This window comes from Paramisgurnus dabryanus, chromosome 4, assembly GCF_030506205.2.
Source record: "Paramisgurnus dabryanus chromosome 4, PD_genome_1.1, whole genome shotgun sequence".
In the NCBI taxonomy this organism is placed as follows: Eukaryota; Metazoa; Chordata; class Actinopteri; order Cypriniformes; family Cobitidae; genus Paramisgurnus; species Paramisgurnus dabryanus.
In genome coordinates, this window is record NC_133340.1 from 18,319,559 (window position 1) to 18,463,737 (window position 144,179).

The following is a 144,179-nucleotide window of genomic DNA, read 5'->3' on the forward strand; positions in this document are numbered from 1 at the left end:
ATATGATATTGTTTCAATGATTTCTTGCAATCTGGGAAATCTTAAAGTTTATTTTTATAAGCAGAGCAATCATCTTGTTCCTGTCAATTGCTTACAAAAATGAAACGTATTTAGATGTTTTTTAAAGTACGCAAAGTCTGAAAGTTAACCGACTTGTGATGCTTTTGGCTGGATTTTAGTGCCAAAAGTGTAGGATTTAAAAACTGAGTTCAGAAGAATACACATTATACTTATTTGGCGTTAATATGAAATTGCAGTTTCACAAGACACTTGTTTTTCCTCAGAAAAAGTTGTTTTTATATGCTAACAGCTCTATTTACGCCCTTTACAACACTGTTTTTGTGCATGCTTATTTATTTTACGTACACTCTTACAAATGTTATCTTGCCCATGCTATTTTTTTTGCATCATTTTACTTTTATAATACAGAATTCTCAATTTATTCTCTTCATATTGCGATTTGCAGTATGAGTCAAATTTTTTTATGCTCTTGTGTTACTTTCAGATGAGAAGAGTGATTCATGTTGTGATGAAGAAATAACATCGTCAACATCCAAGGAGCGACTGACAGCACAAACTCAGGAGAAAAAACTTAATTCAGAAGAGAACAGAGAGAAGAAGATGATGATGACAAAGAAGAAGCCGTTTCACTGTCAGCAGTGTGGGAAGAATTATTTTGCAACAACATCTAATATAAATGCTCACATGAGGACACACAGTGAAAAGTCTTTCCCCTGCACTGAATGTGACAAATATTTCAAAACCAAAGGAAATCTTGTACTTCATCAAAGAATTCACACAGGAGAAAAACCATACGAGTGTCCTCACTGTGAGAAGAGATTCAACCACAAACCTCATCTGAAGAATCACTTGCGTTCACACACCAATGAGAGACCGCATCAGTGCAGTGAATGTGGAAAAACATTTAGGGATTCAGGCTCTTTAAAATCACATCAAAAAACACACTCTGGGGAGAAATCCTACCAATGTTCACACTGTGATAAACGTTTCATTCATAAATCTCATCTGCTATGTCATGAGATGATTCACACTGGAGAGAAACCTTACGTCTGCCCTCACTGTGGAAAGAGCTTTTCTGATCCTTCTCATTTCAGAGTTCATAAGAAAATTCACACTGGAGAGAAACCTCATCACTGTAATGTCTGTGGGAAGAATTTTAAGCGACGTGAACATTTAGTGGCACACCAGATAACTCATACAGGTGAAAAACTTTACAAATGCTCTCAGTGTGAGAAGACGTTTGTTCGACCAGATGTCCTGAGAATCCATCAGAGAGTTCACACTGGAGAGAAACCTTACAACTGCTTGATCAGTGGAGAGAGATTTGCTTATTTAGGAGGTTTTTACACTCACAAGAAGAAACATACTGAAGAACAAACACTTAAATGAACATAGCTTTAAATGGAAACAAGTATTTGTTAATGTTGTTTAAGTGAAAACAAGTCAAGTGAACTTAAATGCAAATAATTTTGTGTGAAATGAAGTGGATGTAGTTGTGTGTTATGCTCTCAAAAAAGCTCATTGGCATTGATCCAATCATGGACAGTGGTTCCACATGATTGGCCCATGTTTCTTAACATGAAATGAACATGTAAGCTCTACTCAATTACGTTTACTTAAAATAAAAACCAAATACTTCATGTAGACACAACATGATTGAATCACATAAACCCAACAAGATATGTAAATGAAAACCAATTTGTTTAATTCACTCATTGGCTAACTTTTTCAAGCAATGCACACTGATATGAAGGTCAGAATCAAAAGCTGATTGTGGCATAAAAGTGACATGAGCAACACACATGACACTCTGAACATATATTTTGAATTTGTGCCCCTCGGAAGGGCAGTCACCAGCCACCACTGGATATAAAATAAGTATTTGGTGTCCCAAGTGCGTATGTGAAATTTTAACTCAAAATACCCCACAGATCATTTATTATAGCATGTTCAAATTGCAAGCAAAAATGTGTCATTTTTGGGTGTGTTCTTTAAAAGTCAAATTAGCTGATGAAATGCAAACACTGATCACAATGATGGTGGTTTGTTGAAATTGAAACTTAATTGTGCTGTCAATTCTTTTTTTTATCTCTCTTTCTCTCTGCACTAAATGGCAGTGCTGTGGTTAAGGGGTGGTATTATTATAAGAAGATTCACTTTTGACAATTCCTTTAGCAACATTCAAAATATTTTCAGCCAGTCTGTTCTTCACCTAAGCAAATGATGTACTCTTCCGCACAATGGTAACCTCTTACCATTATCTGCAGGCATGTGAAAAATTTGGTTGTTCAGATTTCGCCTCTTTTGTGACATCAGCTCATTTGCATTTTAAAGGACACACGTTTTTGCTCGTACCTACAAAGTGGCAATTTTAACATATGCTATAATAAATTATCTGTGGGGTATTTTAAGCTAAAACTTCACATACTTCAAATACAGTCATTTACATATTAAAAAAGCTCACAATATGACCGCTTTAACAGATGAGGACAAGTGACGTCAAATGCATAGTGTACAAGTTATTAAAAATCAATTTGTACCATTCTATGAAAAGTGCATACAAAAGATTCCTTTAAATTAAGTAATGAAACTTAAAGATAACAATTCACTCAGGAATTATGGTTTAATCAGTCGATTTAATCAGTATTTATTTTCAAAACGAATGATCACATTTTGTTAGCTGTATTTAGGGAGGCTATTAAGAATCCAATCTTATCCAGAAAGAATTTATTCATTTTAGAAAACTGGCGGCCTATGATGCAAAGATATTTGCACGCATATTAGCGGAAAGATTAGAGGTTTGTCTTGAGTAGGCATGGGCCAGTTACCGGTTTCAAGGTATACCGAGGTTTAAAACAGTCAAGGTTTCAAAACCACTTAAATGTTCTGTGATACCGTCTCCAAGGTATGAGCTGTGCTTGTACAAAATTCATTAAATCATGAAGTCATGTCATTGATTTGATGTTTACATTTAATATACATTACGAAAATATTATATATGTTTTAAAAGCATATTATAATTTAAAGGCTTAATTGTACCTGGCATTTGAAAATAACACATTTTAGTGTTGCAATGGCAATACCGCAACACCGTGAAACCGTGGTATTTTTGCTAAAGGTTATCATACCGCCAGAATCTTATACCGGCCCATGCCTAGTCTTGAGCTTATAGTGGCAATCAGGATTTATGAAATCTTGACATATTTGTAGTGAAATAAGGCTCATTTTGAATTTATTACATGGATAATAGTTTTGTTTTCTTTTTAAGCATTTAATACAATTTAGCTCAATTTTGAAATGTTGGAAGCATTAAATTGTTTAGATTTTTTTGTACAAGCTGTTAAACATTATATTACTTTATTAGCTCAGTTAGGATATCACATGGAATTAGGGATGCATAATGATTAATCGCGATTAATCTATAACAGAATAAAAGTTTTGTTTACATCATATATGTGTGTAAACTGTGTATAATAATTATGTAAATATGCATGAACTAAAGTGATGTTAATTAGTGATGGCAAAATAGGATCATGAAGCTTCACGACAACTTAGATAACTTATGCCATCTCGATCTTGAGAGGGTGCAGGGTGGTCTTAAACTTATCAACAGAAACTAAATACATTTCTTCAAGGTATAGTTTACTGTAGGGGGAAAAATAACCTAACCATCCATTGGCCCAATGGCGGAAACCAATCGGCATAATGATAATGGTTTTATATAATCACATGTACATTTAGACCTATGTATTGTACGCATTAGGTACCGTCTAACTGGAATTTTGGCTGATCCTAGCCTGATTTCAGTCCTTACAGATACATCGTTATTACTTGCAGTATCAACATAGCAACACAGAATAAAATCAAACATAACAATTTATTAACCTGGTAGGAAAAACTTAATTGAGAAGCCAATTTATAATTCGAATATGAAACAATCAGATGTAAAACCATTGCATACCTGCTAAAACGATAAAGATCTGGTTACAGATTCCTCAAAATAAAATGAAATACATGGCGCTGTGTCAAAGATACAGCATCATGGGGTGAATTTCTATGTATAGAAAATCATCCTGAACCATTTACAAACTTTTCCTTAAGTATTCAGAGAGAACAAAGCATATAAGAATTGGTTGCTGTGAACACTAATTTGCATACAGTGCGTGATTGGTTCATGCCAAGAGGATGTGTCTATCACCACTGAGTGATGTTTGCTTAATGTAAAACTGACTTTTGTCAGGGTTTGACACCATAATACATTACCCCAAAATATAAATGACGTCATCATTTTCTAGTCCTCATGTTGTTCTTTCTATTGTGAGTCCTCTGATGAACTGTAAAAGTACTTGGGTCAGAAAAGTTCCTTCCACAGTGAGAGCAGACGTAAGGTTTCTCTCCAGTGTGAATTTTATCGTGGTAAACTAGGTAATATTAATGACTGAAACGTTTATCACAGTGTGAACATTGATGGAGTTGTTCTCCAGTGTGTAGTGTTTGGTGTGATTTTAAAATGCTTGACTTTGTAAAGGTTTTTTCACATTGACTGCACTGATATGGTCTCGCATTGGTGTGTAAACGCATGTGTATCTTCTGATAGCCTTTTTGTCTGTATCTCTTCTCACAGTGAGGACACTCGTATGTTTTTTCTCCTGTGTAAATTCTTGTATGAACATCAAGAGTTCTTTTGGTGCTAAAGGATTTGCCACATTCAGTGCAGTAGAAAAACCTTTCATGACTGTGTTTTCTCGTGTGAGATAAGAAGTAATACAAACCTGTGTAATGAATGAGTGATGAATGAAGTGTTGAGTGTCTTCTCTCTCCAGTACAGCAGGAGGCGCTCTGCAGCTCTTTAGTCCACAGATAAACCCACTAAAGAAAGAAAGAAAGAAAGAAAGAGCTCGCGTGTGATGTGTTTGTGTGTCCTCAGTGTTTTTCTCTCTTGAGTGTTTTATTGAGTGTAAACAGAGTCTTGTCTCTGTGTATTTTAGTGTTGATGATGGATGTGATGTGCTGTAAATCAGGAACTGATCAGGGCTTACAGGATGAGGAATCTACTGATCAAACCTCCACAGAGTCTCTGGATTCTGTCTGTAACGCTGGAGAACAGCAGCAGATCCTGCAGACCAAACTCAAGATGTGTTCAGTCAAACTCATCGACTGCACGAACCTCATGATGAAGATGAGAAGAGAAACCACAGCAGAAGATGATCACACTGAGGAAGAGGACAGTCATGATGATGACGATGATGATTTTATTCCTTCAGGTTTGTTTTTCTTGGTTTTCTGTTAAGGGTAATGGGTTAAAGGGGACAATATATAAAATAAGTCTTTGGTGTCCACAAAGTGCTTATGTGAAGTTTTAGCTCAAAATACCCCACAGATAATTTATTATAGCATGTTAAAATTGACACTTTGTATGTGCCATTTTTGGGGGTGTCCTTTAAAATGCTAATGAGTTTATCGCTAGACTAAATTGCAGTGCTGTGGTTGGATGGTGCAGATTAAGGGGGGGCGGTATTATTATAATAAGATGATCACCGTCTGACATCACAAGGGGAGCCAAACTTCAATGACTTATTTTTTCCACATGCTTGCAGAGAATGGTTTATCAAAACTAAGTTACTGGATTGATCTTTTTTCACATTTTCTAGGTTGATAGAAGCACTGGGGACCCAATTATAGCACTTAAACATGGAAAGAGTCAGATTTTCATGATATGTCGGTTTTTAAATATTTTAATGTTTTCATCTTAATTGCATTTTCATGTCTATCATAAGTAGTTTCTGAGTAACTCTTATGCCGATTATGCTTAATAACCTGATAACACTTGGGGTCATGTAAACACGTAAAACGTTTTTCTTTTATGGGGGAAAGCCCATAAATGGAGTAAGCAAAAACAGATTGGCACTGGTAGTTTTTTGCTCAGAGTTGATATTATGCAGCAGCCGAAAAAAGTCCCCTTGGTAACTTTCAATAGCAGGGGACTTTTTAGGCGCTGTGTGATGATATGGCGCCTCATACTGCCATGTTACAGCAGCAAAGTCCTTGATTATTACGCCAGAATTCAGAGTATAGTTCCTAGCCATATCGGCCTAGAAAATCACAACTTTTAATTTTGGGCCTTAGTACACAATATAACTACAGAAGATTCAAATTATAAATAGGAAAAATATTTAAACTCTTTGGTTATTTATGAGCGTGATGCTAATGGTCTAATCAGATTAAGGTGAAAAGTGGTACCGCCAGACTCTGAGATCAGCTGAATGGATTTCAAAACGGTAAAAATCAAACGTTTAACGCTAGGGGAGCTGGAAAATTAGCATATTTAAAAAAAAATGTAGAGTCACTTTAAGAGGTATTTAAGAAATCCTAATATCCTTTTCGATTCTTCTTCTTAATGTCTTTTGGTATATACATTTTGAGGCCCTGTATTGTACAGTATAATGCCAGAAAAGTGCAAATTCTAAAATTGTACCCATTTTCGATGGCCCTTTAATGCATTTAATATTTTGCCTTTCATCATCATTTTAGTATTACTTTCTCCAGAAAAAGAGTCAAAAATTTGATCCAGAGATCATCTGGTTGATTTGGCATAGAATGGCTCTTTTCTCTTTATAAAACTATAAAGTAAAAGATTTGATCATGTTTCTTTCAGATGTGAAGGGAGAAGAACTGAAGAAGAAGTTGTTTCACTGTCAGCAGTGTGGCAGGGATTTTGTCTTCTTATCTCATCTGAAAGTTCACATGAGGACACACAGTGGTGAAAAACCTTTCTACTGCACTGAATGTGGCCATTACTTCAGCACAAAACACAGTCTTGATTCTCATAAGAGAATTCACACAGGAGAGAAACCATACGAGTGTCCTCACTGTGAGATGAGATTCAACCGGAAACATCATCTAACGAAACATGTGCGTTCACATACCAAAGAGAAACCCTATCAGTGCCGTGAATGTGGAAAAACATTTAGGGATTCAAGCTCTTTAAAATCACATGAAAAAACACACTCTGGGGAGAAATCCTACCAATGTTCACACTGTGATAAACGTTTTTGTCATAAATATCAGCTGGTATACCACAAGAGAATTCACACTGGAGAGAGACCTTACTTCTGTTTTTACTGTGGTGAGAGCTTCTCTGATCCAAGTACTTTTTCATTTCACAAGAGAATTCACACTGGACAGAAACCTCATCACTGTAATGTCTGTGGGAAGAGTTTCAGTCGCCATGGCACGTTAGTGAGACACTTGAGAACTCATACAAGAGAAAGACTTTACAAATGTTCTCAGTGTGAGAAGACGTTTGCTCGACCAGATGTCCTGAGAAAACATCAGCGAGTTCACACTGGAGAGAAACCTTATGTCTGCTCTCACTGTGGAAAGAGATTCAGTGATTCTGGAAATCTTCAGAAACATCAGAAGAAACATACTGAAGAACAAACTACACTGAAATAATTGTAGTGTCTCAATCTGTATGTCAGTCAAACCCAGAGTCCTTTCTGTCAGTAGAGGTCAATGTCACAGAGTTTTTATCAAGAGTATTTATGTGGATTGGAGTATGGAGCCAGTTATTTCTGATCTTAATTTTTTCTTCTTTTATGTAAGAATAATCTGATTAAACATATTTGCCAACACCAGACAAAACTCAGGGTTGTAGCGAGAAAATGACACATCTTCTTGACTTCAGTAAATATTAGTCAATACTCATTTTCTGTCAGAAAACGTCTTACTACACATCTAATAGATCCGAGTAGAAACATACATCTGTGTTTTTTTTTACTTTGTTCTTTACTTTTATTTATGTTGAGTCATTCGAAACCACTCAATATTATGGCAGTAAAGATTTTATTAAAACATATAATTTGATATCACAAAAAAATGAAAATGAACACAATTGTGTTCTGCTGATAATCTCATTACCATAACACGTCCCAATATATGTTGTAATTTATCAGAGTACAATAAAACAAATCTAAAAAAAATTGGATGACACATGACATGTTCTCATTCTTAGTATCATTTTAAAAGGACTGTTTACATGTACACACAGATATTTACATTAAATTTGATTTTGTTTCAAGAAACACATCTGCCAGTGACTTTGAAATAGCTACCAGGTTAACTCATTACCCATACAAGTAGTTTCCCACATTTAATTTTTTTACAATTATAATTTTCTATTAATGTCTCATGTATGATTAAAGGGGCCATGGCATGAAAATCTGACTTTTTCCATGTTTAAGTGCTATTATTGGGTCCCTAGTGCTGCTATCAACCTAGAAAATATGAAAAAGATCAACCCAGTAACTTAGTTTTGGTAAACCATTCTCTCCAAGCACTTGAAAAAATAGGTCGTTGAAAATTGGCTCTCCTTATGATGTCATAAGGAGCTCTTATTATAATAAAACCACCCCTTAATCCAACCACAGCACTGCCATTTAGTGCAGAGAGAAAATAATTCACAGAACAATTGAGTTTCAATTTCAACAAACCACCATCATTGCGATCAGTGTTTGAATTTCATCCGCTCATGTGCATTTTAAAGGACACACCCAAAACGGCACATTTTTGCACACACCTACAAAGTGGCGATTTTAACATGCTATAATAAATTATTTATATGGTATTTTGAGCTAAAACTTCACATATGTGCTCTGGGGACACCAAAGATTTATTTGACATCTTAAAAAAGTTCTGTGACATGGCCCCTTTAATAAAAACTTACTTGGGCTTCATGGCTTTGTTTATTTAAAGGAGCGGTGAATCAAATACTCAATTTTAACTTGATAATTTGTTATATAAGAGGTCATCATACTTAAATGAACATCCTGCAAGTTTCAGAACTGAAAACGTCCGTGCTACTGAAATATAACAGTTTTTGGCACCAAGCCAGTAAAACAAGCCAGTGTGGAATTCGGAAATCTATGACGTCAAAGTAGAATTGAAGCACCGCCCCATAGCCAAATACAAGGACCACTTTTGAAGTCCCGCCCACAGCTTCGCGTGACACACGTGTGTCTCAACAAGTAAATATGTCTTTAAAGATTGACAAATGTAACCAAAATGACTTTTAAATACATTTTTTCTGAGAGACTTTTATTTTGACGCAGTGATCTGTTATGATAGACTGGGAACGCATTTTCGGTTGTGGAAGAACCGCGTGGGAACAACACAGAAGCTAAATACTTAAATTCGGAGGCTTGGAACATAACATTAAATGCCTGGAAAAAGTTTGCTTCTTAAGAAGTTCCAGCTCGTGTGGGGAGTGTTTGTTAACTTTGTGTACACGGATTTATTTGGAAAGAAGTCGATGCTGGATTTGCAGAGAGACTGTGATTAAAAGCACCACTTATATTGGATCTGACAACAATGACACAGCATTATACACAGTAAGACATTTTACTTTATTTAAGTTACTGCGTTTCACTATTGCTTTGTTAGAAGAGATCGCTTGATATGTCTGTTGTAACATCCGTGTCTAAACACGTATGTTTGACTGTTTTAATGTACTAAAAACATTAAACGATTAATAAAGATACACCACTTAACAACACGACTGTAATTTAACGGTAGAAATATACAGTGTTATTTATAAAGAAGGATTTATCAGCCGCAGTTTAGATTCTGATGCCCGTTTACTGTGTTGTATACGGTAATTTAGGCGAGTTACGTTTGAAAGGTCAAACACTCAACAAAGCTTATTTTTTATCATATAACTGTGGTATTTAACATTACGTGAATGTAAAAGCAACCTCACAAGCACAATCGAATTATACAAAGTTATTGATAAGGATTTATTAGCCGCAGTTTAGATTCTGATGCGCGCTTACTGTGTTGTATACGGTAATTTAGTCACGTCGAGTTTTGTTTCTACTTTAATATACGTATTGTCATTTATGTGTATCATATTTAGCACCCAGAATCTTTTGTGGCTCAAACATATTTGTGTTCGGCTGCTATTTTTATCACATTAATGTTTTTAAAACATTTGCCCACATGTAATGATGGGTAATGAAGCCGTCCAATCATAGCAGTGGGTGTTTACGTCCAGGTCTTCAATGCGGCCCGCCCCTTCAAACGAACCATTTCTCCAGACAGCCACTATTCTATGTTACAAAATAGCCTATTACTTATTGTTTTTGATGTTTTTGAATGTAAAAACCACGCGGACATCAGAAGTAGACATCAGGCAACAGTATAAAACAATAAAATCGACAAATTCACCGCCCCTTTAAATAGTTGTTTCAAATAGTTACGGTAATGATATTTTTAATTTTTTAATTTAAAAAAAGAAATTTTCAAAATTGTTTTGAATTGTCTCTGATTTCATTCACATGTCGGGCTGTGTAAAACACACTTAAACAGAGAGTTGTGTGTGTTAGTTGTTTAATGATCCTTAAAAACACTGAATACAGACACAAATATTTAAGGATAATTAATGATTTATAATTTATTTAAAAAAAAAAAAACATTGTACTTTTTAAAAAAATTGAATTTTTTTGTAATCTGTCTTCTGTATCTTTTCACCTGAACACATTTTGTGTACAGACAAATGTGTTCCACCTTGTACATTTTTGTTGTGTGGATTAATGCATTTTAAAGACACTTCTGTGGGAATTCAACTAACTAGAGATGCAGACCGTCCGCACTTCTCTCTCCAGTCCAGCAGGAGGCGCTCTGCAGCTCTTTAGTCCGCTGATAAACCCACTAAAGAAAGAAAGAAAGAGCTCGCGTGTGTTGTGTTTGTTTATCCTCAGTGTTTTTCTCTCTTGAGTGTAAACAGAGTCTTGTCTCTGTGTATTTTAGTGTTGATGATGATAGATGAGATGTGTTGTAAATCAGTAGGAACTGATCTGTCCATGCTGGATATTGATGATTTCATCACAGAAATCTCTCAGCTGAAGAAAGAGATGGCGTTACTGGAGACAAAGCTGAGGTTAAGAGGAGATGAAGGACTGAAGAGAGAGGTTTGTACAGCTTAAACATCCTTTACCTGAATCAGACAACATCAAATCATTTCTAATCTTACTCTGTGTGTGTTTGTTGTGAATCTTCCACACAGGACTCCGAGCTCAGTCTGACTTTACTCTGTTATACTGAGTCAAAGCCCACAGACGCTCAGGACACTACAGTGTGTGACAGTAATCAGGGCTTACAGGATGAGGAATCTACTGATCAAACCTCCACAGAGTCTCTGGATTCTGTCTGGAACGCTGGAGAACAGCAGCAGATCCTGCAGACCAAACTCAACATGTGTTCAGTCAAACAGATGGACAGTGGGAGCCAAATGGGGATAAAAACTGAATCTACAGAGGAGAAAAATTACATTCATGATGATTGTATTCTTTCAGGTATGTGTCCTTCTTTATATTCTATTAAGGGTCATGGCTTACAATATTTTAATGTCTCTCATCAAGTATTTTTAAGGCCCTATGGTTTCCATAATGTGTAAAACATGAACGGAATCATGGAATCAAGACATGAAAACAGAATTTACTCTGTAGGGCAATACAATTATTTTTTTAAAGTTTAAAAATCTTCATAACTTATTTGCGGTTATTAATTTGTGAACAGGCAAATAAAATGAAAATTGTAGGACCATCAACTATAACCATTTATTCAGAATACTTAAACAACATGTTGGTTAGGGTTGTGCTAAACCATCGATACAGTAAACTATCTTGATATTTTTCCACGATAGTGTGACGATATTTCGATCTCTATTATCGGTATTTTCCACAAACTATCAAATCCCTATGTGTGCATCAAACGACCTCCTCCTCCGCCGCTGCTGTAGTTGTTGCTGTCCAGTTGTCTGTAATATATGGCCATTCGGCCAATGTCTCAGAAGTTAGCAGGAGTGATAAAATGGGAGACAATTTAAAAACACCTGCAGCTTTCAAAGTCGACGCATGGAAGCACTTTTGCTTCAAAAAAAAGTTTTTTGAACACCAACCTGGTTTGAATTTATATAAGTCATATTATGAAACATTTTAAACATGTATAATGAGTGTTTGGTATCCCTAGAGTCGTATATGCCAATTATAGCACATAAACATGGAAAAATTTAGATTTTCATGCTGTGACCCATTTAAGTCAAATCAACTTGTCTGGGCTTAGTGCAGTAGTACATGACAGAATGAGCACCATCATGATGTGATAGTATTCCCCTTCCTTAAATACAGGCATATGCTATGAGCTTGTTAAGGCTGACTTCATGTACAGCATCTGGGTCCAACTGCTCTCAAATGCCATAGGAAAATAACAAGAAAATCATGCTAATATACTAGGGATGTTAACAATTATCAATTACAACTATGCTCAATGCCAAGCACACACCTGGGCTTTTTAAATGTCATGCAAGACGAGGCTGGCGCCAACCCAACAAAATGGCATCCGCAGTTGAGGGGGTCTGATACAGAAAATGCTAATATGGTTAGCCTACTGAAATCAAAGACCCTCTTCAGGGAAGCCTGCACACTTAGCCATGTTAATACTTTCACTTTTACAGAAGTATTTTTAAACCCTAGTAATATGTCTACCTCTACCTGAGTAACAAATGGGGGTACTTTTGACACCAGTGACTAACAGTTTATCAACAATTTATAAAATGAGGTAAATAACAAAAAAAACACTTGATGATAAATTAATAAAACTTTTATTTTGACATGGACGCATGTCTTTTAATCATTATATTTCGTTATGAGATAAGTTTAAATTGATGATTTTATCAAAACACCAACTACATTGACTCTTTTTACAATCTCACTAGCAGGTTATTTAGACAAAAACATTTTAATTCACGTGAGAAAGCTGGCATTTTCGTGTCATTTACACTTTCATGTCATTGGCCATATGCCACTGCATAGTAACACTATTTACGATTATTCGATCCTCGAAAATAGGAAATTTTATAAATTGACATCCCTATAGTGTACTTGGCTTGGACCTGTAACCAATATTCCTTACGTCATAACTTAACAAGCCGATAGCTGTAGTTTCACCATGCAAAGCGATCTAAACTGCTGCTTCTGCATTGTACAGCTCATGTCAGATGTTTATGAGAGAAGGATGTTTGCCTTAATTCACAAAGATTTAATTATGTTTCTTTCAGATGAGAAGGGTTATCCATGTTGTGATGGAGAAACATCTTCAACATCAAAAGAGCGACTGACAGCACAAACAGAACAGAAACTCTTAACCTGCTGGAGATCTAAGATCAGCTTTACAACCTTACAAGAGAAGAAACTTCATTCAAAAGAACACAGAGAGAAGAAGAAGTTTCACTGTCAGCAGTGTGGGATTGTTTGTGTCTCTTTATCTAGTCTGAACATTCACATGAGGACACACACTGGTGAAAAGCCTTTCCACTGCGGTGAATGTGACAAATATTTCCGCAGAAAACAAACTCTTGATGCTCATAAGAGAATTCACACAGAAGAAAAACCATACGAGTGTCCTTACTGTGAGAAGAGATTTGAAGAATCATCAAGTCGTAAGATGCACATGCTTGTGCACAGTAACGAGAAACAGTTTCAGGGCAGTGAATATGGAAAAACATTTAAGGATTTAGATTGTCAAATGTCACACCAAACAACAAACTTTGGGGACAGACCCTATCAATGTTCACACTGTGATAAACGTTTTCGGCAGAAATCTAATCTTACAGTCCATGAGAGACTTCACACAGGAGACAAACCTTACCTGTGCTCTCATTGTGGTAAGAGCTTCTCAGATCCATCTCATTTTAGTATTCATCAGAGAGTTCACACTGGAGAGAAACCTCATCACTGTAATGTTTGTGGGAAGAGTTTCAGTCAACAGGGTACCTTACTAAATCACCAGAGAACTCATACAGGTGAAAGACCTTACAAATGCTCTCATTGTGAGAAGACATTTACTGAGTCGGGTAACTTAAAAATCCATGAGAGAATTCATACTGGTGATAAGCCTTACGTCTGCTCGATCTGTGGTAGGAGCTTCACTGGTCTAAGTACATTTAAAGCTCATCAGAGAGTTCACACTGGAGAAAAACCTTACGTCTGCTCTCAATGTGGAAAGAGCTTCACTAATCAAAGTACTTTAAAAACTCATGAGAGAGTTCACACTGGAGAGAAACCTTACATCTGCTCCCATTGTGATAAAACATTTTCTAATCGATCTCTTTTAAGAGTTCATCAGAGAATTCACACTGGAGATAAACCTTATGACTGTAGTGTTTGTGGGAGGGGTTTTAGGCAACGGGCTACCTTACTAAAGCACCAGAGAACTCATGTGAAAGACCTTACAAATTCTCTCAGTGTGTGACAAGATATTTACTCAATCAGATTCCTTAAAAATTTACGGGAGAAATCACACTGAAAAGAAACTTTACATTTGCTCTCAATGTGGAAAGAGCTTCTCTGATCTAAGTACTTTTCAGCACAGCTAACAGAAGTTCTAAGAACTGTCCTCGAAAGTTCCCAATGTTCCCAAAAACGTTATGCCAGTATTCAAAGTGTCCAGTTTCTTTAATGTTTTAAGAACGTATTTTGGTTGTGTAAATGTTAGAGAAACGTAAAAATTGGGTTATAAAACATCTTGCCAAAGGACTGCAGTTGAAAAGGACTGGCACATTTACAGTAATGTCGATTAATGTGTGTTGTCCTTATAAATAAAATAAACAAACAAAGAACAAAAAAAGTATTATTATTATTTTCAAATGTTATGACATTGACAATGTCATGTTTAAATGTTAAAGTGGTCATATTATGAGATAAAAAAAAGTAAAATAAGTTTTTGGTGTCCCCAGAGTGCGTACATGAATTTTTAGTTCAGACAACCAAGAAACATTCTTTAAAGATAAAGAACTGAATACTTTATATGTTGGCAGAACGTTTTTGGGAACGTTCTTAAAACGTCTCTCTGTTAGCTGGGAGAGCTGAATATGGTGCATGTGCACCCATGATCTGTATTCACACATCCATCCAGTACACACTACCAACAAAAAGCATTTACAGTACAGAATATATAAGCTTCTTATTAGTTAATGTTTATATCAGTTTTAAATGTGATTGTGCATACTTTTGTTGTTTTAAATGAAAAAGCAAATAATTTCATAATCTCATGCCTCCCTCTAGTGCGTAGGAGGCAATGTTATATTATTTTTCATAAAATAATAACAACACTGAAGAAACAATTGTTTAATATGTTCAAACTTGTTCAAGTAACTTATTCAACACTCAATGTGTTAAATGAGAAAGATGCTGCTGACTGTTCGACAGCTTGATAAGTTTGATGTGCAGCCATAGAAACACAAACATGTGAATAAAAAATTGCCATTTAAAAACCGCACACCAGTGGCCTCATTTATAAAGCGTGCGTACACACAGATTAATATAATAACAAAATGGAAGCAATTAGGAACAACAGCAACTCAACCACAAACTGGTAGGCAACGAAAGATCAATAAGCGGGGTCAGCGCATGCTAAGGCACACAGTGCGCAGAAGTCTGCAACTTATGCAGAGTCAAGGCTTTCGCATCCAACACCAGTGTCTGACCTTACAAAGGAAAGAATGGTCAAAAATTCCCACAAACACACTCCTAAACCTTGTAGAAAGTCTTCCAAGAAGAGTTGAAGCTATTGTGGCTGAAAAGGGTGGGCAAAGTTTATATTAAACCATATGGATTAAGAATGGGATGCTTTTCAGGTTCATGTGCAGGTCCCAAAACTTTTGGCAATATAGTTTATCTTCATATGATGTATCAGGATGCTTCTTCATTTCATTCTTTCACTGGGTCACAAATGGCAGATGTAGTCAAATTAAACCGTTGTAATCATGTTTTTTGCGTGCTCTCACAACACTGTTTTCTTTTGGCCAGCTATTTAAATGGAAGTCTCACACAAAAAAGGGAAATATGTCAAAAAATATGCAGGCCATGTGATTCCTGGTTTGTGTTGTGTCTTTTTCTGACTGTTTGATGTATGCATTGACTAGGTTTATATTTAATCTTTATTAAATTCAGTTTGAAAGCCCTGTCATTGTTTTGGCCTAAAGCTCGAACACATTACAAGCGTAAAGTGACAGTCAACATTGCACAGACATAAATAATACAAAAATAAAGATTTATATTAATATATTGCATTACCTCGTCTTCCGTGACTGTCTGTTGCTGGTTACATGAACACAATTAAGGCGCATACTCAGTACTTACAAAGTTTGACTGCGTAAACTTAAATATTTTATTTACAAAAATATTACTGAATATTATTAAAAAAACAAAATAAGTTTATGATAGTTGTTGTCCATTGTCTGTTTGCTAGCAGATAATAAACATAAGATACTTTTTCTCCAGATAGAGTATAAAATAATAAAGTTAATACATACAATATCCAAAATGAGACAGATTATCTGAAGACCAGTGTACAACATTGCTACAAAATTCTCTTGTGATATTAATTTACAAAATTTTTAAGTACATGCTCACAATGTTTCTGGAATGCCAACATTTGATCAAATGGAATGTTACCAAGTTGTCCTCAGAACATTGTCACAAAGTAACGTAACGCTTAGGAAATGAGGACTAACCAGTGATGTCGTCAGAATGTACTGTTTTACATGTGCATGAACTCATTGCACGAGCACAATCGGTGGACGAAAGCTCTGTGTGGCTCACGTTATCCACGTCACATTTTCAAGTTCAAGGTTTCAAGAATAAAAACATCTATATCCAATAAACCAAACTATATTATTTTATTCAGTTAATAGAAAGTCAGATACACTCTTTCAGTCTACTATTAAATCATGTAAAATTAGCAATGTACATGTAAATATTCTCTTAATATTTATTTTAACAATGTTCTGTGCTGCCACACATCGATTAAGGAGAAGTGAACTATTGGAGGGAGTAAAAGTAGCGCATTAAATCTGGCTCTGCCACTGACACACTGGCCTCTGCAGGTTTGATATTACCTTTAAAGCGGACATTTCACAATACTTTTTTAAGACGTCAAATACATTTATTATAACATGTTAAAATTGCCACTTTATAGGTGTGAGGAAAAATGTGCAGTTTTGGGCGTGTCTTTTAAAATGCAAATGAGCTGATCTATGAACTAAATGGCAGTGATGTGGTTGGATAGTGCAGATTAAGGGGCGTAATTATTATAATAAGATCCCATTTTGACATCACGAGCCAAATTTCAATTACCTATTTTTTCACATGCTTCCAGAGAATGGTTTACTAAAACTTAGTTACTGGGTTGATCTTTTTTAAATTTTCTAGTTTGATTGAAGCATAGGGGGCCCAATTATAGCACTTAAAAATCAGATTTTCATGATATGTCCCCTTTAAAGCTTTGACCCTTTGATTCTGCTAGGTTATTTTTACCCAGAACACATTTTGAGGTTATAAATAACCTATGCTGGGTTGCTTTTTAACCCAACCATGAGTTGAAACAATCCAGCATGGCATTGAAACATGGACATATGAATAAAAATATTTTGACTGATGAAACACAATGACAATAACACGACTGCGATTATATGTTAGTTTATCGGTGTTCTAAATGAGTGTTTTGTTTTTGAATGACTAATATCCTACAAGATCTCAACACAAAAACAACACCAATATGAAAATTTACTCTGACCAATGAAAATAAAAAATTGTCTCCTAACCCCAATGTTTTGTGTCTGCTCAGCAAAATTTCAAGTGCAAATGAGTAAGCTATTAAAGGCTAACAGATTGATATCAAAATTGTACCACAGCGCCATGTAGTGTGTCTGGAATAAGCAGTGTGACAACCAACCCGTGAGACAACCAGCCCCGGTCTCCCCTATGACTTATATTTCAAGGTAAAAAAGATCAGGAATAATTTATTTTGTTTTTCAGTGTTCTACGTAGTTTATATTAAGTTTTAAATTATACACTAGTCAACATTTTAAGTGGATCAAAAATTTAATCAAAGTTGCCATAAGACAAAAATGGGTATTGGTCTTAACGTTTATGAAAGGTTTTGATCCACGTCAAATGTTGACAAATGTAGTTTAAATGTGGTGTTGGATTAACACACAAGACACTTTACAATACATTTTATTATTAAGCAGAGTTTATTCATGGGGGACTAGGCCTTAGTTTAATTATGAAATAATTAATTAAATTAAAATAATTTAAATTTTTAAGATTTATCATCTTCAGATTTGAAACCGAACATCGTCAGAGCTGTGGCTTTAGCTGCAGTTCATTTCTAGATGCAAGGCCAATTTCAACTTTATTTTCATAATGATTTTTCATAAACGTTTTGTAAAGTTACTAGAAATGTTTTTCATTAATAACAATAGTTAATTTTGACTCTACAATAAACTTTAAAGTGTCAGCTTTCAAACGAGACCAAACTTATGCTTTTTTTTCGAACCCTTCATGAACTGTATATATTTGAGAGTCCAGATTCATTTGTCCACTCTGTTGTTAAGAGTTAATATTTCAAATCAACCATGAGGTAGACACAGAGATAAAGAGAAAAACATCAGGCAGGAGACAAAGAGATGTAGAATAAAATAAAGAGATTTACTTACATATTAAATTATCAGAGTTAATTTGTGACTTTATCCTCTCTATCACCATCTCTGTATGAAACCTAAAATAGCATTTTACATCTTACTCATAGAGTTATTTATAAACTTTGATTTAGATGTTGGCTTTGTTTTATTAAAAGTCAACATTATGGGGATCCGTGTTTGATTTAGTTGGACTATTGATTATAAGATTGTGTGTTATTTTCTGGCTGCTATAACTTTGTGTGCTATATTTGTTAGGGCAAAGAAGAGACCATGTTGCAATTCAGTTATGGTGTTTGATACATAATGTTGAACATCATCATCTAGAAAATTTACTTATTAATTCAGTGTTTGCTCATCCATCAGAAATATCTTTCTCTCTCAGTAATGTGATACTAGAGTATGAGATCCAGCACACTCAAAGCAGTTTGTCATTCTGAAGATTTTGAAACAATGTGTACATGTAAAAATGAACCATGGTGTAATTTGAACACACAAACATCAAGTCTCAGAGTATGTGTGTGTGTGCGCGCGCGTGTTTCAGATGACCCCTCCCTCCTCTACTTCAGGATCCGGCTAAAGAATTTCATTTTAACCAGGGACGTGCACAGACATTTTGAGGGGCAGGGGCTCAAGTGAAATAAAGGGCACTTCTCATAATTATGTATAAAAAAGTATATATATTAATGCAATTCTGACTTCCTTTTTAAAAAAATATTAAAAAGTTAATTAATTTTATCTTCCTCAAACTCACGCAATTGTTTACTTTTCAAAAGATAATTTTCAAAATAATCAGTTGTTCACACACGCCGTATACCCACTAGAAATTGTCAAGGATTTCCGTATACCCACTAAAAATAGCGCGAGGATGCGTAACAGCATGGTTTTGTGACATTTTTTAAGTTTAGTCATAATATAGATGTGAAGCATTGACCATTAGCATGCTACACTTGCTACTTTAGCGGGTTGAAATACATATTAGGCTATATACTTCATGCCGAACTGCGCGATCCGATCGGCGTATGAATTTCTATGAAATCAGATTACTATAGTGACGCGAAAGTAAATGGGGAGCAGACTGGCGAGTGACAGCAAAGTACCGCGAGAGAGACTCCAGTTATCACATGGGGAAATCTGCTTTGACTCGCTCTCGCGGTACTTTTACTTTCACCAAATGAAGTCGAACCTAACATTTAAATCATCAGTCCAGTTTATTACTTTATCTGGAGGTATGGCTCCAAATGCAATAAAATAAGCCCGTGATTATATCCTGATGGTTTTTAGCTGCCTTCAGTTCCTCTGCATGTTTGCTTGTGCTTCACAGTGTTAAACTTCCCTTCTCTGTGTTAATTTATATATCTACGTTCAAGATGTATATGATCTTAAACTTCTGTTTGGTTTGGGTGTCTAATATTAGGCTACATGATGGTCTTGTAATAATAATTAAGTATAAGCCTATTTTCATTTTTAGACAATGCTTATATTATATGCAAAAATAAGCTTTTATATCAATGACTATGCAAATTAGAGTTAATTCATGGTCATCTTAAATGTGTATTAATTAAAAACATTTACACCATTAAATTACACATGGTAATGTTATCAATAGTGTTGTCAGATAATAGCTATTGAAAGAATTGAATATTTTTCTCCTTTAATGCATGTGTTAGCCACAGATTGAAGATTTATTTAATTTTAATTAACAGTTAAATAACTTTTGTCCCCGAGTTAGATGTTGATTAACACTAAACCAGTCTAAAAATCAGTCCAGTTTCCCCAGCTGTAAACCCATTGGCTGTTAAAGTCTTTTTTTCTTATAATAAACTGACATGTTGATAACACATTCAGTTTATGTGTTTATGAGTACACTTTCAGAATGCACATGAATATCTATACTGTATGCATCTGTGAGTGTGGTGGTGCTTATGAGGTGTCGCTCTAGGACGAGTAAGCATAAGGGTGAGAGGGAAAAATCACAGTATACTCACTACAAAAATCTAGACTACACCACTGTTCACACAGACACCATGGTCTCCTTAGTAGTCTAGGTTTATAGAGCAGGAAAGGAAGCCATTACACAATGTGCATGTTTTGAAAACATTAAATTACACATTAATTACAAATTTGTTAAAATGCTAAAAACAAAGTTGTGACTGCTGAGTTAGCGCTACATGCCAATAAATGCTATATCATATGCTAGCGTTTAGCTGATTAGTTGTTACTCAAAATGTATTTTTGTCTGATAAGGGCTCAAAATATAAGGTCTGTTTACTAATGTGAGCTTCTGGCATGAGCCTCAGAGCAGAGCTCAACATTATTATTCATGACCCTTTCAAATAGGGCAAAAATAGACCATTTCATAAAAATGTCAAATTCTAGGGTTGTAAATGGACATGTAAAAACGTTTCTGGATAATTTTTGCACTTAATAAATTATCAAATAACAATTTAACATATAATGACAACACATCCTATGGCACCTTTAATCTTAGGTTTCATATTTATTAGGGTTACACATGTCAGAAACAACAAATATAGATTAGGCCTATCTTATTTGTATTTTATATTTTATTTTTTTGTGATGTCAGTGAAAATTCAGACTGGGCAAGTAAAATACTGATCCATCAGATTTCTTCCCAATCTACTCCAGCACTCCAGTAAAACACATTATACTTATTTAACAGCCATTAAAAAAAACGCAATTGTATTATTGTTTGTGCTTTATTATTTTATGAGCAGTCTATTTAAACTACATACACTACACTGTTACAAGTTTGCAACTCTTCAGGTTAATATGGGATTGCCGTGGAAAAAAATGTCCCTGAATCGTTATGTGTAACAACGTGTCCCATATTTTGTGCATAAAACTGTTAATATAAGAATGCTTTCTTCCTCACACACTTACCGGTAGCCTGCCTGCATAATCATGCACATCGCCTCTCGTTCAGGGCAGGCTGAGCTTTGGCGCTTGAAGCGCGAATGATGCAGCACGAGTGTAGACAGACCAATCATAAAGCGAAGTAAGTTAGAGAGGCGGGACTAAGGAAAGGTAAAGCCAATCATATTAGCGATATGAATTTTGGAGGCGGGACTCATCTGTTAACCGTTTGTGTGCCACAAATAGCGCTATTTTTCTTTATATAAGAGTTTAAATCTCATTTAAATGATTTCTGAATAAATTCATGTTAAATTAAATAAGCAAATAAGCAACAAGTAAAAAACACAAGAAACAGACAGACATCAGTTGTTATATGAATAAAGATCATATTATTTTTTTTTTTTTAAAAGCACCCCAGAAAAAAAGGGCACTTTCTCTCCAGAAATAAAAAGGGCAGGTGCTCAAGCCCCCTTTGATGTCTATGTGTGCACGTGCCTGATTTTAACAATAAGAATAGATCATTCAACAAATAAGAAAATATGTAAATTTGAGGGAGTTCTGTCATGTAATTTATCTGAAGGATTTTGTGAGATTCTGGCCAACTTGTAAAACCCTTTAACTGTTTTATCAACACAAGGACAACACAGTGGTAATAAAATGGAATTTATTAACAAACTAAAACACTACTAAACGATACTAAAATACTTAAGAATAGAAAAATGAGGAATGATAGCTTTTATTTGATATAAGGCTTGCCCATGTTTGTCATATTTGAAAAATATGAAATATATGAATATTAAATTATATACATTTTTTAGGGGGAATAGTGTAAATTAAGTGTAAATAACTTTCTTACAGTAAAACAGTATCACATATGGGGTACTAGGTCCATGACAGACATTTATAAATTAAAGGAGTATTTCATATTACGTCATAAGTCATTTTGGACCCTGTACATGGTCTGCACTTTTAAAGTCACCATTATGGTGATCAGTGTTTGTTTTAATTGGACTCTTGACCTTCATCTTATAGCTTACTAGTTTCTCCCTGGCTACTACAACTTTGTGTGTTAAAATCACACTTATGGCAGTTATGGCAAAAGCAAGTTGGTAATTTAGTATGATGGCTGTGGTTAATATCTGATAAATGCTCAACATCTACAGATGTGTGTTATTAATGTATCGCTTACTTAAGAAAATTATTTTTCTATCAATAATGTGACACTGTAGTACAATTTGTCAATCTTTCTAAAACAATATACACATAAACAAATAACCACAGTGTTATTTAGTCATACAAACATCAAGAATCAGAGTATGAATCTAAACAATGGTGACAATTTATTGAAAAAACTTCATGCTGGAAATGCATGCTGGGTATCAATAAATTACAAATCTCTTACAGGACTCCGAGCATGCACTGCAGCATGGTAAATAATGAAATTTTTACAATTCTCTTTGTCGCCATTGTTAAGATTCATACTCTAATTCTTGATGTTTGTAGTTGTACATCTGAAGTACACAGCAGTTCATTTTGTCCATAGTTTCTAAAAAAATCCTTAATGACAAACTGGTGTGAGAGTGCTGGAACTCATATACATTATTGACAGAAAATAAAATTTTGATGAGTGACAAAACAATCAATTAGTTGATGAGGGTCCAGAGTCCAACTAAAACAAACACTGATCATCATAGTGGTGACTTTAAATGAAACAAACTAAACACCAACATCTAAACAAATTAATTGTGTTTTTACATTCAGAAATAAGTGTTTATAAAGGTTTTAAAAGAATACAATTTGATGTTTCTTTATCAATTGCATAACAAGCTAAAAGGAAATATTGAAAACAGTCGTTTTAAACATTATTTAAAAATTAAAACATGACCTTTTTGAAACATTTGAAAATAATAGAATGTAGCATTTCCCTATTGTTCAGACAATCAAGGAACATTCTTAGAACGTTAAAAAACTAGACACTTTTCATGTTGGCAGAATGTTGAAAATGTTCAAGGAACATTCTTAGAGCTTTTTTCTGTTACCTGGGCTCCAAGGAGCCTGATAAGTGGAATAAGGTCTTTCATATAAGGGGACATCTAAAACATTCAGCGAGAGGGGCTCGAGGACTGGAGTTGAGAACCACTAAAAGAACTGCTATAAATCTGGTTAATAAAGTAAGTTACAATTGTGCTGTTAAGGGTTTCCTCTAGTTGGCAGTTGTGTCTTGAAATTTAGTGTTAGTTTTCCTTTGTTCATTGTGACAGTGTGTTTATAAACACATCTGTTAGAGCAGAGGAAGATTAGATGTTAATTATGCTAATTATAATGAAAGCATAACTGTGATTTCATACAAGAAATAATTAAAGTTAGTGTATAATTTATGTTCTGTCAACCCTGTGAGTCTGCCGTGAAATCCAAAAGTGCTGTAAAAATCCATATACCTTTAAGAGTTAAAAAACTTCCCACAAATCTATGGTGTTAATCACAGAGTTAGTTCAGTGATGGTCAAAAAACAAATGTCTAACTAAAGGGATATGATAATTCAAAAATCAATTCCATTAACAAAATGAGAGTTTAAAAAACTACACCTTTGCTTTTTGGTGCTGCAAACAACACCAATGGTAAGTCTGCCATTAATAGAAATCGATAGTTTTTCCACATCATCGCATTAAACATCCACACCAAATATATGCAATCAGTGTGTAAAGACTTCACAACACTATGATGATTTCAGTGTAGTTTGTTCTTCAGTATGTTTCTTCTGATGAGTCTGAAGATTTCTAGAATAAGCAAATCTCTCTCCACAGATCGAGCAGATGTAAGGTTTCTCTCCAGTGTGAAGTCTCTCATGGAGTTTTAAGTTACCAGATTGAGCAAACGTCTTCTCACAATGAGAGCATTTGTAAGGTTTTTCACCTGTATGAGTTCTCTGGTGTTTCAGTAAGCTGCCATGTTGGCTAAAACTCTTCCCACAAACACTGCAGTGGTAAGGTTTTTCACCAGTGTGAACTCTCTCATGGAGTTTTAAGTTACCTGATTGAGCAAACGTCTTCTCACACTGAGAGCATTTGTAAGGTTTTTCACCTGTATGAGTTCTCTGGTGTTTTACTAAACTGCCACGTTGACTAAAACTCTTTCCACAAACACAGTGATAAGGTTTCTCTCCAGTGTGAATTCTCTGATGAGCAATGAATTGAGATGGATCAGAGAAACTCTTTCCACAGTGAGAGCAGATGTAAGGTTTCTCTCCAATGTGAACTCTCTCATGGACTTTTAAGGAAGCTGCATAAGCAAACGTCTTCTCACAATGAGAGCATTTGTAAGGTTTTTCACCTGTATGAGTTCTCTTGTGTGACACTAAATTGTAATGTCGATTAAAACTCATCCCACAAACATCACAGTGATGAGGTTTCTCTCCAGTGTGAATTCTCTCATGGTCTATTAGATTTGATTTACGATAGAAACCTTTATCACAGTGTGAACATTGATAGGGTTTCTCTTCAGAGTGAATATTCTGGTGTGATTTTAATAACCATGAATTCCTGAAGGTTTTTCCACATTCACTGCACTGATACGGTCTCTTATTGGTGTGTTTCTTCAGATGATGTTCATTTTCTGTTTGTTTTCTCTCTAAATGTCTCTGTGAGCTTAATGTCTCTCCACCGGTGATGCAGGAAAGAGCCGAGGGCGTTATTTCTCCATCCAAACATAATTCACTCTTCACATCTGAAAGAAACATGAAACAATAAAATTCACTTTTATTTACACAAAGAAAGATGACTTGAGATTCTGTACCTTTTTCTACATTCACACAGAGACAGAAGACAGCTGTCAGTCCTGTTATTATAGCTGGGTCATTGCACGTCAAAAACATCATAATTTTTGTTAGTATTTTATTAGAATAAAGGTAAACTAGTGATAAAAAAGGTAACACTTTACAATAAGGTTGTATTTGTTAAAGAGCACCTATGGTCCGATTCGCAATTTTAGCCTTTTTGGCCTTTGGTGTGTAAAGTACTATTCGCACAGGATTAGTATTATCTGAGGACCTAGCGTGATTTAGATATTCCCTACGTCTGAGTTTCATGTGGCCGGTTCGCACGGGATAAGCTAAGTCTGTGATTTCACTTAAATTACCTGACTTATCTCCCAGATATAATGTTGGGTCTTTGCATAACACCATATCATATTTTGTTAAATCATACAGTGAATGTTTGAAAAAAAGTGAAACTGAGATTTGTGTTGTCTGTCTCTAGATGATTACAAGGCGCCATAATATAACTGATTGCTTATGTTAGATTTTCCTTAATTTGGCAGCTCAGTCTTTTGCAGCTGGCCAACGGATTAGAATGCATCTCATACGTAAAATAAGAAAACAGGACCACGTGCTTATGGGGAAAATAGATTTAATGAAGGTTCTTATGTAGCATAGTTACATAGACTGTTTCGAACGTTTGCGCTTGATTTGCGGGAATCACGGAAGTTTAAAAATCTAAACTTTGAGGGATTTTCGCGTCACTAACCAATTAGCACCATGTTGCACCAGTGAAGTGATTACAGGAAGCAAGCAGAGGCAGAAATACAAGGCAAAAATGTTTGGAGAAAAGGGAGTGAGGAGGTCGGACAATCTGGTAAGTTTACTCAATTTGGGCTGTATTTTTAAGAAAAGTCCTAATAACTGAATAGACGGAATAGCCATTTCTCAATATTACCGTTTCTTGAGAAAAAAAAAAATCTGCATTAAAAATGAATGACTTTCAGCCACTTTTACACTCTTGCCGGTGGCGGTGTGAACGCACAGTAATTGGGTTAACAGTGCGTTCACACCGCCACTGCCGAGAGCATCAAAGTGGCCGGAAGTCTTTAATTTTCAATGAGAGCCAGCGGCAAGCAATGGCACAGCACATCATGGACGGTGTGAGCGTCGAGGAGAGTTGAAATTAATTTAACTTTATGGTAATTAGCTATGATGCTTTTTTTGACTCGCTTGCCGACGGCGGTGTGAATGTACAGTTAGATAGTCCGTGAGTGTTGGTGCTGGGTGTGCCTCATACATCTTTAAAGGGGAAGCCACCTGCTATTTGATCGCCATTTGTTGGCTGGCAGCAGTACAAGTCATAAACCCCGTTCTCTCCATGCTAACGAACAGGACTCGGCTCTAAATAAAAAAAATATTTACACTTCCAATACAATTTTCCAAAAGATGATTTTGGTCCTTTAAGGTAGTTAATATCATGCGGATACATGTTCAATTTTTTATTTTTGTGAAAAATTTCATTTTGCTAGTAATCTGATGCTATAGAAACGTGGTGTGTTGTTATGATTGGATTGGTTGCATTGGGCATGCGAGCGTTTGGGCGGATGTTTGATACCGCAGCTCCGCCTCTGGCTCCACGGACAATTCCTTTTAAGCATACCCTGGCTCCAAACTGCGACCATGGTCGAACATTATCAGTTTTAATTCATTACAATTTAATTAAGATTTGTACAGTCTATGGTAGGCGCAGACACATTCTACCCAGAGCCCTTTAGGAAGAAACTTCTGACAACGGAAGTCCAAAAAACTCATCAGTCATGTGATTCATGGAGACTTTATTTCCTGGAAGCTCATAGTGAGCCACACAAGTAATGTTTTTATTAAGGCATGTTTAAAATGTACAATTGACTGTGTGATATGTATATATATATTTTGCCTGTTTAATTTATAAATATACAAAGAACCAGATAAAAAAGACTTATAAGGCATGCTTAACTTATTGTACATTATAATAATACCCCTGGATCAGTGTCGTATTCTTTATGTTGTTATCTGATGGGAGATTCCATCATCATTTTCAATTTTATTATTAATTCCTAAAAGTATTTATATGCATTTTATTAATTTAAGTTATATAAATATTTAAATAAATAATTTAATTAAACAGCAAACTCACAGTGCCAAAACACTTCACCAAAACGTTTTTATGCATAAATATGAACAATGTACTGCCATCGCGTTTAATAGCCTGTATCTCGAATTACACAATAATTGATGAATCTGAAAACAAAAGTTACAATGAAAAGGCTGTTTGTGGTTTATTACGTGTTCCTAACATTATCCGCTACAGGGCTCTGTTGGATCCATAACTATATGTTAAGGATTTTTATTATGTTAAGAGTAGTTATGTCTTGGATAAATGTACATTTTTGTGTTTTATTTCATATCACGTGACTTTTGAGTCTTGCGTAGGCTAAGCAAATAGGAAGTAGAATTACGAAGAAGAATAGTTGGTTCTAGACAGTCTTTTGACTGTGAAAAGTAGAATCCAATTTGGAACTGGAATAAGTATTTTGTTTTTTGAATAAGTTTGTTTTTCATATTTTGTGTTTTGACAACAAGAAAAGTAAACACTAAAAAACAATGATTCACACATCAAATCCTTTGTGCATCAACAATGTGGAAATGGTGAATAACAAATTATAGTTTGGATCGCCATTACAGGCTCTGATTCTACCAAGCGTTTTTTATTTAACCGTAACTCTTCAACCATATGCGCTAGAAAAAAATTGGACTTGTTCCTAAGATACAAATTGTGCTTTTTTGGCAAAACATGGTTTATTACGGTCATTTCCGTACACCAATTGCTGCTGTTTTGTTGAGAGCTGAAGGGGGGAGCGTGTTAGTTTGCAATGCAGTAGAGAGCAGTTTAAAGTGAAGGAAGTAAAGACCATAGACTGTAAAATAATATGGACGTAGTGTCCCATTGGTTTGTGAAGAAATTTTTTGAAGCTTAAAGTAGGCAGTGCCTGCCGTCACCATCTTGGCCACACGCCACGGCGCATCACTCGCGTATAACCAAAAATGGGTAAAAAGGCGGAACATAGGTGAAGCTGAGATGGCTGATTGCTGAAACCACGCCCACCTAAGTCGACTCTAATGACAGCAGTGGCAGTTCACACATCACTCAAGGGGCCACGCCCTTAATTATGCAGAACTTTAAGGCTTAACATAATTTAAACGAATTAGTTACAAAAAAATGCACCTGCCACACAGTTGTCATGAAAAATGTATGTTTACTACTGTAAAGATGGGCATTTTAAAGGACAAGTTCGGTATTTTACACTTAAAGCCCTGTTTTCAGATTGTTTAAGAACAATTTTGACTGAAATTTGGACATATGACGCTGGCCCAAGAATTTTCAGTTTCCCCCCACCCTCACAATGGCTGCAGTCCTTGAAACAATCTGAAAACAGGGCTTTAAGTGTAAAATACTGAACTTGTCCTTTAACATCTCTATGACTATGGGAACTACTAAATAATCATGGTTTTCACAAAAATCATAGTTAAACCATAGTATTAAAACCATGCTGATAATCAATACCCAAAAAAATGTTTTTACACTTTTACCACAATAAAACCATGGTTAATTTTCGTAAGAGAAGGTTGCACTCCTAAACAAAAAAACTGTACATCAGTAACACTAAAGTTGTTTCGCTACCGGTATCGGGACTCGATGGCCCGCTCGACTGTTTAAGTTGAATTTCAATAAAGCAGTGTTGATTTCTGGGTCCTGAGTACCTGGTGATGCTCAGAAAGCTACTGATGTTTAGTTGTGTTAAATTAATCCAAAAAATTTTTACAGATACAAAACTGGTTTGTTTCTCCCTGCTAAAAAACCAATAGACACCATCACAGAAATTCTATTGGATTTATAAGTTTTAATTGTAATTTTATTGGTTGTATTGGAAACTATAATGGTCTCTATGGGTCTCTGTTGGCCATTACTGGTATGTCTTGGGTTCTATTGATGGGGCCGTTAAATCCTAATGGAATATATCCCAAAACACACTACAAAAAGGAATTATGTAGTGGTTTAAATGGTAAAAGCTAATGGTTCCTATTGGTATTTTTATGGAAAACATTAGGAATTTCTGTAATGGTTTTATTGTTTTTTTCCAGCAGGGTCGTCAAACCCACAAAATGCCATATCACAACACCTGAAATATAACTTATATTGAAAGATTTGCGTGGATTATAATAGCATGTGTATCCTCTTTATAAAAAAATTTAAAAAACTGGATTAAGTGCGATTGAAAATGTCTTTTTTTGTGTCCAGTTTTTTAGAGGATCACCCATTATACACCTTATGAAAATTAACAATGATTTTATTGTGGTAAAAGTGTAGTAACCATGTTTTGATGCAGTGATTACTATCAGCAAAAAAAACATGGTTTTACTACACTAACCATGGTTTAACTATGGACACTTTCTGCCTCCGCCACTGATTACTTCTACAGCAAATTAATATTTTATTCTCCGTGGACAACCAATTTGGGAATGAATTCAGGTTTTTAGACCCCGTGGTAACCCTAGGGGACATACCTGACAGAATAAAATCATGACAATCATCACGATTGTGTTCATAGTCATCTGCAGGTTCAGTTTTAATTTCTGCAGGTTCCGTTTTTATCGTCATCATGAGGTTCGTGCAGTCGATGGGTTTGACTGAACACATCTTGAGTTTGGTCTGCAGGATCTGCTGCTGTTCTCCAGCGTTCCAGACAGAATCCAGAGACTCTGTGGAGGTTTGATCAGTAGATTCCTCATCCTGTAAGCCCTGATTACTGTCACACACTGTAGTGTCCTGAGCGTCTGTGGGCTTTGACTCAGTATAACAGAGTAAAGTCAGACTGAGCTCGGAGTCCTGTGTGGAAGATTCACAACAAACACACACAGAGTAAGATTAGAAATGATTTGATGTTGTCTGATTCAGGTAAAGGATGTTTAAGCTGTACAAACCTCTCTCTTCAGTCCTTCATCTCCTCTTGACCTCAGATTTGTCATCTGCTCACTAAAATACACAGAGACAAGACTCTGTTTACATTGATTAAACCACTTGAGAAAGAAAAACACTGAGGACACACATGACATGCAAGCTTTCTTCTTTTCTTTACTGGGTTTATCTGTGGACTAAAGAGCTGCAGAGCGCCTCCTGCTGTACTGGAGAGAGAAGACACTCAACACTTCATTCATCATTACACAAGAGGTTGATGTTTCTTCATGGTGTGGTAATGGCTGTCACAATGTTGATTTTGTTGATGAGTCTTTACCTGCAATAGCGATTTGAGATTTGCACACATGTAAGGCCAGCTGGGGCTGCCATAAAAGTTCTGTAAGATTTTGGTTTAAAACAACAAAAAGGTGTATGGATTACAGTGAAAATGATATTTTGTATTGTATTTGTATTATACAAATCTTAACTATCAACAATTTGAGACAGGAAAATGTCTAAAATTTAGTTGATGAAATGACCCAGCAGATGTTCACTTAATGACTTAATTATAACTTCATTATCTCATTAACTTTAAAACTCAACTTGTTTATAACACCTACCTGGGTGTGGATTATCAAGCAGTTTTAATTTAACAATTGTTGAGATTCACCCATTGGTTATAGTTTCTTTATGTGTTTCATTAAGCCAGTAGTTGAAAACATCTGTGTATTTTGTTTTTTCGTAAGAACATGATTGCTACAACAGCTTAAATATCTTATTGTGACACTACAGGTCAGGGGTCTCATTTAAAAAACTGTGCATAGAATCCGTACTAAAAGTTTACGTATGCACAAAAGCCAAGCGTACAGCAAAACATATTCAGATTTACAAAACCATGCGTACGCACACCAGCAAGCAATGTTCCTTTTATAAATCACATACCACCTGCAAGTGTGAATATGCCTCATATGCTGCCCTTTACACGCCCATGATTAACCATAAATAGTCAGTGCAAATCACCTCATGAATGCTGCCTGCATACTAATAAAGTTGGCATTCAATTGTTCTTTCGTAAGCTAAATGCTCCTGGCCAAACACAAGTCATTGGCGTAATCCTCCAGCATTGCAATCATGCAGCATTTAAATATTTTTACAGCAATATTATCATACACCTTGCAAAATCACTGAATAAATGAGAAGTATCCCTAAAATAAAATAGATGTGTTTTCTGCTGCTTTTGTGCATGTGTCTGATATATGTGTCTGATACAGTAGATTGGTCTACTCTGTAATTTCATAGCAACACTACTAATACAGTAGAGTTTGCTTTGCAAATGTTTTTATCAAACCATTATGACAGCCTTTTAACCTTTATAGAGTCAATCACCACAATGGTTGTTTTTATAAAATAATTGTGGGTGTAAAAGTGACGTTTACTGCTATCTGGGTTACAAATGAAGGGTAAGTAAACTTTGCTTAAAATTCCAATATAAATTTATTTCCAAACAATTGTCTTAGGAAGAAAATATGATGCAAGGGCAAAGCTTTTGATTGTTGTATCTAAAAACAGAAAGGTGTCAGTAGTGGTAAGATCTGTTAACCTGAAGTGAATGAAATGTTTATCTGTCAAAAAATATCTGTTTTAACTCCTCTAAATTGTGTTGAAGACATTGATTATTAATATATATTATAATAAAATGTGTGCTGCTATGATATTTTTTATAAAAATAACCTATTTGAGTTATGATTTATACATTTTTAAACAGATAATTACTCCAGTACTTAAAAACTGCATTATAAATAAATAATTAAATATTGATATATATTAATATTGATTTAATATTACATATTATATGGAAATGTGCTTTACTAATTTTAGTTGCATTACATAAATGGTCAACTAAAACAAACACTGATCACCATAATTGTGACTTTAAATGACACAAAACAACCTATTAAGTGAATTGTGTTTTCTATAGCAATAGTTTTACAGAATCTTCTGAAAAAAAAATTATTAACAGTTTTAAAATAAAGAATGCAATGTTTCTCTATCATTTAAATAAAAAGCAAATAGTAAATATAGAAAACAGTTTTAAAACGTAATAGTCATAATGTTTGAAATGGTAGAATGTAACATTTCTCTAATGTTCAGACAACCCAGAAACGTTCTTAAACAGAAAAAACTGGACACTTTTCATGTTGGCTTAACATTTTTGTGAACATTGGAAACGTTCAAGAAACATTCTTAAAACTTTTCTTTGTAAGCTGTGTTCGGGAACGTGACGTTATACTCAGATCTCATTGGTCGACCTGTTAATTTGTTGGGTGAAAAAGGGAAAATTCGACACAGTGGTAAATAGACCCTTTTATTTATAAAAATCTATATATTTTTTTGAATATACACGGTTGGTATGTAAAGACTTTAAGACAATATGATGATTTTAGTGTAGTTTGTTTTGTTTTATGGTACAGAATTTGTACCTTTTGCCTATTCTTTCTATTCAGGGCAGTATACCAATCACATTACCTTAAGTAAAGTCATACTCTAAGATTAGATCATACTCGTATATAATTGTCAGAAAACTTCCCCGTGGTTGATTATCTGAGCAAAGTTCACGAAAGCAGACGACTTCTTGTCTTTTATAAAATTTAATAATACAATTTAGTTGTTTGTGATTACAAGTTTTGCCGAATTAAAAAGAAAAGAAATAAAAATTCCAAATTAGATAAAAAGTAATCAAACAAAAATACAAAAATACAGAGTCTAAAAAAATACTAAGTCTAGAGCACACAAGATTTCAGGCTGTCAGATAACGGAGATGCTGGCCGCGGTGTCCAGATCTGAATAAATTCTGCAGCAGCATCAATTTATAGGAACGGTCTCAAGGCCAAATTCCAGGAATCATATTCAAGGCCTCATGGTCTTTGATCCTTACATTTACTGGGAAATTCCCCTATCATCTTATAGATACGACGAAGTCTCTTTGTTGTTCTTCTCCAAGCTCTTCTGCACTTTCTCCAATAAAGACAGGTCTTTAAATCATGCTTTAAACCGTAATGTATCCCTTATGCTTTGTTCTATCTAATACATGTATCAATCTCTCTACTCTTAATAAACTAGTAAATACAAAACCATGTCATTTTGTTAAACATGCAATTTAAGAGCTGTCATGCATATATTCCCAACTCAGTGATTATAATACTTTGCATTAAAGCAACACTTGGGGTATAAAATAATAAAAAGAGTTTAACATTACAAAAGGAGTATAAAATAACAAACCATAGGTTTCTATTGCTCCTAAGAATTACATATAAAATTAGGTGTATTATCTGGCTTATAAAGCTTGGATAATTTGCATCTTACACAACAGTTTCAGTATGTTTCTTCTGATGATTCTGAAAACTTCCAGAATGAGCAAATCTCTCTCCACAGATCGGGCAGACGTACGGTTTCACTCCAGTGTGAACTCTCTCATAGACTTTTAAGTGACCTGGCTGAGTAAAGGTCTTTTCACAATGAGAGCATTTGTAAGGTTTTTCACCTGTACGAATTCTCTGGTGTGACACTAAACCGACACGTTGGTTAAAACTCCTCCCACAAAGACTACAGTGATGAGGTTCTCTCCAGTGTGAACTCTCTCATGAACTCTGAAACGAGATAAATGTGAGAAGCTCATTCCACAGATTGAGCAGACATAAGGTTTCTCTCCAGTATGAACTCTCTCATGGACTTTTAAGTGAACTGCCTGAGTAAAAGTCTTCTCACACTGAGAGCATTTAAAAGGTTTTTCACCTGTATGAATTCTCTGGTGTGACAACAAATTGACATGTTGATTAAAACTCTTCTCACAAACATTACAGTGATGAAGTTTCTCTCCAGTGTGAACTCTCTCATGGACTCTAATAGAACTTAAATCAGAGAAGCTCTTTCCACATTGAGAGCAGACGTAAGGTTTCTCTCCTGTATGAACTCGCTGGTGCTTTAAAACGCTAGCATGTTGCCTAAAACTCTTCCCACAGACATTACATTGGTAAGGTTTCTCTCCAGTGTGAATTCTTTCATGGGCTTTTAAAGAAGCTGAATGAGCAAACGACTTCTCACAATGAGAGCATTTGTAAGGTTTTTCACCTGTATGAGTTCTCTGATGTGAAACTAAACTGTCACGTCGAATGAATCTCTTCCCACAAACATTACAATGATGAGGTTTTTCTCCAGTATGAACTCTCTGATGGACTCTAAAAGAATTTAAATCAGAGAAGCTCTTTCCACACTGAGAGCAGACGTAAGGTTTCTCTCCTGTATGAACTCTCTCATGGATTTTTAAATTACCTGAATGAGTAAACGTCTTCTCACACCGAGAACATTTGTAAGGTTTTTCACCTGTATGAATTCTCTGATGTTTTACTAAATGTTCACGTTGATTAAAACTCTTCCCACAAACATTACAGTGATGAGGTTTCTCTCCAGTGTGAATTCTTTCGTGGACTATCAGATGAGATTTATGACTGAAACTTTTATCACAGTGTGAACATTGAAAGGGTTTCTCTTTAGTGTGTAGTGTTTTGTGTGACTTGCACTGATACGGTCTCTCATTGGTGTGTTTCTTCAGATGATGTTCATGTTCTGTGTGTTTTCTCTCATGGCTCTCTAAATATCTCAATGTCTCTCCACCGCTGATGCAGGAAAGAGTCGAGGACGTTATTTCTCCATCCAAACATAATTCACTCTTTACATCTGAAATAAACATGAAACAAATAAATTGACTTTTATTTATATAAAGAAGGATGAATTGAGATTCTGTATCTTTTCTATATTCACACAGAGACAGAAGACAGCTGTCAGTGTTGGTATTATAGCTGCTTGGGTAATTACATATTGATTAAATCAAATTGTTTTGTATTGTACTGAATTTATACTTAAAACCACCTTTTCCTTATAATAGTTTACTATGGTAAAGGGTTAACATACAATTTAGCTTGTTGTGTTTCTATTCAGGGCTCATAAGTTGACTTGATGAGTGTGCTTTACTTTGGTTAGTGGTTAACCGGTCAATATGAACATACCTACTTCAATGTGGTTTTTAACACCCTGCTGGTGGTACCCACATGAACACAGAGCCAGTGTTAATTTAATATCAGGGATTTTACTGTGTATAGCTCTGGCAATTTGGGGAAATTAGTTTTGCGATATTACAAACCTCCTGTCAACTATTGTGCACAGCCCTACAATAAAGTTTTATTATATATATATAAAAAAAAACAAATAAAACAAATTGCTTCACACCCAAATCCCTAATAAAAAAGCCACAAATCTCAACTAGTTTTAAAAAATAGATGTGTGTCACACTTTTAGTGTTTTTTACCAAACAAATGCCACTTGGTGTCATTCTTTGCTGCATACTCTTGTGAAAAAAAAATATATTATTGCATAATTATTAACACAAAGTTTTAGAAATTTGAAAAAATACATTCTTGGAGCTTTCCATTGATAGTTTGTTAAGATTATTTTAGGTTTACAGTATGATATTAGTGTTATAAATATGTATCTCATCTGTGGGCCCCTAACATTTGACAAATTTCTCACTCCTTCATTTTCTTTCTCAAAAGGAGAAAGGTGATAAATATAAACTAGACACTTAGAGCTACATAAACAGTTTGTGTGGGCCCGCAACAGTCGGGGTTAAAAATAGTAAAAATGCAACAATTGTGGAGACATAAATTTACCTGACAGACAAAAATCATGACCATCATTGTGATTGTCTTCATATTCATCAGATGTGGGTTCAGTTTTAACTTTTGTATGTTCAGTTTTGATCTTCATTATGAGGTTCCTGAAGTCGATGAGTTTGACTGAACACATCTTGAGTTTGGTCTGCAGGATCTGCTGCTGTTCTCCAGCGTTCCAGACAGAATCCAGAGACTCTGTGGAGGTTTGATCAGTAGATTCCTCATCCTGTAAGCCCTGATCAGTTCCTGATTTACAGCACATCACATCCATCTCATCATCAACACTAAAATACACAGAGACAAGACTCTGTTTACACTTAAGAGAGGAAAACACTGAGGATACACAAACACATCACACGCGAGCTCTTTCTTTCTTTCTTTCTTTCTTTCGTGGGTTTATCGGCGGACTAAAGAGCTGCAGAGCGCCTCCTGCTGTACTGGAGAGAGAAGACACTCAACACTTCATTCATCTCTCATTTATTACACAAGAAGGTTGATGTTTCTTTATGATGTGGTAATGGCTGTCACAATGCTGATTTTTACCAGTGTCAAGGAATACAGTCTCTGCAATAGCGATTGGAGATTTACACATATATGCATAAGGAGAAAAGAAGAAGTTGTTAAAATAGTCAACAAGTGATGAAGAAACAAAATAAAGACAAAACATCAAGCTTTTAAAATTATAATGATAGGACATTGTAAAGAAAATAATTATTAAAGAATGGGAACATCAGTCTGATTTTATCATTAAAATACAGACACTGAGTGAAGAAAAGAGCTGTAAGGAACATGAAAGAGAAGATTATTACCAGATCAAGAATAAGGGACAGTCAATTAAATAGCATGCGTCATATTATAGAGAAGAACACAACTGGGTCATTCTTCAAATTGTGGTGGCAAATGAGAGGCAAAATTTTAAAAAATGCTTCTTTGTTTTCTTTTAATAAAATCTATTGTTATGCATTTAAAAATTTTTTAAATGGCTATATCTATTATAATTGAATCTTAATAACATTTTGCGGTGTTACCAATATTTGAAGTATAAAGACACTTAGTAACATCACAGACAACTTAGCCTAAATCCAGTCTTCTAAAATGGAGGCTGCCATCATCATGATTTCAAGATCAGGGGACATTTAAGAAATATTAATGTATGTATTTATCAAAAATATATATTATTTAAAATCTGCAAGTTATAAACATAACATCACAGACACTAATAAAGTGTGACAGATGAAATTGTCAGAAATTAAGCTAACTTTAAGAAAATTATTAAGAAAGAATGCACCCCTCAGATTAACCAGCACCTGCACTGACCAATGAAGTAGTCCAAATAGATTTCCTCCTTTACTCAAAAGGGCAACATCCATTGTCGTAACACCACAGACATGAATTTGAAAGAAACTACTTTTTTTCTTAAATATACAACGTCGTTATATATATATATTTTAATAAAATTGTTAAAATAAAATCTATATTCACAATATAACCACTTCATTTGTGTTAAAAATGTAATATTGTTGCAATTCTACCCCTCTGAGGTATGGCAGGAACGTCAATGTTGCCAGAGTCCCTCTCAGTGTTTGATGGTTTCTGTCACCCAGTTTTACTTTTACCCATTGTTCTCTTTCACTGATGAAGTCTTTTTTCATGAAGTTTTGATTACTTGAGAAGTTTTACATGCTAATGGTATGTGCTTCACATGTACATTTATTAATGAAAGTGTGAAACGTGTGTCACTAAACGATACTGTTACGCAGCCTCACGCTTTTCCTTCTTCCTTTATTTCTTTACACCATTCCAGCATCTACGACTATATTCATGGGGAGAACCAGTTAATCCATACACAGGTTTTATTCAGACAAGTTGATCCATACACAGTTTGGGGGAGTGACAATTTGGCATCTCTAATTTGCCTAACTGGGAGGAGGAAACCGGAGTACCTGGATTAAACCCACGCTGACACAGGGAGAACATGCAAACTACACACAGAAAGGCCACCTGCCCTAGCCGGGGCTTAAACCAGGGACCTTCTTGCTGTGAGGCAACAGTACTGAGACACTGTGCCGCCCCCTCATGCTTTTTAAAGGGGGTATATGTTAGTGGGTATACCTGTCCACAGCTCAAATTTACTTGTAGTGAATAATTCAGAGTAATGCAGAATAAATCCAAACTTAACAATTTATTAGCCAGGTAAACAACATGATCATTCAAAAATCATTTCAACTATAACACATTATTCAATCATAAGAAATGTCAACAATACCAAATAATTCAAAGTCTAATTCAAACAATATAATGCATTGATCAATCATACAAAACACTGAATAATACAAAAGGACAGAGTCAACGACGAATTAATTCAACATTCAATTTAAGCAATATAACACATTGATCAATCACACAATAACATTAATAGTAAAAATTTAGAGAGTTTAGAAATGTTACCTGGCGATGAGAACTAAATCTTTGCTTTTTGGCACCACAAATAACCAAGGTCAATGTAAAGTCATAGAAATAAATTGTTTTTGTTGTAGTACATTATCGAATCAAATATTCTCATCGCATACACACAACCAGTGTGTCAAGACAAACACTACAATGATTTCAGTGTACTTCGTTCTTTAGCGTGTTTCTTCTGATGATGCTGAAGACTGTCTTCCAGAATAAGAATCTCTCTCCACAAATCGAGCAGACATAAAGGTTCTCTCCTGTTTGAACTCTCTCATGGACTTTTAATTACTTGACTTCTCACACGGAGATCTTTTGTAAGGTCTTTCACCTGTATGAGTTCTCTCGTGCTTTAGAAAGCTAGCAAACACTTCAGTTATGAGGTTTCTCTCCAGTGTGAACTCTTTGATGAACTCTAAAACTAGATGGATCAGAGAAGCTCTTTCCACAATGAGAGCAGACGTAAGGTTTTTCACCTGTATGAAGTCTCTGGTGTGACAATAAATTGCCATGGCGATTAAAACTCCTCTCACAAACATTACAGTGATGAGGTTTTTCTCAAGTATGAACTCTCTCATGGACTTTTAAGTGACCTGCCTGAGCAAAAGTCTTTCCACATTGAGAGCAGACGTAAGGTTTCTCTCCAGTATGAATTCGCTGGTGCTTTAAAACGCTAGCATGTTGCCTAAAACTCTTCCCACAGACATTACATTGGTAAGGTTTCTCTCCAGTGTGAATTCTTTCATGGGCTTTTAAGGAACCTGAATGAGCAAACGTCTTCTCACACCGAGAACATTTGTAAGGTTTTTCACCTGTATGAGTTCTCTGGTGTCTCACTAAACTCTCACGTTGATTAAAACTCTTCCCACAGACATTACAGTGATGAGGTTTTTCACCTGTATGAGTTCTCTGGTGTTTCACTAAATGTTCACGTTGATTAAAACTCTTCCCACAAACATTACAGTGATAAGGTTTCTCTCCAGTATGAACTCTCTCATGGACTTTTAAGTCACCTGCCTGAGTAAAAGTCTTTCCACATTGAGAGCAGACGTAAGGTTTCTCTCCTGTATGAACTCGCTGGTGCATTAAAACGCTAGCATGTCGAGTGAAACTCTTTCCACAGACATTACATTGGTAAGGTTTCCCTCCAGTGTGAACTCTTTCATGGGCTTTTAAGGAAGCTGACTGAGTAAACGACTTCTCACACTGAGAGCAGACATAAGGTTTCTCTCCAGTATGAACTCTCTCATGGATTTGTAAGTTACAAGACTGAACAAACGTCTTCTCACACTGAGAGCATTTGTAAGGTTTTTCACCTGTATGAATTCTCTGGTGTCTCACTAAACTCTCACGTGTATTAAAACTCTTCCCACAAACATTACAGTGATAAGGTTTTTCACCTGTATGAATTCTCTGATGTTTCACTAAATGTTCACGTTGATTAAAACTCTTCCCACAAACATTACAGTGATGAGGTTTCTCTCCAGTGTGGATTCTTTCGTGGACTATCAGATGAGATTTTTGACTGAAACTTTTATCACAGTGTGAACATTGAAAGGGTTTCTCTTTAGTGTGTAGTGTTTTGTGTGACTTGCACTGATACGGTATATGATTGGTGTGTTTCTTCAGATGATGTTCATGTTCTGTGTGTTTTCTCTCATGGCTCTCTAAATATCTCAATGTCTCTCCACCGCTGATGCAGGAAAGAGTCGAGGACGTTATTTCTCCATCCAAACATAATTCACTCTTTACATCTGAAAGAAACATGAAACAAATAAATTGACTTTTATTTATATAAAGTAGGATGAATTGAGATTCTGTATCTTTTCTATATTCACACAGAGACAGAAGACAGCTGTCAGTGTTGGTATTATAGCTGCTTGGGTAATTACATATTGATTAAATCAAATTGTTTTGTATTGTACTGAATTTATACTTAAAACCACCTTTTCCTTATAATAGTTTACTATGGTAAAGGGTTAACATACAATTTAGCTTGTTGTGTTTCTATTCAGGGCTCATAAGTTGACTTGATGAGTGTGCTTTACTTTGGTTAGTGGTTAACCGGTAAATGTGAGCATCTCTACTTCAGTGTTGGTTTTGACACCCTGCTGGTGGTACCCACATGAACACAGAGCCGGTGTTAATTTAATATCAGGGATTTTACTGTGTATAGCTCTGGCAATTTGGGGAAATAAGTTTTGCGATATTACAAACCTCCTGTCAACTATTGTGCACAACCCTACAATAAAGTTTTATTTTATATTAAAAAAAAAACAAATAAAACAAATTGCTTCACACCCAAATCCCTAATAAAAAAGCCACAAATCTCAACTAGTTTTAAAAAATAGATGTGTGTCACACTTTTAGTGGTTTTTACGAAACAAATGCCACTTGGTGTCATTGTTTGCAAAAAAAAATATTAGTATTAGTAAAAATTAGTATTATTGCATAACTTTTAACACAAAGTTTTAGTTTTAGTATTCCAACCTTCCATTCCTTTCTAAAGTATTGGAAAAAGTTGTTGCTGCACAGCTACTGGTTCATTTAAAACATAACAATCTGTTTGAGAAATTCCAGTCTGGTTTCCGCTCCAGCCACAGCACGGAAACAGCTCTGGTTAGGGTCACAAATGACCTGTTAATGACAGCTGATGCTGGTTCCCCATCCCTTCTCATTCTTCTGGATTTGACAGCAGCTTTTGACACTGTGGATCATAACATTCTCCTTCACCGTCTGCAATCTACAATCGTTTTATCTGACTCTGTTTTTAACTGGTTCTCATCCTACCTCACTGGGAGAACTGAGCATGTTGCCCTGGGAGAGGCTAAATCCTTGACACATGACGTCACCTGTGGTGTTCCCCAAGGCTCGGTGCTTGGCCCCATTCTGTTTATTCTATATATGCTTCCCCTCGGACGTGTCATCAGCCGACATGGAATTTCATATCACTGCTATGCTGATGACACGCAACTCTACTTCAAGACAAATTCAAATTCCACTGCTACTATGCCATCTTCCACTTTGAACACATGCCTGGAGGAGATAAAGGTGTGGATGAAGCAGAACTTCCTGCAGCTAAACAGTTCTAAGACTGAAGCTATTCTTATAGGCACTCCTCATCAGGTTCGGTCATCACTCATTACCAGCATTACTTTTTCAAACCAGGATATCCCACTTTCAACATCAGTTTCCAACCTTGGTGTTACTATGGACTCTTGTCTGACCTTTGAAGCTCATGTCAACAATCTATGCAGGTCCTCCTATTTCCACCTCAGAAACATTGCCAAACTTCGCTCTACACTCACTCTTGCAGCTGCTGAAAAGCTTGTCCACGCCTTCGTCTCCTACAGGCTGGACTACTGCAATGCGCTCCTCATCGGGATCCCTGCTAAGAGTTGTCAGAAATTGCAGTACGTTCAAAACAGCGCTGCTAGGATCCTGATGAGGGTGTGAAAATATGATCATATCACCCCCATACTTAAAACACTTCACTGGCTTCCTGTCTCATCTAGGATTGAGTACAAGGTTACGCTCCTCACCTACAAGTGCATTTATGGTGACACACCACCCTTTCTTAAGGAACTTCTTACTTCACAAAACACTACACGCTCCCTCCGTTCTGTTTCAGAGGGTCTCCTTAAACCTCCAAGGACCAAGCTTCGTACTATGGGAGATCAGGCTTTCTGCTCAGCTGCACCTAGACTATGGAAAGCTCTCCCTGACCATTTGAGGATACCACAGACTGTGAATGTTTTTAAAAGCGGCCTAAAAACCTACCTTTTTTAAGAGGGCCTTTGATTAACATTGTATTGTGCATATATGTGTATATATGTGCTTCTGCTTAATTTTATTATATACTTTTTAATCTTCTTTGTCGGTTGTTTTAAAACTGTAGCACTTTGAGAAGTTTGACTAAACATGTAAAGGGCGTTACAAATAAAATTTATTATTATTATTATTATTATTATTAGAAATTTGAAAAATACATTCTTGGAGCTTCCCATTGATAGTTTGTTAAGATTATTTTAGGTTTACAGTATGATATTAGTGTTATAAATATGTATTAACAACTTGATCTCATCTGTGGGCTCCTTACATTTGACAAAATTCTCACTCCTTCATTTTCTTTCTCAAAAAGGTGATGAATTTAAACTACACTTAGAGCTACATAAACAGTTTGTGTGGGCCCGCAACAGTTGGTGTTAATAAAATAGTAAAGAATGCAACAATTGTGAGACATAAATTTACCTGTCAGAAAAAAATCATGACCATCGTTGTCTTCATATTCATCAGATGTGGGTTCAATTTTGATCTTCTTCATGAGGTTCCTGCAGTCGATGAGTTTGACTGAACACATCTTGAGTTTGGTCTGCAGGATCTGCTGCTGTTCTCCAGCGTTCCAGACAGAATCCAGAGACTCTGTGGAGGTTTGATCAGTAGATTCCTCATCCTGTAAGCCCTGATTACTGTCACACACTGTAGTGTCCTGAGCCTCTGTGGGCTTTGACTCAGTATAACAGAGTAAAGTCAGACTGAGCTCGGAGTCCTGTGTGGAAGATTCACAACAAACACACACAGAGTAAGATTAGAAATGATTTGATGTTGTCTGATTCAGGTAAAGGATGTTTAAGCTGTACAAACCTCTCTCTTCAGTCCTTCATCTCCTCTTAACCTCAGCTTTGTCTCCAGTAACGCCACCTCTTTCTTCAGCTGAGAGATTTCTGTGATGAAATCATCAATATCCAGCATGGACAGATCAGTTCCTACTGATTTACAACACATCACATCCATCATCAACACTAAAATACACAGAGCCAAGTCTCTGTTTACACTCAATAAAACACTCAAGAGAGAAAAACACTGAGAATACACAAACACATCACACGCGAGCTCTTTCTTTCTTTCTTTCTTTAGTGGGTTTATCGGCGGACTAAAGAGCTGCAGAGCGCCTCCTGCTGTACTGGAGAGAGAAGACACTCAACACTTTATTCATCTCTCATTTATTACACAAGAAGGTTGATGTTTCTTCATTGTGTGGTAATGGCTGTCACAATGCTGATTTTTACCTGTGTCAAGGAATACAGTCTCCACCTGCAATAGCGAATGGAGATTTACACATATAGGCATAAGGGGGAAAGAAGAAGTTGATAAAATAGTCAACAAGTGATGAAGAAACAAAATAAAGACAAAACATCAAGCTTTTAAAATTATAATGATAGGACATTGTAAAGAAAATAATTATTAAAGAATGGGAACATCAGTCTGATTTTATCATTAAAATACAGACACTGAGTGAAGAAAAGAGCTGTAAGGAACATGAAAGAGAAGATTATTACCAGATCAAGAATAAGGGACAGTCAATTAAATAGCATGCGTCATATTATAGAGAAGACGACAACTGGGTCATTCTTCAAATTGTGGTGGCAAAGGAGAGGCAGAAATTTTAAAAATGCTTCTTTGTTTTTGCAACTATAATCCATAATATGGCAGGAACTTTAATGTTTTTTACTTTTTACCCATTGTTCTCTTTCACTGATGAAGTCTTTTTTCATGAAGTTTTGATTGCTTAAGAAGTTTACATGCTAATGGTATGTGCTTCACATGTACATTTATTAATGAAAGTGTGAAACATGTGTCACAAAACGATACTGTTACGCAGCCTCACGCTTTTCCTTCTTCCTTTATTTCTTTACGCCATTCCAGCATCTACGGCTATATTCATGGGGAGAACCAGTTAATCCATACACAATCCATACTGAGCCACTGTGCCGCCCCCTCATGATTTTTAAAGGTGGTATATGTTAATGGGTATACAGCATATACCTGTCCACAGCTCAAATTTACTTGTAGTGAATAATTCAGAGTAATGCAGAATAAATCCAAACGTAACAATTTATTAGCCAGGTAAACAACATGATCATTCAAAAATCAATTCAACTAATAAAGCACATTAATCAATCATAAGAAATGTCAACAATACCAAATAATTCAAATTATTATTATCTTTGCTTTTTGGCACCACAAATAACCGAGGTCAATGTAAATTAATTTATAGAAATAAATTGTTTTTGTTGTAGTACATTATCGAATCAAATATTCTCATTGCATACACACAACCAGTGTGTCAAGACAAACACTACAATGATTTCAGTGTACTTCATTCTTTAGCGTGTTTCTTCTGATGATGCTGAAGACTTCCAGAATAAGAATCTCTCTCCACAGATCGTGCAGACATAAAGGTTCTCTCCTGTTTGAACTCTCTCATGGACTTTTAATTACTTGACTTCTCACACTGAGATCTTTTGTAAGGTCTTTCACCTGTATGAGTTCTCTCGTGCTTTAGAAAGCTAGCAAACACTTCAGTGATGAGGTTTCTCTCCAGTGTGAACTCTTTGATGAACTCTAAAACTAGATGGATCAGAGAAGCTCTTTCCACAATGAGAGCAGACGTAAGGTTTTTCACCTGTATGAAGTCTCTGATGGGCTTTTAAGGAAGCTGAATGAGCAAACATCTTCTCACACTGAGAGCATTTGTAAGGTTTTTCACCTGTATGAGTTCTCTGGTGTCTCACTAAATGTTCATTTTGATTAAAATTTTTTCCACAAACATTACAGTGATGAGGTTTCTCTCCAGTATGAATTCTCTGATGGGCCTTTAAGTTGCCTGCTTGAGCAAACATCTTCTTACACTGAGAGCATTTGTAAGGTTTTTCTCCTGTGTGAATTCTCTGGTGTTTTACTAAACTGACACGTTGGTTAAAACTCTTCCCACAAACACTACAGTGATGAGGTTTCTCTCCAGTGTGAACTCTCTCATGGATTATAAGACTAGATTTATGACAAAAACGTTTATCACAGTGTGAACATTGAAATAGTTTCTCTTCAGAGTGAATATTCTGGTGTGATTTTAATAACCTTGAATTCCTAAAGGTTTTTCCACATTGACTGCACTGATACGGTCTCTCATTGGTGTGTATAAGCATATGTTTCTTCAGATAAGGTTTGTGGCTGAATCTCTTCTCACAGTGAGGACACTCGTATGGTTTTTCTCCTGTGTGAATTCTCTGATGAACATCAAGAGTTCCTTTGGTGACGAAGTAATAGCCACATTCAGTGCAGTAGAAAGGCTTTTTATCACTGTGTGTCCTCATGTGAATGTTCAGCTGACATAAAAAGTCAAAATTCTTCCCACAATGTTGACAGTGAAATTTCTTCTTTTTGTCTCTGTGCTCTTCTGAATGAAGTTTCTTCTCTTGTAAGCTGATCTCAGATCTGGGGTGGGTGAAGTGTTTTTGTTCTGTGTGTTGTCTCTCTAAATGTCTCTTTGAGCTCAATGTCTCTCCACCGGTGATGCAGGAAAGAGTCGATGTTATTTCTCCATCCAAACATAATTCACTCTTCACATCTGAAAGAAAAATAAACCAATTAAATTATTTTTTATTTACACAAAGAAGGATGAATTGAGATTCTGTGTCTTTTTCTATATTCACACAGAGACAGAAGACAGCTGTCAGTCCTGTTAGTACAGCTGGGTCATTGCACATAGGGATTGGCAAAAAATCGTCTATGATTCTCATGCGTGTTTCATAAGTAAAGCCGGTTACTTGATTGTTATTAAATTGTCATCAGCTGCTTTCAGATGGAGCGGCATTTATTACACAGACCCGTAGATCACAGAGAAGCTAGGCAAAATTGCATAGATTATCGGAGTTGATTTTCCTCGATTATGAACCCGATTTTGCCTAACTTCTCTGTGAACTACGGCTCTGTGTAGTAAATGCTGCTCCTTCTGAAAGCAGATGATGGCAATTTATTACTAATCAATAACCGGCTTTATTGATGAAACACGTATGAGAATCGCAGGATATTTTGCACAGCCCTATTTGCACATCAAATAAATCTAATTTTGGAAATGTACGCAGCAAAATAATCATCATTTTTGTTAATGTTTTATTAGAATAAAGGTAAAGTAGTCATAAAAGACAAAAAGGTAACACTTTACAATAAGGTTGCAATTATTAACAATTAGTGTAGGTTATTTAAAGGGGTAATATTATGAGATTTTTTAAAGATGTAAACTAAATCTTTCGTGTCCCCAAAGTGCGTAATTGAAGTTCTAGCTCAAAATACCCCACAGATAATTAATTACAGCATGTTAAAATTGCCACTTTGTAGGCCTGAGCAAAAATGTGCCGTTTTTGGCGTGTCATTTAAAATGCAAATGAGCGGTTGTAGTGCAAACACTGATCACAATGTGGTTTGTTGCAATTAAAACTCAATTGTGCTGTGAATTATTTTCTCTCTCTTTGTATTTCTCTCTGAACTAAATGGCTGTGCCGTTGTTGGATACTGCAATATATATATATAATAGATAAAGGTGGCGGTATTATCGTATTCTGACATCACAATAGGAGCCAAATTACAAGGAGCTATTTTCATAATATGTCCCTATAAGTGCCCGGTAAGGTTTTGATGACTTTTATTTTGAAATTGCAACTTTTCGTTGGTTACGTCACTTGGTGTATCCACAGGTGCATATCATCTGTGTGTTTGCGTGTGGATTAATGGTGGAAGAGGGTGAATAGCTGGGACGCTCACTTTCTGTTGACTGTTTCTTTTAGCTACGTTTCTTTTTATACATTTCCTTTGATTTACAGTTCTTTTCATTTAGTTCATTTACTGGGGATGAACTTATCTTGCTGCCATCATTACATGTCTGCTGATCAACATAAATAATATAATAAACCACCCTGTATGCAACTGAAACACGTCATCTTTAACTCCCTCTACTCAGCCTCTTAGCGGCTACTGGTTGCTGCTATAACAGTCCCCTTTAAGTTAAATTCTCATTGCATCATTATACGCTACCTGCAGCTTCTGTAAACTAGATGTTTTATAGTTGAACCACAGGTGAGCACTAAAGTGTTGTACAAATGCTGTAAAAAGTGACACCTTCACCTCATCTGAACAGAAACTAAACTTATGTAAAAGTATATTCGCCTGCATAGACATCATACGCCATTGTCTTTCTATATCCTCATCATCATCTGTCATGCATTCTGTGATAAAATGACCAAGGTAATTTACTTTCACAGATAGAGTACCCAGATAGCATGCAACCATTGAAACAATGTTAGAAATCGTTGATTTGTCAATGTTAATACCACTGAATCAATATCACGTTTGCACCCTCCATTAATATTGAAAAGAAATTGAAATTTCAACAAATCACCATTATGATGATCAGTGTTTGCTTTAGTTGGGCCCTTGACTCTTTTGTTGTAATGGTAATTTTTCTTTGGCTGTTAAAGCAGTGTTTTAAAATACATCTGCTACTGCAAAGAAAACAAAGATCTAATGTTATCAAGTAGTTTGATTCTTGTAGATATACCTAAATAATATGAATGAAATACTGTTAAAGATGTGTAAGAAATGGATATTACAGTACTAGTTGGAAGCAGTGTCAGGTCTATTATAGTGATAGACGGATATATCGGCCGGCCAATATATAGGGCCGATTTTTGTGAGTTTTATGTGTATCGGCCGATGTGTGGCTGCTCTGTTCGCCGATTTTTTCCGTAAGTATTTACAGCCAGAGTGCTGGAAGCTGCAAGCGATTGCAGGTCATGTGACTAAAAACAACCAACCTTTTCATGACAACATCAAAAGCTCAGCCTATCAGCTGATCATAGCTGGACAAAGCAAGTTTTTATTTCTCATCTAGATATATTTGTAGTAGAAAAGTGCTAGAAATCAACATCCTTCGCTGATAGTTCCTCGTCATTGTGGAGAGTGCAGTTCATGGATCCATAGCACCCTCACCCGTTTTTACTATTTGTTAAATATATAGTTTTTTAAGTTCAATAATGTTACTTTTTTTAATTGAGACCACAATTTGGCATCATCGTGTCATTTTTATGATATAAATTGAGTGAGCAAAAGCAGTATTGGCTCCAAATATCGGCTCATGAAAATCGGCAGCCTGTATCAGTCTTTGGCTAAGACAAAAAAATCCATCTCAGTCGATCCCTATTCTATTATTTTGAGAATTATAAAAACACATTTAGAAGGTTAAATTACTGAATCTATCTTTGACATCATGAATCGGTCTATCAATGGTGACGATCAACAAAAGAAAGCTTCATGCTGCTAAGCATTCTGGGTATCATCGTAGTACTAAACTAATTTATGACTCCAAGCATGCATTGCAGTTGATCGTTTTATATCTGAATTTGTTTGATGATTGTCACCATTGTTGAGATTTGTAGGATGACTAATGATGTCTGAATGTGTCAGCATTTTTCTGTTTGCCTTGTCACAGTGGATTAAAAAACCAGAACAATTATAATGGACAAAAATGGATCAACATAATCATGTAAAGCAGCTTAATTTTTATATCATCTTGACATCTAGGTGGATGGTGGAAATTTCAATATTTTTTCAATATTAATGGAGGGTGCAAACCTGATATTGATTCAATGCAATTAACATTGACACATCAACTGTTTTTAACATTGTTTCAACGGTTGCATGCTATCTGGGTAAGACTCCTATTAGACAACTTAAAGACTGTAAATGTTATACTTTTATCCTCCTTAGTTCTGCAAATCATAACCACACTCCTATCAGGATTATATAAAATATCATGTTCAAGACCATACTCAGAACACATTTAAAAGCTGTTGAAGACCAGCACTGCTAGGACTAAACACCACAAGATCATCGGCATACATAATATGATTCACACAAATATTCCCAATCATACACCCAGTTTTATAGTCATTCAAACATTCTGATAGATCATCCATGTAAAGATAGAATAAAATAAGGGGAAAAAAATCCCCCCTTGTCTCATAACCCCAAAAGGGGCAGAGACTTTATTGCGCCATTTTACTTTGCATCATCTGGTGGGCATACCAATAAGCCAGGATTCTCACGCATCTCATTTTTAAAAATAACTTTGCATGGTTGACCGGATCGAAGGCTTTAGATGCATCAATAAAGCACATAAAGACTGATGAGTGTTTCTCTCTATACTTGTTTACAATTTCCTTTAAAACATGAATGCAGAGATCAGTATCATGTTTAGCCTTAAATCCAAACTGGTTGTCTTTAGATTTACTTAACACATTTAACCTACCTAGCAAAAATTAGGGATGCACCGATACCACTTATTTGGAATACGAGTACAAGTACTTGCATTTCAGTACTTGCCGATACCGATACAGAGTACTTAATAAAAAAAACATGATTTAAATTGACAGGTAACAGCTTTAGTCATATAATTTAACAAAAAAACAAAGGACTAGTTGTCCAGTTTGTTGTAAACTCTGCCTCTTTGGACAACACAAGAGACATTTACCCCTTACACGCCACTCAAACATAGACATTTCTCAGACCGTGGTATCGATTCCAGGTATCGGGGGACTTTTAACGAGTACTTTAGAAAATGTGGCATCGAGGCCGATACCCGATACCAGTATCGGTGCATCCCTAGCAAAAATTTTCCAACACTTTAGACTGGATACTAGCTAGAGCTATGGGTCTATAGACGGTTTCAGCAGTAACAACATAAACAAGCCGGGTCCCAGGTCAACACGTAACTTCCGGTAAAATCTGCTAAGAAACAGCACGTAGATTACCTAGGAAACCAAAACATTTGTTATTTTCAACGAGGTATTTGTTCAAGAGTTCAGTTTGACAAATAGTCAGACCATTAAAAAACTTTCGGAACCATCGTCACCGCACATGTATCTGATAAAACGGTCTTTAATTATGTAAGTTGCCTACCATTCCAGCTTTGTTCTTAATAACTGGCACTAACAGAACAGACAACATTGATTCTGGTAACACACCATGAATCAAAAGGTCAGTAAAACAGACAGCTAGTAAAGGGGCTATCCTCTTACTACCATATTTAAGATGTTCAACTGAAATATTATCTAGTCCGCTTTATTTTGAAGCAATTTACTCAGCATATTCCACCTCACGTGACATGATCACTATTAAATCATTAGCTTGAATATCATCCACATTATATCATTCATTTTGGATGCAATTAAAAAGACTACAATAATGCTGTCTCCATAATTCTGCAATATTATCTGCCCCCGAAACTCCATCCAAGGCACAAGGAAGAGATACTCTGCATCTATTAATCATTCTGACATCTTTCCAGAAATCAGTGATATTATGATTTAACAGCTTCATAGCCATAGAATCAGCCTCCAACGATTGCTCATTTTTACAGATACGAATAGCTTACTTGTATCTTGCATTTGTAGACTTTTTATACTCAAGCTCAGGCCCCTGCTTGGGTCTACCGGCTATAACCCATAATTTAAAAGCTTCCCGGGCTTCATCCTGAAATTCAGATACATATTTACTCTAGCCAGGCCTAGTCTTATTCATTATACTCTTCAATTTAAAAAAGGCTTACTACAACCATACTAGGCATTAGCAATACCATTAGACATATTTGTTGTTTTCTGATGTTGTTTTATGTGTTTTTATTTGTTACGGTCGTATTTGTTTGTCAGTGTTGTATAAGTTGCAGAAGGGTGATTATTGACAATACACAGTTTTACACCATCTTGCTGTTAACATTTCTCAGTCATTTCAGCATTCCTACAGCTTGAACCACTGTAGTGAATCCACCCTTACAGGCTACATAATAACCATACTCTAACTGTAGTGGTTAGATCTATAAAGTGTTTGAATGAATGAATGAATGAATGAATGAATGAATGCTTTATTTCAGACTCCAGGTCCATCAAAAATACAACACTGACAAACAAATTCGGCCGTAACAAATAAAAACACACAAAACATTAGAAAACAACAAATATGTAAAATAAAAATGTAATATTAAAAGGACAATGTGTAGTTATTTACATTGAACGGGTAAGTCCAAGGAGGCTTCCATGTTGTTCCGCCATATTGATAAACTATAATAGCAGAGAAGGACAAAAAGCACTAGCCTACCGCCAGGCACGGATTAACACAGTGAAGTGCCCCAGGGTGACCAAATTTCAAGTGCCCCCTCCCAAAAATTATACATTACATTAATTATATTATATTATATTATATTATATATATATATATATATATATATATATATATATATATATATATATACACACATTATACACATTTTTCCAAAATAACTACATTACTGAAAAATACTAAATAGACTTAACTCTATGCAGTTGCTTCACATGTCATATGCACAACTGACGAAACTTAAAATAGGCAGTAATGAACCAAAGAATCATACAACCCCCTTCACTAATTCTAGGCATAAGATGCATACATATACAATAAGTTATAATCAGATAGCATACTGTAATGATTAGTGGCAGGGCAATCTACATACTTGTATCCTTTACACGTTTCTCATCTTTTATCCGGTTTTCCTTAACTGGGCACTAGATGTCTGAAACCTTTATTCTCATCTGTAATGTTGTTGGTGTTAATGTAGGCTAAAGGTTCTCCCGCTCTCTTTGTCTCTCATCTTTGCAATGTTTAATTTTAAATCCACAAGCAGAACTTCACCACGTTTTTTTTTCAATAGGATCCTCATGCAATCATTGTAAGGTACCTGCAGCTTAATTTTTCTTTGTTTATTTATCTGTCTGTCAATAATTGACATGGTTTACTTAAGGTTATGTTTTGCTTCCAATGTTTCATTTTGATCTGGCCCAATTCAGGGCCAATTATGGGTAATTAACTTGGCTGAGTTTTGGGTCAGTTGTGGCCCTTGTCTGGAATCCAGAACTGGTCCACACAAGGGCCGTCATTGATTGCGGTATGTGGGCCAAGCAAAAGCTGGTTGTGTGGGCCGGAGATGGGCCAGAGAAAAATTACTATGTGGGTATCTATGTTGAGGTCATAATTTATATATTTTATAAAATACAATGTTATCTAAATACAATATGTGATGCTGAGGTATGTGTTTTATTAAAAACAAGCTACAGTTACAGGAAAATAGTAGCTAGAAAAATAGTTACAGACAGCTACAGACAAATAGTAACTGAGGAGACATACCTGAATGGATAAAATCATGACCATCATTGTGTTTGTCTTCATATTCATCTGCTGTATGTTCAGTTTTGATGTCCATCATGAGGTTCCTGCAGTCCTCCAGATTGACTGAACACATCTTAGGTTTGGTCTGCAGGATCTGCTGCTGTTCTCCAGCGTTCCAGACAGAATCCAGAGACTCTGTGGAGGTTTGATCAGTAGATTCCTCATCCTGTAAGCCCTGATTACTGTCACACACTGTAGTGTCCTGAGCGTCTGTGGGCTTTGACTCAGTATAACAGAGTAAAGTCAGACTGAGCTCGGAGTCCTGTGTGGAAGATTCACAACAAACACACACAGAGTAAGATTAGAAATGATTTGATGTTGTCTGATTCAGGTAAAGGATGTTTAAGCTGTACAAACCTCTCTCTTCAGTCCTTCATCTCCTCTTAACCTCAGCTTTGTCTCCAGTAACGCCACCTCTTTCTTCAGCTGAGAGATTTCTGTGATGAAATCATCAATATCCAGCATGGACAGATCAGTTCCTACTGATTTACAGCACATCACATCCATCATCAACACTAAAATACACAGAGACAAGTCTCTGTTTACACTCAATAAAACACTCAAGAGAGAAAAACACTGAGGATACACAAACACATCACAGGCAAGCTTTTTCTTTCTTTCTTTCTTTAGTGGGTTTATTGGCGGACTAAAGAGCTGCAGAGCGCCTCCTGCTGTACTGGAGAGAGAAGATTCATATTATAAGATTTTTTTAAAGGTGTAAAATAAATATTTGGTGTCCCCAGAGTGTGTAAGTTTTAGCTCAAAATACCCCACAGATAAGTTATTACAGCATTTTTAAATTGCCACTTTGTGGGACTGCAAATGAGTGGATGAAATGCAAACACTGATCACAATGATGGTGGTTTGTTGTAATTGAAACTCAATTGTGCTGTCAAGTCCTTCTTTTCTTCCTCTTTCTCTCTGCACTAAATGGCAGTGCTGTGGCTGGATAGTGCAGATAAAGGGGGCGGTATTATTGTAATTCACCTTGCTACCTACCTAAAAAAAAAAACAGGTAATATATAAACAACCTAACTTTTCACATGCTTGTAGAAAATGCTTCATTTCTAAATTTATGAAAGAAAGTGTGAAACGTGCGTCACAAAACTATGCTGTTAGGCATCTTCACACTTTTTTGTTGGGTTTACAGCATATACCTGCATATCATGTAGATTACACAATTGCAACAAAATTACTTGTTGTCAATAATTCAGTGTAATTTTGCAGAATAAATCCAAACGTATCAATTTATTAGCCAGGTAAGCAACATGATAATTCAAAAATCAATTAAATTTATATAACACATTAATCAATAATATAGATCCAATAATAAGTCCAATTCAAACAATATAATGCACCATTCATACTAAACACTCAATAAGGAGAGAGTAAACAGCGTATTACTTTAACATCCAATTCAATCAATATAATACAGATCACACAAAACCCTTCACAAAATGAGAAAGTTAAAAAAATTTACCTGGTGATGAGAACTACAACTTCAGTTTTTTGTGCTGCAAATAGCTGAGGTCAATGTAAAGTCATTCATAGAAATCAATTGTTTTTGTTCTAGCACATCATCGCATTTAACATTCGCACCGAATATACATGACCACTGTGCAAAGATTTTAAGACACTATGATGATTTCAGTGTAGTTTGTTCTTCAGTATGTTTCTTCTGATGATTCTGAATACTTCTAGAATCAGAGAAGCTCTTTCCACAGTGAGAGCAGACGTAAGGTTTCTCTCCTGTATGAACTCTCTCATGGACTTTTAAGATACTTGACTGAGCAAACGTCTTCTCACACTGAGAGCATTTGTAAGGTCTTTCACCTGTATGAGTTCTCTGGTGATTCACTAAATGTTGATGTTGATTAAAACTCTTCCCACAGACATTACAGTGATGAGGTTTCTCTCCAGTGTGAATTCTCTCATGGACTCTAATAGAACTTAAATTAGTGAAGCTCTTTCCACATTGAGAGCAGATGTAAGGTTTCTCTCCAGTGTGAACTCTCAGATGGGCTTTTAAGGAATCTGAATAAGCAAACATCTTCTCACACAGAGAGCATTTGTAAGGTTTTTCTCCTGTATGAGTTCTCTGGTGCTTTATAAAGGTAGCCTGTTGTCCAAAACTCTTCCCACAAACATTACAGTCATAAGGTTTCTCTCCCGTATGAACTCTCATATGAACTCCAACATATCTTAAATGAGAGAAGCTCTTTCCACAGATCGAGCATTGGTAAGGTTTCTCTCCAGTGTGAATTCTCTCATGGACTATCAGATGAGATTTATGACGAAAACGTTTATTACAGTGTGAACATTGATAGCGTTTCTCTTCAGAGTGAATATTCTGGTGTGATTTTAATAACTTTGCATGCCTAAAGGTTTTTCCACATTGACGGCACTGATACGGTCTCTCATTGGTGATTTTCTTCAGATGATGTTTCTGTTCTGTGTGTTTTCTCTCTAAATGCCTCTGTGAGCTCAATGTCTCTCCACCGGCGATACAGGAAAGAGTCGAGGACGTTATTTCTTCATCCAAACATAATTCACTCCTTACATCTGAAAGAAACATGAAACAATTAAATTCTTTTCTCATTTAAATTCACACGAAGGAGGATGAATTGAGATTCTGTATCTTTTTCTATATTCACACTGAGACAGAAGACTGTCAGTCCTTTTACTATATCTGGGTCAATGCACATCAAATACATTACATTTTGGAAGCGTAATGCAAAAGAATCATAATTTTGTGAATGTTTTATAAGAATAAGTTAAATTAGTCATAGAAGACAAAAAGGTAACACTTTACAATAAGGTTGTAATGCGATATATGTCAAACGTCATGTGACCAAATCGGAAAACTGTGTTGATCGCTTCTGGTTGCCAGCATGTGCTATCGCTTATTGTTGTTATTCATAGTATTATTATTTGTTTTCTTTTTTATTCTAATATCTGATTGTATGTGATAAGAAAATTCCTCAAAAGCTATAAAAATGTTTGTATATTTTCTTTTACTTAGGTTTAAAAGGTTAAAGAGCATATCCACTGGACATTGGTTATTCTCGCCTTTGGTAGCTCCCCAGCAAACACAAGACATCTGCTCAACGTGCAGATTTCAATATTAGGATATTAATATTAAGATTGCTTTAGTTGGGTAGTTTGACTCTTTGACTTTTCATAGTAGTGTGTGGTCTTTGTAAAATGTTTGTTAAAACATGTTATTTATTGCAAAGAGAGATTGTTACAAACAAAGCTCACACGTGGCTTACACCATCACTGAAATTTTACTAACAATAAATATCAAACATGTAATCTCAGAAAATTCATTTTAAAACAGTGTAGTATTGTCTCAATCTCTCGCTTAATTTGAGGTCACAACCAGATTCACAACCAACATGTTTAGGTGCATACCACTACCTACGGTACTGGGATATGCTCATATTTAATAAAATGAAAAAGTCTAGAATTTTGAGACACATATGCAGACATCAAGAATCGGTCCATGTTTCACAACAATGGTGACATTCTCTGGAAGTCCCTGGTGACATGTAGAAAAATCATGTTTGTGATTCATCTGCTAATTCCTGACATCTGTTGTATGTGTGTCTAAAAAAAATTCTAGACTTTACATTTTTGATAAGTACAGCCATGAGGTTGCATTTTCCATTACAGTAGGTAGCAATATGCACCTAAATATGTTAATTGGGGTTCCAAAGAAAACTGAGAAAAAAATATTACATTTTTTTATTTTTCTAACGTTTCATCCATGGTATGTATTGTTAGTTAAATCTATATTAGACCGCTAGCCTGGCTCCGCCCTCCTACGTGCTTCCGCTTAATTTTCATTTCGCTTCAGCAGTACGTCTGGGATGGCTCTATAGAGTTTCGTTTTCTCCTGCAAAAATCTGCAGGACCAATCAGCGAACAGATGGGGGTGGCTAAGAACGATGACGTTGAGGTCGGGCGTCAGTTTGAGTTGTAGTTCAATAATGGCAGCGGAGAAAGACGTGAGAAAAGCTATTCGTTCCGTTGTTGCAAAACTGCCGAATATACAGAAGTTAAAGTCGGAGCAAGAACCAGGTTTGCTAAGTATAGTTTGTCTGAGTATTCTGACTTGATGTTTCCGTCCGGTTTCGGTGCATGATATACGTCAAGACCACACGTCAGCGATTGGCTTTGGCAGATCCTGAGTGACTCTGGGCTGATCCAATAGTTTTAAACTTCAACAATGGACCCTCCTTAACGGAAGTAACGCTTTGCAATGGAGCGTGGCCAGACTCTCTGTACAAATGAAATTAATGTTGGACCAGGCTAATTAGACCGCCACTTCTAACCATCAATGTAAGCACATTTCAGTGATGTTATGAGCCACATGTAAGCTGTGCTTGTAGCAAACACTCTTTGCAATAATACCATGTTTGAACAAACAACATCACCAAGAGCACACTACAATAAACAAAACAAAGAGTCAAACTATCCAACTAAAGGAAACACTGATCATCATAATAGTGACAAAACATGTTCAATAAAACATCAGCATCAAAATATCTTGTTAATTCTCAAAAATGAACGGTAGATAAATGAATTAACAATGAATCAATACTTCTACAGCATTTATTATTCTCAGTTCATATTAATTTCAACCTTTACTAACACATTTATAAAATCAAGCTTGTAGCTGTAAAAAAATAATGAATGCACAGTGAAATATAATGAATAGCTGTATTGTCTAGGGTTCTGCCGATACGACAATAGTCAGAAATAGGGTTAGAAATCGAAATTGAATTCCAATTTTTCAACGTCATCCGCACAGTGCCATGGGGGAACGTGCTCTAAAGTGTGGCTGCATTTTGCACAATTAGAAAAAGACAAGTGTAATTATTGGGACAAACTATTATGTTGCAAAATGGGTGACACCAGCAATATGGCAAAGCACCAGCGGTTGGTTCATCGCATCGAAATGCACCCTGTAGCTGGCACATGCTAGAGACCCCCTTCTCCCTTTGCTTCGAAAGGAATGCAAACACACAAAAAACCTGATTGTGACCGATTGATTACAACATTTAATGAAAGAGCTGCACCCAATTTGTTTTTACATATGTATAGCACTAATACCCTATTATAAACTTAAACGAACGTCTTGACGAACTATATTTCTTTTGAAAGCTCTAAGCTCCCGGGGAGGCAGCCTTTTTGGGCTTTACCTAGCTTCCTCTTCTAGACGTTGCTTTAGTAATACGTGCACTTATAATATTGAGTCATAGCCGCAGCTAATTTAACTGCTCATGCTATCATGTATTTTGTTGTGCTATCTGTCATTTTTCTGTGCTTTTCACTGCTTCTATTTATGTAAAGCTGCTTTGAAACAATTGACTTTTGTGAAAAGCGCTATATAAATAAAATTGAATTGAATTGAAGACTGTAGTTCTCATATATCATCACCATTTTGAGAAAGAAATGACGTAGTGAGAGTTAGTTTCTAAAAGGTCATGGACCCACATGTAGGCCCAATTTGTTTATACATATTTTGAACACTAAAACCCTATTCTAAACCTAAGGCCTAGTCCACACGGACACAGGTATTTTTATAACCAGAGTTTTCTTCCAAAAAATCCCCTCCACACATGCTCGGTTTAAAAGAAATCTCTGTCTTCATGAAAAAGCAAAAACACGCTATCAAGCACTGTCAAGAGCATGCCACACCAGCAGGCGGCGATAGAGCTCAAATCGTCGTTTTCAAAGACAAAAAACTCGGTTGTACTACACGACAACACTGCAACCGGCGTTTATTAAAATACCCACCCCCTGGCAGGGGTTTTCAAAAATGTTCGGTTTCAGTGCCGTGATATTGCGTTTTCGTGTGGATGAACGGTCGAATCACGTAAAAAGCCACGGTTATAAAACTACCCGTGTCCGTGTGGACAAGGCCTAAAATATTTTGATAAACTTGAATGCTGCTCCATCTGACATTTATGTATTTTAAAAAAAAGTGTTGGGTAATGTATAATGTGGCAGAGGGCAACTGGACAGTGCTTGGACAATGTGGAGGAGGGTATTCATTAAATGTTGTGGTTTTTATTCAGAAATATAATTTAATATGAATTATAATATATTTTGTAATAATTTTATAATATAGCCTAATAGGCTATACCTTTGGTGATGTGGACGATTTCTTTTTTTAACGAATTCACCAGCTTTGGAGAATATTATCGTGCATGAAACAGATGATGTTGGAGTACACAAAAATTTAGAAAGCTTTTCTATGGTTTGGCTTCACTTGTGTGTAAAATAAATATGCCAAGTTTCAAACCTGTCAACGCCAGAATGGGCTATCAAAACAGTCATGTGGTTCACTATAGAAATTAACCAGTGTGTTTGCTTCAAACGTTGTATTTCCTGTGACTAGTGACGTAATGATACAAGCCCCGAAAAAGTGGTTCATTGCAAGGACTTTGAGAGTCTGAAGCAAGCATCGAAGCTTCAGTGTCAGACCTAAAAACATCACTAGCTACAACAACGTTTTAATCTCTTATTGTAACATTACAGGTCTGGTCAGACAAATTTTGCATAACACACGCAGGAACAGTAGTTTGGTCAACTCTGTATTTTCACGCCACCACAATTTTTAAATAAACCATTATTACAGTTAGAGAAAGCTTATTAACTTTTAAAGACAAGAGTCAATAGCACAACTAAAGCAAACACGGATCACCATAATGGTTATTTTTGCGTGCAAAAGTGACGTTTACTGCTATCTGGGTTACAAATGAAGAGTGAGTAAAGTTTACTTGAAATTTAAAATAAATTTTAAAATTTTTATTTTAAGTTACTGATAATTTTGTTTCACATTTACATGACAGTTTCTTTTAAAATGTATCAATTTTTTCTGAGTGAAAATAGTGAAGTAAATCCACCAAAATATTTTTTTCATCGTAGAAACACCTTCATTGGATGCGTATTAGAGGTCTTCACGGGTAAAAAATTTGTACCCGAACCACGAAAACACATTGTATTATACCAAATACACAAAACGTTGTTGTTTTTGCAATGAAATAGGTTCAATTAAGGGATTAACTGAGGAGACATACCGGACAGAATAAAATCATGAACATCATCATGATTATCCTTAAATACATCTGCTGTCGGTTCAGTTTTTACTTCTATCGGTTCAGTTTTTATCTTCCTCATGAGGTTCCTGAAGTCGATGAGTTTGACTGAACACATCTTGAGTTTGGTCTGCAGGATCTGCTGCTGTTCTCCAGCGTTACAGACAGAATCCAGAGACTCTGTGGAGGTTTGATCAGTAGATTCCTCATCCTGTAAACCCTGATCAGTTCCTGATTTACAGCACATCACATCCATCTCATCATCAACACTAAAATACACAGAGACAAGACTCTGTTTACACTCACGAGAGAAAAACACTGAGGATACACAAACACATCACGCGAGCTCTTTCTTTCTTTCTTTCTTTCTTTCTTTTTTTAGTGGGTTTATCGGCGGACTAAAGAGCTGCAGAGCGCCTCCTGCTGTACTGGAGAGAGAAGACACACAACACTTTAGCCATCTCTCATTCATTACACAAGAAGGTTGATGTTTATTGTGTGATAATGGTTGTCACAATGCTGATTTTTTTAATTAATGTAAAGATCCAGCGTCAGGGAATACAGTCTTTACCTTATATGTCAACATTGGGAATTGAAAATAAAATGAATGCACCTTGTATCATTTTTTGTAATCTCATTCACTGATGAAGGCTTTATGAGCTTTCAACAATCATACTGGTAACTTAAGACCGTTGCTCTTTAATCACCACACACATTTTGATATGTTTTAGATGCTCTTGAAACAGAATCCCTTAAACAGATACATTTCACTTACACCACATGTACTGACTTCTGCTGAATACAACATAAACTGCATTAAAGCTTAGAGACTACAGAGTTAAATATGAGGGCATTTGCAAACTTCTTGTTCATATTATTGTCCAGTGCCTGTAAAAAGGATTAGGCCTTAGGGCATTTAAATAGCTTTTCCAAACATACCTTAAAAAAACATTACTGGTGTGCATCTTGACAAAAAACAATGAAACAGATATATTTAAAGATGTCAGTTCAAGGTGTTTTGGGCTTAGACAGCTTTAGTCTGAGACTACTGTCAGGTAAACCTGCACATGAAAATTGCTTTATTTAAGCAATACCCTTTGCTGATGCTGTGTTAGTACAGTAATAAATTATGTGATGTAGAAATACCATTGAATGTAGCTGGGAAATGTATACAAATAGTTTATTGTAATTGAACATGGTTTTAAAAAAACATAATTTAAAAGTAATTTTCTATCTTGGTTTTGACTCGGAGAGCTTCTCATACCTACAATAGTTAAGCACAATCTGGTTTAAACACAAACACCTGCAATTTCCCCAAACATGAGGATGCCCTGATAAGATCTGTGGATGTCACTTCAATTCAACCGTGTGTGAAATATTTTATTAAGAGTAAGAAGTTCGTCAAACCAAAAAAATGAACTATACGCCTACTTAATCCTGGTGGTGGATTTGCGGTAACAGAGGATAAGTCAAATTTACTTGTAGTAAATAATTCAGAGTAATGCAGAATAAATCTAAATGTTAGAATTTATTAGCCAGGTAAGCAACATGATAATTCAAAAATTAAACTAATATATCACATTAATCAATCATAAGAAACGTCAATAATATAAAATAATTTAAAGTCCAATTAAAACAATATAATGCGTTGATCAATCATACAAAACACTCAATAATATGAAAGGAGAGAGTAAATGATTAATTCAACATCCAATTCAAGCAATATAATACATTGACCAATCACATAAAAAACCCTTAAAGTCACAATGAAATTAAAATGAAAAACTTTAATATTTTTTGGTATATTGTGGTAATTTTTACAAATGACTGTTTTACAAAAAAAATCTGTGAGCTTTATAAATTTTTTTAATATTCATGTGCCCTCAAAATCTTTAACCAAAAACAAAAATCTCCTCTCTTCCTCAAAACGATCTCTGTTTACTTCTGGTCATATGGTATGGCAGATGGGTGGGGTCCGGGAAAAGATCACAGCGATTAGCAATTAGCAACATGATTCAACTTCAAACGATCCAATCTGTTCTCGCTGGACAATTTCAAGTCCAGCCCTGCCTTATTTCATTTTAGAAACCGGTTTCACACGGAGGCTCTGTTTACACGTACATGGTTATTTTTAAAAACTGAGAGATTTACCTTCGTTTGTGCCCCTCGTTTACACGCAAACGGAGAACTCGCCTGTGAAACCGATTGTTTCTAAGAACTCCGGCCAGAGTGGAGATCTTGAAAATCTTTGGTTGCCCGGTTGCATGTAAAGTGAGACAAACGGATGTTTAAGCAGGCAACGTCACAGAGTATGCGCCAGAGCTCGCACCTACGTCAAAAGTGCGACCCATGTTTACATGTGACTGCTACTCTGAACGCTTCCAAGATCACATTTATGTTCGTGCAAACTCGTTTCGTGTGTTTGTATTTGCAAATACAGCTGCTCCATTATGTCGAGGAGCAGAGACGAGTGCTCTGAGGTCAGCAATTTTACGCGTGTTTGACTTCATGCGGCACTGCAACGGATGATGTCAAAGTACCGCGAGAGCGATTCGAAATTAGACCTCTACGTATGATTCCTCAACTCGCTCTCGCGGTACTTTGATGTCATCGATCACATACTGAAACAACTCCTCCCTCCAACATGAAGAACCAGTTCGCGTCACCACCAGCGCAGCCGGTGATTGGCTTACGTGGGCTTGAGCTTCTCTTGACGGCATATATGCACGGGTACGTGTAAATAAACACTTTTCTGAAAACTGACATGTGTGCACGATATTATTTTTGAAACCGGAGAGGTTGAAATGTCCATTTATGAAAATAACCGCCCACGTGTAAACATAGCCGGATACACGTAACTACGGGAAACATATTTGGGATTAAATAAATTTGGATTGGATCACAAAATCCAATCTAGGTTTTTATCTGGATCAAATCATCACTTTGTGTTGGTCAAAACTTTTTAGTAAGATTGAATAACTGGCCCCAGTTTCTAACCCAATTTCTATGTCAAGGTGGATTTCCCCAAACTTAAAGAAATGAGACCCTTTTACTAGACGCACTGAGACCATCACAATGACACCAAATTTGTATGGTTACACACTTGTACACTTTTAAGTATTCAAGTGGCTTTGATCATCTCTAGTTCAGCATGTGAGGAGGGGGAGAGAGAGAGATTGTGAGGAGAGAAACACAATAATCTTGGTGAGGTGACTCTTCTGTCGCTGTAAAGTGGGGTGGTTGTCTTTGAAGTAGATGTGAACTCTTTGAGAAAGTTTTCAGATGTTGACTTTCATCAGAATTCAGTGTCTTTTAGAAAATAGTTCTCTGTGGGTTCAGCCATTTGGTGTCGATCTTTAGCTCTCTGAGGACATCTGAAACAGACAGGTTTAATTCCAGTTTGGTGTGATGCCCATCCTCATTCTGCCATATTGATGCCTGCAAGGCCTAAAAAAGGCCTACTGTAGTAACATTCCCAGAATGTTACAAAACACAGAAACAATTGCGCAGGGGGCGTGCCATAGTGAGGACGCGCGTGTCATTGCAACAATAAAGTTACGGTTCAGCTCTTTAAAATTAGGTATTTACATACAGATCTACATTCACGACGAGAAATGTCTGCAAACTGGACTGAAGCATGAATCAGAGAGCTCGTCACTATCAGCGCTGAAGCAAATATCATTCACCAGCATAAAAAAGCGGGTCATGCGCTCATATGAGCTTATAATAAAGAAAAATGTCTGCAAATCATTGCAAGATATATCATTCAGCTCTTTTAAATGCACAATAACATCCCAGATAGCATGCAAACCATTGAAACAATGTTAAAAACAGTTGATTTGTCAATGTTAACTGCATTGATTCAATATCAGGTTTGCACCCTCCATTAATATTGAAAATATATTGAGATTTCAACAAATCACCATTATTGTGATCAGTGTTTGCTTTAGCTGGGTCCTTGACTCTTGTTATTCACTAAGTTAAATTTTTCTTTTCTTGTTTTTGTGTTTGTATGTGTTTATGTAGAAACACATGTGCAATGGAAAAGAAAGATGTTTTTCAAAGTTAAATTGAAACTTGATTTTTGTGAAGAAGTCAAGATTAAATAAAATTAAGCTGCTTTACATGATTATGTTGATCCATTTTTGACATTTATAATTGTTTTAGTTTGTAAATACACTGTGAAAAGACAAGCAGTAAAAATGCTGACACATTCAGACATCATTACCCATCCTACAAATCTCAACAATGGTGACAATCATCAAACAAATTCATATAAAACGATCAACTGCAATGCAGTTGCAGCATAAAGCTTTCTTTTGTTGATCGTCACCATTGATGAGATTCATAGACCGATTCATGCCGTCAGAGATAGATTCGGTAGTTTAACTTTTTAAATGTGTTTTTGTACTCCTCAAAATAACAGACCTGACAATGTTTCCAACTAGTACTGTAAAATTATTTTTCTGCATAACTCTAAAAATTTTTCATTAATATCATTTAGGTATATCTACAATAATTAAACTACTTGATATCATTAGATCTTTGTTTTCTTTGCAATAGCAGATGTATTTTAAAACACTGCTTCACCAGCCAAAGAAAACTTAACATTAAAACACAAGAGTAAGGGGCCCAACTAAAGCAAACACTGATCACGATAATGGTGATTTGTTGAAATTTCAATATTTTTTCAATATTAATGGAGGGTGCAAACCTGATGTTGATTCAATGGTATTAACATTGACAAATCAACGATTTTTAACATTGTTTCAATGGTTGCATGCTATCTGGGATTCCAATGACAAAAGTCAGAGATCAGAGAGCTTGTCAAATATCCCCCCTGAAGCGGAGATCATTCACTAGCATGACAGAACGGCACGTCACATGCTTTTTTATAGGGTTAACATAAACAAAAATGCACCAAAAATCTAACGATCCCGGACAAATCCCGGATGCATTTTTCGTAATCTCGGTGTGAATTGGGCTTATGATGATTTCAGTGTAGTTTGTTGTTCAGTATGTTTCTTCTGATGCTTCTGAAGACTTCCAGAATGAGAAAATCTCTTTTCACAGATCAAGCAGATATAAGGTTTTTCACCTGTATGAGTTCTCTGATGTGACACTAAATAATCACGTAGATTAAAACTTTTACCACAAACATCACAGTGATAAGGCTTCTCTCTAGTGTGAATTTTTTGATGCACTCTAAAATAAGATGGATCAGAGAAGCTCTTTCCACAGTGAGAGCAGACGTAAGGTTTCTCTCCAGTGTGAACTCTCTGATGAACAGTGAATTGAGATGGATCAGAGAAGCTCTTTCCACAATGAGAGCACATGTAAGGTTTCTCTCCAGTGTGAACTCTCTCATGGATTTTTAAGGAACGTGACTCAGTAAACGTCTTCTCACACTGAGAGCATTTGTAAGGTTTTTCACCCGTATGAGTTCTCTGGTGTTTCACTAAATGTTCACGTTGACTAAAACTCTTCAGACAAACACTACAGTGATGAGGTTTCTCTCCAGTGTGAACTCTCTGATGAACTCGGACATGAGATGGATCAGAGAAGCTCTTTCCACACTGAGAGCAGGCGTAAGGTTTCTCTCCAGTGTGAATTCTCTCATGGATTTTTAAGGAACGTGACTCAGTAAACGTCTTCTCACACTGAGAGCATTTGTAAGGTTTTTCACCTTTGTGAGTTCTCTGGTGTTTCACTAAATGTTCACGTTGACTAAAACTCTTCCCACAAACATTACAGTGATGAGGTTTCTCTCCAGTGTGAATTCTCTCGTGGACTTTTAAGAAAGATGAATGAGCAAACTTCTTCCCACATTGAGAGCACTTGTAAGGTTTTTCACCTGTATGAGTTCTCTGATGTGAAACTAAATTGAGACGATGATTAAAACTCTTCCCACAAACACTACAGAGATAAGGTTTCTCTCCTGTGTGAATTCTCTCATGGACTTTTAAGTGGCCTGCTTGAGAAAACATTTTACCACACTGAGAGCATTTGTAAGGTCTTTCTCCTGTATGAATTCTCTGGTGCTTTAGAAAGTTTGACTTTTGACTAAAACTCTTCCTGCAAAGAGTACACTGAAAAGGCTTCTCTCCAGTGTGAACTCTCTGATGGACACTGAATTGAGAAGGATCAGAAAAGCTCTTACCACAGTGAGAGCAGTGGTAAGGTTTTTCTCCAGTATGAAGTCTCTGATGGACACTGAAATGAGATTTATCAGAGAAGCTCTTACCACAGTGAGAGCAGACGTAAGGTTTTTCTCCAGTGTGAAGTCTCTGATGGACTCTGAATTGAGATGGATCAGAGAAGCTCTTACCACAGTGAGAGCAGTGGTATGGTTTCTCTCCGGTGTGAACTCTCTCATGGACTTTTAAGGAACGTGACTCAGTAAACGTCTTCTCACACTGAGAGCATTTGTAAGGTTTTTCACCTGTATGAATTCTCTGGTGTCTCACTAAATGTTCACGTTGCCGAAAACTCTTCCCACAAACACTACAGTGATGAAGTTTCTCTCCAGTGTGAACTCTCTCATGGACTTTTAAGTGGCCTGCTTGAGTAAACATCTTATCACAATGAGAGCATTTGTAAGGTTTTTCACCTGTATGAGTTCTCTGATGTGAAACTAAATGGTGACGTTGATTAAAACTCTTCCCACAAACACTACAGACGTAAGGTTTCTCTCCAGTGTGAATTCTCTCATGGATTATCAGATGAGATTTCTGATGGAAATGTTTATCACAGTGTGAACATTGAAAGGGTTTCTCTTCAGTGGGTAGTGTTTGGTGTGACTTTAAAGAGAACGAATCCCTAAAGGTTTTTCCACTTTCACTGCACTGATACGGTCTCTCATTGGTGATTTTCTTCAGATGATGCTTCTGTTCTGTATGTTTTCTCTCTAAATGTCTCTTTGAGCTGAAAGTCTCTCCACTGGTGATGCACGAAAGTGCTGTCAGTCGCTCTTTTGATGTTAAGGACGTTATTTCTCCATCCAAACATAATTTAGTCTTTGCATCTGAAAGAAACATAAAACAAATAAATGTCACTTTTAGTTACACAAAGAAGGTTTAATTCTGTATCTTTTTCTACCCTGGAAGCAAGAAAGCCTATGATAGCCCTTTATGGGCATAGCCTTAGGGCCCCAGCAGGTTTTGCTATTTGGCAAAATGTTGGCCCCTTAGCACTGGCCCTTAACACTGAAGTAGAATTAAAAGCTCTGTTATCTCTCTCTCTGAAACATAAAATTGCATTTTATATCTTACTTGTATAGTTGTTTTCTTAACTTAAGTTTAGATGTTGGCTGTTTCATTTAAAGTCACCCTTATGGTGATCAGTGTTTGTTTTAGTTTAACTTGACAGAATTTATAGTCTGCCTTGACACCAATTCCACTTCAACTTAGCTGTTGAAACAAGTTCATCCCTCTAAAATAGAGGTCATTTCAGTGCAAGCAATACAATAATATAACCTGAAGTGATACTTTCTTAATAGTACACTGTAAAAAAAATCCGTAGAAATTACAATGTTATTGCAGCTGGGTTGCCGGTAATTTACCGTAGATTTACATTTATGTTATTTACTGGCAAGAGTTTGTTCAAAGTTAAATACATTTTAAATATTAACAAGTCTTTACCTTTACAGAATAAAACTATACAATAACAGCCTCATGCAAAGCATTCTGGGAACCAGAAATCATCATCAACCTTTTTCTGTTTTTTGCTTCAGATTTTGTTTCCCAGAATGTTTTTCTTGATGCTGTTTTTTTAGTTTTACTATGTAAAGACAAAGACTGGTAAATGTTTAATGTTCATTTAACTTTGAACAAAATATTGCCAGTAAAAAACTTACATTTAAATCTACGGCAAATTACCGGCAACCCAGCTGCAATTTCTATGGATTTTTTTTTACAGTGTAGTATTGGAGCAAAAGTGAGACTTCAAGAACCAACAGGGGTCATTTGTGGTAGTAGTCTTAATTTACATTTAAAAATGAATACCTAATCAGCATTAGGGATGGGAAAATAGGTTTGAAACTGTACTGTATAAAGTGTTAAGATTGACTTTGCTCTGGGTTCAATCTGACTTTGCTGAACCCAAAATATGATGTGCTGTGTCACTATTGTACCACAATAAACGTATTCATCAAGATTTTCTACGTCCTTTTCATTTTTTATTACAACTCTTACCTTGTTCAGTTTTTTGACTGCTATATTGTGTGTTTAAGACATGTTTGTTATGGCAGAGAAGAAACAACTGTGCAACTCTTTGGTGGTGGTTAGTACATAATGTAAAACTTACATTTTAAACTGCATTAAACCTGTCAAATGTTGGGGTCCAATAAAGTCTATTAAATTGAAAAAAATCCTGGAATTTTTTACTAAAAAAACTTAATTTCTTCTCAGTTACTTTGATCATTACTATATGACCATTTTTGTGTTCACTTCTGATTCACACTGACTGCACTTTTAATTCAAGTGATTTTAATTTCTGTTTTATTTCAAACATTTTACATTTTTATTTTATAATATTTTATTAAAATCAAATTTATTTTCTTTAAATTGTTATTTTAAATTCTCACGTATCTTTGTTTTTATTGCAATTTATTGTGTGTGTCTTATTTTTTTCCTAATATATTTTTTTCTCATTTCTATGTAAAGCACTTTGAATGACATGTGTATGAAATGTGCTATATAAAACTTGCCTGCTTTGGCACGAGAGAGCTTGTTACACTCTTCCTAGAATCTGAGCTTAATTCACCATCCACAACCGCCTCAATTACTTTTCACACTGGCTTATGGAAATGCCAATCTGCTGTAAACAAAGCAGATTTCATTACAGCTATTGCTTCACATTCTAGTCTTTATATTCCAGCACTTACTGAGACCTTGATCAAACCAGGGGACACCGCCACTCTCGCCGCCCTCTCTAACAATAACACTTTTTCACACAGCCCTCACACTACAGGGAAGGGTGGAGGGACCGGTCATTTCAAAGGACTGGAAATTGCAATAGCTTACACCCTCGTGTGACAGCAGCTCTTTCGAGTTGCATGCTGTTACGATCATCCTCCCTACTAAAATCCATTTTTTAGCTATCTAATGCCCCCACGTCAGCTTTGACATTTCCTGGAGGACTTGGATGTACTTCTGTCTTCATTCCCAAAGGATGGTACTCCTCTAGTAGTTCTTGGAGACTTCAACACCCACCTTGAGAAATCACTGGCAGCCGACTTCCACACCCTGACTGCATTTTTTGACTTCAAGCAAGTCCCCACTTCACCAACCCACAGGTCTAGTAATCTGTTAGGTCTCATATACACACACTGCTTCACCACGCATCGCACCCACGTTACCCTGCTACACACATCTAATCACTTCCTCACTGATCACATCACTCTTGATCTTCACTTATCCCCCACTGGTCATGTTATGGTGCAACCTACATACGCTTCCCTCTCCCGCTTATCCTCTGTGGTCTCCTCCACGCTCCGTCCCCCTAATCAACTCTCACTATTAAAAACAAACAAAGCTACTGACACTCTATACTCCACACTTACATCCTGCTTAGACAGCTTATGCCCTCTGACATTTGCACCAGCCCGCGCTACCCCTTCCACCCCTCTCTGCTTTTTTCTGTTCGCCCCCCACCTTCATCTGATTTAAAGGCTGACTATTTTGCTTCTTTCTTTGTAAAGAAAACAAACACTATCAGCAGTCAGTACTCTGCGCCGCCGCCTCTTGCGCATGCTCAAACTCCTGATGCATGCTTCTCCCATCTTTCTCTCTCCTATCTGAAGCGGACGTTTCCAATATCGTTTCTTCAAAACCACCCGACTACCCACCCACTTATGGCACTTTTCCATTGCATAGTACCCCACTGTTTAGTTTAGTTTGGGTCGGGTCAGCTCACCTCACTTTAGCTTGGTTAGCTTTTCCATCGAGTTTAGTAACACTTTCCAGTGGGAGGGATTATAGGAGTGTCGTTATATTTTCGCTGCCTGCTGGTGTATCATACAAGTGAGAGCGTCGTTGGAGTGCTAAACATCCCCATACATTCATTTATTTCTCAGTGTGCCACAAAATCCAAATTGACCACCACAAAGATGTTTGCACATCGTGTTTATTACCTCTGTATCACATGACAGTTTCTGTATAAACACTGGTGGCGTCGTCAGTCGACGTGCTCCGTCTCATTTAAGTTGCATATACACATATAATGCGCACGTGCGTTGCGAATGTGCCGATAAAAACTGCAAAAGTCTGGCAAAAAAACTGTTATGGCGTTCCTGGTTCTCAACCTGTGGATTTTTTTTAATCTCTTAAAGGGAGTTTGGGAACTTAAAGCAGAGCACAGATGACAACATGTTTGCTCGAGACAGTGCAAGCTAGCACTAAGGTAAAGCTAATCTTTACATTATAGCGATGACGCTGGTAGTAACGATTCTATCAGACCAATCAATGATCTACGGTGTTGTCTCAGTACCGGGGTACCTCAAGGTTCAGTGCTCGGTCCACTGCTCTTTTCTATATATAGGACATCCTTGGGTTCTGTCATTCGTAAACATGGCTTTTCTTACCACTGCTATGCGGATGACACACAATTCCACTTGCCGTTTCAGCTTAACGATCCCACGGTTTCTGCCCACATCTTAGCATGCCTGAGTGACATCACACTCTGGATGAAGGATCATCAACTTCAGCTGAACCTTGCTAAGACAGAACTGCTTTGTCTGACCCAAAGATTCATCACAATATTTCCATTCAACTAAGTTCTTCGACCATTACACCTTCCAGGACAGCCAAAAACCTGGGAGTGGTCATTGACGATCAGTTTCACAAACCATGTTGCCAGCACCGCCCTCTTTTGTAGATTTTTCCTCTACAACATTAGTAAAATTAGACCTTTCCTATCTGTGCATGCTACAGAAGTCCTAACCCAGGCTTTTGTCCTTGCCAAACTGGACTACTGCAATGCATTACTGGCTAGACTCCCAGCCTGCACAATTTAACCCCTACAGATTATCCAAAATGCTGTGGCAAGAGTGGTCTTCAATTATTTGTTCAAATAAGTCCATTGCTGCCAAGTATATATTATTAAACAATTTTTTCATGCTAACACAAAGTATCACATAATATGCAAATGTGTTAAACTTCAAAGGTCTTGAGCAACCTATAAATATTAAATAATTTTGAAAAATGTTGCCCAATTTATTTATTCAAACATATTGGTGGGGTGAGAGAATGAACTTTTAAAAGTTGAAAAATAAGGACCACCCTACTAACCATGCAATGGATTTACAACAAATCCTCCAGTCCAAATCCCCAGATTTAATATTAGTCCAGTGTGTGTTTTTATAAATGCTTGCATGCATCAATAATTAAAATATTTCATACATGTTTACGAAATAAACACATTTATTAACGCAAAACGTTGTGTGACTCGTGTTAGCATTTTAAAATAATGCACATTACGTCTAAAGTTTGCAATTATTGATGTATTTTGGTATGTTTACCTCTGGTGTCTGATCATGCCTTAGCAAATTGGAGAATCTGTTGAGATGTTTGTTATAGTTTTTCTGACAGCTATTTTGTTTTATTTTATACATAATTTTCTATTTAGTAAAACAAATGTTTTTTTTTTATGAACGGACTAGGGATGGGCATGATTAATCGACGATCAATAGTTGATCGTTAAGAATTTAGTCGATGACGTTAATTTGTTATTGATTAATCGAATCCTTTTTTTATCTAATGCAAGTTGCGTTGCGTTGCCTAGCGTAGCGTGTGTCTTGAAGCAATTAAATGAATTTCACTGTGTGGCAGCAATTCAACATTTTACCACCAGGGTGCAATATTTGACACCATACTTCGTTATCTGTGACCTTTCGTTTTGATTTCAAAAAAATAATCATGAAGAGGTCATGATTTTTTTGGAACAAATGAGGTCTCTGTTTAAGAATGCGGCTCCTAGCTGCAGGTTCCGCTGCTTTAGAGCACCGCATATTCAAGCACATATATGTTCCGGTTGTCTAACTAAATGTAGTTTAACTGTTTGCCACAAGTTGATCTTGTAATAAAGGTCTCATGGAGGAAAACACACTGTATTTTTGTATTCAACAAAAGTTAAATAATAATTTTTTATTATAAAAATATTAATGATTAATCGATAGTCGATCGTTAATTCTCCCGACAATCGACTAAAAAAATTTAATCGAATGCCCATCCCTAGAACGGACTGACAGTACTTAGGACCTCCAGAAGTACAGGATCGGCTCTGAACTAATTGTTAATTGAAAATTTAATTCAAAACCCTTATTCATTTAATAGTTACATAAACAATTTGGCCCAATGGATAAGGGATTAACTGAGGAGACATACCTGGCGGAATAAAATCATGATCATCATGATTGTCTTCATAATCATCTTCTGTAGGTTCAGTTTTTATTTCTGTTGGTTCAGATTTTATTTCTGTGGGTTCAGTTTTTATTTCTGTAGGTTCAGTTTTGATCGTCTTCATGAGGTTCTTGCAGTCGATGAGTTTGACTGAACACATCTTGAGTTTGGTCTGCAGGATCTGCTGCTGTTCTCCAGCGTTCCAGACAGAATCCAGAGACTCTGTGGAGGTTTGATCAGTAGATTCCTCATCCTGTAAGCCCTGATTACTGTCACACACTGTAGTGTCCTGAGCGTCTGTGGGCTTTGACTCAGTATAACAGAGTAAAGTCAGACTGAGCTCGGAGTCCTGTGTGGAAGATTCACAACAAACACACACAGAGTAAGATTAGAAATGATTTGATGTTGTCAAACAGGTAAAGGATGTTTAAGCTGTACAAACCTCTCTCTTCAGTCCTTCATCTCCTCTTAACCTCAGCTTTGTCTCCAGTAACGCCACCTCTTTCTTCAGCTGAGAGATTTCTGTGATGAAATCATCAATATCCAGCATGGACAGATCAGTTCCTACTGATTTACAGCACATCTCATCTCTCATCATCAACACTAAAATACACAGAGACAAGACTCTGTTTACACTCAATAAAACACTCAAGAGAGAAAAACACTGAGGATACACAAATACATCTAACGCGAGCTCTTTCTTTCTTTCTTTAGTGGGTTTATCGGCGGACTAAAGAGCTGCAGAGCGCCTCCTGCTGGACTGGAGACACTCAACACTTCGTTCATCTGTCATTCTTCTTCTTCTTTGTTTTAGGTCCTCCTACTGTATCGAAGTGTGCAGCATGGAAAGATCTACTAGCAGATATAAATAAGGGGAAACAAATTACTAAATAACATAAATACTAGCATACATCCCTATATTTTTCAGATTCCACAACAGCTTCCTGAGTATTTTATCCCATTCTCCCGTTGTTCCCAAAAAACCTTCAAGGTTCCATTTTCTTCCTGTCTGACTTCTTTTGCATTAATAAAATCCTTTCTACACTATATTTTCGACATTGCAACAGTATTTGTTCAACGTTTTTTGTAATTTTACATTCAATACATTAATCTGATTTACTTTTCCCTAATAAAACAATGTTTTATCCTGGATGGTCAAACCTCAGTCTGGTTAAAACAGACTCCTCTTTTCTATTCTGTCCATTTACACCCTGTGCATTAATATATTTCTGTATACTATAATATTTTCTTCCACTTTTATCAATGTCCCATATGTTCTGCAATTTCTTCATCACTTCTTTTTTAATGATTGCTTTAGCTTGTCCTTTACCAAATGGAATATTTATAATGTTTTTATACAGGTGTTTTTTTGCTATTTGGTCTGCTTTTGATCTGTCATTCATTACTTGAGAAGGAACTAACTTAAACTGCACTAATACAAAGCTTAGAGACTACAAAGAGTTAAATAAGAGGTCATTTGCAAACTTGCAAAGTAGTTTATCAAGGTTAGCCAAATTATTTTAGTCAACAAAGTGTTCACATTATTTTGTCTAGTGCCTGTATAACACCTAAGGAGTAGGATTTAGGGCATTTAAACAGTTTTTACAAAAATACCATAACAAAAACATTACTGGTGTGCAATGCATCTCGAAACAGAACAATAACACAGATATTTTTTAAGATGTCAGTGCAAGGTGTTTTGGGCTAAGACAGCGTTATTCTGGGAAATACAATTGAATCTAGATGGGAAATGTAGCAGATTATTTTTTAAAAGACTTAATTTAGAAGTCAGATTTTATTCTAGTTTTGACTCTGAGAGCTTCCCATAACTGCAATAGTAAAACACAATCTGGGTTAAACACAAACACTTGTAAATCATTTCCCAAAACATAAGGATGCCCTGATAAGATCTGTGGATGCCACTTCACTTCAAAAGTGTGTGAAATATTTAATATTTAAGAGTAAGTGGTTCGTCAGACCACCAAATAAATGAACGATACGCCTGGTTGAGGATATGTCAAATTTACTTGTAGTAAATAATTCAGAGTAATGCAAAATAAATCCAAACGTTTGAATTTATTATCCAGGTAAGCAACATGATAATTAAAAAAATCAATTCAACTAATATATCACATTAATCAATCATAAAAATATCAATATTATGAAATAATTCAAAGTGAAATTTAAACAGTATAATGCGTTGATAAATCATTCAAAACACTCAATAATACAAAAGAAGATAGTAAACGACATATTAATTCAACATCCAATTCAAGTAATGTAATAAATTGATCAATGACACAAAAACTTTTAATAGTAAAAAATGAAAGAGAAATGTAACCTGGTGATGAGAAACACAGCGATTGAGTGAAAATCTGTTTACAGATTCCCACATCAAACATTTGCACCGAATATACACAATCACTGTGTAAATACTGTGTAAAGACACTATAATCTCATTCACACAGCACTTTGGTCCCAGAAAGTAGCCATAATAAATTTGCCCAACAGACTTCTGTGTGAACGCAAACACGTCCAGTAAATGTTCTGGGATCACTCCCAGAAAGAGGAACAATTACATTCCCATACACTATTGGACAGGACACACTGCTGTGTTAAAATGACCCAACTGCTGGATTGTTTCAACACATGGTTGATTTACATTAACCCAGCTGTTGGTTACAACAACCCAGGACTTTTAATGCAGGGTTCACACCAGACACAGAAGAGGCGACAAGCGTGAGTGAATTACACGTTAAGTCAATGCAAAGATGTGATTAGGCATCCTGCGGCGCGAATGGCGTACTCCGAGTGAATTGAGCATTGCCACTGAAAACGCGCGAGTTGAAAAATCTGAACTTCGGCAGATTTCCGCGTTAACCAATCAGGACCTTTCTGTAGTAGTGACGTGATTAGAGGAAGCAAGTGGAGTTGCAGAAGCCCCTCCCTTGACCCAAATATTAAGGTGAATGTCTCGAATGACTAGAATTTCACATTCGAGTAAACTCAAATGTTCAAGCGTCCAACTATGCGTGAATAACACGTTTTTGCCACCTCTACCACGGCTGGTGTGAATGCAACATTAGAGTGTAACATTCCCGGAAGACGCCAAAACAATGCCTTAAGGGGCGTGCCATAGGAAGAACGTGTGTGTCATTGTAAAAATAAAGTTATGGTTCAGCTCTTTAAAATGAGGGATTTACATGCAGATCTACATTCATAACGAGAAATGTCTGCAAACTGGCTTGAAGCATGAATCAGAGAGCTCACTGTCAGCGCTGAAGCGAAGATCATTCACCAGCATAAAAGAATAGCGAGTCATGCGCTCATATGAACGTATAATATACAAAAATGCTCACGGATCATCGCAACAAGATATATCGTTCAGACCTGTTTTAAAGAGCTTTTAAATGCACATTAACTTTCACGATGAGAAAAGTTTGCAAACTGCACTGAATCGTCACTGCCAGCGGCATCGCTGTAATGTAAGATTAGCTTTACCTTAGTGCTAGCTTGCGCCTTTTCGAGTAAACATGTTGTTATCTGTGCTTTACTATATGTTCCCAAACTCCATTTAGCGATGAAAAACATCCAGGTTGAGAATCAGTAACACCATAACAGTTTTTTTCCAGACTTGCAGTTTGTGGCGGCACATTCGTGACGAGCACATCCGCATATATGCTTAAATGCAACTTAAATGAGGCTCAGCGGAGCGCATCGACTGACACCACAGGTGTTTGTACAGAAAGTGAGACAGAGGTAGGGATAAACACGATGTGCAAACATCGATTTATGATGGTCAATTTTTATTTTGTGGTGAACTGAGAAATAAATGAATGCATGGGAATGTACAACGCTCACAATTGTATGATGTCACAGCAGTAGGCAGCACAAATTTAATGAACGCCTATAATCCATCCCACTCTGAAGTGTCACTGTCTGAACTTGAGAGATGGTCCTCACTGCAGAACACGAGATCCAGGGGGCAGGGTTGGATTTAGATCCAACTCCTCCCACTTTATATACTTTGTTCCGCCAAATGAACCAGAATATTTGGGTTGTTGCAGCCCGCAATTAATTGCATCCTGTGGTCGCCAACGTTTACTATTATCAGTTTAAGATTAATAATATAGTTGAGAATGATTCATAATTTAGACAGTGATGATCACAGTTAGTGTAAGGGAGACGTTCCCGACAGGGTGATGTCACTGAAGGGATATATTTGCGACACGCTTGGCTGTACATTGTCCCACTTATTACCCATAAAAACACACATTTATTTAATATTTTTATTAGTACATTTAAAAAACCGTAAACCATGTTTAGGAAACCTGTTTCCTAATGGCTGTAAGCAAAGACGGTTTAAAACAAGTCCCTACACGATAAACATTCAATTTATTAATTTCTAAATAACTTGCCATATATATGTAAATAATTATGCATATTTATGCTGCATGTGGTAAGATTACTCGTAGTGTCCGAAATGTTTTACTCCAAAATATTATAGCAAAAACACTTACATTTCACCTTAAAATCACTACTTTTATTGTAGTCATAAGTAAAGTTTGTTTTTCTGTCAAAAGAATAACTTAAGTTACGACTCAATGCGGAAATGGTAACGCAACAACACATGTATGACGTGTCTTGTGGTAAAACTGCCGACCAATCAAAATGCAGTGGGAAGAGATCTCTGGATTTGTATCCAGCTCTGTCCCTGGATGTAAATCCAACCCCGCCCCTGGATGTCGTGTTCTGCAGTGAGGCCCTACTGGAACTTGATGGAAAAGCTAACCAAGCCAAAGTGAGGTGAGCTGACCCAAACCAAACCGTGGGTTACTATGCATTGTAAAAGCGTCATTTGTAAGGTCTTTCTCCTGTATGAATTCTCTGGTGCTTTACAAAGTTTGACTTTTGATTAAAACTCTTCCTGCAAATAGTACACTGATAAGGTTTCTCTCCAGTGTGAATTCTCTGATGGACTCTGAATTGAGATGGATCAGAGAAGCTCTTACTACAGTGAGAGCAGTGGTAAGGTTTCACTCCAGTATGAAGTCTCTGATGGACACTGAATTGAGATGGATCAGAGAAGCTCTTACCACAGTGAGAGCAGTGGTAAGGTTTCACTCCAGTGTGAAGTCTCTCATGGATTTTTACAGAACGTGACTCCGTAAACGTCTTCTCACAATGAGAGCATTTGTAAGGTTTTTCACCTGTATGAGTTCTCTGATGTGAAACTAAATTGTGACGTTGATTAAAACTCTTCTTACATACACTACAGTGATGAGGTTTCTCTCCAGTGTGAACTTTCTCATGGAGTATCAAATGAGATTTCTGACGGAAATGTTTATTACAGTGTAAACATTGAAAGTGTTTCTCTTCAGAGTGAATATTCTGGTGGTTTTTCAAGGAACCTGAATACCCAAAGGTTTTTCCACATTCACTGCACTGATACGGTCTCTCATTGGTGTGTTTCTTCAGATAATGCTTCTGTTCTGTGTGTTTTCTCTCTAAATGTCTCTGTGAGCTCAATGTCTCTCCACCGGTGATGCAGGAAAGAGTCAAGGAAGTAATTTCTTCATCCAAACATAATTCACTCTTCACATCTGAAAGAAACATGAAAAAAATAAATTCACTTTTATTTACACAAAGAAGGATGAATTCTGTATCTTTTTCTATATTCACACAGAGAATTTTTAAACTGTAGTTTTCTTTAAAGCCATGTGAAATAATAAAAAAATGTGCAGTGTGATGCTACGAAACTACAACTCCCATGAGCACTCCCTAAACCAAGTTCAAGAGAGCTCAAGCACTGACGGATTTGTGGACGCACGGGACGCAGTCTGAGTGCACAAACAAGAGGAAAGATGTGTGATTGCATTAAAGACATTTAAGGTGTGCGCACACTCTTTGAACGAGAGCGGAGAAAAATCCATGGAAATCTGCGCATATAAGACCGTTCATCCAGTTTTGTACAATGGCAAACCCTTTAGGAGAGGGATACGTGCTCGTGCATCATACTGTGCTTTTGTACTTTTACCCAACATGCATTTTCGACATTTGTCAGTAAATTAGCGCCTTAAATGAAGTAGTCTTAAATGACTTTTAAAAGAAACCATAATTAAGCTTATAAAATACAATCTACATAAACAACTTGAAAGTAAAATTTATGTACTTGTTCTGACTGAGCAATTTTTACTGCTGTAGCTAATAAATTTAAAGTGTTTGTCTAGTTTTTTTGGGTGTGATTATCTTTTCAGTTAATCCTTCACACCCCTGCAACCACTTTTATTAAATTCACTAGAAGCTACTCTATGCCTTACTGCACTGAAAAAATGACTTTCTTACTTAGTATTTTTGTTTTGTTTTCAGTATAAATATAAAAAAATTCTTATATCAAGATGTATTTTCTTGATGAGCAAAATGACCTAAGAAAATAAATCTAGTTTCTACATTTCATTGTCCAAAAGGATTTGGTTTTATTAATACAAAAGAGGTTTTATGAACGCGCTTACAGTGCCCATCACAAATTTGCTTAGGACCACCAGAAGTACAGGATCGGCTCTGAATGAAATTTGCAACTCTTAACCGTTTAGTTACGTAAACAATTTGGGAACAAAATTACGGGATTAACTGAGGAGACATACCTGGCGAAATCAAATCATGACCATCATTATGTTTTTCTTCATATTCATCTGCTGTAGGTTCAGTTTTTATTTCTGTAGGTCCAGTTTTTATTTCTGTTGGCTCAGTTTTGATCTTCATCATGAGGTTCCTGAAGTCGATGAGTTTGACTGAACACATCTTGAGTTTGGTCTGCAGGATCTGCTGCTGTTCTCCAGCGTTACAGACAGAATCCAGAGACTCTGTCGAGGTTTGATCAGTAGATTCCTCGTCCTGTAAGCCCTGATCAGTTCCTGATTTACAGCACATCACATCCATCTCATCATCAACACTAAAATACACAGAGACAAGACTCTGTTTACACTCAATAAAACACTCAAGAGAGAAAAACACTGAGGATACACAAACACATTACACGCGAGCTCTTTCTTCTTCTTCTTTTGATTTTACGGCAGCATAGACGCATCACCGGCGTATTACTGCCCTCCTCAGGTCATTAAGGGACTCGGTTTAGCCTTTAAATCCTTGCGTACAGTCCAGTCTTGCGCAGAAACTTTATAAAAATCTTTATGGACTCATAATCCTTTGGGTTAAGAATAGTCTGTACAGATATATTAGAGATTCCACACTCCAATAACTCTGACATCATGTGACGTCTTGCTGTATAATGGATGGAACACTCCATTATTACATGATTTACAGTTTCTTCTTTTCCACATCTACATCTGCCATCTGGATGTTTCACGCGAGCTCTTTCTTTCTTTCGTTCTTTCTTTAGTGGGTTTATCGGCGGACTAAAGAGCTGCAGAGCGCCTCCTGCTGTACTGGAGAGAGAAGATGCTTAAAACTTCTCATTCATTTCACAAGAAGGAACTTAAGCTGCGCTAAAACAATCTTGGAGACTAGTCTACTTTATATTGTAAATATCCTCTGATTCTATTTTATTTTGCAGTAGTACTTCATCCATCACCCAGCACCTTAGCTTAATTGCACCTTAATGTTTGTTAATATTGTGTTATTGTATGTTTCTTGTTTTATGTATAATGCTTTGGCAATATTGTAAGTGACACAATCATGCCAATAAAGTTCTTTAAATTGAAAATTGAGAGAGAGAGAGAGAGACACAGAGAGAGAGAGAGACTTAATAAATGACAGCACCCCGTCAGTACTCTCGCATGTGTCTTCATGGCTGCCACGGATGTAACTATATATCCAGTAAGATATCTGTCTCTTATCATTACTGTGTGTTATTTTTAATAGGTGAACATGTATTCATTCATTCATTCACGATAGTATTCGTTTGTTAAAGATGTTTAAACATTTTGCATAATTTGCCATAGGCAAGGCAAGGCAAGGCAAGTTTATTTGTATAGCACATTTCATACACAAAGGTCATTCAAAGTGCTTTACACAGAAATGAGAAAACAATATATAAAAAAGAAAAAGAAAATGTAAAAATAAGATTTACACGATAAGATCACAATAAAGACAAAGATACATGAGAATTTAAAATAACAATTAAAGAAAATAAATGTGATTTTAATAAAACAGTTTAAAATGTTAAAAAGAATAAAACAGGAGTAAAAGTGACTTGAGTTAAAGGTGCAGTCAGTGTGAAGCAGCACAGTGCTCATTCAGTAAATGCAGAGTTAAACAGATGTGTTTTTAATCTAGATTTAAAAGTGTTTACTGTTGAAGCACATCTGATCTCTTCTGGAAGTTGATTCCAGCTAGAGGTGGCATAAAAGCTAAATGCTGACGCACCTTGTTTTGAGTGAACCCTTGGTATTTCTAACTGACCTGATCCTAATGATCTGAGTAATCTGTTAGGTTTATATTCAGTTAGCATATCTGTCATGTATTTGGGTCCTAAGCCATGAAGTGATTTATAAACGAGTAACAATACTTTAAAGTCTATTCTAAATGTAACAGGAAGCCAGTGTAAGGACCTGAGGACTGGAGTGATGTGCTCAGATTTTTTGGTTCTGGTCAGAATTCTGGCAGCAGCGTTCTGTATAAGCTGAAGCTGTCTAATGGTCTTTTTGGGGATCCCAGTAAGGAGTCCATTGCAGTAATCCACCCTGCTGGTGATGAAAGCATGAACAAGTTTCTCTAAGTCCTGTCTTGAGACAAAACATCTAATTCTGGCAATATTTCTGAGATGGTAGTAAGCTGATTTGCTTATCGCTTTCACGTGACAACTGAAATTAAGGTCAGACTCTAAAATTACACCAAGATTTCTGACTTTATTTTGTGTCTTTAGACCCCTAGAGTCAAGGTATGTGTTAACTTTGAGAGTTTCATCTTTATTTCCAAATACAATGACTTCAGTTTTGTCTTTGTTTAACTGGAGGAAGTTTTGACGCATCCAACAGTTAATTTCATCAATGCATTTACATAGAGAGTCAATGGGGCTGTAGTCATTGGGTGACAGGGCTAAGTAGATGTCACAGGAGTGACGATCTTTTAGGCGGAACCAAAAATTTGGAAAGTTTTGGTTCCGCCCGGATGTTTCCGCCCGGGCCGGGAAGAGAAAACACCGGACATCCGGTAGCACCGCGAGGGCTGTAATCAGCCAAACTACGGACAGCTGTGAGTTATTAACAAGAGCGCCGGGTGATTGGACGAAGGCAACACCCAGGCAGATACTTAAGAGCAGTTTAAACCACAGTTGTTGTTGTTGTTAGGACGAGTGTTGGTGTGTGCTGCAGCGCTGAGTTAAACTCACCGGGTACGCCAGTCGGATTACTGGACTCGCTCTCTCTCTCTTTGTGCATCGTGGGATGTCGGCTGATGCAGATATTGAAGACCTTACGGGTTGGAAAGTAAACGGAGACTGACCTTGTAGGAATGAAGTGAAAGAAGACGGAACGTGCTATCGTGAGTACCCATCTGTGTAGTGGTGGTATTGACGACTGGAGAAAACGTTATCTGTGTAGCTGGAATTATCAAACGGAGGAGTTAACCTAAGGAAACGTGAGATAACCGAAGCACCACAGTCGTGAGTAAACGAATTCATTCATTGAGTGTACCTTGTATATACTTGACCTGGATATCTTTTAAGCGCTTTCCAGCAAGAGTGGGTGGCCCTGCCCCTGAGTCAGCGTGGTGGGTGAGCCACCGGATCTTTGTGTGAGACAGCCACAGTGACGGAAAACAACTGCTAGGCCGTGTTACCATCTCCACATTCTTGCCCAGAGCGAGGCGAAGGAAGACGGGCGTCTATTGTGTGCACTGAGAGTGGTGGGTGAGTCTTGGATGTAGAAATTTCACTTTGAAGTGGTGCTGTGTATATTGCAGTGAGATTGCTGTGTCGTGTCTGACGTACCCCGCCTCCAGTCACTCGCTAGGGGCGCTGACGAGGAAAACGGATCCTAGAATAAACCTGTGTACGATTATGCTGTGAGTGTGTTTCAGCCTTAGGAAACCACGGAGTAGTTCCTGAAGTACTTGCGTAGCCAGACGCTTGGCGGACTTGTGTTAGGAGTGGCGGTGAAGACCTGTACGACAGGCGGTGTGAGTATTACCAGTTTCATTGCTACTTTACCCGTGTGCCGTTTATCATCACAGAGACAGAGGCGAAGGAGATCCGCTGCCCCGAGGTCTCTACAAAGGGGCGCCCCGGTCCGGTGTTCGATTGCCAACGGGCGTCGAGGAAAGGGCAGCGCTCGACCCGGTGTGACGGCGTGACACTCCCGCCCCTCTGGGGAACCGACGAGTCAGCCGAGAGGGTTTGGTCCCCGGCGCTATCTTGGAAACCACTGTCGGTCGATGCAGTACGCCTAGCCGTGATCGTAAGTCCGCCACCCCGAGAAGTAGAGCATAACCTGTTCAGTCTGTCCATCAATAGGGAAGAAAGCTGTCGTCTGTGGAAGAAGAGAGAGAGAACCAGAGTGAGCTCCAAGGAGACCCGTTGTGAAGGAGAACCATACGTACCAGAAGCTGTAATCAGCGAGGAGGTGAGAGAACTAACTGAGAACGATTCACTGTGCCTTTGTGTCCCCGCTGTTGTCTGTGGAGGAAGAGAGAGAGAACCAGTGTGAGCTCCAAGGAGACCCGTTGTGAAGGAGAACCATACGTACCAGAAGCTGTAAACAGCGAAGAGGTGAGAGAACTAACCGAGAACGATTCACTGTGCCTTTGTGTCCCAGCTGTTGTCTGTGGAGGAAGAGAGAGAGAACCAGTGTGAGCTCCAAGGAGACCCGTTGTGAAGGGGAACCATACGTACCAGAAGCTGTAAACAGCGAAGAGGTGAGAGAACTAACCGAGAACGATTCACTGTGCCTTTGTGTCCCAGCTGTTGTCTGTGGAGGAAGAGAGAGAGAACCAGTGTGAGCTCCAAGGAGACCCGTTGTGAAGGAGAACCATACGTACCAGAAGCTGTAATCAGCGAGGAGGTGAGAGAACTAACTGAGAACGATTCACTGTGCCTTTGTGTCCCAGCTGTTGTCTGTGGAGGAAGAGAGAGAGAACCAGCGTGAGCTCCAAGGAGACCCGTTGTGAAGGAGAACCATACGTACCAGAAGCTGTAATCAGCGACGAGCTGTCATCTGTGGGAGAAGAGAGAGTACAAGTGTGAGCACCAAAGTAACGAGTCGAGGAGGAAAATTCATACTTACCCAGCAGCTGTAGTCGGTGGAGAGGTGAGGAGACTCTCGGGAGAACGATCCACTGTGTCTTCGGGTCCCAGCGGTAGCCTGTGGAGAGAAAGAGGAACAGGAAAGGAGAGTGAGTCGACAACCAAGGAGCTGCGTGGGAAGACGGCGGAGTGCCGCGAACTACACGCAGGTACACGGACGGGAAACAGTACATACCCATATTCATTGTGATTTTATTCTGCCTCCAGGAAGGAAGAGGAGCGCGCCACGGGCAGAGGGAACCAGAGGCGGGAGCCCGTTCCCCGACGCAACTTTCACCCCCCTGTCACTCACTTGTTCGTGGCCCCTTGGAGGACAGATTCAGACATTAGTTTTAATTTCCCTTTCCCCAATCCCCCGAATCTTTTAAATATTTAAACAAATAAAGAATATTTTTTTATACTTACCTGTTCCTCGTTGTTGTTTGGTCATTGGGTTGGTTTTGGGGACCTCCTCGAGGTGGGAATTTAGAAGGGGCGTGGCTTAACCACTAGCAGCCAGCCCCTGGCTTGTGACAGATTTTGGCGTAGTCGGCAGGGCCCCACCTCGAGTTGAGTAACCAGACTAGCCCAATGACCGACAACGCGGGGCCTGCAGCCCAACCCCGTGCGGTGCCTGTCTTTATGGGTAGCCCTTGGGTCCAAAAGTATGGAGGGATAGAGTCGGGAATACGACTAACGGAATGGAAGGCCCAGTTGGAGTATTTAGCCGACCTGCAAAGCCTTAGTGTAGCCCAGCGGCTCCAGTTCGTGTTAAACTCCTTAGAGGGAGAAGCGCGGCGAGAAGTACAGGCCGCCCCTGAAGCTGTCCGAGCCAGTGCCCAAACTATATTTCAGTTCCTTACCGAGCAATATGGTGACCACACCCCCGTAGCTGTCCTCCGTTCCCAATTCTTCAACAGTAAACAAGGCCCCCGACAACCCATTAGAGCTTTTGCCCTGAGACTGCGAGAACAGTTCACCCGGCTACAGGCCTGCCGCGACCATGGATTGGGAGATGGCGAGACTTTGCTGCGCGACCAATTCCTCCTGGGGATGAAAGAGGGCCCCGTGAGACAGAGTTTGAGGGTCCAGTTTCGCAGAGACCCCGACCTCACATTTGAAGATCTAAGGAAGGAGGCGTTAGCCTTGGAGGGCGACGAGGTCGAGGTGAGTGAGACCCCAGTATGTGCAGCGGTAAATGAGAGTGTGCCACCACCACCAGAACGCACGGATTGGAAGCAGGCTCTAAAAGTCGAACTGTTGAAGGATGTCCGGGAGCAGATGTCAGAATTATCTAGAACTCTTCTGGGAGAGCTGCGCCAAGGTAGGGCGCGGGAGGAGCCAAGGCCGGCACCCCGGGAGCGAGTATACTCGGAGAGGAGCCGAGAGCCGCCGGGACGCCCAAACCGTTATAATCGACCCCGTTTCGAATGGGATGACCAGGGACGACCAATTTGCAATCGTTGTGGGGAGCCTGGACATTACAGTCGTCAGTGTGGGCCTCGCAGGGCATCTGAAGGGGGTTTTTAGGACGACCGGCCACAGTGGGTCGTGTGGCCGGGACCCCTCGAGAAGACCCGGGAAGGAGGGACAGCTCTAGGCAGCAGATGATCGGGCATAGCCCGGTGGCAGAAGTAAAAGTGTGTGGCAAATGGATTCAGTGCCTGGTAGACACGGGCTCACAGGTAACGATGTTCGCAGAAAGCCTCTCCAAGGAGATATTCGGACAGGAAGGAACACGAGGAACAGAGGCCCCCTGGCTGACGTTGAAAGGCGCTAATGGCCTAGAAATCCCCTACATTGGCTATCGCCTGGCGGATCTTGAAGTGCATGGGGTGGTCGTCCCCCAGAAAGGTGTGATCATTGTTGAAGATAGGTGTTTGGGCGCCCACCGAGCCCTATTGGGCATGAATGTCCTCTCCGAATGCTGGGAGGAGATATTCCAGGCTAGGCCTGGTCCGAGGATTTCACCCACTGAGAGACCCAAGTGGGAGCGTGTAGTGGCCGACTGCCGTCGGGTCCAAATGAACCAGGTGCGTAGAAATCGGGAGGAAGTGGGAAGAGTAATGTGTCGTTTTGCTTTGTCTATTCCCCCTAGGAGTGAGGCTATCGTATGGGCAAGAGTGCCCCTTCGAGAAGCGAGCCCAGAGGAGTGGGTGTTGGTAGAGCCACATACAGACTGCCCACAAGTGGAGGTAGCACGGGGACTAGCGGCGGTCCACCGGGGGAGAATCCCGGTAAGGGTACGGAACGAGCACCCCTATGCAGTACAGCTACACCGGCATCAACGACTGGCTCGGCTGACGACGGTCACACCCCACCAGGTGAGGGAAGAGAGAGACGTCAGTTTTCGTCAGGTGTGCCCCACTGTGATCGAGGTGGCCCTGACCCAGTTGGATGCCCCGGCGAGTAGCCAGGAGGGAGGTGTGCCCAGACACCTAGCGGGTGAGTCACTGCAAGGGGACAACCTGGGACAGGTACAGACACAGAAACTGCAGGCACTCCTTCGAAAGTGGCAACATGTGTTTGCGAGGCACGATGAGGACTACGGGTGCACCAGGGTGGTGGAACACCACATCCCCACCGGGGATGCAGGGCCGAGTAGGGAGAGATATCGACCGATTCCACCTACCTTGTATGCGGAAGTACGTACACTCCTGCAGGGCATGTTGGGCCGGGGCATTGTCCGAGAGAGTAGCAGTCCCTGGGCGGCCCCCATCGTGCTCGTACAAAAGAAGACGGGAGCCTGGAGGTTCTGTGTGGACTATCGCAAGCTGAACCTGGTAACCAAGAAAGACGCCTTCCCCTTACCTCGAATCGAAGACTCCCTTGCTAGCCTCACGCAGTCAGCCTGGTACTCCACCTTAGATCTGGCCAGTGGATATTGGCAGGTGCAAGTAGCCGAGGCCGACCGGGAGAAGACCGCCTTCACGACCCCGTTCGGACTATTCGAATGGGACCGGATGCCCTTCGGACTCTGCAACGCTCCAGCCACCTTCCAACGCTTGATGCAACGCTGTCTTGGAGGTCAGTTGATGGAGTCAGTACTGGTGTATTTGGATGATGTGATTGTGTATTCCCCAGATTTCGATTCCCACCTCCAGCACCTAGAGGAAGTCTTCCGAGCCATGGAAAGGTACGGGCTGAAGCTGCAGCCGGACAAATGCCACCTGTTGCGGCGAGAAGTGAAGTTCCTGGGCCATGTGGTCAGCGCAGCGGGGGTGGCCGTGGACCCCGAGAAAGTCTCCGCAGTTAAGGATTGGGACGCGCCTAAGACTGTGAGGCAAGTACGATCCTTTCTGGGGTTCGTGGGATATTATAGGCGCTTTATTAAGGATTTTTCGAAGATTGCCAAGCCCCTTAACCAGTTGCTGGTTGGCACGGGACGAAGCCGGGGCCATGGATCGCCCTCTATTAACTGGGACAATGAGTGTGAGATGGCTTTTCAGAGGCTGAAGCAGGAGTTGTTACAGGCCCCCATCTTGGCGTATGCTGACTTTTCTGAACCTTTTGTCTTATATACAGACGCGAGCAACCTGGGATTGGGGGCAGTATTGGCCCAACGGCAAGAAGGAACAGAGCGGGTGATCGCTTATGCGAGCCGGAGTCTCCATCCGGCAGAGAGGAACGACGCAAATTACAGCTCCTTCAAGCTGGAACTGCTGGCCCTGAAGTGGGCCCTGAGCGAAAAGTTCAAGGACTACCTTTGGGGAGCTAAGGTAACAGTCATCACCGATAACAACCCTCTAGTACATTTACAGACGGCGAAGCTGGGGGCCGTGGAACAGCGATGGGTGGCTCAGCTGGCCAACTTTGATTATAAGCTGCAGTATCGGCCGGGACGAGAGCATACGAACGCGGACGTCCTCTCAAGACTACCTGAGGGAAAGAGCCCCAGACGCCAGGGGTATCAAAAGGAGGATAGCCGTGAGGAGGGCTACATGATCGGGGCCGTGGAGGCGCCAGGAGGTCAGCAGGAAGCTGCACCAGGAAATTGGGGGTGGGACCCCCGCCGCTGGATAGAGAGGCAGGCCCAGGACCGGGACGTGTGCCAGGTGAAAATGTGGGTAGAGCAGAGCAAACGGCCAACGTCGGCGGAAAGATTGGCCCAGACGGAGACTGGGAGAAGATTACTGGGGCAGTGGGAGAAGTTAGAGCTACAGGAAGGAGTGCTTTGTAGGAAGACCCGCGACCCGAAGTCGGGCGAGGAAGTGAGCCAGATCGTGGTACCCGCCGACCAGGTAAACGCATTAGTCACAGCCTATCATGACCAGTTGGGACACCAGGGACAGGAGAGGACCGTATCCCTACTACGGAGATTCTTTTACTGGCCTGGGCTGGAGGCGTCTGTGCATGACTCAATTCAAGCCTGCCCCCGGTGTACACTGTTTAAATCTAGACGAGAGGCCCGAGCGCCGATGGTACCCATCCATGCAAAGGCCCCCCTCCACATAATGGCAATGGATTTCCTGACGCTGGGCCGTCCCCAGGACCGTTATCAGAACATCCTGGTGATCACAGACCTGTTTACTAAGTACGCCTGGGCGGTCCCGACGCTTGATCAGACAGCCAACACCACCGCCACAGCTCTATGGCGCAATGTGTTCCAGACATTTGGATGTCCCGAGTTTCTGCACTCCGACCAAGGGACCAATTTCGAATCTAAAGTAATCCGTGAGTTGTGCCAGTTGTATGGATGCACTAAAACCCATACGACATCATATCATCCCCAGGGAAATGGAAGCTGTGAGAGGTTTAATCAGACCCTATTGGGACTACTGGGGACGTTGGATCAACGACAGCAGAGCGACTGGGTGAGTGCTTTACCAAATCTTCTGCAAGCATACAATAACAGTGTTCATAGCACGACGGGGTATGCCCCCACTTACCTGATGTTCGGCAGACACGTCCGGATGCCCACTGACCTGGTCCTGGGAGTGGCCGCGGACCGGGAAGAAGTGAGTGTGACGGAGTGGGTGGGGCGCCACCACCAGCGGTTACATTTTGCATATGAGCAAGTGTCAAAGAAGATACAGACAGCGGGAGAAAGGAACAAACGGTTGTACGATCGGACTGCTCGAGATGCCCCCCTGTTACCAGGTGAGAGGGTCCTGGCGAGGGATAACCGGCGACAGGGAAAAGGAAAGCTGAGCGACCGCTGGGAGGCTATCCCGTATGTGGTCTGTAAGCAGCAGAGGCCGGGACAACCGGTGTATACCATCCGGCCCGAGGGAAAACCTGGGCCCGAGCGGGTGGTACACCGAAACATGCTTCGCCCCTGCCCGAACTACCCCGAGGCTGCGAAGGAAGGGCCCATGGAACCAGTACCGGCGGCCCCCTGGACGGAGGGATGGGCTGTGGTACCGGGTCGACCTGTGGTGGCGCTGCCCCCGGCGGCTCAGATGCAACCAGCGCTGGCACCCGAACCGGTTGAACCTCCAGCTGCCCAGATGCAGCCAGAGCTGGCGCCTGAACCGGCCGAACCTCCAGCTGCCCAGAGGCAACCAGAGTTAGCACCCGAGCCCGTTGAACCCGATTCACCCGTGAGACGTTCCCAACGGGAGAACCGAGGACGCCCCCCGGCCCGGTACGGTGAGTGGACGACACCGAGGCATTCCAGGGACTAGAATGCATTGGCGGGGGAGGATGTCACAGGAGTGACGATCTTTTAGGCGGAACCAAAAATTTGGAAAGTTTTGGTTCCGCCCGGATGTTTCCGCCCGGGCCGGGAAGAGAAAACACCGGACATCCGGTAGCACCGCGAGGGCTGTAATCAGCCAAACTACGGACAGCTGTGAGTTATTAACAAGAGCGCCGGGTGATTGGACGAAGGCAACACCCAGGCAGATACTTAAGAGCAGTTTAAACCACAGTTGTTGTTGTTGTTAGGACGAGTGTTGGTGTGTGCTGCAGCGCTGAGTTAAACTCACCGGGTACGCCAGTCGGATTACTGGACTCGCTCTCTCTCTCTTTGTGCATCGTGGGATGTCGGCTGATGCAGATATTGAAGACCTTACGGGTTGGAAAGTAAACGGAGACTGACCTTGTAGGAATGAAGTGAAAGAAGACGGAACGTGCTATCGTGAGTACCCATCTGTGTAGTGGTGGTATTGACGACTGGAGAAAACGTTATCTGTGTAGCTGGAATTATCATACGGAGGAGTTAACCTAAGGAAACGTGAGATAACCGAAGCACCACAGTCGTGAGTAAACGAATTCATTCATTGAGTGTACCTTGTATATACTTGACCTGGATATCTTTTAAGCGCTTTCCAGCAAGAGTGGGTGGCCCTGCCCCTGAGTCAGCGTGGTGGGTGAGCCACCGGATCTTTGTGTGAGACAGCCACAGTGACGGAAAACAACTGCTAGGCCGTGTTACCATCTCCACATTCTTGCCCAGAGCGAGGCGAAGGAAGACGGGCGTCTATTGTGTGCACTGAGAGTGGTGGGTGAGTCTTGGATGTAGAAATTTCACTTTGAAGTGGTGCTGTGTATATTGCAGTGAGATTGCTGTGTCGTGTCTGACGTACCCCGCCTCCAGTCACTCGCTAGGGGCGCTGACGAGGAAAACGGATCCTAGAATAAACCTGTGTACGATTATGCTGTGAGTGTGTTTCAGCCTTAGAAAACCACGGAGTAGTTCCTGAAGTACTTGCGTAGCCAGACGCTTGGCGGACTTGTGTTAGGAGTGGCGGTGAAGACCTGTACGACAGGCGGTGTGAGTATTACCAGTTTCATTGCTACTTTACCCGTGTGCCGTTTATCATCACAGAGACAGAGGCGAAGGAGATCCGCTGCCCCGAGGTCTCTACAAAGGGGCGCCCCGGTCCGGTGTTCGATTGCCAACGGGCGTCGAGGAAAGGGCAGCGCTCGACCCGGTGTGACGGCGTGACACTCCCGCCCCTCTGGGGAACCGACGAGTCAGCCGAGAGGGTTTGGTCCCCGGCGCTATCTTGGAAACCACTGTCGGTCGATGCAGTACGCCTAGCCGTGATCGTAAGTCCGCCACCCCGAGAAGTAGAGCATAACCTGTTCAGTCTGTCCATCAATAGGGAAGAAAGCTGTCGTCTGTGGAAGAAGAGAGAGAGAACCAGAGTGAGCTCCAAGGAGACCCGTTGTGAAGGAGAACCATACGTACCAGAAGCTGTAATCAGCGAGGAGGTGAGAGAACTAACTGAGAACGATTCACTGTGCCTTTGTGTCCCCGCTGTTGTCTGTGGAGGAAGAGAGAGAGAACCAGTGTGAGCTCCAAGGAGACCCGTTGTGAAGGAGAACCATACGTACCAGAAGCTGTAAACAGCGAAGAGGTGAGAGAACTAACCGAGAACGATTCACTGTGCCTTTGTGTCCCAGCTGTTGTCTGTGGAGGAAGAGAGAGAGAACCAGTGTGAGCTCCAAGGAGACCCGTTGTGAAGGGGAACCATACGTACCAGAAGCTGTAAACAGCGAAGAGGTGAGAGAACTAACCGAGAACGATTCACTGTGCCTTTGTGTCCCAGCTGTTGTCTGTGGAGGAAGAGAGAGAGAACCAGTGTGAGCTCCAAGGAGACCCGTTGTGAAGGAGAACCATACGTACCAGAAGCTGTAATCAGCGAGGAGGTGAGAGAACTAACTGAGAACGATTCACTGTGCCTTTGTGTCCCAGCTGTTGTCTGTGGAGGAAGAGAGAGAGAACCAGCGTGAGCTCCAAGGAGACCCGTTGTGAAGGAGAACCATACGTACCAGAAGCTGTAATCAGCGACGAGCTGTCATCTGTGGGAGAAGAGAGAGTACAAGTGTGAGCACCAAAGTAACGAGTCGAGGAGGAAAATTCATACTTACCCAGCAGCTGTAGTCGGTGGAGAGGTGAGGAGACTCTCGGGAGAACGATCCACTGTGTCTTCGGGTCCCAGCGGTAGCCTGTGGAGAGAAAGAGGAACAGGAAAGGAGAGTGAGTCGACAACCAAGGAGCTGCGTGGGAAGACGGCGGAGTGCCGCGAACTACACGCAGGTACACGGACGGGAAACAGTACATACCCATATTCATTGTGATTTTATTCTGCCTCCAGGAAGGAAGAGGAGCGCGCCACGGGCAGAGGGAACCAGAGGCGGGAGCCCGTTCCCCGACGCAACTTTCACCCCCCTGTCACTCACTTGTTCGTGGCCCCTTGGAGGACAGATTCAGACATTAGTTTTAATTTCCCTTTCCCCAATCCCCCGAATCTTTTAAATATTTAAACAAATAAAGAATATTTTTTTATACTTACCTGTTCCTCGTTGTTGTTTGGTCATTGGGTTGGTTTTGGGGACCTCCTCGAGGTGGGAATTTAGAAGGGGCGTGGCTTAACCACTAGCAGCCAGCCCCTGGCTTGTGACATATATCTGGGTGTCATCTGCATAGCTGTGGTAAGCAATTTGGTTCTTTTTCATTATTTTACCAAGTGGGAGCATATACAAATTAAACAGAAGCGGTGCAAGAATTGAACCCTGTGGGACTCCACATGTCATGGATGTCCACTCAGATTTATGGTTACCTATGTTCACATAGTAACCTCTTCCTTGTAGGTATGTTTTAAACCATTTGAGAACTATCCCAGAGAGCCCTACCCAGTTTTCCAGTCTATGTAAGAGTATGGTGTGATCTACTGTGTCAAAGGCAGCACTAAGATCTAGTAGCACCAGCACTGATATTTTACCTGAATCAGAGTTTAAGCGAATATCATTTATTATCTTTATGAGCACTGTCTCTGTGCTGTGATGCTGACGGAAACCAGATTGAAAGTTGTCCAGATAACCATTTGAGTTTAAGAATTTGTTCAGCTGATTGAAAACAACCTTTTCAATGATCTTGCTTATAAACGGAAGATTTGAGATAGGTCTGTAGTTGCTAAGTATGGTTTTGTCTAGGTTACTCTTTTTTAGGAGAGGCTTTACAACTGCTGTTTTTAATGACTCTGGAAAAGTGCCTGTGATCAGAGAGGTGTTTACTATTTTTAAGAGGTCAGTTTCTAAGCAGTTAAGCACCTTTTTGAGAAAAGTTGTGGGGAGAGTGTCAAGGCTGCAAGTTGATGCTTTAAGATGTTGTACTGTTTCTTCCAAGGTTTTTATATCAATTATGTCAAATTCTGAGAGAATGGCTAATTTCTGAGGTTGTTGCAATGATATCTGACTGACCACAGTGCAATTTGAGGTCGTATTGATTGCCATTCTGATATTACTGATCTTCTCAGAGAAAAACTTAGCAAACTCATTGCATTTGTTGTCAGAGAGCATTTCACTAGGAACTTGATTTGGGGGGTTTGTTAGTCTCTCTACAGTAGCAAAAAGAGTGCGAGTGTGGTTTATATTGTTATTTATAATATTGGAGAAGAAGGTCTGTCTAGCTGTGCCTAGTTCTACATTGAAAGCACGAAGACTGTCCTTATAGATGCTATAATGCATAATAGATGCGGCTGTTTTATTTAGTTGCGACTAGTTTGGGAATACAGTCTGGAAAATGTGCACATAAAAATTGCTTTATTTTAAAGCAATAACTTTGCAGATGCTGTGTTAGTACAGTAATAAACTGTTGTTGTAAATTATGTCATGTAGAAATACCATTAAATGTAGGCGGGTGATATAGCTACCAATGGTTTTTTTTGATAGAACATGGCTTTAAAAAAAAGACGTAATTTAGAAGTAATTTTCTATCCTGGTTTTGACTCTAAGGCCCAGTTTACATGTACATGGTTATTTTGAAAAACGGAGACATTTCCCTTTGTTTGCGCCCTTCGTTTACACGCAAACAGAGAATTTGCCTCTGAATCCGATTCTTTCTAAAAACTCAGTCCAGAGTGGAGATTTTGAAAATCTTTGTTTGCACGTTGGTGTATGTAAACTGAAAGAAACGGGTGTTTATGCAGCCAGCGTCACAGTATGCGCAAGAGCTTGCATCTATGTCAAAAATGCGACCTTGTTCAAAAGAGAAAGTGATTTGTTGCTGTTGTTGCTTACGTGGGCTTGAGCTGCTCGTTACACCGCAACCTACAGGTTGGCATGCTCATGGGTACCTGTAAATTAACACTTTTTTGAAAACTGACATGTGTGCACAATGTTATTTTTGAAACCAGAGAGGTTGAAATGTCCGTTTATGAATATAGCCGCCCACGTGTAAACTTAGCCTACACTGAAAAAATGATTCATTCAATTTACAAATTTTTTTTAAGGTAAGTGGTCGCAATCAATATATTTAAGCTACATTTAAACAAAAAACTTTTAAACTTTTGTTTAAATAGCTTAAATTAATTGATTGCAACCACTTACCTTAAAAAATTAAGGAAATTTAATGAATATTTTTTCAGTACAAGCGCTTCTTGTACCTGCAATAGTTAAACACAATCTGGGTTAAACACAAACACCTGTAAATAATTTCCCCAAGCATTAGGATGACCTGAAATATGCCATAATAAATATGAAGATATGAAGGACTTCCTGTTTGGCGGCGTAAAAATTTAGAATGTTGTGCATCCTCACATCGGAGAACCAAGTTAATGTACAAAGTTTGGTTTCAATACGCGAAAGCGTTTCTATCATATAAATTATAGCACTAATGGTGATGGGTAATGACTCTGGATATTGTTTGTGTAATATTGTTTTTTTTTATAGTGTCATTTCATATGGTGCCCTAAATTTAACACTTTCTAGCCACTTTCCTACGTATTGTACTGCAAAGTTATAAGCCGCCAAAACAAATAATGCATAATGAAAATGATGTCGTTTTAATGTCAGTTAAAAAAAAATTTCTATAGAAATAACTGCACTGGTGGCACAGAGGTTTAACACTCTGCTGCCCCTCCCCCACTCTGCCAGCAACACAGAACCGCCTGTCGACACCTGTCTGTAATAATGCTGGGAAAAACTATATATTTTTTATTTTTCTTCCTCACATTGGAGACCCAAGCACATGTACAAAGTTTGGTTTCAGTAAGTGAAAGCATTACTGAGATATGAACTACTTCCTGTTTTGGCGGTTTTGACACACATTACATTTGGGCTGTCATGGGCAAACGCTTCTGAAAATCAAAAATCCGGAAGAACCACATGGATCCGTGACGTCATGTCCTCAAGCAGCTTAGACCGGCACTGCCTGAATGTTTTAAAGTTTCAAAATTTTTAAAACAAGGGAGGAATAGTAATAATAATAATAATAAAACTTACGAAGAAAAGTAAGCATGCTTTTTGCAAGCACACTAAATTATCTGTGGGGTATTTTGTGCTGAATCTTTACATACGCATTCTGGGGACACCAAATATTTATTTTACATCTTAAAAAATTTCATATTATGACCCCTTTAAAGCAACACTATGTAGTTTCCATGTGAAAATGACTTACAGCTCCCCCATGTGGTTGAAAGGCGCAACAGTGCCTGGTATCAGACACTCTTCTGCAGGCAGGGGGAGGGGCGGGGCTGTGTTTCCTACCCTCCACCACCACTTTCAGAGTGTGCTTGTAGCAGCTAGGAGGCTGCTCAGGTTGCAGCAACAGTACAATTTGTCCAGTTAAAAGTTGTTCTATCACTGAAATAATTTTAGAGACATTATTTAAAGGTAAAAAAAACTACATAGTGTTGCTTTAAACAAACAAACACACAAACTTTGCTTGATACAACTAGTTAAGAGTTTATCAGATCTCATAATTAAAGGCAGTTGATGCACAAATGCTTAACCCTGTAATTAAAATGAGGTGGTTTGTCAGACCAAATAAAGAAAATGAAAAAGGGCAGACAATACGCCTACTTAATCCTGGTCATGAAGTTGTTATAAAGGATACATAAAATTTCCTTGTAATCAATAATTCAGAGTAAAGCAGAATAAATCCAAGCATAATAATTTATTAGCCAAGATAAGCAACATGAGAATTTAAAAGTCAATTCAACTAATATAACACATTAATCAATCATAGGAAATGTCTACACACATCCGGAAAATCTGTTTTCCAAATTTCGAGAATTCTCTGCCACCTTCCTCTAAATTCCCATAGTTTTACTAAATGGTGTTTTATTTATTTATTATTACATTTTGGGGGGTTGTAAGTTTGCTGTGTCTTTAATTTTTGTGTGAAGATACATTTCATTTACATACAGAAGGTCATTTGTGTGGTAGACCTTGGTGGAGTTCATCTTCAGTTACTAACCCAATGTCTATGTAAATGGTGGATTTTCACAAACTTAAAGGAATGAGACCCTTTTACCAGACGCACTGAGACCATCACAATGAAACCAAATATGTATGGTTACACATTTGTACACTTTGATTAAAGTAGGTAACACCTATAAGTGAGCTTTGAGCATCTCTAGTTCAGCATGTGAGAAGGAGGAGAGAGAGAGATTGTGAGGAGATTTAAAACAAGATGAGTAATCTTCTGTCTCTGTAAAGTGGGGTGGTTGTCTTTGGGGTAGATGTGAACTCTTTGAGAAAGTTTTCAGATGTTGACTTTCATCAGAATTCAGTGTCTTTTAGAAAATAGTTCTCTGTGGGTTCAGTCATTTGGTGTCTTTAGCTCTCTGAGGACATCTGAGACAGACAGGTTTAATTCCAGTTTGGTGTGATGCCCATCCTCAAGCTGCCATTGATGATTTCCAAGAGACAACTGAACGCTTTCTATGTGCACTTGCAGCTCTTTTAAATTCTTTAATAATAATAATGCACAGCTACCTTGAAACAATGAACAACTGTGAAAAGCCCTATACAAATAACTCAAATTGACTTATTTCAATGGTGTGTTTACATGTGCTGTCAATAGACCCTTTTACTGTTTATATACAATGATGATGTGGCAGCGTATGCGCCCACATTTTGGCAATGGAAGTATGGCAAGAATCAGCAGTGAAGCAACACAGACAGAGAAAGGTATTTAAAAAAATTAACTTTATCAACTTTTTCAACACAGCTACCAGATCTGTGTACTATAGAGGAGTGGATTGAATACGTTAGCAGATAGCCAAATATAAAGTGGCCAGACACATATATATGTATATTAGTATAATATATTAGTGCAACCAAATGCAAGAACCAGACATTTTGATGCTGGGAAACAGTTTTAATAAACTTTCTGAGTTGCTAACACGTTAGAACCACTGGGACATAACACCACTTCTGTTGCCAAAATGCATGCGCAGGATATTTGGTCACGTGGGCTGTAAAAGAGTCTATACAGTTTTTTGTGCTGTAGAGCCACTGTCTCTTCTTTTTGAGTAATAGCAGCGGCTCAGGGAATGTGACGTAATGTTCAGATCTCATTGGTCGACCTGTTTATTTGTCGGGCGAAATAGGCAAAATTTAATACAATGGTAAAAACAACCTTTGATTTTTCATGTCGCAAATAATCAAGGTAAAGTTATTTATAGAAATCAATTGTTTTGGTTATAGCACGTCATCGCGTCAAACATTCACACCGAATATATATGAACAGTGTGTGAAGAATTTAAGACACTATGATGATTTCAGTGTAGTTTGTTCTTCAGTATGTTTCTTCTGATGACTCTGAAGACTTCCAGAACGAGCAAATCTCTCTCCACAGATCGAGCAGACGTAAGGTTTCTCTCCTGTGTGAAGTCTCTGATGGTTTTTTAAGGAAGCTAACTGAGAAAACGTCATCTCACACTGAGAGCATTTGTAAGGTTTTTCACCTGTATGAATTCTCTGGTGTGTCAATAAATTGACACGCTGATTAAAACTCTTCCCACAAACATCACAGTGATGAGGTTTCTCTCCAGTGTGAACTCTCTGATGAACTCGGACCTGAGATGGATCAGAGAAGCTCTTTCCACATTGAGAGCAGGCGTAAGGTTTCTCTCCAGTGTGAATTCTCTCATGGATTTTTAAGTAACCTGACTGAGCAAACGACTTCTCACAATGAGAGCATTTGTAAGGTTTTTCACCTGTATGAGTTCTCTGATGTTTCACTAAACGTACAAGCTGAGCAAAACTCTTTTCACAAACATTACAGTGATGAGGTTTCTCTCCAGTGTGAACTTTCTGATGAACACTGAAATAAGATGGATTAGTGAATCTCTCTCCACAGATCAAGCAGACGTAAGGTTTCTCTCCAGTGTGAACTCTCTCATGGATTTTTAATTGACTTGACTGAGTAAAAGTCTTTTCACAATGAGAGCATTTGTAAGGTTTTTCACCTGTATGAATTCTCTGATGTGAAACTAAATTGACAAGTTGATTAAAACTCTTCCCACAAGCACTACAGTGATGAGGTTTCTCTCCAGTGTGAACTCTTTCGTGGATTTTTAAGTGACCTGATCGAGTAAACGACTTCTCACACCAAGAGCATTTGTGAGGTTTTTCACCTGTAGGAGTTCTGTGGTGCTTAAGTAAGTTACCCTTTTGTCTAAAACTCCTTCCACAGACATTACCATGATGAGGTTTCTCCCCTGTATGAACTCTCTGATGAACCCTAAATGAACTTAAATCAGTGAAACTCTTCCCACATTGAGAGCAGACGTACGGTTTCTCTTTAGTGTGAACTCTCTTGTGGACTTTTAATGGACCTGATTGAGCAAACGTCTTCCCACATTGAGAGCATTTGTAAGGTTTTTCACCTGTATGAATTCTCTGATGTGAAACTAAATTGACAAGTTGATTAAAACTCTTCCCACAAGCACTACAGTGATGAGGTTTCTCTCCAGTGTGAACTCTTTCGTGGATTTTTAAGTGACCTGATCGAGTAAACGACTTCTCACACCAAGAGCATTTGTGAGGTTTTTCACCTGTAGGAGTTCTGTGGTGCTTAAGTAAGTTACCCTTTTGTCTAAAACTCATTCCACAGACATTACCATGATGAGGTTTCTCCCCTGTATGAACTCTCTGATGAACCCTAAATGAACTTAAATCAGTGAAACTCTTTCCACATTGAGAGCATTTGTAAGGTTTTTCACCTGTATGAATTCTCTGGTGCTTTAGTAAGTCAGCCTTTTGCTTAAAACTCTTCCCACAAACAGTACAGTGATGAGGTTTCTCTCCAGTGTGAATCCTCTCATGGACTATCAGATGAGATTTATGAACGAAACGTTTATCACAATGTGAACATTGAAAGGGTTTCTCAACTTTCTCTTCAGTGTGTAGTGTTTGATGAGACTTTAGAGAGAGTGAATCCCCGAAGGTTTTTCCACATTCACTGCTCTGATCAGGTCTCTCATTGGTGTGTTTCTTCAGATGATGTTCATGTTCTGTGCGTTTTCTCTCTAAATGTCTCTGTGAGCTCAATGTCTCTCCACCAGTGATGCATGAAAGAGTCGAGGACGTTATTTCTCCATCCAAACATAATTCACTCCTCACATCTGAAAGAAACATGAAACAATTAAATTCACCTTTATTTACACAAAGAATGAATTGAATTCTCACAGAAACTAAAGACAGCTGGGTCACTGCACATCAAATTTATTTTGTCTTTTACTAAAATTATTCTTAAAGGTATAGTTTACCCAAACCATTAGTGAGCCCCATTTACTTCCATAGTAGGAAAAAAGTTTTGTTACAAACATTCCTCAAAATATCTTCCTTCGTGTTTATCAGAACGAAGAAATGTATACAGGTTTGTAACAACATGAGAGTGAATAAATGATGATAGATTTTTTTGGGTGAACTGTCCTGTTAAAACCATGTTTTCCTTATAATAGTTTAATATGGAAAAGGCTTAGCATGAAATGTAGCTTCTATTCAGGGCTCATAAGATGACTTGATGAGCATGCTTTACTTCAGTTAGTGGTTAACCGGTCAATATGAGCATCCCTACTTGAGTGTTTGTTTTAACACCCTGCTGGTGGTACCAAATTTAACGCCAGGGATTTTACTGTGCATAGATCATCTGGCAACTTGGGGAAAATAGTTTTGTGATGATAGTACACACCTCCTGTCAAGTGACCAGATCGTGTTATTAAAATCTTCTTCAGAACTGTACTAATTTTTACTATCATTAGATGAAATGTTACAGAATCTGTTATTTCTTTGTACACAGCAAAATCCCCAGAGTTAAATGAACACTGGGTGTATAAATTGTCCCAATCATATACAGAGCGTTAAAAATTAACTGAAGCAGATATACAGCACTGTCATGGCAGTCACTCTGAAGAATCTTGAAACACTGTGAAAAAATAACCACTGTATAATGTAGACACACAAACATCTAGCGTCAGAGTATGAATCACAACAATGGTGAAAAGCTTTAAGCTGCAATGCATGCTTGGTATCAACAAATTACAAATCTCATCCAGGGCACCCAGAATGCATTGCGAATTAATAATGAACATTTTATTATTTTCTTTGTCATCATTGTTGAAATTTCTCTTTTGTCCACTTCTGTCCTGATTACTTTGAGGGTATGGTCTGTGCAGAATGTGGGCGAGTCCCTCTGCTTTCCTTTTAACAGGAGCGAGAGAAATGATGGGTTTAAATTGATGCAAACTAATATTAGGTCACAGTCTGCTGTTTGTGTTGTTAGTAAACATGCTGCACAGTGCTTTGTACATGTATATGTCAGAGCCTTTACTAGAAGTTTAGCACAATTAATGAAATAAGCTCACGCAACATTCACAGAAGTCAGAAACAATGTAAAGCCTTGTGCTCGGTACATCACATTAGATAAATGGGCGGAGAGTAGGTGGTGGTCTCTTGTGGTTGCTCAATCACATTCAACGGCATGCGCGTTTACACCACTAAAGTGTTTTTGATTACCTCTAAATGTGGTCGAAAGTGGACGAGCTCAAAACTTTTTACAACTCCTTTACACCTGTCTTTAGCGTCGACCACTTGTGATCCGATCGAAGAAAAATTAATATCAGGTGTAAACAGCCCCTTAGAGTTCTGGACCTTGCACTGTTGTATCACATTATTAACAGAAAAGTATAAATCTGATGATTGAGCCAACACTAAATTAATAAATCACGTTTCTAGATGATGATGTTTAACATTAGTGCAACTCCTTGGTGGTGGTTAGTATATTGTCTTATCTCTGCCATTACAAACATGTCTTAAGCCCTATTCACACGGGATTAGTATTACCTGGTGACCTCTAGTGAATTGTAATAATTGCGGAGGTTGTCTGTGATCTTAATCCCGTGCGAATCGGCCATGTCTGTAATTTGTAAAGTAAAAATTCCTCCGCAAATCACCTACCATATTTCGCCGAACACCGAGGTCCTCTTATCATTTTAGTCCCGTGCGAATTGGCATCTTTGTACTTTGGCCAGCATTTGTTACCTGTGCGTCTTTTTTTATTTATTTTTTTCTCAGTTTCTGCGCCTCTGACACTGCAGAAGCACACATACAGAGACACATCCCTCCGATTTTTATTTTGCTTTCATGGTGAAACTTGAGGGCTTTATTAGTACCTATGTTTCAGATTTTAAACGTCCTCTCGTCTATCTAGATGATTGATATTAAAAATATGCAGAACTGTCAATAAATCCAGAACGAGGTGCACTAGGGGAACACAGGGTGCTACATGTCTTTCCCCTATGAGAAAAAGATTAACACAAGCTATACTACATCTAAATATTTATTTAATAATAATAATAATAATAATATTAATAATAATAATAATAATAATAATAATAAATATAAATCGAAGAAAATTTTTAGGCTTGTTAAGTGCTAATTTAAAAAGCACGTGTCAATACAGAGCAGTGTCTTAAAGAAATTAAAATTATGCAGTATTTGTGCACGTATATATGTACAAAACTAATGCAATACACAAGGCAATAAATATTAATGTAGGACATTTTCAATAATATATTACTAGATAAATTAACTTGTATCTATAAAGTGTGAAATTAAGCTGGAGAGATCATTTTTAGTCATTTGGCTTTTTTTCATCATTTCAGAACAAGCTTAACTGCTATCCATAATAACTTATATTATATCCTGTGTGTTCCTTGGTCGAAAATATGTAGAAATAGGCTACATGCAAGTAAAAAGGTACAGAACAAAAGCTCACGCGGAGCGAACGAAAACCTGTTATTAAAGCAGACTCTGCGTAGAGGACGTGCTGAAACCATAGATATGTATATAAAGGCTAGATGGCTCAAGGCGGAGTCAGCTGTGTCGTCACTTAGCGGCCATCTTAGGTCAGTGCTGCCATAGTGCTGCTCCCTGCTGCTGTGGACGGAAGGTGAGTGACATACGCCAACTAAAATGCTCGTAACTTGCTGAATTCTTGACGGATTTACAAACGGTTTGGTTTTTTACAAACGTTATTAACGTGGCTATAATTCTGGATGCTTTAACATGTTTCATGATTTTTTTATTTATTTTTAGTATACGTATTCAGTGTCATAGGTACATCTTTGACGTTTATAACAAACCAATCCGTTTGAAAATCGGTAAAAAATTAAGCAAGTTATGGTCATTTAAAAGTACCTGCATCATTAAAACTCAATGCTACGAGTGAGCGAGCGCCCTGTCCTAAGATGGCCGCCAAAATGCGGACGTTCCACTCAATTGGCCATCAGCGCGGACGAGCCATCTAGCCTTTATATACATATCTATGGCTGAAACAGTCGAGTCGGCAGATGATCATCGTGTTTCTGTTTCACGCAGATTTGTTGATGAAACACTTGCATATCTAAATGCCCAGGCGACAGTCTAATGTTCAGTCAGTTAATAATACAGCCATCGGCGTCAGGCTGCAGCTCCCTCGTCCACGGAGCGGACAATCTTGATAGACAAAGAGAAAACCTTTAAAGGTTTTTATTTAATGCTGGTAAACAATCAGTTATATTTTGATGCCTTGTATTTGTGTTGATCAGTTAGATTAAAGTAATTTTAAATCTTTAAAACTGCATCTAGATGACACTAATTCTGTCAACTCAGTTTCACTTTTTTCCCCACACGTTCACTCACTGTATGATTTAACGAAATATGATTTGGTTAGGTACCTTTTACAGCGTGTTGCGTAAATAGTGTTATGCAAAGCCTCAACAATATATCTGGGAGAGAAGTCAGTAAATTTAAGTGAAATCACAGGCTTTGCTTATCCCATGCGAACCGTTAAACACACACCGCTTCAAATAGAGATGGTGATAAAGAGGATAAAGTTACAAATTGCAGCTTTTAACCCTGCATCAGTGTTACACCCTGTAAGATTGGGACAATATATACACCCAGCAGTGTTCATTTAACTCTGGGGATTTTGCTGTGTACCTTTTGAAACCACTCTCGTATAGTGTAACACTATATGGCAACGGCATTTGAAATAGTATTCATTTAAAAAAAAGATTGCTCTGATGTTCTGCGATGTGACTATTAAAACAATATATTAGTGATACGCCAATATATTGCAAAGACCTTTTAAATCGGCCAGTAAATTTCATTATTACTTAAATTTGTTGTTTGTAAGGAAAAGACACTCAGTGTCACTCAATTTAAAGCCAAAGTCTGACAGACAGTAATAAATATGTATTAACAACTTGGTTCCCTGTGGGTTTGTGCCATTTTTTTCTCAAAAAGGAGATGAATATATGTAAACTACACTCTAAATTAGTGTGTGCCCGCAACACTCAGGGTTAAAAATAGTAAAAAATACAACAATAATTGAGGAGACATACCTGACAGAATAAAATTATAAGCATCATTGTGATTGTCTTCATATTCATCAGGTGTGGGTTCAGTTTTTATTTCTGTAGTTTCAGTTTTGATCTTCATCACGAGGTTCCTGCAGTCGATGAGTTTGACTGAACACATCTTGAGTTTGGTCTGCAGGATCTGCTGCTGTTCTCCAGCGTTCCAGACAGAATCCAGAGACTCTGTGGAGGTTTGATCAGTAGATTCCTCATCCTGTAAGCCCTGATTACTGTCACACACTGTAGTGTCCTGAGCGTCTGTGGGCTTAGACTCAGTATAACAGAGTAAAGTCAGACTGAGCTCGGAGTCCTGTGTGGAAGATTCACAACAAACACACATAGAGTAAGATTAGAAATGATTTGATGTTGTCTGATTCAGGTAAAGGATGTTTAAGCTGTACAAACCTCTCTCTTCAGTCCTTCATCTCCTCTTAACCTCAGCTTTGTCTCCAGTAACGCCACCTCTTTCTTCAGCTGAGAGATTTCTGTGATGAAATCATCAATATCCAGCATGGACAGATCAGTTCCTACTGATTTACAACACATCTCATCTCTCATCATCAACACTAAAATACACAGAGACAAGTCTCTGTTTACACTCAATAAAACACTCAAGAGAGAAAAACACTGAGGATACACAAACACATCACACGCGAGCTCTTTCTTTCTTTCTTTCTTTAGTGGGTTTATTGGCGGACTAAAGAGCTGCAGAGCGCCTCCTGCTGTACTGGAGAGAGAAGACACTCAACACTTCATTCATCTCTCATTCATTACACAAGGAGGTTGATGTTTCTTTATGGTGTGGTAATGGCTGTCATAATGCTGCTTTTAATTAAATGTAAAGATCCACGGTCAGGGAATACCTGGGCTGGTCTTTAACTCATATGTCAACATTGGGATTCGAAAATAAGATGAGTATACCTTGTATCATTTTTTTTGTATTCTCTTTTACTGATGAAGTCTTAATATGGTATCATAATGGTAACTTAAGACTGTTGCTCTTTAGACACCAAACAATTTGGCTTATGTGTTTTTAAACGCTCTTCAAAACAGGATCTCTTAAACAGATACATTTAGCTTATTTTACATCTTAAAAAATCTCATAATATTACCCCTTTAAACAAACACACATGCACAACTCTGCTTGATACAACTAGTTAAGAGTTTATCAGACCACATAATTAAAGCCAGTTGATGCACCAAATGCAGAACAATACGCCTACTGGAATAGTGGATTTGTGGTAACAAAGGATACATTAAATGTACTTGTAATCAATAATTCAGAGTAATGCCAAATAAATCCAAGCATAACATAATTTATTAGCCAGGTAAACAACGTGATAATTCAGAAATCATTTAAACTTATATAACACATTTATAAATCATAAGAAATGTCTACACAGCAATCATGCAAAAAATCGGTTTACAAATTCCTAGAATTCTCCGCCACCTTCCTCTAAATACCCATAGTTTTACCGAATGGTGTTTGTTTATTTATTTATAACTTAAAGGAATGGAGACCCTTTTACCAGACACACTGAGACCATCACAACGATACCAAATATGTATGGTTTCACAATTGAGAAAGAGACAGAGATTGTGAGGAAAGAAACAAATGTGAGTAATCTTGGTGAGGTGACTCTTCTGTCGCTGTAAAGTGTGGTGGTTGTCTTTAAGGTAGATGTGAACTCTTTGAGAAAGTTTTCAGATGTTGACTTTCATCAGAATTCAGTGTCTTTTAGAAAATAGTTCTCTGTGGGTTCAGCCATTTGGTGTCTTTAGCTCTTTGAGGACATCTGAGACAGACAGGTTTAATTTCAGTTTTAATATGATGCCCATCCTCATGCTGCCATATTGATGATTGCCCAGAGACAACTGAATTCTTTGTGCACTTGCAACTTTTTAAAATTCTTTAATAATAATAATATTAATAGTTTTATTTATTTGAATTTCATGCACAGCTACCTGATACAATAAACAACTGTGAAAAGCACAATACAAATCGCTCAAATTGACTCGCTTCAATGGTGTGATGACACGCTCTGTCAATACAGATTTGTGTGCGATGCTTCCCAATCCTGGTCCTTGAGTACTCCCTCCCAGCTGATTCAACTTATCAGCCTCCTTTTAAAATAGTTAACATGTTAAATCAGGTGTGTCATTTTTTTCCCTTTCTTTCTCTTATGTCTTTCTTTTCATGTATATGTGTATATGAACCTCTGAAGTTGTATGAGTTTTTAAGTCATATGTGAATATTGTATAGGTTTTAGCTAAAATTATTAAATGATGTATAATTGTAGATGTAAATTATATCATGTAACGTTTTGAGATTAGTGTGATCTTCGCTCTTGGGACTACGGATGGAAATTAGCGTTTCGCTATAATCCGGCATGTTTACATGTATGATTGTCATGCTTGTTCATTAACATGCACTGTCCCAATCAAAGAAATAAATTATTATTATTAAATAAGGAGACATCTAAAACATTCTGGGAGGGGGTCTTCGAGGACCAGGACTGGGAAACACAGCTGTAGGGCCACGTCTCTTCTTTTTGAGTAATAGCAGCGGCTCCGTGAATGTGATGTAATGCTCAGATCTCATTGGTCGACCAGTTTATTTGTTGGGAGAAAGAGACAATGGTAAGAAAATAGGAAAAACAATTGAATAACCAATACGTGCCACGGACAAATGAAAACGCGAAACACGTCACTTAAATGCTCGAAACATATCGAGCTGAATTCAAAAACAGTCTCATTCCTATCTTACCATATATGCGCTACTCACCTAACCAACGGTGAGCTCGAAATGCTTCACTGCAGAAGATGCCTTGAAGGCTACACTGAGGGCTTAAACCAGTAACGAGCATTTTGATTGGTCGTTTTTGTGAATTTCTTTCTGCCCTCAGAACATGTTTGATTAAGGAAAACTCCTATCTACGAGTAGCGCTCTTTCCACAGTGAGAGCAGACGAAAGGTTTCTATCCTGTATGAACTCTCTCATGGAGTTTTAAAGAAGCTGAATGAGCAAACGTCTTCTCACATTGAGAGCATTTGAAAGGTTTTTCACCTGTATGAGTTCTCTGGTGTGACACTAAACTGCCACTTGGATTAAAACTCTTCCCACAAACATTACAGTGATGAGGTTTCTCTCCAGTGTGAATTCTCTCATGGAGTTTTAAAGAAGCTGAATGAGCAAACGTCTTCTCACACTTAGAACATTTGTAAGGTTTTTCACCTGTATGAGTTCTCTGATGTGAAACTAAATTGACAAGTTGATTAAAACTCTTCCCACAAACATTACAGTGATGAGGTTTCTCTCCAGTGTGAAGTCTCTCATGGAGTTTTAAGGAAGGTGAATGAGCAAACGTCTTCTCACACTTAGAGCATTTGTAAGGTCTTTCACCCGTATGAGTTCTCTGGTGTGAAACTAAACTGCCACTTTGATTAAAACTCTTCCCACAGACATCACAGTGATAAGGTTTTTCACCTGTATGAGTTCTCTGGTGTGACACTAAACTGCTACCTTGATTAAAACTCTTCCCACAGACATTACAGTGATAAGGTTTCTCTCCAGTGTGAATTCTCTCATGAATTCGGACACGAGATGGATCTGAGAAGCTCTTTCCACACTGAGAGCAGGCGTAAGGTTTCTCTCCAGTGTGAACTCTCTCGTGGATTTTTAAGCAATTTGAATAAGCAAATGTCTTCCCACACTGAAAGCATGTGAAAGTGTTTTCACCTTTTTGATTAAAACTCTTCCAAGAAACACTGTAGTGATAAGGTTTCTCTCTAGTGTGAACTCTCTCATGGATTATAAGACCAGATCTATACCCAAAACTGTCATTACAGTGTGAGCACTTATAGGGTTTCTCTTCAGAGTGAATATTCTGGTGTTTCTTCAATGAACCTGGATCCTTAAAGGTTTTTCCACATTCACTGCCCTGATCAGGTCTCTCACTGGCGTGTTTCTTCAGATGATGTTCATGTTCTGTGTTTTTTCTCTCTAAATGTCTCTGTGAGCTCAATGTCTCCCCACCGGTGATGCAGGAAAGAGTCGAGGACGTCATTTCTCCATCCAAACATAATTCACTCTTCACATCTGAATAAACATGAAACAATTAAATTCACTTTTATTTACACAAAGTTGATGTCATAAGGACATCTTATTATAATAATACCGCCCCCTTAACTCTTTCCCCGGCATTGACGAGTTATCTCGTCAATCTGCAATACCGCTATTATCCACCATTCTGCAACTTATAAAAACCGGAAGTATTGCCCTAGGGCAGTGGTTCTCAACTCCAGTCCTCGGGACCCACTGCTCTGCACATTTTGGATGTCTCTCATATCTGACACATTAGGTGCGTTCCATTCGACCGTAAGTGGACTGCGAAGTGGACTTCACAGGGTATTCCGCCATCTTAAGTGAGATTCCAATCCGAAGGGAGCGAACATGTTCAGTTCGAAGGGCACTGCGCACGGCATAGGGAATCAGGGAACATCGATAATCACTTCACAGGAAGTGGAGAGCGATAATCACCCAACTGTCATTGCGCGCATCACGTGATCACCCGTCGGAACGGTCAGACCGCTATGCAATTATATGACAAGCGTTTAAAAACACATATATACACATAGTTAACCAAAGTTTAAAGTTTACTTTCATATTTGCATGACAGTTACAGCAGGGCTTCAATTCTGTTAATATTCAAGTAGGCCTAATAGCAGCAATAGTCAATAAAAGTGTATAATAAACATACGTTTTTCATTACGTAGTACTCAATGTTTTTTTATTGTATAGTGTACATATTTGAAATGTGATAGTAAATAAAAATTAAAATATGAATGTAGTCCTATATATATTTATGTTATATCAATCTGCGCGACCCCGTCGTTGACTTTCTTTGATGACGTTTGCAGGCCGTTCCAAATGAGCGGTTATTGTCCGTGAAGTCCACTTCAACTGATATACCGTGCTCAGGGAGTAGGGAGCAGTGAACACTCCGCAGGGACCCTGTCGAATGGAACCCACCTATTCAGTTCAGTTCATGGAATCTATCCTAACGAGCTGATGATCTGAATCAGGTGTGTTAAATAAGGGAGACATGCACAAAATGCAGAGCAGTGGGTCCCGAGGACTGTTGAGAACCACTGCCCTAGGGCAAACAGCTGTATGTCCGTGTATGTTTTAAAGATCGCTCTGCATCTGATCTCTATCAAAATATATTGTATGTTTATATATTTAAAAAGGAGCATTTTCTGGAAGGCGTTAAACTTTTTTGAAAATCATGAAAAATGCTGGCGGTGAAAGAGTTAATATCCACTACCCAACCACAGCACTGCCATTTATTGCAGAGAAAAAGTGAGAGAGAGAAAAAATAATTGACAGCACAATTGAGTTTGAATTGCATCAAACCACCATCATTGTGATCAGTGTTTGCACTTCATCAGCTCATTTGCATTTTAATTTAACTGGTTGATTATTAGCATTAATATTAATGAGATGTTGGCTGTTTATTAATACTTAATAGCACATATTAATGTCTGATTCTGCAAAACCTTATTCTACGTCCTTAACCCTCCCAGTTTCTACAAATACTTAAAATTAACAACTTTTTTAGTATTAATAAGCAGTAGTTGGAGTAAATTGAGGCAAAAGTAGTTAGTTAATAGAGAGAATTGGACCCTAAAGTGGGACCAGAATAATTTATGTACTTTTATATATTATTTCTTCGAGCCATTTCAAGCATATCCTTGTATCATGTACTAAATAGAATTTAGAAAGTAATAAGTAATTAAATACTTTTTGGAGAGAGTAATTTGTAAAGTAATCTAATTACATGATTGCAGATGTAATTAGCAACTAGTAATTAATTTTTTTTGAGTAACTTACCCAACACTGTCTGTGCCAGCGTGGTTAATTTTACATTAGAGTAGAGCACAAACAGTTCTATTGTCTAATGTCATCCTATTCCTTCCCCTTGAGATGCTAAAGTCGCAGTTACAAAACGCGTGACTGTTTTTTAAACCATTTTCGCTTGGTTTAGGATTAGATTTTTGATTTGCTTAATGAGGTTATTTAATATACAGGTTTCTCCATGTTTTTGTCCATATTTAAGCCATGCCCAGCTAGCAGAAAAAAGTTCTAAGAACATTCCCTGAAAGTTCCCAAGGTTCCCAAAAACATTCTGCCAACGTTAAAAGTGTCCAGTTTTCTTTAAAGGCGGAGTGCACAATGTTTGAAAGCCAATGTTGATATTTGAAATCACCTAAACAAATACGCCCCTACCTCAATAGAATCTGGACCTTCTTTTAAAAGACCCGCCCCACACATACGCAACCTGGCAAGGATGTCGGTTAGTAGACACGCTCCTTACTGCTGATTGGCTATAAGTGTGTTTTGGAAGTCGGCCCGTCTCCTTTTCCAAAGCGTTTTTCAAACATCGTGCACTCCGCCTTTACTGTAAGTTCTAAGAATGTTTCTGTGTTGTCTGAACCTTAGAGGAATATTAAATTTTACCATTTTTAAACGTTATGACAATGTCATGTTTTAATGTTCACACAATGTTTAAAAAAACAACTGTTTATTATATTGACTTGTTTAATTGTTATGTTAATGATAGAGAAACATTGCATTTCATTATTTAATAAACCATTATTTCTGAATGTTCAGTAAATATATTGCTGTAGAAAACACAATTCACTTATTAGGTTTAGATGTTGATGTTTTGTTTCATTTATAGTCACCATTATTGTGATTAGTGTTTGTTTTAGGACTCTTGACGCTTGACTTTTTGCTTGCTAGTTTTTTTCCTGGTTCTGTTAGCTTTGTTAATGCACCACATTTGTTATGAAAAGTTAATAGTGTAATTATGTGGTTGTTGGTACACAATTTATTTTCTGTCAATAATGCAAATGAGATCCAGCTCTTTCACAGCAGTTTGTCATTAAGGAGTTTTAGAAAATGGTTGAGATTCATACTCTGATTCTTGATGTTTGTGTGTCCCAATTACACAGCGGAAATTTTTTTTCAAAGTTTCTTGATGACAAACTGCTGTGAAAGAGCTGGATCTCATTTACATTATTGACAGAAAATAAACTTTTGATTAGTAAATTAATTAGGTGATGATCTTTACCATTATGTACCAAGCATCACAGAATTACACTATTCCAGAAATGTTCTTAGAACTTAAATAAAACTAGACACTTTTAACGTTGGCAGAACGTTTTTGGGAACCTTGGGAACTTTCAGGGAACGTTCTTAGAACTTTTTTCTGCTAGCTGGGTGGTCGCTTGGAGTTGGGGTTAGGATGTCATTTTTATAACAAAAAGTTGTTCTAACCCTAAACCCAAGCGAAAATGGTAAAAAATGGCAAACAAATTAAAAACACAATTAATAAAACGACAAAAGAAAGATGCACCGTTTAAGTGAATGGGAAGGACTGGCGTATCATATGCACGCCAATGTGTAATTTGGCATAGGCTATGTATTGCACGATTTTTACACCTCATATTTATACGCAACTCCGTAAAACTTGTGCTAGTTCAGTCTTAAGGTGGCAGTCACTCTTTAATTTTAAGCCTAATACCATATATAGCATACCATAAAAAGTGGATAGTAGCATGATGCTACTATCCACTTTTTATAGTATGCTACTATGCTACTAGCATCCCTAACTGTGTTAGTATTTGATAGTGAGGAGGCATAACTTACCTGAAGGAATAAAATCATGACCATCCTGATTGTCTTCATATTCATCTGCTGTAGGTTCAGTTTTTATTTCTGTAGGTTCAGTTTTGATCTTCATCGTGAGGTTCGTGCAGTCGATGAGTTTGACTGAACACATCTTGAGTTTGGTCTGCAGGATCTGCTGCTGTTCTCCAGCGTTCCAGACAGAATCCAGAGACTCTGTGGAGGTTTGATCAGTAGATTCCTCATCCTGTAAGCCCTGATCAGTTCCTGATTTACAGCACATCACATCTCTCATCATTAACACTAAAATACACAGAGACAAGACTCTGTTTAATAAAACACTCAAGAGAGAAAAACACTGAGGATACACAAACACATCACACGCGAGCTCTTTCTTTCTTTCTTTCTTTAGTGGGTTTATCGGCGGACTAAAGAGCTGCAGAGCGCCTCCTGCTGGACTGGAGAGAGAAGATGCTTAAAACTTCTCATTCATTTCACAAGAAGGAACTTAAGCTGCGCTAATACAATCTTGGAGACTAGTTTGGGACTACTGTCTTGGAAACGTGCACATAAAAATTGCTTTATTTTAAAGCAGTAACTTTGCAGATGCTGTGTTAGTACAGTAATAATCTGTTGTTGTAAATTATGTCATGTAGAAATACCATTAAATGTAGGCGGGTGATATAGCTACCAATGGTTTATTTTGATAGAACATGGCTTTAAAAAAAGACGTAATTTAGAAGTAATTTTCTATCCTGGTTTTGACTCTAAGGCCCAGTTTACATGTACATGGTTATTTTGAAAAACTGAGACATTTCCCTTTGTTTGCGCCCTTCGTTTACAAGAAACAGAGAATTTGCCTCTGAATCCTTCTTTCTAAAAACTCCGTCCAGAGTGGAGATTTTGAAAATCTTTGTTTGCACGTTGGTGTATGTAAACTGAAAGAAACGGGCCAGCCAGCGTCACAGTATGCGCAAGAGCTTGTATCTATGTCAAAAATGCGACCTTGTTCAAAAGAGAAAGTGATTTGTTGCTGTTGTTGCTTACTTGGGCTTGAGCTTCTCGTTACACCGCAACCTGGTTTGGCATGCTTTTGACGGCATACATACATGGGTTCTGAAAACTTACATGTGTGCACAATGTTATTTTTGAAACCATAAAGGTTGAAATATAGCCGCCCATGTGTAAGCGTAGCCTAGACTGAAAAATGATTCATTCAATTTACTAATTTTTTTAAGGTAAGTGGTCGCAATCAATATATTTAAGCTACATTTAAACAAAAAACTTTTAAACTTTTGTTTAAATAGCTTAAATTAATTGATTGCAACCACTTACCTTAAAAAATGGAAAAAATGGAAATTTAATGAATATTTTTTCAGTACAAGCGCTTCTTGTACCTGCAATAGTTAAACACAATCTGGGTTAAACACAAACACCTGTAAATAATTTCCCCAAGCATTAGGATGACCTGAAATATGCCATAATAAATATGAAGATATGAAGTACTTCCTGTTTGGCGGCGTAAAAATGTAGAATGTTTTTTTATTTTGTGCATCCTCACATTGAAGACCCAAGTTCATATACAAAGTTATACAAATATTTATTTTACATCTTAAAAACAATTCATAATAAGACCCCTTTAAACAAACAAACACACACACACACACACACACACACACACACACACACACACACACACACACACACACACACACACACACACACACACACACACACACACACACACACACACACACACACACACACACACACACACACACACACACACACACTTTGCTTGATACAACTAGTTAAGAGTTTATCAGACCTCATAATTAAAGGAAGTTGATGCACAAATGCTTAACCTTGTAATTAAAATGAGGTGGTTCGTCAGACCAAATAAAGAAAATGAAACATACTTAATCCTGGTCATGAAGTTGTTATTAAAGGGCCCATGGCATATAAGATTAGCATTGCTACTTTGTAGGTGTGAGCAAAAATAGGTAATTGAAATTTGGCCCTCTTTATGATGTCATAAGGAGCTCTTATTATAATAATACTGCCCCCTTAATGTGCACTATCCAACCACAGCATTGCCATTTAGTGCAGAGAGAAAGAGAGAGAAAATAAGGACTTGACAGCACAATTGAGTTTCAATTACAACAAACCACCATCATTGTGTTCAGTGTTTGCACTTCATTCACTCATTTGCATTTTAAAGCACACACCCAAAACTACACATTTTTGCTCACACCTACAAAGTGGCAATGCTAACATCTTCATGCCATGGGCCCTTTAAGGATACATAAAATTAGCCTGGTGCAACCAGACTCTCGTACATACATTTCATTTGTACAGAGAGTCTGGCCACGCTCCATTGCAAAGCGTTACTTCCGTTAAGGAGGGTACTCTGTTGAAGTTTAAAACTATTGGATCTGTCCAGGGTCACTCAGGATCTGCCATAACCAATCGCTAACGTTTGGTCGTGACGTATGTCACTCAGTCTGGCGCACGACTTCAACGTCTGCATTCTTAGCCACTCCCCACTGTTCGCTGATTGGACCAGCTAAATGGAAATTAAGCGGAAGAACGTAGGAGGGCGGAGCCAGGCTAACATAAAGTAAAGCAGAATAAATCCAAGCATAATAATTTATTAGCCAGATAAGCAACATGAGAATTAAAAAATCTATTCAACTAATATAACACATTAATCAATCATAAGAAATGTCTACACACAGCGATCATGCGGAAAATCGGTTTCCCAGATTTCCAGAATTCTCTGCCACCTTCCTCTAAATACCCATAGTTTTGTGTGCTGTAGAGCCACTGTCTCTTCTTTTTGAGTAATAGCAGCGGCTCCGGGAATGTGACGTAATGTTCAGATCTCATTGGCCGACCTGTTTATTTGTCGGGCGAAATAGGGAAAATTCAATACAGTGGTAAAAACTACCTTTTCATGTTGCAAATAACCAAGGTAAAGTTATTTATAGAAATCAATTGTTTTTGTTATAGCACGTTATCACGTCAAACATTCACACCGAATATACATGAACAGTGTGTAAAGAATTTAAGACACTATTGTAGCAAAACCCCAGCCAGACAATGGTGAAGCGTACTGATGTTTCAAAAAGCCTTTATTTTGTGTTCAGCCGTTAGCCTTTCCTTTAAAAACACAAATCTGCCTTTCTTATGTTACACCTTCTCTTCATGAAACACCGTAAGAGCTACAGGGCAGATAAATAACATAAAATCAGCTCTTACGAACATAAACATTATCCAACATTAACAAACAAATTACAAAAAGATATAAATTACATCAGTCAATATTAACAATGTTAAAAACTTAGGTTAACAAACTTTGCATGACACAAGTGATAACACATTTAAACACTTCTTCACAGTCAAATAGATTAACACACGTATTAATACATATAAACATTAAACAAATCAAACACAGTACCTTGTTCCCGTTCCAGCTAGGTGCTTAAATTATCCATTCATGTATTTGATAACCTTTTAGAACGATATTTACAATTTCAGAGCGTTTTTCAAACAGCATGCGCTCTTTCCTTTTCCGTGTGTGCGTCTCACTAATTGGTCCCACCTTTCTAGGTGCGAAATTAACGTTCCACTAGGGGGCGGGATAAGAGCACTCATTACATTAACAAAGGAGACTAAATAAAATGGAGCTTAGAAAAATCACCTTAGTTTCTCTTTCTTAAGAGTTAGTTACACTCCCACCAATCATGAGTGAATAATGGAACATACACAGAGAACATTAAGCACAAATGATTTCAACTAAAAATTGCTTTCCCAAAGCCTGTATAAGAACAAAGACAACTTATGCCAAAGTTGTAAACTTAACGGCAACTATGTAATATTATGCACTATAGAGGGAAGGAGCAGATTTAGTTAGACTCCAGCAACAGAACAAGCTTCTGGATGGGGCGCTCAACTTCTGACAACTTGTGAAGACGCTCTCCTTTCTTTCCAAGCTTACTGTCACCAAGCTGGAGTTTAACTCTCCGTACTAGTCCATCTTTGTCAGTAGTGGTTTCTGAAACTCTACCCAATCTCCACTCGTTCCTGTGCAAATCCTCTCCTTTCAGGATTACAATATCTCCAACCTGTAAATTCCTTCTTGGAGCATGCCAGCGTTGTCTAAGAGCAATGTTGGCCAGATATTCCTTCCGCCATCGACTCCAAAACTGTTCTGCAAGGTATTGAACATGTCTCCACCTTTTCTTGCCATAAATATCTTCTCTAACGAATTCACCAGGAGGAGGTAAGGCCTGGACCGATTTCATTGTCAGAAGATGATTAGGAGTGAGTGGTTCGAGGCTATGGGGGTCACTGAGATTGTCAACAGTCAAAGGACGACTGTTGACTATAGCCATAGCTTCATAGAAAAAGGCTCGCAGCGAAGCATCATTTAGTCTACCAGAGGAAAGGGCAAGAGTGGATCTTAGAACGCTTCTCACGGTCCTTATATGTCTTTCCCACACCCCTCCTGCATGGCTAGCATGGGGTGCGTTCATGATAAAGTCGCACTGCTTATTTGCAAGAAATACAGCAAGACGGTCTGCATCAACTTCCTTTAGAGCTTCTCTGAACTCATTCTTGGCTCCCACAAAATTGCTTCCTTGATCAGATTTGATCTGACGAACGGAACCACGTATGGCGATGAAACAACGAAGGCCATTGATGAAAGCATCTGTCGTCATGTCTTCAAGAATCTCAATATGAATGGCACGGGAGCTTAGGCAAGTAAAAAGAAGACCATACCTCTTGTTCTCTTTTCTTCCTTGCTTTGTAAGGAATGGCCCGAAGCAGTCCATGCCACAGAAAGTGAAAGGAGGGGATGGTTCCAAGCGTTCAGGAGGTAAATCGGCCATCTTTTGCTCCTCCATAGGTCTGCGTTGCCGTCTACAGGTGACACATTGACGAATGTAGGATGCAACAGCTCTGTTAATTCCTATAATCCAGTAGCCACTGCGCCTTATTTCATTAAGTGTCAGACCTTTACCTTGATGTTTCATCTTCTCATGGTTATAGGCAATAATCATCCTTGTGATGTGATGATCTTTTGGAATGATTGCAGGGTGCTTGATGAAATTGGGAAGAGAGGAGTTGCACAACCTTCCTCCCACCCTGAGAACACCATCGTTGTGGAGAAAAGGGTCAAGAGCATGTAAAGGATTGTGCCGTGGTAGAGGGATTCCTTTGCTCAGCAGGTTCAACTCTTCTTGATACACATTTTTCTGCAGAATTTTGATTAAGCAATGTTCTGCCTCTTCTCGTTCTGTTACAGTGGTAAGATTGTTTGATCTGTTATTCCTTATGCGCCGGAGAATGCGTGCAACTGCTCGTGTAGCCAGCGACCAGGATGAGAACTTGGACAAGCGATCAACGAGGCTTACGTGTTCTGTGGTTTTGGTAATGAGCGCTAGAACACTCCTGACCTCTGGATCTCCGACTGTTAACTCTGGCACTTCGTCTGTAGCCACCTTTATTTCCTTGTTCCATAAGAATTTAGGCCCAGTGAGCCAGGTAGATGACAAAAACTCACTGGCAGTCAAGCCCCGGGAAGCATGATCAGCAGGATTCTCATCTGTTGGAACATATCGCCACTGTTGTGGGGCTGAGCTTAGCTGAATCTTCTGTATCCGGTTAGCCACAAACGTGTGGAATCGTCGTGCTTCGTTTCTTATATATCCTAAGACCACTTTAGAGTCGGTCCAGAAGAACTCCTCTGCGTCAATACATCCCAATTCCTCCTTAAGCATGTTGCTTATCTTCACGGAAACAACTGCTGCTGTCAATTCTAGTCTTGGGATGGTTGTGATCTTGGTTGGAGAAACACGTGATTTTCCTACAACTAAAGCACAATGAATATCTCCCTCTTCATTTTGAAGTCGCAGGTATGAACACTGGCCGTAACCCTTCATGCTGGCATCAGAAAAGTGATGCAGCTCTGTCTTGGAGACCCTTCCAAATCCAGCAGGTGAGTAGGTACGGGATATGGTGAAATGATCTAATTGGGCAAGATCACTTCTCCATTGTTCCCATTTTGGTCGAAGCTCATCAGTGAGAAGATCGTCCCAGCCAGTACCTCGTCTGCACATCTCCTGAAGAATTATCTTTGCTTTGAGGACGACTGGCGCCACAAACCCAAGAGGATCGTACAGAGAAGCCACTGTAGATAAAATGCCGCGTCGTGTTGCAGGCTGTTCTTTGAGGCTGACGTTAAGCTTGAAACGGTCAGACTCCACATCCCATTGAATCCCGAGAGCTCTCTCAAGTGGCAATTCATCAAATGAGAGATCCATATCCTTCACGTTGTTGGCTCGTTCAGAGAGTGGTATACTCTCTAATACCTTTCTGTCATTAGACACAAACTTATGTAGTCGGAGACCGCCCATGGCACAGAGTTCACGTGCTTCCCTGGCAAGCTGAATAGCATCTTCAGTGGTTTCGATACTTGCGAGTCCATCGTCTACATAAAAGTCCCTCATCACAAATCTTGAGCCCTGAGTGTAGATGTCGCGATTCTCTTTAGCTAGATGTTTCATCCCGTAGTTTGCACATCCCGGAGAGGAGGCTGCACCGAACAGATGCACTTTCATGCGAAACTCGATGGGCTGTGAGTTCAAATCTCCTTGCTTCCACCAAAGAAAGCGCAGAAAGTTGCGATCAGATTCGACCACATGAAACTGATGGAACATCTTCTGAATGTCGCACATCAACGCAACAGGGTGCTGTCGGAAACGGATGAGAACTCCACTTAAGTTGTTCAACATGTCAGGTCCAGAGAGGAGGTGGTCATTTAAGCTTGTTCCTTTGTATCTGGCTGAGCAGTCGAACACTACACGAAGTTTATCTGGCTTTTTTGCATGATGCACACCATGATGGGGAATGTACCATCTCTCCCCTTCACTCCCACCGTCATTGACCTGCTCAGCATCTCCTTGCTCGATGATTTCCTCCATGAACTCAACATAACGTTCCTTATACCTTTCATCCCTTTGCAATTTCCTTTTAAGGTGAAGGAGGCGTGTCATAGCGGAGCCTTTGTTGTCAGGCAGGCTGGGTCTGGTTTTGAAGGGCAGAGGCATTTCATAATGCCCGTACACATTTTTCTTTATTCCCTCATCCAGTATGTTGAGGAATGTGATGTCGTCTTGTGACACAATTTTGCTGTCATCATTGCCATCTTTGAAGTCAGACTCTAGAATGCGAATGACGTCAGTAGGAGTTAATGGAGGTAGCTCCTTGACTGTAGTTCTGTGACACAGATGGTGTGAGCTAGATGTATCCTGGGTATGTAGTGAGCGCCCTACAATACTCCATCCTAAATCAGTCCTTACAGCGTAGGGTTCCTCATCTCCTCCTAAAAGGACTTGTCTTGGTGCCATGGCTCTTGAGCAGTTGTAGCCGATTAAAAGGCCTACTACGCAGTCCTTCAGTGGTTGTATTTCATCAGCTATTTCGGTCAGATGACTCCATTGTTTAGCCGTCTCACAAGTGGGAATGTGAGAGCGGTTGACAGGAATGCAGTCCTTTGTGTAGGTGACAGGAAGATCAACTTGAACTGCAGAACTATATCCTCTAACACGAAGCCCAGAGACTCCTTCGCTTGTGAGCACCGTATCCCTGCCACTCATAGTCGTCAACTTCAATTTCACTGGATACTTGTCAGCATTAAGACCATCACTCACTTCTTGGTCAATGAATGTAGTATCGCTTTGAGTGTCGAGTAGTGCGTACACGAGTTTCTCAGTGGTTGGGTCATTTTTAGATGAAACCCAAACTGGTATCACCATAGATGTGTTTGACGAGCCTACGCCTGCTATACTGAGTGACGTTGCAGCAGCGCCTATATTTGTCTCTGGTTCTGATGCAGTCCTTTCTCTTTTATAGTTGTCATCATGCAGGGCTGTAGGATGCTTTCCTTTACAGTGGTCACAGAAAAGACGATGACGGCAGTCTCTCACGCTGTGGCCGGGTTTCAGGCATCCATAACAGAGTTTCTTTTCCTTTATATAGATGCGTCGCTCAACCAATACCATTTCAGTGAACTTGTAGCATGCGTGTAGCTGGTGTCTATTATCTTGACAAAAGATGCATGAAGTCTTAACTTTCCTCTGTTCCGACTTGTGTTTTTCATTGTCAGTGACTATTTGAGTGGTAAACACACTAGCCTTGTTTCTCTTCACATCTCTGAGATTTCTCTTCTCAGTGTAAGAATCTGATGAATGAAGGGCATGAAATGACGTAATGGGATTGCAAGCAATCTCAGCTTCATCCGACGTGAATCTAGCAAACTCTTTGAAACTTGGAAATTCTTGATTTTCATTTAGGCTTTGCGTGACTTGTCTGTTCCAACGCAAAGCTGCCCAGTCCGGTAACTTGTGAACGAGCTTCCGATTTTCTTCCCAATCATTTAATATGTCGAGACCCTTCACATGTGGCATGGCGTCTTTACAAGCATTCAGAAAATCTGAGAAGCGTCTCAATCCTTCAGCGTCTTTTGATGGTATTCTCGGCCAGTTGATGAGCTTCTCTCGAAACGCTCTCTGAATGGCAAATGGCTGGCCAAAGCGACGGTTTAATTTGTCCCATGCATCTTGATATGCTTCATTGTCATTTCGGTAAAAGTTGCCATCTAAAGCCTGCCGTGCTGGGCCACCAACATACTTTTTCAGGTAGTATAGTTTTTCGGCTGGCGTGATTGCCCTTTGGTCTATGAGTGAAGTGAATGCTGCCTTCCATTCAACAAATTGTATGGGATCCCCATTGAAGACAAATGGCTCAGGAACAGGAAGCCTATTTAAGGCTATGTTGTCTTGAAGGAGCTGAGTGAGAGAGGGTAGGTCCGTATGATGGGGCGTTGCAACTGGAGAGAGGGGCGCGGTAGTTACAGGTACTTTCTTTGGTTCCATGTTCCTTTCCTTTTTGAGATAGAAACCATCCTTTCGTTCAGACTCCCTTTCATAAACCTTCAATTTTGCTTGAGCGGCCCGTATCTCTTTCGCTGCCTGTAATCGCTCCAACTCACACCTTTGTACCTCTAGAGCCTTGCGTTGTTGTTCCTCTAACTCTCTTATAGATTCCTTTTGCTTTTCTTCCTCCAGTAGCATCTGATAATTTGCTTCCTTTTCTGCTAGTTCAGCTGCTGCCTCCGCACGTTTTGCTGTCATGGATGAAGTAGTGGAGTAGTGATCGGACTGGCTATGACTTATGAAAGAGGCTGCGGATCCATAGACCGACTTTGCATAGTCGTGGCGGAGCAGTTCATGAAGGCGGTGTCTCTCTTGCTGCTCATTAAATCCACTTTCCTCATCTATAGCTCTGCTGTATGCAATGTTGATGATTTCTGTGGTCACAGATTCACACGTATCAACTCTTCTTCTTATGTCGGTGGAGGGTGTAGTGAGATTTCGAATTTCAAAATAAATGTTCATTACATCTTCTTTACTTTTCTTAAGGTCTTCAATGAGAGGCCAGAGCTGACTCTCTGACATATAAGTCTTTAGCTGATCTCTTGCCTTTCGTGTGTGGAGCTTCCACTGTTCGTACATGGCAAACAACCTTTTCTCCTTTTTCTTGGCCTCTTCATCACGATATGCGCGCATCTTCTCTGTAGGATGGCATGTGCGTTCAGATCGTCTTGGACCTTCAAGAGCATTATCCTCCTTATTAAGTTTGCCTTGGCGATCAGTTAGACATTGTTGTTTACCTTCATTAGTTTCCTTTAGACTTGGTTGCTCTGATGGGTTTATCATTATTTGGGTTTCATCTTGTAAATCATCATGCTGATGACCAACCATCTGCCCCTCCACCTCTATCTCATGTCCTAACTCTGACATTATCTTTTAAGAATTTTTTATAAACTCTAATGGCAGAAAAAGACAGTTTAGCAGATATGGTAAAGCTCTGGATATGAATGTGCAAACATAAAATATCAAAACATCAATTTTAGTTGCTGACACATATGCATGTAAATATAGACCCCAGAAAAATTATAAATGTCAGTGTAAAAATCACAATGAACAAGTTATCAACGTTCTTAAATCCAAAGTGAGGAAAATGTAAATATTAAATCCTCAATAAACACTGTTAACTAGGTATATGAATGCAAAGTCCAAACAACAAAAATCTATATGTCTTTAATTAGAAAGAGTCCATATAGATGCATAGAGGCATGAGTGCAAATATAATCACAGTTTATTTTGTTGCTCTTGTTGGTAAGCCAGTGAGTTTTAAATGTTCAGTCTGAGAAGCCGTTCACCTGTTGCTCGCCGTATTGTTGTACTATTGTCTATATAATAGTGGATTAATACTCACAGTCCTGCATCAGTGTCCGTAAATGTGACTGTACTTGACCATTGCACCGAATCTGTGAGACAGTTGTCCGAAATAGGTCAGGCGCGATGACGATGATGTAACCGAAGCGGTAACCGGCGCGGTAAAGACCCTCCGTAGCACGTTGTAGACAAAGGTCGTCGGAATCGATGCGGGTTAAGCTCTTACTGTAGCAAAACCCCAGCCAGACAATGGTGAAGCGTACTGATGTTTCAAAAAGCCTTTATTTTGTGTTCAGCCGTTAGCCTTTCCTTTAAAAACACAAATCTGCCTTTCTTATGTTACACCTTCTCTTCATGAAACACCGTAAGAGCTACAGGGCAGATAAATAACATAAAATCAGCTCTTACGAACATAAACATTATCCAACATTAACAAACAAATTACAAAAAGATATAAATTACATCAGTCAATATTAACAATGTTAAAAACTTAGGTTAACAAACTTTGCATGACACAAGTGATAACACATTTAAACACTTCTTCACAGTCAAATAGATTAACACACGTATTAATACATATAAACATTAAACAAATCAAACACAGTACCTTGTTCCCGTTCCAGCTAGGTGCTTAAATTATCCATTCATGTATTTGATAACCTTTTAGAACGATATTTACAATTTCAGAGCGTTTTTCAAACAGCATGCGCTCTTTCCTTTTCCGTGTGTGCGTCTCACTAATTGGTCCCACCTTTCTAGGTGCGAAATTAACGTTCCACTAGGGGGCGGGATAAGAGCACTCATTACATTAACAAAGGAGACTAAATAAAATGGAGCTTAGAAAAATCACCTTAGTTTCTCTTTCTTAAGAGTTAGTTACAACTATGATGATTTCAGTTTAGTTTGTTCTTCAGTATGTTTCTTCTGATGACTCTGAAGACTCCAAGAACGAGCAAATCTCTCTCCACAGATCGAGCAGATGTAAGATATGGGTTTTTTTCCCATATGAACTCTCTGATGTGCTTTTAATTGACCTGACTGAGCAAATGTTTTATCACACTGAGAGCATTTGTAAGGTTTTTCACCTGTATGAATTCTCTGGTGTGTCAATAAATTGGCACGCTTATCAAAACTCTTCCCACAAACATCACAGTGATGAAGTTTCTCTCCAGTGTGAACTCTCTGATGAAGTCGGACATTAGATGGATCAGAGAAGCTCTTTCCACATTGAGGGCAGGCGTATGGTTTCTCTCCAGTGTGAATTCTCTGATGGATTATTAAGTAACCTGACTGAGCAAACGACTTCTCACACTGAGAGCATTTGTAAGGTTTGTCACCTGTATGAGTTCTCTGATGTGAAACTAAATGTTGATGTTGATTAAAACTCTTCCCAGAAACACTGCAGTGAGGAAGTTTCTCTCCAGTGTGAACTCTCTCATGGATTATAAGACTAGATCTATACCCAAAACTGTCATTACAGTGTAAACACTTATAGCGTTGAATATTCTGGTGTTTTTTCAATGAATCAGAATCCCTGAAGGTTTTTCCACATTCACTGCCCTGATACGGTCTCTCATTGGTGTGTTTCTTCAGATGATGTTCATGTTCTGTGTGTTCTCTCTCTAAATGTCTCTGTGAGCTCAATGTCTCTCCATCGGTGATGCAGGAAAGAGTCGAGGACGTTATTTCTCCATCCAAACATAATTCACTCTTCACATCTAAAAAAAAAAACATGAAACAATTAACTTCACTTTTATTTACACAAAGTAGGATAAATTGAGATTCTTTATCTTCTATATTCAGTCCTGTAGTTGGGTCACTGCACATCAAATACATAAAATTTTGAAAACTTACTGAAGGAATGGATTCCTGATATCTGCCTCATTTTACTTGTAGCCTTTTAAATGATTTTGAATATTAATCAGACACTAATCAATATTAATCATCCCATACATTTATGTAATTTGAGTAAATTCTTCATGCTTAAGAAATAAGCTTGTTTCTTAGTGTTAAAATCATAACTAAAACATTTACTTCTTGTTATAGTCCTTAAATATAATTGTGCTGTATGTGAGAAAGTACTTTTTATCATAATGTTTTTATTACACTTTCCAAACCAGCAATGCTCTGAGGAAGGTTGGACTAAAGATCTTATGATCTGTGGCCTTTAAAGGTCATTTTGTGCCTAAACTCAGACTGCTTGCTGTCATACTGTTCCTCAAACTAGATGTGCTCTGAACTGGACGTCCATGTGTGGAAGTTTATCTATAGCTTAACCAGTCAGATTCACGAAGTTTGACATGATGTTAATTATCTCTGTTAAAGTGCAAATCTCTCTGTATTGTAATGTATGAGCAGAGCGGCTGTTGCGGCTGACTTCTGCTGAGTGAACTGCAAAGAATTAACTTCAGTAAAATTTCTTTTGTTAATTTCATCTCTGACTTCTGGTCTTTATTTATCATCTCTGATCAACGGGTCTTGACTGTAATTCCACAACAGTGCGCAGCAAAAGATTAATATATTTTTTTAAATATTTTATTAGAATAAAGGTAAACTAGTGATAAAAGACAAAAAAGGTAACACTTTACAATATGGTTGTCGAACGTCACGTGACCAAACCGGAAAACTGGGTTGATCCCTTCTGGTGGCCGGCATGTGCTATCGCAGCTTGTTATTGTTATTTGTAGTATTATTTATTGTGTTATGTTCTTTTTTATTCTAATATCTCAATGTATGTGAGAAGAAAATTCCTTTGTCAAAAGCTATAAAGTATAAAAAGGTTTTCTTTTTCTTAGATTTAATATGTTAACGAGTATATTCACAGGACATTGGTATTTCTTGTCTTTGATAGCTACCCACTGAGCAATGCGTCTTAAAAAGAAGTCATTTCGATGTCCCATGAAGAGCCAGAATGAAAGTTTTTATGACGTCTTTTTTTGACGTGTTCTGAACATCCAATATTGATGTCAAGGGGACCTCCACGCAAAGTAAAACTATTTAAAATGTAGCTATTTTAGGCATTATATGTGTATATATAATCCCTATATATGAATAAATGTAAAAAAATATTGCTTCTAGATAATTCCCAAATACACCAGTTCCACCTTAACTATCTGCGTCTGCAATCTTGCTCTCTCTCTCACTCTCACTCTCACTCTCTCTCGCTCTCGTTTAATAATTGAAGTGAAGTGACGTGAACTTCACTCTTCCTCCCATGCTTGCTCTCGCTGGATAATTGTTACATGTACATTCTCTAAAACAATGTCATCACCATTACAAAAAGTTGTTTTAACAAAGCATTGTTTTGAAGTAGGACCATACTCACTAAACAAACCAAATTTACTTTATTTTTTGTCATTTCTACGGCTCGTTTTTGAGAATTTACAAGATTCTGATGTTTTATTGAACATGTTTTGTCACCCTCATGGTGATCAGTGTTTCCTTTAGTTGGGTAGTTTGACTCTTTGTTTTTATGTTGTATTGTGTGCGCTTGATGATGGTGTTTTTTAAAACACATTATTATTGCACTAAGTGTTTGTTACTAATACTTGTTGCTTTCCATTAATTACATTGATGGTCAGAAGTGGTGGTATAACATAACTGAACTAACAATACAGATAAAACATGATAAATTTAGTTTAAAAGTAAACTTCTATCAATGTTTTGTTTGGAACTGCAATAAACATACTTCGGTGCATACTGCTGCCTACTGTAACGGAAAATGAAACCTCATGGCTGTAATAAAAAATGTAAAGTCTAGAATTTTTTGACACAAATGCAGACATCAAGAATCAGCCAATGAATCACAACGATGGTGAGTTTTGTAAATGTTGCAATGCATTGCACCAGCGTATTATAAGAACTCATGAGTCCAGAGAGTGTCACCACTGTTGTGATTCATGAGGTCATTCTTGATGTCTGAATACGTGAGAACAATATCTGGACTTTTAATTTTATATGAGCACCTCCCAGTGGTGGTATGAACCTAAATAATAAGTTGGGTGTGACACCTCAAATCAACTGAGAAATTGAGACAATACTACATGGTTTACAAAATTACTTTACAGACTGTACATATGTGAAATTACTGTTGATAAACGTTCAGTGAAGTTGTAAGATCCACATGTGAGTTTTGTTTATAACAAATTTTCTTTGCAACAAATTACATACATGCTTTAGCAAACACTCTTATAAAGACCAAACACTACTATGAAAAGTCAAAGAGTCAAACTACCCAACTAAAGGAATCACTGATCGTCATTATGGTGACAAAAGATTATCAATAAAACGTCAGCATATACATCTTTGTTAATTATAAAGAGAGAAAGAGAGAGAGAGAGAGAGAGAGAGAGAGAGAGAGAGAGAGAGAGAGAGAGAGAGAGAGAGAGAGAGAGAGAGAGAGAGAGAGAGAGAGAGAGAGAGAGAGAGAGAGAGAGAGAGAGAGAGAGAGAGAAAGAGACATAGAGAGAGAGACAGCATTTAAGGTGGAACTTTATCTATGAGCAGTGCTATGTTTTTGAACACTCATTCATATATAAAGATAACATTATTTTAACAGCTTAACAAAATATTCTACAAAAATACACGTGATGTTTATGTTTTTTGACTCAGAACTCATAGACCACATTTGTATAAAATATTTTTGTTTTGATTTCCCGAACCCCTTTTGGACGTCTACCTGACGTCCAAGAGGGGTCATAATCAGACGTCCAGATACTGTACCAGATCTGCACGTTGTATAGACGTACAGATAAGGGCCTGGACCAACCGACCTGATATAGACATGATCTGCACATCAAGCGGATGTCTCATGTTTGGTGGGAAAGTTCTGAAGGTTAGTTTTTAACACCCGGCGGGAACCCTGATAAGTGCAAAAATAGAATTTATAAATATGTAACGCCGGTATCAACTGTTTTGCAAAATCCATATGATGGCGTGACACAATACCGGTAATTACTATCATACCGGTTTATCGCCCAACCCTAGTATGCAGCTCACTCATCTCGATATGAGTGTATAATGAAGTATATCTAATATATCATTTTGTTGGTTGCTATGCAGTTACACCAGAGCAGTAATATTTGTTTTTGCAGATATGGAACCTAATCAATTTAATACTGTTAATACTGTACTAAAAATAAAATAAATCAAAACAGAAACACATTTTTGGTGGCAAAAATGTAGCCTAAAATACTTAAAAGCACTGTTTATATTTTTAAGTATAATTATATGTTAAATAAGGTTCAATAATTTAAATTCATTACTAGAAATGTTGTGTTTTTAAGTTAAAATAGCTCTGCAGCCCTCCGACAAGTACCCATCTCAGCACAGACCCCTGTCTTAGGTGATGTAGTATTGGCCGATACTGAATCCCAGGTATCGGATGCAAAAAAGTGGATCGGAGCATCCGAGCTGTGTTACAATTAATCCCGTTAATATTTGATAATGAGGAGACATAACTTACCTGAAGGAAGAAAATCATGACCATCCTGATTGTCTTCATATTCTTCTTCTGTAGGTTCAGTTTTTATTTCTGTAGGTTCAGTTTTTATTTCTGTAGGTTCAGTTTTTATTTCTATAGGTTCAGTTTTTACTTCTGTAGGTTCAGTTTTAATCTTCATCGTGAGGTTCGTGCAGTCGATGGGTTTGGCTGAACACATCTTGAGTTTGGTCTGCAGGATCTGCTGCTGTTCTCCAGCGTTCCAGACAGAATCCAGAGACTCTGTGAAGGTTTGATCAGTAGATTTACAGGACATCTCATCTCTCATCATGAACACTAAAAAATAAAGAGAAGACTCTGTTTACACTCAAGAGAGAAAAACACTGAGGATACACAAACATATCACACGCGAGCTCTTTTTATCTTTTTTTAGTGAGTTTATCTGTGGACTAAAGAGCTGCAGAGCGCCTCCTGCTGTACTGGAGAGAGAAGACACTCAACACTTCATTCATCTCTCATTCATTACACAAGAAGGTTTATGTTTCTTCATGGTGTGGTAATGGCTGTCACAATTCTGATTTTTAATTAAATGTAAAGATCCAGCGTCAGGGAATACAGTCTTTACCTCATATGTCAACATTGGGATTTGAAAATAAGATGGGTGCACCTTGTATAATTTTTTGTATTTTCTTTCACTGATGAGTTGGTTATGGTAACTTAAGACTGTTGCTCTTTAGACACAAAACAAATTTGCTTATATATTTATAAACAGAATCCCTTAAACAGATATATTTTACTTGCATGCCGTACTTACTGAATACAACTTAAACTGCAATACAAAGCTTAAGGAATACAAAGAGTTAAATAAGAGGTCATTTGCAAATTTATTATTTTGCAAAGTAGTTTATCAGGGTTAGCCGAATTATTTTGTCCCCATAGTAAAGTGTTCACATTATTTTGGCCAGTGCCAGGCCTTAGGGCATTTAAATAGTTTTACAAACACACCTTACAAAAACATTACTGGTGTGCATCTTAACACAAAACAATGACACAGATATATTTTAAGATGTCAGTTCAAGGTGTTTTGGGCTATAGGGAACATGCACATGAAAATTGCTTTATTTTAAAGCAATACCTTTGCTGATGCTGTGTTAGTACAGTAATAAACTGTTGTTGTATTTTGTGTGATGTAGAAATAACATTGAACGTAGCTGGGAAATGTAGCTACCAATAGTTTATTGTGATTGAACAAGATTTATTTAAAAAAGACATAGAAGTAATTTTCTATCCAAGTTTCATTCTGAAAGCTTCTCATACCTGCAGTAGTTAAACACAATATGGGTTAAACACAAACACCTGTGAATCATTTCCCCAAACATTAGCATGCCCTGAAAGATGCCTTAATAAAATCTATGGATGTCACTTTAACCGTGTGTGAAATGTTTGATTAACTAAATCTGTAGTGTACAGAAGAAAATCAAGAAGAAATGTCTTTGTCCCAAAGTTAACTGTATAAACTTAATATAAGATAATTTACATTATATGCACTTACATGATGACTTCTGACAAAACACAGACATTTGACGCAGTTTTACCAACGCCTGTGGTTGGGCCGCCCATTTTGACAAAATCCACCCTTAAACAAACACACACAACTCTGCTTGATACAACTAGTTAAGAGTTTATCATACCTCATAATTAAAGATAGTCGATGCACAAATGATTGATCCTGTAAATTAACCCCCAAATAAATAAAATAAAAAAGCATGACAATACGCCCACTTAATCCTCATCATGGATTTTTGTGGTAACAAAGGATATATCAAATCTACTTTCCAAATGTTTGGATTTATTTAGCAAGATAAACATGCCAATAATACAAAATAATCCAAAGTCCAATGCAAGCAATAAATTTCATCAATCATACAAAACAGTTAATAAATACGAAAGCAGAAATTAAACAATGTATTAATTCTATATCCAATTTGTAAGGAATAATTGACGATGGGCTGTTAAATTATTCTTACACCACAGTTACAACAGACATTGCTCTGTTGGTTATTTTAAGACATCTGACAGGTTAGGTGTTCATTTTACAGAAAAATATTCAACACCTGTGAAACATTTCTCAACCAATCAAAATATAACAGCCATGTGGTGTAAAAGCGATATATATTACATTAATCATACAAAATCCTTTAATAGTACAAAATGAAAACGATTAAAAATGTCTGGTGATGAAAACTACACAAAGCGATCGTGCAGGAAATCTGTTTATAGATTCAGAGAATGCTCTACCACCATCCTTTAAATACCCATAGTTTTACCGAGCAGTGTTTATTTATCTATTATTACATTTTGGGGCGTTAACTTTGCTGTGTCTTTGATTTCTGTGGGAAGATATATTTTATTTACATACAGGAATTTGTGTGCGAGACCTGGGTGAAGTTTATCTGCAGTTTCTAAACCAATTTCCATGTCAGTGGTGGATTTTACCAGATCTTTTATTAAAGTAGGTAACCTATAAGTGAGCTTTGAGCATCTCTAGAGACCATCATGTGAGGAGGAGAGAGAGATTGTAAGGAGAGAAACACAATAATCTTGGAGAGGTGACTCTTCTGTCCCTGTAAAGTGGGTTGGTTGACTTTGAGGTAGATGTGAACTCTTTGAGAAAGTTTTCAGATGTTGACTTTCATCAGAATTCAGTGTCTTTTCTCTGTGGGTTCTGCCATTTGGTGTCAGTCTTTAGCTCTCTGAGGACATCTGAAACAGACAGGTTTAATTCCAGTTTGGTGTGATGCCCATCCTCATGCTGCCATATTGATGATTACCCAGCGACAACTGAATGCTTTCTTTGTACCCTTGCAGCTCTTTAAAATTCTTTAATAATTATAATAATCATTCATGTACAGCTGGTTTGGAAAAGCATTATATAAATGAAATTCATTTGATTTGTTTTAACAATGTTTTTACGCGCTCTGTCAATAGTTTTGGGTGCTGTAGCGCCACATCTCACATTTTGATTTACAGCAGTGGCTCTGGGAATGTGATGGAATGCTCAGATCTCATTGGTCAACCTGTTAATTTGTTGAGCAAAAGAGGGGAGTGGTAAAAACATTGCTTTTCGTGCCACAAATTACAGAGGTCAAAGTCATTCGAAGAAATCAATAATTTTTTAGCACATTATTAGACCGACACTGTGATGATTTCAGTGTAGTTTGTTCTTCAGTATGTTTCTTCTGATGATTCTGAAGACTTCTAGAAGAAGCAAATCTCTCTCCACAGATCGAGCAGACGTAAGGTTTCTCTCCAGTGTGAAGTCTCTGATGGACTTTTAAGGAAGCTGAATGAGCAAATGTCTTCTCACATTGAGAGCATTTATAAGGGTTTTCACCTGTATGAATTCTCTGGTGTGACACTAAATGGTGATGTTGATTAAAACTCTTCCTGCAAATATTACAGTGATGAGGTTTTTCTCCAGTGTGAAGTCTCTCATGGACTTTTAAGGAAGTTAAATGAGCAAACATCTTCTCGCACTGAGAGCATTTGTAAGGTTTTTCTCCTGTATGAGTTCTCTGGTGCTTTAGTAAGTCAGCCTGTTGCCTAAAACTCTTCCCACAGACATTGCAGTGATGAGGTTTCTCTGCCATATGAATTCTCTGATGAACTCTAATAGAGCTATGACTAGTGAAGCTCTTTCCACAGTGAGAGCAGACGTAAGGTTTCTCTCCAGTGTGAACTCTCTCATGAACTTTTAAGTGACCTGCCTGAGTAAACATCTTCTCACAATGAGAGCATTTGTAAGGTTTTTCACCTGTATGAGTTCTCTGGTGACTCACAAAGGTAGCCCGTTGTCTAAAACTCTTCCCACAGACATTACAGTGATGAGGTTTCTCTCCCGTATGAACTCTCTGATGAACTTTAATAGAACTATGATTAGTGAAGCTCTTTCCACATTGAGAGCAGACGAAAGGTTTCTCTCCAGTGTGAACTCTCTGATGATCTCTAAAGGCATTTTGATGTGAAAAGCGCTTTTCACAGTGACAGCAGACATAAGGTTTCTCTCCAGTGTGATGTCTCTCATGGACTTTTAAGGAAGTTAAATGAGTAAATGTCTTCTCACACTGAGAGCATTTGTAAGGTCTTTCACCTGTATGAATTCTCTGGTGTGACACTAAACTGTCATTTCGATTAAAACTCTTCCCACAAACATCACAGTGATGAGGTTTTTCCCCTGTGTGAATTCTCTCATGGACTATCAGCTGAGATTTATGACTGAAAGGTTTATGACAGTGTGAGCATTGATAGGGCTTCTCTCCAGTGTGTAGTGCTTGGTGTGCTGTTAGAGAGAATGAATCCCTACATGTTTTTCCACATTCACTGCATTGATACGGTTTCTCATTGATGTGTAAAAGCACTTTCTGTTCTGTGTGTTCTCTCTCTAAATGTCTCTGTGAGCTCAATGTCTCTCCACCGCTGATGCAGGAAAGAGTCGAGGACGTTATTTCTCCTTCCAAACATAATTCACTCTTCACATCTGAAAGAAATATGAAACAAATAAATCCTCATTTTACTTTTATGTACACAAAGAAGAATGAATTGAGATTCTGCTGTCAGTCCTGTCATTACAGATGTGACATTGATATAAAATAAAACCCAAATAAAGAAATGTATTCGTCTTTTACTGAATTTTTGACTACATCTTTATAAAAGGGAAATGCTTAACACGAACCTTAGCTTGACGTTTCATAAGATAACTTGATAAGAATGCTTGAATTGGTCTTAAAATATATAATTTGTGTAAAATTATAATACGCTGCTAATATGTGTGGAAAATATTATATTGGCCATATTCCATTAGAACTAATACATACCATTAGAGACCAACAAAGACCAATACACTGTAGTGGCCATATTACATTAGAACCAATACAATTCCCAATAAAACCAATAGAATTTCTGTGATGGTGTCTATTGTTTTTTTAGCAGGGAAAATGAGAAACACAACGCGTCGAAACAGCTTTCCGGACCTACACGCCCAAAACGGTGACAAAATAACTCAATATTTGTCAGCTCTGTCAGGATTTGGGTGCTAAAGATGCTTTCATAGCTTGGAATGCAAATGTAATCAGGGGAATCTGAGAACATGAGTTTGTTGCTTTCGTTACTCTTAACGGTTCTCCCCTACATAAACAATTTGTGTGGGGGGTTTAAAATAATAAAAAAATACAACAATAATTGAGAAAACATAAGTTACCTGAAGAAATAATAAAAGCATGACCATCAACATGACTGTCTTCACATTCATCTGCCGTGGGTTCAGGTTTTACTTCTGTAGATTCAGTTTTTATTTCTGTAGGTTCAGTTTTTATGTCTGTAGGTTCAGTTTTTATGTCTGTAGGTTCAGTTTTGATCTTCATCATGAGGTTCGTGCAGTCGATGGGTTTGACTGAACACATCTTGAGTTTGGTCTGCAGGATCTGCTGCTGTTCTCCAGCGTTCCAGACAGAATCCAGAGACTCTGTGGAGGTTTGATCAGTAGATTCCTCATCCTGTAAGCCCTGATCAGTTCCTGATTTACAGCACATCACATCCATCTCATCATCAACACTAAAATACACAGAGACAAGACTCTGTTAACACTCAATAAAACACTCAAGATAGAAAAACACTGAGGATACACAAACACATCACACGCGAGCTCTTTCTCTTCTTCTTCTTCTTCTTTTCGTTTAATGGCTGCTCACTCCTTTGGAGTATTACTGCCACCTACTGTATAACTTGCGCATATGTGTAATGAATCTGAATTGTGAGAAAAAAAAAAAAAAAAAAAAAAAAAGGAAACCACTTTTGACACCCCATCGCGAGCTCTTTCTTTCTTTCTTTCTTTCTTTAGTGGGTTTATCGGCGGACTAAAGAGCGGCAGAGCGCCTCCTGCTGGACTGGAGGGAGAACCCTGCTGAAAAATACAAACCATAACAAAAATTCTAATTTTCCAATTAAAATACACAAGGAATACAAATAGTTAAACAAAGGTGATTTGCAAACGTATTATTTTGCAAAGTAGTTTATCAGGATTAGCCAAATTATTTTGACCCCATAGTAAAGTGTTTACATTATTTTGTCCAGTGCCTGTGTAACGCGAATTAAAACTCAGGATTAGCCCTTAGGGCATTTAAATAATTTCACAAACACACCTTACAAAAACATTACTGGTGCATCTTGACACAAAACAATGACACAGATATATTTTAAGAGGTCAGTTCAAGGTGTTTTGGGCTAAGACGCAGCTTTAGGTCTGAGAACCGTGCACATGATTTTTTTAATTATTCAATACCTTTGCTAATGCTGTGTTAGTAGGCAAGGCAAGTTTATTTGTATAGCACATTTCATACACAGATGTCATTCAAAGTCCTTATGTAGAAATTATACAGTACAGTAATAAACTGTTGTTGTAAATCATGTGATGTAGAAATACCATTGAATATAGCTGGGAAATGTAGCTACCAATAGTTTATTGTGATTGAACATGTTTTTTAAAAGATATAATTTAGAAGTAATTTTCTATCCTGATTTTGACTCTGAGAGCTTCTTGTACCTGCAGTAGTTAAGCACAATCTGGGTTAAACACAAACACCTGTAAATCATTTCCCCAAACATAAGGATGCCCTGATAAACTGTGGCTTACAGAGGAAAACCAAGAAGAAATGTCTTTGTTCCGAAACTAAAAATAAGATTGTTTACATTATGCACTCACACAACGACTGCTGACAAAACACAGACATTTGATGCAGTTTTACTTACCGCCTGCATCAGACCTTATGTTAATGGTTCTCTAAGCGAATTCACGCGTTTTAGACAATAAAACATTTTTTGTTACATACAGCACACATCTCCTCACTATCTGCTTGCTACCTGACCGCTGATCAAACTGTAAAAAAAACTTCAATATACACACAGTGGCCAAACCTGCACCACGAAACAAAACAAAGTTTTACAGCCAATAAATGCCAAGAAGGATTTGGGGGTGGGGGTTGGTCGCATATACGAAAGCACGGAAGGGAGGGGGAGGAGTTAGCTACGCTCCGTTTGTTTGAAAACAGTTGTGACGTCGAACATATTCGCTTAGAGAGCCTTTAAACACAGTTGATGCACCAATACTTAAACCTGTAGTTAAATTAAGTGGTTCGTCATATTAAATAAATAAAATGAAAAAAGCCAGAAGATACGCCTACTTAATCCTGGTCATGGAATTGTGGTAACAAAGGATACATTAAATTTACTTTATTCAATAATTCAAAGTAATAAATCCAAGCGTAACAATTTATTAGCCAGGTAAGCAACATGATAATTCAAAATTTAATTCAACTTATATAACACATTAATCAATCATAAGAAATTCAATAATATGAAACAATCCAAAGTCCAATTTAAGCAATATAATGCATTGATCACAAAACCCTCTAATAGTAAAAATGAGAGTTTAGAAATGTTACCTGGCGATGAGAACTACACACAGCGATTGTGTGGGAAATATGTAGTTTTACTGAATGGTGTTTTATTTATTTATTATTACATTTTGGGGGGTTGTAAGCTTGCTGTGTCTTTAATTTTTGTGTGAAGATTCATTTCATTTACATACAGAAGGTCATTTGTATGGGCATAGGTGTGATTGGCAAAGGACAAAAAAGCAGGAAAATATATGGCACACCTACCATGACGTGGCGACATATATACGCATGCACTCATGCACACGCACACACACACACACACTATAAAATGAAATACAGTTGAAATATAATTTGAGCTCAAAATTGATTGATCTGAGTGGCCAATCGTCAATCTGCGTGGGCAAGTGCCACCCTGACCATTATGTAGCCTTGCCACTGTTTCAGACTGAACAAAATCAGTCACTTTGTGCATTTAAAGGTAAATATATCAGTGTGGTGCATTTTAAGAGTAAAAATAAGTAACTAGATCTATGAGGATTTTTATGTTTTTGTAAATAAATGTGTGCCCTTTTAGTAAAATCTTTGGTTGCATATGGTAATAATAATAAGGCACACAAGCCACTTACACAACTTGATAAATGAGATTTGTCATTGGTCAAAACATGTTTAATGTTTATAGAATAATTAGTGGGGGCATTTAATACAGATTAATTATTGATTACAACACGCTGAATTTAAAGTGGATACTGTAACACTAAAGTTATTCAAATGTTGTGACTTTCTGGAAAGGCAGTCAAGTGCATTTGTCCTTTGCATAGTTGAGCTACGCGTTTCACACACACACACGCACGCACACGGGCAAACCAGATCCATGAATGTGTTTGTTTGTCATTATATTATTCTGTAATCGCAAGATTCACAAACCATTAAGAGGAGCAAATACAGGCGTGTGTTCGTCAGGATGACGTTGGATCTGATTCGTGTATATGCGTGCGTTAACGTAAGTGATTACAGAATAATAATGCAAGCAAACGTTTTGACACAAACGCAACTTTATATTGATATTGCGAGACAGCATTTCACCTCGACGAGAAATCTGATATTTACATTACTGGCATAGCTTGATTTGAAACGGACAGTTTTGTCAAAGCAGCAAACACCTGGCAGGTTCTCTTAATTTTGCTGTTTGTCTCTGCCTATTCCTTCTATCCAAGCCCAGCGCCACTGATTTAAGTCCTTTATATATAAGGTCGTCTTACCTAGGCTAGGCTTCATTTACTTAATCTTCATCCTGCTGACAACTTGTTGTGACTTTTCCGCAGCCGCGCGGCATCTGCAGCTGGATCTCAGCCACACATCAAAGACCCCTCCCCATTCTACCTCTGATTGGCTAGTTTGTTAGTTTGGTTGAGAGTGAAAGATGTGTTTCTCTCATTCTATTTGTAGGCGAACGCATGATTTTTTTTAATTCTCAGCCAACACCACACGCCGGTGATCCGACTGCAAGCTTTTTGGTGAGCTCTGCTTTCGATCGTGACAAATAAATAAACTACTTGCGGAGTGATATGAGGTCATTTATAACGGTGCCTTGCAACCCCCCCCCACATACACACAAAAAAATTGGATTTGCATGATTCACGAAAGCCTCATTTTCAGGTCGGAAAAGCCGGAATTCCGGATTTATCCGGAAGAATCACACCCCTGATGGGAGACCTGGGTGGAGTATATCTTCAGTTTCTAACCCAATTTCTATGTCTATGGTGGATTTTACCAGATGCACTGAGACCATCACAACGACACCAATATGGTTACACACTTGTACAATTCGATTAAAGTAGGTAACCTTCAAGCAGTGGCGAACCGTGGGTACTTCAGCTGGGCCTTCAAAATATGCAATGAAGTGCAAATGCCTCTCCATCCATAATACTAGGCTATTCGTATTTCGTTAAATCATACAATGAACGTGTAAAAATTCTGAGCACGCAAAGTTAAATTACAGAATGGGCATTGTCTGCCTTTAAATGCAGTTTTAAAGTTTAAAATTACTTTAATCTAACTGATAAACACAAATACAGACTCTGCTGCTCTGTAATGACAGGGGCTCTGTATATTTGCATTTAACAAGCTTAAATTATGTTCTTTAATTTATTTTTTAATTTTTTTGAAATATATATTTAGCTGTAGGATACCTTGTTAGTCTTTTCATAAGGGGAAATATACCACCCAGCGTTCTCAGTGCACCTCCTTGTGGCTTATAGCTGTTGTTATAAGATATCCAGGGCTCGCAAAATCGCTAACCCGAGGTCCCGGGGCTATAGCGAATTCATGTCGAAAAATGTATCTCCGCCCTGCCCATCGGGTATATGGTGGAAAAAAAATATTTGTATGTTTTCGCATTCTCTCAGATTTAGTTAGGAAATTATATTGTATGTAATTCGGCGTCGTCTGTCAGTCATTACTATCCTCACGTAACAAGTGAAACTGTCAGGAAGTAAAAGTATAATTAAACCCATTATTTTTCTCGTGTTCGCGTCATTCTCCTCTGCACGCGCTTCTCCCGGCAGTGCTCTTCACGAGTACGCGCTTAAGTAATTTCGTTTTTACCTCAGCCCTATCAAGCTAGCCACAACGTCAATCACGTTTTCCGCCATTTACCACTCTCACCGCAGAGTTTCGGGCCATTAGACTGTATTAATATTAACGGTCTATGATCTTCGTCTTTGGTGTTTTACGGCAGCTCGCATACAGTTTGTTGCATGCTTAGGACTTCATGAAGGCTTACAATGCTTTGTTTTTTACCCGCCCACTTGAAATCAAAACGTGATTGGTCAATTTGCCCGTCACTCTCCACACCAAAACACATAGCTTGGCCTTCCCTGGGATTCATGAAGTCCTAACCAATGAATGAGCCAGATAACCGGGCCTTAATAGAGACAGACGATTCTGATTGGATTAGATGTTTTCATGACATGAACCTGACAGTAAGCTTAACGTTAGAATATAGATGAGAGAAAATATATTACATGTATTGTATTAAATTGAATTAAATAAAAATTTAAAAATGTAAAAACATATTTTTATTGAAAACTATATTATTTATTTATAAAAAATCTTTTTATACATTTTTTAAGGCCTTCTCTGAAGGCGTAGAAGGCCCTGAAGGTTCCCCACTGCCTTCAAGTGGGCTTTGAGTATCTGAAGAGAGAAACACAATAATCTTGGTGAGGTTATTCTTTTGTCTCTGTAAAGTGGGGTGGTTGTCTTGAGATGTGAAGTCTTTTTGAGAAAGTTTTCAAGTGTTGAGTTTTATCAGAATTCTTAAAGGGTTCATATTATGAGATTATTTTAAGATGTAAACTAAATCTTTGGTGTCCCCAAAGTGCATAATTGAAGTTCTAGCTCAAAATACCCCACAAATAATTAATACCCGCATGTTAAAATTACCACTATGTAGGCGTGAGCAAAAGTGTGGCGTTTTGGAGTGTGTCATTTAAAATGCAAATAAGCAAACACAATGATGGTGGTTTGTTGCAATTAAAACTCAGTTGCTGTGAATTATTTTCTCTCTCTCTCTTTCTCTCTGTACTAAATGGCAGTGTTTGTGGTTGGACAGTGCAGATAAAGGGGGCGGTATTATCCTATTCGGACAGATTCACAATAGGAGCCAAATTACAATGACCTATTTTTTCACATGCTTACAGAGAATGGTTTACCAAAACAAAGTTACTGGGTTGATGTTTTTCACATTTTCTAGGTCGATAGAAGCACTGGGGAGTGGGGACACAATTGTAGCACTTAAACATAGAAAAAGTCAGATTTTCATGATATGTCCCCTTTAAATACTTTCTCTGTGCACTTTAATAATGAATGTATAACTGCTTTGGAAAACTGTTATATACAATGAAATCAATTTGATTTGTTTTAATTGTGTGTTTACATGTTCTGTAAATACAATTTTGTGTGATGTAGCGCCACTGTCTCGCCTTTTTGAGAACATGATGTAATTTATGGAATTTATATTTATAGAAATCAATTGTTTTTGTTTTAGCACGTTATCACATCAAACATTCTCACAGAAAATACATGACCATAGTGTAAAGACACTATGATGATTTCAATGTAGTTGTTATATAGTATGTTTCTTCTGATGATGCTGAAGACTTCCAGAATAAGCAAATCTCTCTCCACAGATCGAGCAGACGTAAGGTTTTTCTCCAGTATGAAGTCTCTGGTGGGCTTTTAAGTTACTTGACTGAGTAAACGTCTTCTCACATTGAGAGCATTTGTAAGGTTTTTCACCTGTATGAGTTCTCTGGTGTGAAACTAAATTAACAAGTTGATGAAAACTCTTCCCACAAACATTACAGTGATGAGGTTTCTCTCCAGTATGAATTCTCTGGTGTGACACTAAACTGTCATGTCGATTAAAACTCTTTTCACAAAAATTACAGTGATGAGGTTTCTCTCCAGTATGAATTCTCTCATGGACTATCAGATGAGATTTATGACGGAAACATTTATCGCAGTGTGAACATTGAAAAGGTTTCTCATCAGAGTGAATATTCAGGTGTGATTTTAGAAGACTTGATTTCCTGAAGGTTTTTCCACATTCACTGCACTGATACAGCCTCTCACTCGTGTGTTTCTTCAGATGATATTTCTGATCCGAGTGTTTTCTTTCTAAATGTCTCTGTGAGCTCAATGTCTCTCCACCGGTGATGCAGGAAACTGTTTGTGCAGTCAGTCGCTCTTCTGATGTTGAGGACGTTATTTCTCCATCCAAACACGATTCACTCTTTACATCTGAAAGAAACATGAAACTTTTCAAAAGATAAAGTGAGATTCTGTATCTTTTTCTGTATTCACACAGAAACAAAGGACAGCTGTCAGCGCCGTTTACTGAGTTTATACTTAAAACCACATTTTCCTTATATTAGTTTACTATGGAAAAGGCTTAACTTAAAATTTAGCTTCTTATGTTTCTAGTCACACAGCAAAACCCCCAGAGTTAAATCAACTCTGGTGGGTGTGTACATAATGTCCCAATCTTACAGAGAGTTAAAAAGTAACTATGAAGCAGAGTTAAAAGCTGCAATCAGTAATATTATTCTCTCTATTACCATCTCTGTTAGAAACCTAAAATTGCATTTTACATCTTACTTGCGGAGTGGTTTCCTGGACAGGGGTTAGACTAGTCCTAGACTAAAATTAATGTAAGAGCTGTCCAAACAAACTTACACCGACATATCTTAAAATACATCAGTGCTCTTTGTTTTACCTCAAAATAAACACCAGTAATGTTTTTAGTAAGAGATGTTTGTTAAAACTAGTTATATTTTCTAATTAAACTAAGGCCTAGTCCTGGCTTAAGCTAATCCCTGTCCGGGAAGCTAGAATATTTTTTTAACTTAGGTTTAGATAGTTTTGTTTCATTTAAAGTCACCATTACTGTGATCAGTGTTTGTTTTAGTTGGACTTGAGCGTTAGCATGTCACTTTGTTCAAGTTGCTGTAACTTAGTGTGTTTAAGACATGTTTTTTATGGCTAAGAAAAGACAATTGTGTAGATCAATGGTGGTGGTTAAAACGTTGGCTAATGTCAAAAATGATCTAAAAATCAGATTTATTAATTTAGTGTTTTCTCACTCATCAGAAGCATCATTTTCTGTTAATCATGTGATACTACAGTATAATGTCCAGAACTCATAACATTTATATCATTCTAAAGGATTTTAAAAGACCGTGCACGTAAAAAATGAATCGCTTTACAAATTGTACACACAATCATCAAGAATTGGAGTATGAATCGCAACAATGGTGACAAAGAAAATGGTAAAAATGTTCATTATTTATTCCTGCTGCAGTGCATTCTGGGAGTTCTGGATGAGATTTGTAATTTTTTGATACCCTGCATTCCCAGCGGGATCACATACTATAATATCTCATAATGACACTTCCAGTGATTGGGCAGTGGGCAAACATAATACATCAAATTTCTAGATAATGATGTTTAGACTTCATGTTTTAGCAACCACTATAAAACTTACTATTGTATATTATTTGCTATAACAAACATGTTTTAAACAAACTATGTTATAGCAGTTAGATTAAAAAACTAAGAGTCAAGTCCAACTAAAACAAACACTGATCACAATAATGACGACTTTACCTTAAATATTTAAGTTAAACAACTTCAACTTGATTTTATAAGTTGGGTCAACTTTCACAAGCCAAAACTTTTAATAAGTTTTGAGAAATTGAGAAAGTTGTTTTAAAGGGCCATATGGCATGAAAGTGTAGGCATTGTCACTCTGTAGGTGTGAGCAAAAATTAGGTCATTGAAATTTGGCTCCTCTTATGATGTCATAAGGAGATCTTATTATAATAATACCCCCCCCCCCTTAATCTGCACTGCCATTTAGTGCAGATAGAGAGAAAGAAAGATAAAAAATAATTGACAGCACAATTGAGTTTGAATTGCATCAAACAACCATCATTGTGATCAGTGTTTGCATTTTAAATGACACAGCCAAAACGACACACTTTTGCTCACACCTACAAAGTGGCAACGCTAACATTTTCATGCCATGGGCCTGTCAAGGAATTTTAGCCGCATCAAAAATACTCATTTAGAGTGAAAGTCAAGGATCACACAGACACACTGTCAAGAGAATTTTCTTTGTCTGAATTTAATATATTCTATAGAATAGACTCTCACTCCCTGGTGCCAGAAGTTTTAAAACCGAGAGCCCCTTTTACAAGGTTGAGCACATATTTATAGTATGATACTGAAAAACACAGTCATCCCATCTCTGCCCATGATCCAAAGATCTCATTTTAGTTCCAGCGTCACTTAGAAAATAAACCTTCAAATTATCAATGACTAAGAAACATGTCAGTTGAAGCACATCTGGTCAAATAGAAGAAATTATTTTGTTCTCAGTGAAACTCTACCGTTTACTGAGTTTTTCCACTTGTTCATCATTTGTTACTTATCTCATTCACTAGCCCCCCTTTATCTTATCTGCTAGGACTTTGCATAATGTCCTAGTCTTTAGACATTTTACTACTGAACAGATGGAAAGAACAGAAATCTTTCACTAGAACAGAAGAACAGGATTTTGCATTTAACAATTATAAGTTCATAAACTATAATTAAAATAAAAAATCTTCCACTACAGGCCCTTTAACTTCATGCTGCACTTTTTGCATGGTGTATGATTGTGATTTTCAAATTTTGTAGAATGTATTTTTTGGCCAACCCATATAATCACTGTGTCTTATTTGGGCACCCCTGAAAAAACGTTCTGGCTATGTCCCTAGATATTAAGTGTTATAAAAAACAACTTGGTCTCTGTGGGTCTGCGACATTTTACAAAATTCTCACTCCGTTTTTTTTTTTCTCTCAAAGGTGATGAATATATGTAAACTACACTCATAGAGTTACATAAACAATTTATGTGGGCCAGCAACAGTTGGGGTTAAAAATTGTTTTAAAAAATGCAACAATAATTGAGGAGACATACCTGACAGAACAAAATCATGACCATCACTGTGTTTGTCTTCATATTCATCTGCTGTAGGTTCAGTTTTTATTTCTGTGGGTTCAGTTTTTATTTCTGTGGGTTCAGTTTTGATCTTCATCACGAGGTTCCTGCAGTCGATGGGTTTGACTGAACACATCTTGAGTTTGGTTTGCAGGATCTGCTGCTGTTCTCCAGCGTTACAGACAGAATCCAGAGACTCTGTGGAGGTTTGATCAGTAGATTCCTCATCCTGTAAGCCCTGATCAGTTCCTGATTTACACCACATCAAATCCATCTCATCATCAACACTAAAATACACAGAGACAAGACTCTGTTTACACTCAATAAAACACTCAAGAGAGAAAAACACTGAGGATACACAAACACCTCTAACGCGAGCTCTTTCTTTCTTTCTTTCTTTAGTGGGTTTATCGGCGGACTTAACAGCTGCAGAGCGCCCCCTGCTGTACTGGAGAGAGAAGACACTCAACACTTCATTCATCTCTCATTCATTACACAAGAAAGTTGATGTTTCTTCATGGTGTAATGGCTGACACAATGATGGGTACACCTTGTATAATTGTTTGTATTCTCTTTCACTGATGAAATCTTAATAAGTTTTCATGAATCACAATGGCAACTTAAGACTGTTGCACTTTACAATTTTGCTTTTATGTAGATGCTCTTGAAACAGAATTCCTTAAACAGATACATTTCACTGACACCACACGTACAGACTCATTTTACATTTAAGCATTTAGCAGATGCTTTTATACAAAGCGACTTACAAAGATAAGAAAGCAATCAAGCGATTTGTCATAAGGAGACAATTATACAAGAGGTGCTTATACCAAGTTACAAGTTTTCACAATTCCGAAACAATACTCGTTGAGAGATAAAGTTTTTTATAAGATAAAAGAGGCGTGTCGGCAGTCAGTTCCAATTTCTCAAGTATTTTTTTAAAAGATGAGTTTTTGTTTTTTGAATGTAACAAGAGATGTGGCTGATCGGACTCCTAAAGGAAGATCATTCCACCTGCTGGGAGTAGTGAAGGAAAATGAGGGGAAACGTGATTTAGTGCCCATATGTGAAGGTAAGTTAAGGCGCCGCTCCTTTGCTGAACGTAAGGTCCTGGATGGGGTGTAGGAATGCAGGAAAGTGTGAAAGTATGCCGGTGCAGTCCCAGTGAAAGTTCTTTAAGTGAGCAGTAGTGACTTATACCTGACATGCGCTAGTGTAGAGAGATGAAGAGCGACGTTACATGAGCCCTTTTGTGCTCTTGGAAGATTAATCGGGCTGCTGCATTCTGAACCAGTTGGAGTGGTTTGATGCTCTGTGCAAGGAGAGCATTGCAGTAGTCCAACCTAGAGATTACCAGGGCCTGGATCCGGAGTTGTGCAACATGCTTTGTAAGGAAGGGCCATATCTTCCTGATATTGTATAATGCAAATCAACATGATCACACAGTCTTTGCAATGTACTCAGTGAAGGACAGTCGGTCATCAAAGATTACACTAAGGTTTCTGGCAGTTTTGGAAGGAGTTATGGTTGTGTTGCCCAGTTGAATGGACAGTGCATGCTTTATCTTGGGTTTTGCAGGAAATTCAAGCAGCTCAGTCTTCGCAAGGTTCAACTGGAGGTGGTGTTTTTTCATTCAAGCCGATATATCGGCTAAGCAGGCTGTAATGCGTGCTGCTTTGGTGCGTCTGGGTGAAATGATTTGGGTGTCATCAGCATAGCAGTGGTAGGAGAAGCCATGTGCCTGCTGAATACAACTTAAACTGCACTAATACAAAGCTTAGAGACGAGAAAGGGTTACATAAGAGGTCTTTTGCAAACTTATTTTGCAAAAGGGTTAAATAAGAGGTCATTTGCAAACTTATTTAAGTAGTTTATCAGGGTTAGACAAATTATTTTGACTAAAGTGTTGACATTATTTTGTCCAATAACAAATATATTTTAAGATGTCAGTGCAAGGTGTTTTGGGCTAGGTAGATGTGAACTCTTTTGAGAAAGTTTTCAGATGTTGACTCTCACATGTTGAAAATAGTTCTCTGTGGGTTTAGTCATTTGATGTTGGTCTTTAGCTCTCTGAGGACATCTGAGATAGACCGGTTTGATGTGATGCCCATCCTCATAATGCCATATTGATGATTTCTCAACGATAGCTGAATGCTTCTTTGTGCACTTGCAGTTCTTTTTATTTTTTTTAATAATAATAAAAATCCTCATAATAATAATAATTAATGAACAGCTACTTTGGAAAAGCGCTATATAAATTAAATCAATTTGATTTGTTTCACTGGTGTGATTACAAACTCTGTCAATACAGTTTGTGTGCTATAGCGCCACCGTCTCACATTTTTTTATTTACAGCAGTGGCTTGAACGTGACGGGAACGTGACATAATACTCAGATCTTGTGGTAAGGCTCTCTTGTGTGTATTGTGGTTTTTCTTGTTATTATACTATAATTGTATGTGTTATGTGGCAGCCTTCTGTCCAAGACAAATTTTCTTCGGGACCAATAAAGTAATCTAATCTTATTGGTCAACTTGTTTATTTGTCTGGCAAAAGAGGGAATATTCAACACCGCGGTAAAAACTTTAAGACACTGTGATGTAGTTTGTGTCAGTATGTTTCTTCTGATGATTCTGAAGACTTTTAAAAGCAGCAAATCTCTCTCCACAGATCGAGCAGACGTAAGGTTTTTCTCCCGTATGAATTCTCTGATGGACTTTTAAGTGGCCTGACTGAGCAAACGTCTTCTCACACTGAGAGCATTTGTAAGGTCTTTCACCAGTATGAACTCTCTGATGAGCTTTTAAGTGAACTGACTGAGCAAACGTTTTATCACACTGAGAGCATTTGTAAGGTTTTTCACCTGTATGAGTTCTCTGGTGTGACACCAAATAATCACGTTGAGTAAAACTCTTCCCACAAACATTACAGTCATGAGGTTTCTCTCCAGTGTGAAT

General features: G+C 38.1%; 7 protein-coding genes and 2 pseudogenes across 8 annotated transcripts in view; 2 read left to right on the plus strand and 7 right to left on the minus strand.

Moving 5' to 3' along the window:
• LOC135752345 (uncharacterized) overlaps positions 1-8,190 on the plus strand; it is an 11,178-nt gene extending 2,988 nt beyond the window's left edge. Inside the window, exons 3-6 of the mRNA XM_073814438.1 lie at positions 506-1,399; positions 4,646-4,770; positions 4,913-5,285; positions 6,677-8,190. Of these exons, the coding sequence (XP_073670539.1) occupies positions 506-1,399; positions 4,646-4,770; positions 4,913-5,285; positions 6,677-7,476 (2,192 nt within the window). The 3' untranslated portion in view covers positions 7,477-8,190. The remainder of the gene's footprint in view (positions 1-505; positions 1,400-4,645; positions 4,771-4,912; positions 5,286-6,676) is intronic.
• Positions 8,191-10,728: 2,538 nt separating this feature from the next.
• On the plus strand, positions 10,729-17,526 carry LOC135752303 (uncharacterized). The gene is made up of 3 exons (XM_065270777.2): positions 10,729-10,988; positions 11,084-11,372; positions 13,136-17,526. The coding sequence occupies exons 1-3, from the start codon at positions 10,833-10,835 to the stop codon at positions 14,326-14,328; spliced, it is 1,638 nt and encodes a 545-aa protein (XP_065126849.2). The 5' UTR covers positions 10,729-10,832; the 3' UTR covers positions 14,329-17,526.
• Positions 17,527-22,156: 4,630 nt separating this feature from the next.
• On the minus strand, positions 22,157-43,353 carry LOC135752433 (uncharacterized). Its single transcript, XM_073814524.1, has 3 exons — positions 43,008-43,353; positions 29,796-30,117; positions 22,157-25,159 (listed from the first exon to the last, which is right to left on the minus strand). The coding sequence occupies exons 1-3, from the start codon at positions 43,158-43,160 to the stop codon at positions 24,153-24,155; spliced, it is 1,482 nt and encodes a 493-aa protein (XP_073670625.1). The 5' UTR covers positions 43,161-43,353; the 3' UTR covers positions 22,157-24,152.
• Positions 43,354-44,240: 887 nt separating this feature from the next.
• LOC135750705 (uncharacterized) lies at positions 44,241-72,697 on the minus strand (annotated as a pseudogene).
• A 22,332-nt stretch (positions 72,698-95,029) lies between these two features.
• Positions 95,030-103,517, minus strand: LOC135750702 (uncharacterized). The gene is made up of 3 exons (XM_073814512.1): positions 103,192-103,517; positions 102,772-103,096; positions 95,030-98,508 (listed from the first exon to the last, which is right to left on the minus strand). The coding sequence occupies exons 1-3, from the start codon at positions 103,345-103,347 to the stop codon at positions 96,650-96,652; spliced, it is 2,340 nt and encodes a 779-aa protein (XP_073670613.1). The 5' UTR covers positions 103,348-103,517; the 3' UTR covers positions 95,030-96,649.
• Positions 103,518-103,943: 426 nt separating this feature from the next.
• Positions 103,944-131,929, minus strand: LOC135752338 (uncharacterized; annotated as a pseudogene).
• LOC135750623 (uncharacterized) lies at positions 113,564-121,667 on the minus strand. 2 transcript variants are annotated; one of them, XR_010532766.2, is made up of 2 exons: positions 113,940-121,667; positions 113,564-113,703 (listed from the first exon to the last, which is right to left on the minus strand). XR_010532766.2 is itself a non-coding variant. In XM_065269546.2 (2 exons), the coding sequence occupies exon 2, from the start codon at positions 120,346-120,348 to the stop codon at positions 114,388-114,390; it is 5,961 nt and encodes a 1,986-aa protein (XP_065125618.1). In that variant the 5' UTR covers positions 120,349-121,157; positions 121,394-121,667; the 3' UTR covers positions 113,564-114,387. The 2 variants fall into 2 exon arrangements, 1 of the variants encoding a protein (XP_065125618.1); XM_065269546.2 differs by having other exon boundaries at positions 113,564-121,157; positions 121,394-121,667.
• Positions 131,930-135,387: 3,458 nt separating the features above from the next.
• On the minus strand, positions 135,388-141,704 carry LOC135752374 (uncharacterized). Its single transcript, XM_073814439.1, has 3 exons — positions 141,203-141,704; positions 136,852-138,480; positions 135,388-135,520 (listed from the first exon to the last, which is right to left on the minus strand). Exons 1-2 carry the CDS (start codon positions 141,702-141,704, stop codon positions 137,804-137,806), a joined length of 1,179 nt encoding a protein of 392 aa, XP_073670540.1. The 3' UTR covers positions 135,388-135,520; positions 136,852-137,803.
• A 143-nt stretch (positions 141,705-141,847) lies between these two features.
• LOC135750638 (uncharacterized) overlaps positions 141,848-144,179 on the minus strand; it is a 25,500-nt gene continuing 23,168 nt past the window's right edge. Inside the window, exon 10 of the mRNA XM_065269585.2 lies at positions 141,848-144,179. This exon is cut by the window's right edge and continues 830 nt beyond it. Within this exon, the coding sequence (XP_065125657.2) occupies positions 143,808-144,179 (372 nt within the window). The 3' untranslated portion in view covers positions 141,848-143,807.

Bases quoted from the DNA above. Each gene is read 5' to 3' on its own strand.
- LOC135750702 (XM_073814512.1), bottom strand. From the start codon at position 103,347: ATGATGAGAGATGAGATGTGTTGTAAATCAGTAGGAACTGATCTGTCC. The intron at 103,097-103,191 runs GTTTGTACAGCT...TCTTCCACACAG, and splicing joins ATGAAGGACTGAAGAGAGAG to GACTCCGAGCTCAGTCTGAC. The intron at 98,509-102,771 runs GTATGTCTCCTC...TGTTTCTTTCAG, and splicing joins TTATAATTTTATTCTGTCAG to ATGTGAGGAGTGAATTATGT.
- LOC135752374 (XM_073814439.1), bottom strand. From the start codon at position 141,704: ATGAATGAAGTGTTGAGTGTCTTCTCTCTCCAGTACAGCAGGGGGCGC. The intron at 138,481-141,202 runs GTATGTCTCCTC...TGTTTCTTTCAG, and splicing joins TCATGATTTTGTTCTGTCAG to ATGTAAAGAGTGAATCGTGT.
- LOC135750623 (XM_065269546.2), bottom strand. From the start codon at position 120,348: ATGTCAGAGTTAGGACATGAGATAGAGGTGGAGGGGCAGATGGTTGGT.
- LOC135752303 (XM_065270777.2), top strand. From the start codon at position 10,833: ATGATGATAGATGAGATGTGTTGTAAATCAGTAGGAACTGATCTGTCC. The intron at 10,989-11,083 runs GTTTGTACAGCT...TCTTCCACACAG, and splicing joins ATGAAGGACTGAAGAGAGAG to GACTCCGAGCTCAGTCTGAC. The intron at 11,373-13,135 runs GTATGTGTCCTT...TGTTTCTTTCAG, and splicing joins TGATGATTGTATTCTTTCAG to ATGAGAAGGGTTATCCATGT.
- LOC135752433 (XM_073814524.1), bottom strand. From the start codon at position 43,160: ATGATGGATGTGATGTGTTGTAAATCAGTAGGAACTGATCTGTCCATG. The intron at 30,118-43,007 runs GTTTGTACAGCT...TCTTCCACACAG, and splicing joins ATGAAGGACTGAAGAGAGAG to GACTCCGAGCTCAGTCTGAC. The intron at 25,160-29,795 runs GTATGTCCCCTA...TGTTTCTTTCAG, and splicing joins TCATGATTTTATTCTGTCAG to ATGTGAAGAGTGAATTATGT.